We start from the raw sequence: 144,179 nt of genomic DNA on the forward strand, positions 1-144,179 counted from the left end.
CCATGTGCTGACAAAACATTGAAGTCCACATATATGCACCCAGCTGCATGTTAGTATCAAAATAGTTGCCAATTAAGTCAGTCATTCCCAGCAAGATGCAAACAGATTGGTTGAAAGCAAAGAGCATTACAGTAAAATACTCAAAGGCAAATACAGGTAGAAATGGAAGCCCTCAACACACTTTTCACTGGCCTAACACCCAAGATCTAACTCTTACCTCTAAAAACTAAAGGCAGGAAACTTAACTGGTGCAATGGGTAGTCAATAGTCCAAGATGCATGCTAATCCCTTTTATATTCTTGTTTTATCTGGGGGGTCTCAACACTTTCAATATGTAACAGAGTTTGAGAAAATCGTCCTTTATAATCAAACACAGGAAGGGAAGGTCAGTGGGAGGATATCTTGGTTATATTAAGAGATCAAGAGAGTTGATTTTTTTTTTAGTGAATGTCATCCATATTCTTCAATTGATCTTTATCTATGCCCCACACTTTGGGCCTGATTACGAGTTTGGCAGTCTCAGGACCGGATGTTGGCAGTGGAGGTCATACCCCCAACAGGCTGGCGGAGAAGACCAACAAATTATGACCATGGCGGTATTCCCAACACAATACAGCCAAAGCACTGTCGGCACCAGCACTGCGGTCTGGCTGCTACAAACAACGGTACCCACCTGCAGGCCGGAGGAGAACATGTTTCCGTTGGACAGATTACGAGATTGTACACCTCCAAGGTGTGCTCCTCCTAGCTGCCAGCATTGTCCTGGTCAGCCTGGAGGAGTAGGTGGAGAAGCAGACTCTTGGTAGGGTTCCTCCCTGTCTTCAGTTTCCTGTCAGAGCACAACTCCCTCAACTCTTGAAAAGTGAGACCCACATATGGTGAGTCCAGGGCTTGAGATGTGTTCCCCAATGAAGACATGGTGTCTAGCTAGAGTGGTGTAGGTGTCCCTAACTGCTCTAACTACTAAGCTCCCTAAGGAAGTTTGGAGCAAGGCTTATGCCAGGCCCCTAGCTTACCCAAACTTAGGAGACTAGATCCCTGATACTAAGTACAGTGTGTACCCCTATTCAGCAAGTGGTCTTTCCTGTGGAAAGTACCAAGTGATAGAGTGGTAAGGCAATTGCAAGTGCTTATCCCACTGCTGCACCACCAATGTAGGAAGCTTGCCTGGTGTGTGGTGAATACCTATGGTATTATTACCTTATACCAGGTCCAGGTATCACATATTAGTGTGGTGTAGTCAGTGTCTAGAAAGCCACGCTCTCTAGATGTAGCTGTGGATGAGTAGCCAACACATGCAAAGCTCATGCAATACCACTGTAGTCACACAGCACTTACACTCATGAAAAAAAAACACTCAGTGTTATGAAAATAAAGGCTCTTTATTATAGGAACACAACCACCAACACACTAGATAGGCAATTCTCCAATAGGAAGCCAAGTAAATAAACTATATGTACAGTAATAATCAGATATAGGCATAACAAGCAATAGAAAACAGTGAAAAGCAATAGGCAATACTGAAAGCCTGGGGAGACCAAACCATATACTAAGAAAGTGGAATACAAAGGTCAGGTCCCCACCCAAGGAAGTGGAATCAGTAGAAGGGAGCTGAAGGAACTAGGAAACCCCAAAGGTAAGTAACAGAGTGCCCCCCAACAATCAGGAGAGAAAAGGTAAGTTATTAGTTCTCCCCAAACCAACCCAAAGGACTTCAGAAAAGGATATTGTAAAACCCAGAAAAGACTGCAAGAAATCAAAGGTGGATCCTGGAAGAGAAAGGGACCAAGTCCAAGTCACATTGGAGAGTCTGGTCATGGCAGGAGCCACCACCCACCTGCCTGTGCATGTAAGAGTTGGTCAACAGTGAGGTGAAGACGGTCAGCAGTGCAGCACAGGAGCAGATGAAGAGTTCCTGGGTGATGCAGTCAACATCCCACACTGGATGAAGGGTTGCAGTCAGTCTGTGGTGTGGAAAAAACACCAATAAGCCTTAGTAAGGCAAATGTCGTGATAGGTGCTAAAGTGGAGCTGCTGTAGACCAGCAAGGCCCAAGGGGGACTCAACCCACAAGGGGAGTCTCAGATGACCCTCAGAAGTGCAGAGAGTCCACAGAAGAAGACTCAACCCCCACAGAAGACCCACAGGCAAGGAGCCCAGAAGTCGCAGAGAGGCCCACGCAGCACACCTGAAGAGAGATCCCACATCACAGGAGAAGCACGCAGAGGGCTGTGAATCGCAGGGATGAGTGCTTGGGGATGGGGCTATGTGAAGCCTTAAGATCCCTTGGAGGAGATGCCAAGAAGCCTTCGTAGCTGCAAGAGATGTGGTGCATGGGGGTACTGTCTGCGTGGGAAGGCAAGGGTCTACATTCACGAAAGTTGGACAGCTGGCAGAGAGGACCAAGGGGACCACTCCAGACCACCACCCATGATGCAGGATCCATGTAGCTCAGGATGAAAGGAGATCCACACAGCCATTCATCGTTGCAGTTGGTGCCTGCGGATGCAGGGAAGTGACTCCTTCACTCCAAGGGAGATTCCTTCTTGCTTCTAGCTTTTGCTGTAGATTGTTGGGTCCTGAAATATCCAATTTCCGGTTCCAGGGGCCAGAAGTCAAAGTAATCATTGTGGAGGATCTTACACATCGAATGTAACGGCCTACTCAAGAGGGAGACCCTAAATAGCCCTGGAGTTGGGGTTGGTCCCCTAGCCAGGTGACCACCTATCAGGAGGGGTCTCTGACGTCACCCACCTGACATGGCTACTTGGATGCTCCCAGAGGCCTCTGTCCACCATGGATTCAAGATGGCAGAATCAAGGGGCCATCTGAAGGAGCTCCGGGTCACACCCCTTGTGTAGTGATGCACAGGGGAGTGGTTACTCCCCTTTTCATTGTCCAGTTTCACGCCAGAGCACGGAACTGGTGCAGACTGGTTTATGCAAGGAGGATCTTTGACATCTTACCTTAGGGCATGAGTTATAGTTACTTGAGATAACTATAACTGGTGAATTTCTATGGTTTTGTATGTTTATATTAGGAGCCTTACTATAACATCCTTGAAATCTTTGGTTTTTTAAGTGAATGTAAATATAGGTAGTTATTGTTAGGACCTAGTTTCTGTAGAAAAAGTGTTTTTTGACTTGCTTATATCTTTGGCCCCACTTGACGAATCTTCATTAAATTTTCACTAAATTTTCCAAAAACATTTGACAATCATATCAGCTACTGTCTGGAAAGTTTCAGGATGATCCGTCAAGTGGAGGCCAAGTAAAAAGGGGGGTCATAAAAGGTGTGTTTCCAACGGTAATTCCCATAAGCATTTTGAACAGGTCTACAGTCCAAACCACTGGACGGAATTACACCAAATTTGGTAGAAAGGTAGCTCTTGGTTCAGAAATTGTCCTTTTTGATTTTTGGTGGAAATCTGTTCAGTAGTTTTTGGGAAAATAAAGAAAATCCAAATTTGGATATATGGGAACGCAAAGGCTCTGCAAACTCTCCCGATCTTGTGGTGAGATCTGATTGGTTGCCAACACTTCAACAAGGAAGTGTTCGCAGCCATGTTTGGACTCAGTTTTAGCTGAGTCCCAGGAAAAAGATGAAAAAAAGAAAAGGGGAGATGGTAGGGACACCTTGAACCCACCCGCCTCCCCAGCAAAAAATGTGTTTTTTCAAATTTTCAGTAGGAGGCACAGCAGATCCTCATAAAATTAAAAAAAAAAAGAAAAACAAGTACAGGCTCCCACTCCTGTGCTTGTTTAACTGCAGCCCCCAGGTGGGCCAGGTTCTGAGTACATTTAAATTTTGAATGTGGGGGTCTGCCTGGCTAGCCCACGGCCCGGGGACCATCACCTCCCTGGGGCAGATTGCGTGGCCCTTCTCCCCATCTACAATGGGGTTCCAGAGGCCGAGATTGGCATGGGGTGGGGGTCTGCATGCCCCCCATCAAAAAATTAAATATTTAGGTCAGGCCCCATGGAATGAGGTCCCAAGGGCCTAGATCAGCTTGAGGAGGGGAGCATGCAGAGCTGCTGCCAATTATCACTGTGCATGGCTAAAGGCCATTGGCAGCATGGGGTTGTGTTGTGCTGGGTTGGGTGGTTATAAGAGTTGGCTGCAGGCCAGTCCCTTCAGCTAACTCCTTCTGTACATGGTCGAAGGCTGTGTGCAGCATGGGGTTGGGTAGTTATAGGGATTGGCCGCAGAGTTTAGCCACAGTCCAGGCCCCATTGTGAACCACCACTGCGCACGGCCAAAAGCCATGCGCAGTGGTGGGTGGATTAATTTATAGTAATAGATTAACTTATAGTAATGAAAATTACTTTACGTTAAAAAATAACAGAGAAATTCACCAAAAAAATCAAAGGTTACGGGGACAATATAGTTAGGAAATAGATTTTTTTTTAAAACATAGACATTCACTTAAAAAAACAAAGGTTACAGGGGCATTATAGCTGAGCTGACATTTGCCAGGATAAACCATCACTAGGGCCATCATCACACACAAAATGGACTATTGCATTATGTTGTATTCTGAAATGCCAAAAGACTGAATCAATAAACCTTAACAGGCCCAAAACCCAGGTGTTTAACCTATTTGAACCCATTGGAAGATTTCCATTAGCTACTAGTCTCTGAAATATTTCAAAATTATCTGCTGATCAGTGACAGTTTGTACATGGTAGTGGTGTTTGTCTAATTTGGAGATGAGCACAGCAACAGCTGTTTATTAAGTCAATATACATTAAAAATTACTATTACCAGCCACCCAAGCCATTCTTATAACTTTGGTGGTCTGGAATAGTCTGAATTATCACATTTGTAGGAGTATGATGGTTAGTAGTTGTGCTGGAATTGTCATTGACAGCGCTGGCAGCGGCAATGGGCAGTGCAAGCTTCAGTGGTTCCTAACCAACGCCTTGGCACTTACATTTTTTACATATGAAACACTGCTGCTGATGCACATACCTGAATATAAAGTTGTAATAAACAAGTTGACTAACTAACCATTAAAAACATTTGACAAGTTGGCAAACTCTTCAACTCCCAATGTTCCTTACATTTGAATTCTTATACGGTAGAGCTCAAAAGCAGCAATCTTTACCTACACCTCAGTATGCCATTATTTAGAAATGCTTCTGATTGTCATTTAACCTCACTCAAGCTCTCACTAATTTTCCTCTCATGTGTACAGTCTAGGTACAAGTTCATATACCTAAGTATAACATTGCCTGCCTAGGTTAAGTCAACTTAGCCAAGGAACTGACAAACATGCCACTGTGTGCCAGCATCAATATCACAAGCCCATTCACAGATATCATCGTCCCAGGTGAACAGGTACAGCCAATGCTTAATTTGAGCAATGAGCTGCACGCTGTGGCCACAATCACTCATTTTTCGGGACCATGACTTATTTGTCGTTTGTGAGAATTTGACCAAGAAAAAGAGACCCCGTGGAATAAAGAAGGAAGAAGAGGATGACAGAAAAACATAAAGAAAGGGACAAACGAGGGAAAAAACTTGCAGGAGTAAAATAAAGGGGCATGGAGTGTAGGGTAGTGGCAACAAGGCATAAGGTGGAAATAAGACTAGGTGGCCTTGTTATTCGGTAATCCTAACATTCAGCAGCAGTGGTCACAGTCGGCATTAGCTCTGTTTCACAAATTAAGGCTTGGATACAGCCATCTTTTTCCAGTAATAGTCACTTAAACTAGATTCACTGCTTTTGCCCATATGCAAACAATATATGCTACATGCAGCCTCAAAAGCCCAGGTGCTGCCATTATGTGGTATGCACGTGGTGTAAACGTATATGTCCATGTACAACTATCACATGTTCAGTTACTCCCTTATGTGTCAAGTACATTTATTATATGCAAAGTCTGGAATTACCCACATGAGCAGTATGCGATTCACATCAAGTGACCAGTTTCTTATCTGTGCACTCGAAGAGGATATACAGGGTTCATAGAGAAGGTCAGGGAAAGGAGAATAGGAGTGAAGAAAAGGCTTCCTTATAGATTGCTAGGCCATGTCATATGTTAAATTATTCTCCCTCTGCACACATCTTTCAGTAGTAACTCTAAGAGAAAACCTGGACGTCTTATGGCATGAACATAAGTATACTATTATTCAGTCGACAACGTTGGTTTCTCGACTGTACACCAACAGCGAGTTAAAAACTGCTAAACCTAACGCAATTTCTGTCTTGAAAGCCGCTTTTACTTCAGGGTACCAACGAGTATCTGAAAACTTGACCTCAGTCTATGGATTTTGGGATATCAGGGTCAACTCTTGATTACAAGGCAGAGCAATGATACAGGGATGCAAATAAACTCTTCTGCTCTGTCACTGTCTGTCACTTTCAGTCTCTGTACTGGTCCTCAGATTTTTTATTTCTGTTACTGACACTTTTTCTCTTTCTTTCTGAGTCTATGTTACTGATTTTGTTCTTTTATCTTTGTTACTATCATTTCTCTATTAAGTCTTTAAGGGGCAGATTTAGGGAAAGTGGCACTGCACCCAGTGCAGCGCCACTTTCTTTGCGCCGCTTAGGGACCCCCCTACCGCCACCATGTGTGCACCGTATTTAAAATACAGCGCACCATGGTGGCGGGTAATGGGCACTAGCGTCATTCTTTTTGACGTAATTGATGTACTCTACAGGAGTAGCACCAAAAGTTTGGCGCTACTCCTGCAGAGTACATAGGGGCCCATTATAAACAATGCTATGCCCCTTTTAACGCCTGCTCTGAGCAGGCATTAAAAGTGCCAAATAAATGGCACATGGAAATCTCTCTGATTTCCTTGCGAATTTTTTTCAGCCCCCCCCAACTGGGAGCGCCCCCTTGCATACGTTATACCTAATGTATGGATGCATTGCTCCACTTTGTAAACATGGTGCAGGGAAAATGCCACTTTAGCGCCGCCTTAGTGTAAAAAAAATGACGCTCTGGTGGAGCTAGGGGCTTTTAAATCTGCCCCTAAGTACCTTCGTTAAACCATCATGGGCACATGCTCTGATCTTGCCTTGATTCTGTTCCCTTTCGTATTATAGAGACCTGGAATAATGCAGCAACAGCTCGACGTCAAGTCAATGATGGAACTGAGTAACTGAAATATTCTAGTAAAACTCTTGTGCAGGGCAACAATTCGGACTGAAATTTTTAAGTGTTCACCACATAGGAACTTACATGTTATGGGAGGCACAATTATGCATGACTTGCATATCTAAGGCAGGCAGTGGTAGTAAAGTCCTGCAGATGTCCCAAAACTCTTGTGTTGCCTTGCATGAGATCCCATTAGACTTTGGGTGTCTTGTTGCATGGAAGGGCATGTGTCCATAAACCTGTAGCCAGATGTGAACCCTACCAGTCACAACTCCAGGCCCTTACAGACACCCCCTGGGAGACCTTAGAAGACTTCTTCCATGGTTCCAGCCACATATATGCAGGAACAGCCTCATATTCCCAGGTGTGGCTTTTGCATTATAGGAGCTGCCTCATATGCAGAACTACAGCAATCTAAATACAGCTAAAATCTCAGAAGGTCCAGTATTTCACATGCTGGGTCTAGTAATATATGTCAAGGATCTGCTTCCATAAATGTCTGACACAGATTAAAAAGCCAAGTTACTGTTGTACTATGCAAGTTACATGCATTTTATGCCCATTTGGCGCAGTGGAAGAAGGAATTTATGTGGGGCGAGGGAGCTCTTACTCAGGAGAGCTTCCTGCACCAGCACAGGAGCCATAAAGAGCCAAGTAAGCCTCTTCAACATGCACAGGCCCAACACTCTCTGTCACCATAAAGGGAAGACGTGTACAACACCACCATTCTGGAGAGCCAAAGGCTCCTCTTTCTGTCTCTCGCACCACTTCAGAAAGCTCTGGAGAGGCGAGCTGCAAAGGGAGAGCTCAGTCCCTGAGGAAGTTCTTGCATTACCAGAGTCTTCTGCTGTGTCATAAATTGATGGTAGCAGAGTGAGATGGAAAAGACTCACAACGAAGTTCCTTTTCTGTACATATGCCCTTAATTATGTCAGCAGCTCACAGCAGCAGCTGGCGAGAGGTAGATAATATTCCATTTCCAGAGGATGCTCTTCCTGGTACTGTCCTCCCATTACACCTGCTTTTTTGCAGTAGAACAAGAGTTTTTGTGTTTGTCTAGCAGCAACAGTAAAATTGAGACTACTTAAAAAGTAACATGAGAGACAGCACTGCTCCATGTCAGTTTATGACTAAAGTTCATCATGTTTCGAATAGACTATTCTTACGCACTCTGTTCCCCTAAGAAAGGCACCTGTATATTTGGCATTTTTTGGACAACTGATAACAAAAATTTGATGTGTGAGACAGAGGGAAATGATTCAGACCAATGCTAGGTCAGGCCATCTTTCCTGAATTGTGGAACTAATGAGACTACTCCATGTTGAGACCACAGTTATAATCTGCTGAGGCTCCGACAAAGCTCTGAATGCGATCATGCATATCGATGAGGGAGTGGGGCACGGATGTCTTCTGGTGCTGATGAAATATTTTCATCAATAAATTGGCACTCTGTGTCAAAAGCCTACATTAGAATGTTCCCCAATCACCGATCCTAGTACTTCTCTATGAAGATAATGTGGCCATGTGTGCACACAAAGAATATCTGCCTACACATTTTAGGAGTGCTTTCAGTCATTCTACCTGGAGAACATTCTGATGATCATTGTGGATAAATGCAACATTCTGGTCCTAAAAAACTCTCAAAGTGTGAGGAAGTCTCACGAGGAAGCAATTAGAATAGGTATGTGAAATCCGTTACCTTGGGATAGATTTGTTTCTCCAAGTGTGTCTATTGGGCAAGCCAACGCCTAGAATACAGTGGTGACATCCCTAGAGGGTTTGGGCAGGTTTGATGTCAATGCGTTGGCTGATGCTCTTTCTGTTTCCAGTGTCAACTATTTAGAACGTGCCCCTTGATAAGGCTGAATGGTTGGGGTTTTGAAAAATCACAGCAGTGTCAAAACGAGAAACGAGACTTGTCAAATCCATGCTCGTACTCCTTATTTCCACTCCTATGCTGTTTGTCCATGTAGAAAAGATTGTAGGGGACTGCATACCCACTTTATTGGATTACCCCACTGACTAGCCTCCATGGGGTGATCCAAAGATAGTGTTTTAAAGACCTGTTCAATTTTCACGTGGTATTTTCCATAAACGTGTGTCATTTTCATGAACTTTTGCAGTATCACAAAACGAAATTCCACAATTTAACGTTTGCATATTTATAAGCTGTTTCTAAAACCTCACCGCTGTCACTTCTTGGAGCCAGCTAGTCTTTCACACCAGCTGTTTTCAGAAAATACAGCAATTTTTCTTTCTATATCTAATTGGAATGGGTGGGGCCCTTGTACTTTCCATTACGCTTTCACACAGTCCACTTCATTCTCAGGATCTTTGATGTTTGGGAATGCCTGCAGACCTGACACTGCAGGCTTGCCTTGAGTTCTCCAGTCTCGGACACACAGCTTCCTGAAATCACAACTATTAGAGGCCCTTGCCAGTCTGACCAGTTTTCGTTTCAGCAAAACAGGTCCGCTGATAATCCATTTACTTAGAAGCCAACAGGAACAGAACTGTATTAATTTGAGATGAAAGTTCATACCTGGTAAATGATTTAGAATAAAAGTGTATGCTGAACTAATTTTAAGATATATTGTGGAGGACCTCGGTAGGAAGGACTATCAGGCTATTTATTACCGAAGTACATTAAAACAAAAAGTCACCTTTAGGAACTAATAACCAGTTCAAAGATATAACTGATATCACCTTTAAATTGTACAGTAGGAGTTCATACACCATAGACCATCAACTGTGCAGTCAATACCACCTGTAGCAGGTCAACTGGAATTTCCACAAGGGGTGGAACATCTGTTCCTCGGTATGTATGTGCTTCAGTGCATCTGAAGCAGACATTGGTATTGAACATTTTGTTTCAATATACTCTGGTATTTGGAAAAGGGTTCATTGTGAGAAATTAAACAGGAGTAGAGGAAAAGTATCATTTCAGAACTGTAGGAGTGTACGTGAACTGCACTGAGCTGTGCTTTAGAAATATACGTACATTCTCCTATATATTAAGCGTGTAGAACAGGCAATTGTGATGCAACTCAAAAAGGTTGTTGGTCCAAGGTCAAGTGACTTAATTTGCTCTCTCATCATCCATCAATATTTAATGTTGTCCAAATGGTGATGTTGGATCACACTGGTCCCCATGTATATAGTCCTGTCTGAATACATCAGAAATCTGCCCCAGTTTGGAACAAATTTCACATTGATAGGAATCACAATGAATTCTACCAAGGCTCAGGGAAATGTATGACAGTTTTCGATTCCTTAGTTTGTTTCCTTGAGTTCAATTGTCTAATAGTTGTGCATTTAGATTGTTCACTGGGTACAACGATCAAGAAAAGTCTGACACAAATGTGCTTTGGTGCATTTACATTTTTGAGGGAACTCGGATGGAGAAACACCTTCTTAAACATCCGCATTAAATATGGTCACTTACTTCTTCAATCTCACTATTGAAAGTAGTACATTAATTTATGTTTCCAGGGTAGAGAACCTACCTGCAATACGGTTTGGACACTCACACACTAACAAATTCGTGGCACTTTCAATTCTTTTGCCAATGGGTCTTCCAAAAAATGCCCATAGACCAGATAATTAAGCTAAAACTTGTAAATGCAGAAATGTCAGCGCAGCCCATTTGCAAAATTATCTTTTTGCATTCAATCTTCGTAATTTTGCTCCCCTAAATTCAATATATCTGCGCAGAATGTTAGCGAAATGGACACTTTCCATGAAGCTAAGGCTATCGAGAGACTCCTAGTCGGATTATAGCCTGGCTGTATGGATGCAGGCAGGAACCCGTGAAGAGACGCTGCTTTCCAAGGACGTTTGCAACTGTTATATGAGATTTATAAACTATGTACGGGCTCCACTCCTAGCCCTGCCGGCCGACTGTTCTCTGGCCAGCCAGCATGAAATAAAGTTTCATGCACTAGTTTAGATAAACCATTGAATCCATCTTAATGGATGGGAATTTTGCATTTCATGTGCTGACTCCTGCATACTTCATTTGCTGTTATCTCGTTCCTCCAGGGAGGAACGTCATACCTTTCTCTCCCAACAATGTTGCCGCTTCAAGGCCAAAGCCTGTTACCCGCTGGTGAGTCCAATGCGCTCACTCGGCCGGTGCCCCACCCACTGCTCACTAAATCCCCTGGTTCCCATCGGACAGGAGATACAGAGACGAAAGCTCAGCGATTTTTTATTTATTTCATTTTAACAGCCACCGGTGCCTCTAAGGCCCCTTCAACTCCCTCTTCTGATTCGAGGTCCCTCGATGACTCCCAAAAAATGTTACAGCTTTGCATTTAGTGAAAAAGAAGGGACATTTCTCCTTGGGATAAATATCGCTTACATTCCAATGTTCCCATTCAAACGCGGGCGCACAAGCCCTCTTTCACCTCCGCGAGTCAAAAAACGTCAGGCAAACAAACGATCCCCTAATTAATTTTTCATGAAAAACAGTTCAAGTATGAATGAGTGTCTTCAATCCTGACATCCTCTTGCCCTATATTTTAGTACCTTCAAACTGCAAAAGTACGGCCTAGTGGAGCGTGAAATGTGCCATACAAGCGTTCATCTGAATTTCTAAGTTTATATGGTGCTACAGGAGGTAAGGTTACTCCAGAGAAGGGGCATTTGTTCGTTTTTAGAATCAAGCCTGCGAGTGCATGGGCTAGCACATGCCTCTCGCTTGTGAGACTCAATTGTGTACAACAAAGGGCTTGGAGCCTGCCTGTCGCATACCATTTGTCGGCTTGCGTGGCACTTTTCTTTACAGTCTTGTAATTAGTAATTACTGGCTAAGCATCATTTCTGTTCCTCACTGTGGAGCAGAGTCCAAGCACCGTTCGCTGCTCTCAATGTGACTGAGGTACTATTTTGTGTTTTTTTTTAACTTCTAGTCCCCTGCAAATATAAAGGGGGTCATTATGACCGCCAGGGTCACGGTTGCAGTTGGACAGCGGCCAAACACTGTTTCCGCCCGTCAGCCCAGCGGGGAACTCAAAATAGGGCCAGCGGAGTTCTGGCCGCCCGTGTGGCCTGATGGCGGAAAGACATTTGCGGGCGGCTTCGGCTGCCCAACACTTTCAAAATGAGGGTCAATGTTTGCCACCTGCAAAAAACGTGCCCTACAGGTCAAAGAAAATTGCAAAGTTTTATTTTCTATAGCTAACTTTCTTTTATTTTGCCATGCTGTATTTTCTCACTTTGCACTACTGTTTTCTTTTGATTTTGCTCTTAGGCGCTGTTATCAAAAGACAACGATTATTTTGTTCTAAATATTGCAAAGCGGCACTGTTTTTATGTGTAGTTTCAGAAATTATACTTTACCACATAATCATGCAGTAAACCCCAATCCGCCCCACTATAATCCACCCCCTCACGCCAATCCACCCCACCCCAATCCAATCCACTCCGATTCGCCCCAATCCAAAACAATGGTGGTCATTCTGACCCTGGCGGTCTTTGACCGCCAGGGCGGAGGACCGCGGGAGCACCGCCGACAGGCCGGCGGTGCTCCAATGGGGATTCCGACCGCGGCGGTAAAGCCGCGGTCGGACCGGCACCACTGGCGGGGTCCCGCCAGTGTACCGCGGCCCCATTGAATCCTCCGCGGCGGCGCAGCTTGCTGCACCGCCGCGGGGATTCCGACCCCCCCTACCGCCATCCAGATCCCGGCGGTCGGACCGCCGAGATCCGGATGGCGGTAGGGGGGGTCGCGGGGCCCCTGGGGGCCCCTGCAGTGCCCATGCCACTGGCATGGGCATTGCAGGGGCCCCCGTAAGAGGGCCCCTACATGTATTTCACTGTCTGCTGCGCAGACAGTGAAATACGCGACGGGTGCAACTGCACCCGTCGCACAGCTTCCACTCCGCCGGCTCGATTCCGAGCCGGCTTCATCGTGGAAGCCTCTTTCCCGCTGGGCTGGCTGGCGGTCTGAAGGCGACCGCCCGCCAGCCCAGCGGGAAAGTCAGAATTACCGCCGCGGTCTTTCGACCGCGGAACGGTAACCTGACGGCGGGACTTTGGCGGGCGGCCTCCGCCGCCCGCCAAGGTCAGAATGAGGGCCAATATGTCATACTCCAATCCAAAACAACATGCCCCACTCTAATCCAAAACAATACGCTTCATTCCCATCTACCCCAATCCAAAACAATCTGCTCCACTCCAATCACAAACAATCTGCCCCACTGCAATCTGATGCACTCCAATCCAAAACAATCTGCCCCACTCCAATCTGCCCCACTGCAATCCAAAACCATCTGCCACAAACCCATCCAAAACAATCTGCCCCACTCCAATCCGCCTCACTCCAATCTGCTGCATTCCATTCCAAAACAATCTTTCCCACTGAAATCCAGAACAATCTGCCCCACTCCAATCCAAAACTATCTGCCCCACCCAAATCCACCCCACTCCAATCTGCCCCACCCCAATTCAAAACAATCTGCCCACTCCAATCCACCCCACTCGAGTCTGCTCCACTCTAAATCCAAAACAATCTGTCCCACTCAAATCCGCCCCACTTCAATTCAAAACAATATGACCCACTCCAATCCCATCAACTTCACCCCAATCCAATCCACCCCACTTCATCCACATTCACCCCACTCCAATCCACCAACACCCATCCAATCCACGCCACATCAACCTAATCCACCTCACTCCAATCCAGTCCACCCCACTCCAATCCACCCTAATACAATCTGCCCCACTCCAATCCAAAACAATCTGGCCATTCCAATCTGGCCCACTTCAATCTAAAAAAACCTGCCCCATTCCAATCCATTTCAATCTGCCCCACTCCAATCTGCTCACATTAATCCAAAACAATCTGCCCCACTCCAATTCGTCCAACTCCAATCCACCTAACCCCAAACCAATCCATCCCACTCCACCCCAATTCACCCCACTCCAATCCAATCCACCCCAATCCAGCCAAGTCCAATCATTCTTACTCCAATCCAATACACCTCACTGCAATCTAATACAATCCACCCCACCCAATCCACTCCACTCTAATCTACCCCATTCCGGCACAATCCACCCCACTCCATATCAATCTACCTACTAGATTCCAACGCACAGCAATTCAACCCACCCCAATCGAATCCATCCCACCCCACTCCAATCCAACCCATCTTACTCCAGTCCAACCCACCCCACTCAAATCCAGTCCATCCCACCCACTCATATCAAATTCAACCTCACTCCAATCCACCCTACCCATCCAATCCACCCCACTTCAGTCTGATCCACCTACTCCAATCCAACCCACTGCAATCTAACCCACCCCACTCCCATCCAAAGCACCCTACTCCAATCCAACCCACCCTACACCAATCTAACTCACCCCTCTCCAATCCAGTCCAACCTCACCCACTCAAATCAATTCTACCCCACTCAACTCCAATCCATAACTCTCCAATCAAGCCCACCGCTACCCAATACACCTCATTCCAGTCCAACCTATCCGCACTACCCCAGTCCATCCCACTCCAATACAATTCACTTTAATCCACCCCACTCCAGTCCAATCCAGCCCACATTAATCCACCCTACTCCAGCCCAATCCACTCCACTCAAAACCACCTTAGTCTACCCAGTCAAATCAAATCAATCCACCCCATGCCAATCCAATCCAATCCACCCACCTCAGTCCAATCCACCCCACCCCACTTCAATACAATCCATCCTACTCCAATCCAATCCACTCCTACCCACTCCAGTCCAATCCACCACGATCTACCCCACCACACCCTAATTCACCCACTCCAGCCCACCCCACTCCAATCCAGTCCACCACACTCAATCCAATCCACCCCACCCCAATCCATCCAACTCAATCCAATCCACCTTATTCCAATCCACTCCAGCCCAATTCACCCCACCCCAATCTATTCCACCCCAATCCAGTCCACCCCAATCTGGTCAACCCCAATCCAGTCCATCCTACTCCAGTTCACTCCACTCCAGTCCACTCCACCCCGGTCCATCCCACTTCAATCCAGCCCATCCCACTTCAACCCACCCAGCGCCAATCTAATACACCCTACTCCAATCAACCTCTTGAAAAATGCCCTTCTCTGAAGGGTCACCCCAAACTTTTTGCCTTCCTTCTCCTCTTTTCTGACCTTATTTGCGTTGGCTTTAGGACTCTGGGCATTTTACCACTTCTAACCAGTGCATGTGCTCTCTCCCTAAAACATGGCAACATTGGCTCATACCAAATTATCATATTTAATTTATTTAATGGTCCCTAATGAAGTGCACTACATGTACCCAGGGCCTGTACATTAAATACTTCTATTGGGCCTTCAGCACTGATTGTGCCATCCACATAAATAGCCCCTTAACCATGTCTCAGGCCTACCATTGCAAGGCCCGTGTGTGCAGTTTCACTGCCACTTGAACTTGGCATTTAAAACTACTTGCCAAGCCATAAACTCCCCTCATATTGCATATAAGCCACACCTAAGGTAGGCCCTAGGTAGCCCATAGGACAGAGTGCTATGCAAGTAAAAGGCAGGACATGTACTGTTGAGTTTTACATCTCCTGGTAGTGAAAAACACCCAAAGTCATGTTTCACTATTGTGAAGCCTTCTCCTCTCATAAGCCACCATTGGAAATTCCCTTATTTACTTTTAAGTAGTAATTTCTGATCTGAAAGGAGTGACATTGCCATGTTTGGTATGGTTGGAATGGTAGTGAGAAATTCTGCTTACTGGTGAAGTTGGATTTAACATTACTGTTTTAGAACTGCTACTTTTAGAAAGTAGGCATTTCTCTGCACTTACCGCTCTCTGTATCTAATAGCATGTCTCTATGCCACATTTGCTGTGTGATGTTTGACAGCTCCACTTGTGCATTCCACCCAGACACCATAAACACAGGACACTCAGCTGTATCTGCATTCATTTGCGTACTGATGGGTCTCCCTGGCAGGGGGTGGAGGGTGGAGTGGCTCTCACTTACACTTCAAAGGCTAGAGGCCTGCCCTCACACAAAGGACTGATAACCCCCCACAAATCTCCCGGCAGACAGGACCAGGTTGAAATGGAAACTGGTGCATTTCAAAACCACTTTTTGAAGTTGTCCTCCATTTCAAAGGCACATTTGGGTATATATATTGGGTCTGTGGCCCACAAAAATCAGACACTTCTGGACCTACAACTAGACTCTGTCAGAGGGACTGCCATGCTGCCCAAAGGACTCACCTGGACTGCTTTTCTGGAAGGACTGCTCTCCTGCTTGCTGCCCTGTTGCCTGCTGGCCCTCAACTCTTCTGGAAGGACTCTGCCTTCCCCCAAAAGTACTCTCCAAGGCCTGGACTGAGCTTGCTTCCTGTTTTGAAGTCTCAGGACCATCAAAGACTTCATCTGAAGAAAAACATCCATATCGCCAGAAAAAACTGACGCTATGCTTGCAAAATTTGATGCAATGCATGCAGAATTGACGCAGCACCTGTTTTGCGACTGACAACTCGCGGCATCGCCTGCCGGATCACAGCATCTGTTGCCTCTTCATAACATGTTTTGGATGTTCCATGCATCATCCCTGGGTGTAAAAATATTCTCACATCGCAGTGAGGAACCAAGGCTGTGCCCTGAAAATCAATGCATCACCTTGCCATATGGTAAGAAACAACACATCACCTTCGCCACGCCGGAAAAATTGATGCATCAATTTACTTTCCGATGTATCTCCTCCTCTGCAGCCCTGTGCATGGTTATTTTTGATGCATCCCAGGTACTGTGTGTTTGAAGTGATACAACCACAGATTCTTAAGGATTGAGACACATCTAAACCTTTAAAAGTAATATCTTGACTTCTGCATATTGGATGTTTGTTGTTTTGGTCTTATTTGGTGTGGAGTACTTTTTGTGGTGTTTTCACTGTGTTACTAAATGAGTTATTGCACAAATACTTTCCACATTGCCTTCTAAGTTAAGCCTGCCTGCTGTGTGCCAAGCTGCCCAAAGGTAAGCACAGGATAACGTAGGTTGTGTTGTGACATCCCTTGACTAGGACTGTGATCCCTACTTGGACAGGGTGCATATCTCTCCCAACTGGAGACCTAATTTCTAACACCACCCCACTCCAATCTCATCCACCCCACCCCACTCTAGTACAGTCCATCCCACTGCAATCCAGTGTAAACAATCCACCTCACTCCAATGCAATCCACCCCACGCCAGTCCAATCCGCCCCACTCCGCTCCACCCTACTCTAATCTAATCCATCCCACCCCACCCCAATCCAATCCACCCCACCCCCCCTAGCCCTGTAACTCCAATCCAAATCACCCACCCCAATCCAATCTTATCTACCTCACTCAAATCCACCCCAATCCAATCCACCTCACCCTATTTCAATCCAACCCACTCCAATCCAATCCACCCCACACCAATCTACCCCACTCCACTCAATCCACCCCAATCTACCCTAATCCACCCCATTCTACCCTAATCCAGTCCATCCTACTACCTCAATCTACTCCAATCACCTCCACCCTATTCCACTCCACTCCACTCTACGACACTCACTGCCACTGAACTCTACTCCCCGCTACTCAACTCTACGACACTTTACTCCCCTTACTCCACTCCACAACACTCCCAAGAAATCCACTCTACAGCACTCTACTCCCCCACTTCACTTCACTCTGACACGCCACACCACTAATTTTTAGCCATGCTGAACAGCAGTCACACTGCTGTACAACAAGGTAAAACACATTGCCAAAGACAATAGCTCTTGCCTACACAAGAGCTATTGGCTTTGGCAATGCTTGTTTTCATATGAGGAGAGCATCCACGCACTGATGCCACCACCACTTGTTTTACAATGACCATACACGTTCAGTGTGTTGCAGTTCTTGGTGTGTGCTCTACATGGGTGACAGGTAAAATTCTCTTGCCTCACCTTACTCCCTTGGGGTCCATGGTCCTTAAGAATTCCCCTCCAGGCACTTTTCACAGATACACTCCCCTAGCACGCACTCGCTCTTACATGCCCCACCTCTAAACCTGTCCCTCAAGACAAAAACATCCAAAGGCAAGCAGTACAGGCAGCTGGGATAGGCTTAGAAATGAGCACTTGGAAGAACAATATCAGACTCAGAAAGTATGGTGAATATTAACAAGCGGGGCCTAGGGAAGGTGCCATTTTAGATATTATGTGCTCTACATTACTATGGACCTCATTATGAGTTTGGCGGTCCCACCACAGCACCGCCAAACCCACGGGGAGGACGCTACTGCCATGGCAGTCACATCCCCCCACCAAGCATATTACTAGGTTCCTGCAGGGCCTACCGGTGAGAACATTGCAATACACATTCCCGCTGGGTGCCTGTTGGGAACAGTGTTTAGATATTCGCCTCAGCTTCCTTAATGGTCTCCACCATGTAAGGCTGGCGGAAAGTGGGGTTGTAATCAGCCAGGCAGTGCTGTGTTCAGCACCACCATGCAAAATAAAAGGCCCACCTATCATCACCCAGTCAGGATCTATGATCCTGGTGGGGATGGCGGTCTTCAGGTGGGTCTGCCCGCCAAAGTTTTAATTTGGCAGTTGGACCGCAACAGCCATGGCTGTCCAACCACCACCACGAGTTTTGGCGGTCTCTTGACCATCCAACTCGTAATGAGGCTTTATGTTTCCACCAGGTATTTTTTATACACTGGAATTTCAAATACAGAAAATACTGGCCAGTATTTATTAAATTACCAGCATTGGCTATCAACATGTAATTACCAGTAGTACCAGTAAAATACCAGATAGATGGCAACCCTAGTCATGTTCAGCATATGAAGCATTTAAGTAAAAAAGGCACCTGGTGCGGATGAATTTATATAAGAAGTTGGAAGAGATTGTAGTATGAGATGGAGGTGAGCAGATGTGGCCTAACTGCCAACGTTTGAACGTGGGAACCAGGTGTGAATCCTGGCCACTGCTCAGTATCTTGTGATTTTGTCAAAATCACTTAGGGCCTTTAACATTTATTTCATCACACCACAACGGATATGTCGTCTGCCTTGTCCCCATAAAAAGAAAAAAATATATATGTGTAATGCAATCTGGTTCTCTTGTAAAGATGCTGTAGGTCAAGTTTGCACTGTGTAAATGCGGCAAACATAGGTAATGCACAGTCGGAGTTGTGTGCTACTTTCCTATAATTTGCATTGGACACCAACAGTTAATTTGGAGGATGACCACCCCATAGATATAAAAAGACCCTGGGCTGAGCAGTCACCCACTCAGATGATAAAGCACAAACAGCTACCTCATTCAAAAGTGTTGCTGCGCTCCTGATGTAACAAACCCAGAAATTCAGTCCCCCGGAACGATGCAAAAGGGTTAGCCTTAAACAATTCACAACAGAAGTTGATGTATTCCATATACCCACACTCAACGTTCATACCCCTTATCTAATCTTGAATACACTTTTTTATGAATCCTTATACTGGGTAAATATTACAGGGGTCCACAGCCCCTAAGACCCCATTTAAGTCAACATGTGGCCACTTTTCAAAATGTTTCCAATACAATGTGCACTCAGTAAATCCGATCAATAATGATTTACATTAATTTGCATCATGTTCTCATTGTATCCAAACATAAGTATCCAAACAAGATTCAAATTTTTAAATTCTCTTTATTATTCTTTTTTTATGATTGAAACATTTCATTAGATACATTCTTTAACCATTATAGGTCTTTTCGGCAAACGCAGTCACCACGTTTCACCTTTCGAGGCATTCGCATGGCTGTAAATAATAAGCAAACGCAACTTAAATGAAATACAAGAAATATAAAAAACAGTTAAAATCAAATCTCCTATATCTACTGTGGTATAATTTGATTTAACAAATTCTGTAATCAACAAGTACAACAGACTGACTAATATATTTAATCCAGAGGCATACATTTGACATCAGATCACAGATAACATGGTTTAAAAGCATAACAAATCACAGGGACACTTCATTTTTTGTTATAAATAATACCTATTCCACACACTTCATTATATTTCTCACTGATGGACCTGGCCCTTTTTACAAGGTCATCCCTGAACTTTTTGCCTTCTTCTTCCTATTTTTTCGGACTACTTTTGGTTGACTTTAGGACTCAGGACACGTTACTACCCAGACGTGGGTCCCGTGCTTGCTATGCCACTAGATTCAAGCTAGCCTGGCTGATGAAGGGTGATACCCTGAAACCGTTCCTAGGATGCTTGTTTCCGATCCAGGGAGAACCTGGCCTGGCAGTTCGGGCTGGACTGCTCCCATAGGGAACAGGGTCAAGACTGATTTGCATATGACTGGGTCCAAACTGGTCCAGCATGGCAAGCAAAGAAACTGATGGATTAAACCCAGATCTGTGACTGGGGATGAATGCTTGATTTGCTCTGCATTCCGTCCATCATCTGTTGTTTTTGCATTTGTTGCCCCAAGCGGGAAAGGGTATGCCCAGACGTGGTCTTGTGCTTGTTATGCCCCTAGATTCAAGCTAGCCTGGCTGATGATGGATGATACTCTGAAACCGGTCCCAGGATGCTTGTTTCTGGTCCAGGGAAGACCGGGCCTAGCAGTTTGGGCTGGACTGTTCCCTTGAGGAATAGGGTCAAGACTGATTTGCGTATGTCTGGGTCCAAACTGGAATTGCATGGCAAGCAAAAAGACTGATGGATTAAACCCAGATCTGTGACTGGGGATGAATGCTTGATTTGCTCTGCATTCCGTCCATCATCTGTTGTTTTTGCATTTGTTGCCCCAAGCGGGAAAGGGTATGCCCAGACGTGGTCTTGTGCTTGTTATGCCCCTAGATTCAAGCTAGCCTGGCTGATGATGGATGATACTCTGAAACCAGTCCCAGGATGCTTGTTTTTGGTCCAGGGAAGACCAGGCCTAGCAGCTGGGGTTGGACTGTTCCCTTGAGGAATAGGGTCAAGACTGATTTGCGTATGTCTGGGTCCAAACTGGAATTGTATGGCAAGCAAAAAGACTGATGGATCAAACCCAGATCTGTGACCGGGGTTGAATGCTTGATTTGCTCTGCATTCCATCCATCATCTGTTGTTTTTGCATTTGTCACACCAAGTGGGAAAGGGTATGCCCAGACGTGGGCCCCGTGCTTGCTATGCCACTAGATTCAAGGTAGCCTGGCTGTTGAAGGGTGATACCCTGAAACCAGTCCCAGGATGCTTGTTTCTGGTCCAGGGAGTATCTGGCCTGGCAGTTCGGGCTAGACTGTTCCCATGGGTAACAGGGTCAAGACTGATTTGCATATGGCTGGGTCCAAACTGGAATGGCATGGCAAGCAAAAAAACTGATGGATTAAACCCAGATGTGTGACGAGGTTGAATGCTTGATTTGCTCTGCATTCCATCCATCGTCTGTTGTTTTTACTTTTAGAAAGTGGGCATTTTCTTGCTTAACCATTCTGTGCCTCTGCCTGTCTGATGAATGCACACCTGGGTCAGGATGACAGTTGGGCTGTTTGTGCATTCACTCTAGACAGTCACACAAAGGGAGCTGAGGTGTGCCCTGCATACCCCTTGCAGAGCAGTCTTCCTGAGCTAGGGTGGTGAGAGGAGCTGACACTTGCACCTGAATAGGGCTGTGTCTGTCCTCAAACAAAGCAGTCTCTAACCCCTTAGAGTGTGTCCGAGGCAAGGATAGGGAAAGGCAGGGTATTGTGCACTACAAAGACTAATCTTTTAAGTTTGCCTACCTAAAAGACAGAAATGGGTATAAGTACTGGACCGCTGACACCATATAGTTAGAACGCTTCTGGACTGAAGACATTATTTCAGGAAGAAGAGCTGGATGTTGTAGGAGGGACTGCCACTCTGCCTGTTGCTTTGTTGTGCTGACCTGCTGCTTGCTGCCCCTGTTGTGGAAGTGAATGGACTATACTTAGCTTTCTATGTCCTGCTTCCAAAGGTTCTCCAAGGGTTAGGACTGAGCTTGGCACCTGTTAAGAAGTCTCAGGAACATCTGAGTTTTCATCTGCCAGCACCTGGGTTCTCTTGCTGGGAGTCCTGACTTACCACATAGTGCCAAATCCAGTTCCTGGGCCCTTGGAAGTGAGTTCTGGTGCAACCAAGCGGAAACCAAGCACATAGACTCCAGAGTGACTTTAGAACCAGCTCCGCTGTTGGAATCCATGCCACTGCCTGTACCAGAGCCATGGTCACCACTGAGTGCAGCGACCGACAACGCAGGCCTGATGCCTCCGCTGTGCCTCTGAAGTCTCACCACAACGTAAGTCCACAGTGCCATGTCACCAATGTCCATGGCACCCGTATCCGACTCCGCGCAGCACCTGTGGCCCCGTGATGTGATGATGACACAGTGAAGTTGACGCCTCACATCTTGACCAGCTGGATTAGTCAACCCCACCTTGTCGTAAGGAACAGACGCCTCGCCGCCATTGCCACATTACCTCCCCTGCAGCCATAGGGAACCAGCGCCTTACCTCCACTGCCTAGCAATAACGAATCAACACCGCACTGGCTTCAGTGACACCTCACCTCCCCGACCCCATGTAACATCTTTGCTTCCTCATCGTCTTCCAAAGTACTGTACACAAGATCTGTGCAACTCCGTGACCATCCCGCACTCCCTAGCAAGTGGTGTTAGACTGTTTGAAACAACTCCCGCAAGACATTGTGATACCCCCAGTTGGAGCTATCGTGTTTCTAAGCGCTATACTAAGATCTACTCTTTGAAAATTCATATCCTTACTTGTGTATTTTGGATTTTTGTTGTTTGAGTCTTGTTTCACTCAGATAAATATTGTCTATTTTTAAAACTTGTGTGGAGTACTTTTGTAATGTTTTTCACTGTTACTGTGTGTGTGTGGTGGGGGGGTGTACAAGTATTTTACACATTGCCTCTGTGATAAGCCTGACTGCTTGAGCCAAACTACCAAGGTGGTGAGCAGGGGTCACCTTAGCTGTGTGGCTCCCTTGCCCTGACTAGAGTGAGGGTCTCTGCTTGGACAGGGTGCAAACCACTGCCAACCAGAGACCCCATTTCTAACACTCACATACATCAATATGTTCTGTAACATTTTATTTACTTTCATTAGGTTAAAAAAACATGATTTATTCTCAACATTTATCTCGTTAAGAGGCCAAGTATTCAAATATTACACTGGTCCTGCCTTATTCATATCAGACTCTATTGGCCAGCCCAAATATATACTTCTCTTTGATGTTATCATTTCTCAGTACTTCCATTTATTCTTTAAGAGTAGCGCACTATATACTCCCTAATAATATAGGAAATATAAAATATTGTTCAGAAGAAGCCAAAAGAATTTCATACATGATTCATCAGTTTACCACTTAGATCATTTTGAACATATATTGTCTAATAATTCAAAATCGCACCCATTCTGACTGTATATTCATATATTAAACATACTTTGGAAGTGTAATACATCGTATTCTTGTTTTCCTATGCACATATATTTTACTTGCACTACTCATATCCAAACATTTACATGACTTTCTGAGATAAAACATTTTTTACACGTATGCAGTCTCAATTGACCAGAACCTGTTCATAAATGGAGCCCAATCCTTACAGTAATAAAACATGTACATTACTGGTATATTAAAGAAACTACAACTCCCACATGTGCGTGATATAAAGCAAAACCCATAATCCATTAGGATAACATTTCTCTAAGAGATAATTGTCTTAGATGGGGCACAATCTCATAACATGCCTCTGCCACTTTAGTACTTCTTCATCGGACCCAAGCGATCAGCCAAACAACACCAAATCCACATGGGGAAATGTGCCCCTGAGATGGCTGCCGACCCACATCACCCACATTCTCAAAGTACATCACTATAACACATTCCCGACTGAAACCACAAAAGGAAATGCAAGCAGGGGCTGTTCCACCATTGGGCGGAGGAGCGTCGACCCCCCGCCAGCAGCAAAAGCTGCAAACCTTTCAGAACGAAAGGATAATAAACTATGTTTATTATCCTTTTGTTCTGAAAGGGGTGGGGTTACGGGGGTAATGTGCTCTGAGTGAGAGTGCTGAGCACTCTCACTCAGAGCGCATGTGTGTTTGAACGGCCGTCTTGGGCCAGCCAAACACACATACGCAATAGTCTGTCTCCAGCCCAGCAACTGTGTTGCCGGGACTGGAAAGAGCCTGCACAGGCTCCCAGTCTGCCTGGCGAACACCCTGGTTGTGCGCTCCCAGACAATCCTGATGCAGCTTTGAGCAGCGTCAGGATTGGCGCATGGCAGGCTGGGAGCCTGTGCCTGCACCCTGCGATGGAGGAGCAGCGCGCGGCGAGTTGAGGTAAGCTTTTTATTTTTATTGTTTAAATAATTTTATTTATCCCCCATGCTCCCACCTCCCCCGTTTCCCTTTCCCCTCCCCGTCGCACCGCACATGCCCGCCCCTTTTAAGAGGTGCGAGCCGCGACTGAATGCAAGTGCAGAATGGCTGCCAGACCACATTGCCCACACTCTTTAGTACATCATCGTAATACATATGTCACTAAATCCACATGGAGAAAAGCATGTCTGAGATGGCCACCAAACCACATTATCCACACCCTCAAGCACATCACCTAACATGTAACCCACAAAATCAATATGGGGAAATGTGCATCCGAGATGGCTGCCTACCCACATTGTCTGCACCCTCAAACGTCTCTCCAACCATCACCATGCCTCAAGGTCCCAAAGGATTTTACAAACTTTTCTATCTCACAACTAAACAGCAGCTCACTATGTATATATCCATGTGTTGTCTACCTCCTCCAGGATCAGGGCATGTACACATATGCACCGTTTTCAATTAACATTTCTACCCCTCTATTAGTTAATGTGATAGCATTTTAATTAGTACATAAATAGACATGAGTGGCGGCTATCTTCTTTCATATGGGGTGATATTTATAGTCTAAAATTGTGGAACCCCGATGTTGCAAATTCAATTATGACATTCTTCACATATTGATATATAAATAAATAGCTGCAATTGATTTGGAGGTCGCATAATAGATTATTCACCTATACATACACATGATGGGTATTTTAGGCACAAGATGTGTTTCCCCACCAACAATCATACACACCTGAAGTGTAATACGAAGGGCCAAATCCAACAATAACTCAATTTCATGTTTTTTGACATGATACTTGACTAACATATTGTTGACTTCAACCCCTTTTTTTTTACATACAAACATTGTTCCTCCTACTGCGGTTCTCCAAGTCCCTGACTTTTTGATGGTGGGTCCAGGTCTCCTGGCCCCCATCAGGGGAGTTGTAGAATATATCCTCAAATGTCATTATCTTGGAATATATGGAGTTCAATTCGCTCATTATAGCAGACGAGGATGCTTCCACTGTATGTATGGAGCTTTTGATGTCCTTCAGTTCATACATAAGCACCTTCATATTGATAGCCTCCTCTCCAGGCATACCTCCATTCAGAAGGTTACCCTTTGTGCTAGACATTGCTTTGGTAAAGGTGAGTTGCTGCCATGTATTCCCTTTCAACACTGGGGGAAGTAGGGTCATCCAATGGCAGGTATCTCACGTGGCTACCGTCCCCTTAATCAGAGTATTGTCTTGTATGCAGTGCCGTTATGAGTTCACCACAAGAGGTCCTCTATTGGTGTGATATGCGAGGACCAGTCACAGCAAGAAGACCACATACAAAGCTGACAACAGAACTGGCACCCACCTGTAAAGTGGTGCTTTATGATGAGTGAGTGGGTCTGCAAATTAGTCCCAGTGAAAAATCAGGAATATAATGTGAGGGGGTGGCTTTTTGGAAGACCATCACAGCAGTATCAGCATCCCTATTGTCGATTAGCTGTGGACTTGGCACAGAGCTACATCCCCCATGGTGACAAATGTCAGGTAAATACAAGATCCTTTGTGCTCACCTTCTGTATATGTGCAAGATGAGAGCTGGTGGGGCAGCTTGCCACCTAAAACTAGAATGGCAGCACCAGCATCCCCCTCTGTACAGCTGTACATGCTCTCTTGGCCGTCAGATCCTCCGGTGGTGGAAGTATTGTGAGTGGCATGGGCGTCGCTCCCGGTGTTGGGGCAGGAGGGGGGCTGCCGGGATGTGTACTCGGTGAGTTCAGTCTGTAGTGCTTGTACAGTTGTAGTGAGCAGGAGGGGGCTGCCGGGTCATATACACTACAGAAGGCGGCTTGCCACGGTCGACTTGCGCAGCAGCATCAGCAGTTCCTTCGTCCTCTCTAAGGCTGGTGTGAAGCAAGACACAGATCAGGCCTGCAGGAGGAGGCCGCCGGGTCATGCATGCAATGGAAGGCAGCTTGATGCGGTATACCTGAGCAGCAGCTTCAGCAGCTTACGTAGTCCTCAGTGATGCCAGTTCACAACAGAGCACAGCAGCAGTGCGGGTCTTCCAGTCCAGTCGCCCTCCAGCCAAAGGGACTGCGGTACAAGCCCCAGTCAACAGGGAGTTGAAAATACCCACCTACATCACCCGGATTCAGTTCACCTTGGTCTCAAGGTTCTCCCAGCCCCTTCTGTACTGTCTGTAGCAGCCATGCCGGATAAAAGAATGAGTAGTAGGGAAGGCCCTGGCGGTGCCAATCAAAGTCACAGAGCGGCCATCTGACCCCCATAACAATTATTTAAAATAACAGACATCAGAAATGTAAAAACTTTAAAAAGAACAGAATAAAATAAAAACTGAATTATTAAAAACACTACTACAAAAAAACTAAAATAAAAATAAAACAATAATTTACATTAAAGTAAAATGTTCAATTAAATAAATTAATTGAAAGCAGTTTACAAAAATCAATAAAAAAATTAGACCTAGATGGGTAAAATTTTCTACCCCCAATCGAACATGAGTAATAATAGGGAAAGTGTTAGAATTTAGAGGGGTTAGATTTAGTTTTCCCACTTTAACAAAAGGAACAGTAGGCAAAGTGTTGGAATTTGGACGGGAGGGCTTCAGTTTACTATTCCCACTCCAATATAAACAACAGCAGTGTTGGATTTTGGATGGGTGAGAACTACTAATATCACTCCAGTGTAAGTGAGAGTCTGGAAAAAAAAAGTCTTTAGAAAGCTCAGATTTAATTGGTAAAGGGAGGGGAGGTTGGTTTTAGGGTCAGAGGTGGGTCAAGAAAAAGAGAGGAAAGGGTGAATTTAGCTTTTAGGGGTGGGTAGGTGCAAAGGGAAGTAAGGGTGATTGTAGGGTTCAGGGGTGGGTAGATCTAAAAGAAGGTGTGGATGATTTTTGATTTAAGGGTAGGTAGATGCAAAGGAAACAAAATTACATTTGGTGTAAAGGCTGAGGTAAAGGAGGTTTGATAGGGTTTAGGGATCTGTAGAGATAAAGGGAGGTAAGAGTGTTTAAAACAAACATTGGCAAATCCAACAAGATCCACCTATGCCAGATCTATTGGCTTTGTCGATGTTTATTTAGATATGGTGCACAACAGTGTAGGCTGCTGTGCAATATGGCTTAAAGTAAAGAGAAAAAAAGCGCTGTGATTCAGCCAGCGCCGACCACGTGACAGCGCTTTGTTTTCTTTCTTTACTTTGAGCCATCTTGCAGAGCAGCCTATTCTGCTGGGCAACGTCTAAATAAACATTGGCAAAGCCAATAGATCACGAATAGGCAAAACCTATTGGCTTTGACAATGCTTGTTGGTTCTATTCTTGTAGCTCATGTCTCACCACCTTCTTTCTTTCCTCATATGTTTATGCCCAGTGGCTTTTCTGTGTGTTTGAAGGTATCCTGCACTGACGAAGCTGCTGGGGTGCCTTGTATGTAATCATGAGGGAAACTTGCACTGCTATGGCTCTTATATAGTGCTTGTTCTGCATGTATGTGTGTGTTTCTGTGTATGCATGAGAAAGAGAATATGTCTGACGCTTGCATTGCTGCTGACTGTGCTATACCTGTGCTGTGCGTGAGATTGAGATACTAGGGCTATGATCCCCATATAGAATATGTTCTCAGACCTGCTAACTTAAAAAACATTTATTGTGTGAGAGGAGGGGGTAGGGTCTGGGAATCGTGGTTTCAAGCATGAATCTGGATTACCAGTTGTGTAGGGTCTATGGAGAGGGGCTGTGGCTGTCTGTCAGCACTGGTCAAGAGTCGCACCAAGCCTCCCCTCAAGCAAAAAACAAAAACACAAATTATGTGGCTGCTCCTGATGTCCTGTGCGGAGCCATCTCACATAAGCTGGAAAGTATGGGTTTGTGGCTCATTTTGCCTCCCACCATGTGATATCAGCTCTCAACCGGCTGGCCGTGTGAAGGGAGGCAAAAGAAGGTCTGTGTTCTCGCCCTGCCAAATTCCATGTGGTATCTGTTCTCTGTGTAAGTGAAGTTTGCACTTCTGATGCTCATGTTCTACTTATTGTTAGTGTTTGTCTGTCTTTGTATATGTGTGTTTGTGTGAAGCTACAGTGCTGGTGCCTGGATGGCAGCTTTTCTATTGATTTGACGTGCTGATGCCGATGTGATACCTGTTGTGCTTATCTGAGTGAATAGGGAGATGGGGGTTGTGCCATGTGTGAGCACTGCATCCTTGTCTCTTCAGTACCTGATCTCGTGTGTGTGCGTGTACGTGCGTTCACTTCTAATGACCACGTGGTACCTCGTATGTACGGGAAGCTTGCACTGCTCCGATCTCGCACTTGTTCATTATATAAAATCATTATTGCTATGCTACGTTCAGACAATGGAGGCTGCCAATCTTTTAATGGACTGTGGTAAACACCCCTTAGTGCGCAGTGATGGTTCCCCTGAGTGCAGTTAGCTCGCACCAGGCCTTTGTCCTGCAGTGTGAATGCAGAGGCAGGGCAGATAGCCGGGTTTGCTCTGTCACACACATGGGACTGAGACTGTGCTGATTAGTTTTCAGGTGGTCATAAACAACTCGTTCCCACAGCCTAGTCTGTATAGTAATGAGCAGAGGAGCCGTTCTCATCGCCACCCTAGCTAGGAATGCAGGAGGCTGCCTTTTCCATCAGTATTTTTCATTTGCACATAAAAAGGGTGCAGAAAATAAATCAGAAATCAATTAACAAATAAGCAAAGACCTTTTTCACACACCTTAAGGGAGCCAAGACCAATATCTTAGCGCTGTTCCCGCCGCGCAGCCCACCAGAAACCACATACTGCAATGTTCCCTCCAGCCAGCCCGGTGGGAACACTGTAATACACCTGGGTGGGTGGGGGAATGGGGGGACGCCACTGCCATGGAAGTGGTGTCCTCCCCGTGAGTTTGGTGGGCCTGCATTCGGACCGCCAAACTCATAATAAGGCCCTAAGGTTTTATTCTGGATTGGAGAAAAAGAAAAGTATGAGGAAATCTCCTATTTGCAGCAACATTGCTAGTATAGGAACAGGAGATTTCAGCATGGATTAGACCTTTAATATTAGAGGAAAGATGATTATTTTGGAATGATGATGTGGTAGATATTGTTTAGATAAATGTAAACAGAATTGTGGCCCGTCCACAAATTAGGCAGGTATTAGATATACTGCAGACTAGTCCCTGGCCCAATATGGCAGGTCACATATGGGAAATACTGTTTTAGAACACTGATTTCTGGGTGCCCTTTGCAAATTCCAAGCCATTTTCCAGGCAGATGTTTGCACATGGATTGGTAATTGGAATGCCATAGGCTATTACCGCAACTCATCATACCAGATGTGGTAATGCCTCCTTCTGTTGTAATCCATATTGAGAGTTCTTGGCGGAATCAGGAAATCAGGACAACTCATAATGAGGACCTTGATGATTTTTTTTTTAAATAAATGAATTTTTTTAGCCAATGCATACCATTAGCCAGCACATGATTTCAAACTAAGGACCAGGGGCCAGATGTAGCAAAAAGCGATTTTGTGAATCGGAAATTGCGAGTCGGTGCGACACGCAATTTCCGCTTCGCAAAATTGTATGCAGAATGGTGTCTCAGACACCTTCTGCGAATCTCAAGGTTTTTGAGACCCCCTTGAGATTCCCTGCACTCACAGGGATGGTGGCAGCCCAAGTAATGTACAAACCATTTTTCTGTTGACATGTGATCTTACAAGTATGCCCTGTGATTTAAACTGGCTAGGTCAAACTACAAATTGTGATTTGTTTTCAGGAAAGTGTAACTGAATATTATTCCTTCCACATTCTTTACCAGCCGATCGTTATTTTCTTTTAGATATTGCTTGTTATGTTATGCACATTGAGCTGTTATCTCTTATAATTAAACTTCACATTTGCTTTTATCACCGTTTTCACCATGAAAAAGTTCAATGAAATCTAATAGAACTTTGTAAATAACCATTGCCTTTCTCTATTCCTGGTATATATTTAATATCTATAATGTGGATACTCTGTGAAGTATTCCATTAATATACTTGTTTTTTAACCATGTTTAGGCTGCGCCTACCAAACAGCATAGCTGTCTGGTTGCAAAAGACCTATTTTTAGCTTACCAGATCTTGCAGTGGGCTTAAAGCCTGCACATTGCTTACCATTACTTGGCATTATTATCACTCTAATTTGCTTGTTTCTTATTCAATGTCTTGCCTGCTCCATCTTGTGCCTGTCCCTCCACTGGAGCATGTCATCTTTACTTGTGTCCACAGCTCACCTTTAGGGAACTACTTTTTCTTATTGCTTAAGTACCCCACAAGAGCACGTTTTACAGCTCCAGTTTCCTTTGTGTGCTTCTTTCCCCCACTTGTGCTTGTGTTGCTGTCTTTTCACGTGTGTGCTTCTCTCTGCCCACATTGCTCTCCCTCGCCCATGTGCTTTTCCCCCTGCTCTTCAATGCTTTTCCCAACCGTAATGTTTCATTAGCACCTGCCCTCCATAGTGCTTCTTCCCACTTGAGCTCTTTGTGATGCTTCCCGCACACACACCCTGTGTGTTGCTTGACCCCACCTGCATCATTTTGTATGCTCATGCATGGTGATGAACAGTCTACAAAGTTGTAAGTTACTATTAAATCATAGTTTGTGAATACCAAAAAAAGTAAACTTACAAAAAAGTGTAAGTTTCTCTTTGTGAATCAGGTCATAAATGAGGTGGCGTACATAGAGGAGAAAAATGGGCATCCATCAATTTTTGGCAGATGACTTGTAACCAGCTAATTTCCTGCCCAGGCAAAATCTCCAGACAATTATCCTTTCTAGAGTCTTACAGAAGGTGGTGCAAAAGTAGTGCTACAGCACATTTCTTGTAAATTGCTAATCTATGTAGTTTGAGGAAATCCCAGTTCAGCTCCTGAGTTCACGTGGTTGCCTCTTTGTGAGAAAAGACAGTTCCAAAAAGGTAGACCACATGTTTAATCCATCTGATGAGTAATACGGCCCTCATTACCACCAGGGCCACGGTGGTGGTCTCAGCGCCGACGGGCTGGCGGTGAAGACAGCCACATTATGAGTGTGGTGGGTTGGCCTCTGCCAAACCGCCACATCCCCGCCTGTACTGCCAGGGTGGTTGGACAGCCAGGCCGAAGATTAGCATCTCTGACGCAGCGGTCCAATGAAGACTGCTGGCGGTATCAAGAGTCGGCTTTCCACCAGGGTTTCTGTGGCGGTAACACCGTCACGAAAACCCTGGCAGAAAGGCTACCGGTAACAGGAAAGTTCTTTCCTGTCACCGGCAGACAACTGCCCCAACCCCCCACTGCAATTCCAACCCCCAGCCCTCCTCCATACCAGAACCTCCACTGATCCTACAAGAACAGCCTCCCTCCCCCCTCCTTCTAGAACAACACCTCCCTCCCCCGACCCCTTCCAGCACAGAACCCCTCTCCCCTCATACACGTACAAACACACCCACACGCACTCTGCATACACTCACACACCAACACTCACATACACGCATTCACTCACATGCATCCATACTAGCATTCACTCACATGCATTCATAAACGCATTCACTCACATGCATCCATACTCGCATTCACTCACACGCATCCATACACAAACATTCCAACACGCACTCACTTCAACAACCATACACGCATTCAAATACCCATACACACATACATTCAAACACCCATACACACACGCATACACACATGTATACACACGTACATTCACACATGCAGACAACACCCACTTACACACGCGCACACAACACCCCACCCCACACCCTCCCACCACCTCCCCTGTCGGACGATCGACTTACCTTGTCCAGCAAGGAGGTCGTCCGGCAGGGAACGGGAAGAGGTGCTTCCACTGCCAGCAGCTCCCTGCCATCAGGACACCGCCAAGCCATATTACTGGTCGTAATGCGGCTGGTGGAGTCCTTTTGGTGGGGCTAGGCCGGTGGTGGAACTGCCCCAGCGCCTCTGACCACCAGCACAACTACTGGAGGATTTCCACCCAAATTGTGGCAGAAATCCTTCAGTACTCATAATAAGGTGGTCGGAAGACCGCCAGCACTTACTGGCGGTCTTCTGGTGCCCGTGGCTTCGGCAGTCTTGCGAAAAGTCTGGCAAAGTCATAATGAGTGCCTAAGTCCTAGAAAGATTGAAAATGCTGCAAGATCCACTTAATAGGATCCATGTCATGGTCAAACTAGTCAAGAAAGGTCTCTCTGCCAAAAGAATCATTCAAGTACCAACAGAGACAAACTATTAATTCAAGATTTTCCAAAAAAGCTAAACACTCCTTCAAGCCTAAACAAATACACTCATCGTGTCAGGCCAGCACTATGAAGTTCTCATGACCATAACTACCAACATAACAAGATGCAGGGAAAAACAAACACATGCCAAATGCATGCCTCCTCCTCTATTTGTCATTGTCCATTACCTTCAGACTCATGTTCAACACAAGTAGAATCAGGGACAATAATGTCACCAATAGACAGTTGATGAAGCCCTTCATGGTCTCATGGATTAAGTGTTTCATCTTAACACTCTCACTACACCGGTCACTTTCTGTTTGAATAAGGGTCCAATAATTTGCAGTAATCACTATGATTTTGAAAGCAACATTAGTAGATCCCAAAAACCTTGCTGAGTACTACCCTACTTCAGACTTAAAGAGTTCATTCAGACCCACAGCATTCTCCACAAGTGGATGGCAACTCAACCGAGCAACCACATGGAAAGACTTAAATCAAATCAGGATTTATAGAGTGCAATTACTCCCATGTCAGGGTCTCAAGGCATGGAACACTTTTCTGCTTGGAGAAGCTTTCAGGAAACATCTTGATGTGCAAATCGGTCTGCTTTTTAGCTGAATGGAGCAGAGACCCAGCCTAAACAGGATAACTAACAGCAGCCTCAAGATATATGTGGCTCTGATTCCCTAGAAGACTGGATTGGCCTGTCCAGTTCAGACAAATATTTTGAACACCCTGGACACAGCCACAACCTTGTCACCCAAAACAATACTCTTCAATAATGACATGGAGGCACAATAGAAGAAAATAAGCATTCATCCATTAGTGCTTCTTATAATGCTTGAATCACAAATTATCTGACCTGCACGAACTTGAAGATCATTTCATTTTGAGACAATGATAACTACAATTCAATTATATTTTTACGGAAGGACATATTTCTGCTTTACACCTCTGTTTGTAGGAGAACATTAATTAGTTTGCTTGAAAAGGGAAACCTTTATAATTGATTTACAATTCCAGCATGCCCTCTAGGATTTGTATAGATCCGTTCAGTAATCCCACAGTGAATATGTGACATTTTGCAACGTGCTCTGCCTCCATTCCTCGTGCATACGTGAAATGTATTTGTATAGAGGCAAGTCAGTCTGATTCGATCGCTTTCTGCGTTTGCCTTTGAAGATGTTTTGACTTTGCGCCGAGGGTTTGCATATGGGTCTCTGGGCAATCACGAGTTAACCCGTATTTAATTGTATGTTTAATTGTGCATTTCATTCTTTGCTCTGATGCCAAAACCCATTACCATGCCCCTAAAAAGCATTACAGATTGTGAAGACTCCGAGCCATATTTATATCAATCTCATTCAAAATCATTCATACAGTCTACAACACATTAATCATTTTACGCATCAGTTAGACGTTCTGCTAATCCAGTAGGTTATATTCAAGAATACATAATTTATCAAAACGCTTGGCATATATGCAATAGCCAATATAAAAAAGAAATTCACTTTAATTTAATTTATTAATTTTAAGTAGAAAGTAGAGACATCCACTCTCAAGGGTACAGAAGTGTTCTGTACAATAAGAAAACGAAGGCCAGCATGAAGAAACAGATTTACCTTTAGGCTAAACAGAAAACTGAGCTTTACAACTGGTTGACAGCAATTCAAAACTTGGCAGTGCACTGACAAAAGTGCCTTCACTTAGGGAGGGACAGAATGCTGAACAAAGTCAAACATTCACCCCCAGTACAGAGATTTGGGCCTAAATCCATTTTTATTTTGCTACCCACGCCATTCCAGTTCGGCCCCAACCATACGCACATAGGTCTTGACCCTGCTCCCCATGGGAAGAGTCCAGCCCGAACTGCCAAGCCAGGTCCTCTCTAGACTGGAAACAAGCATCTTAGGACCAGGTTCAGCGTATCACCCTTCATCAGCCAGGCTGGCTTGACTCTAGTGGCATGGGGAGCAAGGGACCCACGTCTGGGCATACCCTTCTCAATTAGGGCGACAAATGCAAAAGGAACAAGTGATGGGCGGAATGCTGAACAATCTCAAACATTCAACCCAAGTACAGAGACCTGGGCCTAAATCCATCTCTTTTTTTCTACCCATGCCATTACAGTTTGGACCCAGCCATATACAAATCAGTCGTGACCCTACTCCCCATGGGAACAGTCCAGCCCGCACTGTCAAGCCAGGTCCTCCCTGGACTGGAAACAAGCATCCTGGGACCAGTTTCAGGGTATCACCCTTCATCAGCCAGGCTAGCTTGACTTCAGTGGCATGGGGGAGCAAGGGACCCACGTTTAGGCATACCCTTCCCATTGAGGGTGACAAATGGAAAAAGAACAAGTAACGAACGGAATGCTGAGCAATGTCAAACATTCACCCCCAGTACAGAGATCTGGGCCTAAATCCATTGTTTTTTTTTCTACCCATGCCATTCCAGTTTGAAAATGGTCCTAGGATGCTTGTTTCCGGTCCAGGGATGACCTGGCTTGGCAGTTCGGGCTGGACATCTTCATTGGCTCCTGGGACCCATAGGGTCCAATGTTAACCAATGCAGGATTGCGCCGCGGTCTTCGACCGCCTACCGCGACAGTGTAAAACGCCAGCGCAGATACCTAATATCCCCCTGTCCCACTTTACAGGTCAGGCAGCCGCCATTTCAGGGGCCCACATGGCATTATTTTGGACACATATCTAGGCCTTGCCTAAACACTCATACAGGCATATTTCGATTTGCTAATATTTTCTGAGTAAGCTGTGTTTACGTACCTCAGAGTTGGTTGACTTTCTGCTCGCTGTTCTCCTCCATAGGCACCGTCCGCTGGGGCATGTGAGGAGATGGCAGCATCCTCCGGTGTACAGACCGCTGGTGGACCTGTCGACAATGGAGGAGCGACATGTGATCATCACCTACAGGCTTGATCGTGCCACAATCCAGGAACTGTGTGCCCAGTTGGAGCCAGACCTGATTTCAGCTATCCGCCATCCCACAGGAATCCCCCCTCAAGTGCAGGTGCTGTCAGTACTCCATTTCCTAGCAAGTGGGTCTTTTCAAACAACAGTGGCCATAGCATCAGGGATGTCCCAGCCTATGTTTTCCAACGTGTTGTCCAGAGTGTTGTCTGCCCTGCTGAAACACAAATGCGGAGCTACATCGTTTTCTCTCAGGTGGAGGATTTGCCTACAGTGAAAGGTGATTTCTATGCCCTGGGACATATCCCAAACATCATAGGTGCCATTGATGGGACACATGTGGCCTTGGTACCCCCCTGCAGGAGTGAACAGGTGTACAGAAACCGGAAGAGTTACCATTCCATGAATGTGCAGATGGTGTGTTTGGCAGACCAGTACATCTCCCATGTAAATGCAAAATTCCCTGGCTCAGTGCATGACGCTTACATCCTGCGGAATAGCAGCATTCCTTATGTGATGGGGCAACTCCAGAGGCACCGGGTGTGGCTATTAGGTGAGGACATGGACCCAATACAGTGGGAATAGTTGTCTGGGTCTGTGGATGTCCCTATGAGTTAGTGTGTGACTAACAGTTGTCCCTCACCATTTGCAGGTGACTCTGGTTACCCCAACCTGTCATGGCTACTGACCCTAGTGAGGAATCCCAGGACATGGGCAGAGGAACGCTACAATGAGGCCCATGGGCAAACTAGGAGGATTATAGAGTGGGCCTTCGGCCTCCTGAAGGCCAGGTTCCGTTGCCTCTATATGACAAGTGGTTCCCTATTCTACTCACCAAAGAAATGGATGCAGAATAGCCAAGACCTGCTCCTCCCATGTTGTTAGTTGTGGGGGAGGAGGTGGGGGTCTGCCGCCAGTCCTCTGTACCGCGATGTGGTGTCTTGAGACCACAGAACGCACCTTCCCCGTAGGTCGTTCCACCTCTTCTTGATGTCATCCCTAGTTCTTGGGTGCTGTCCCACTGTGTTGACCCTGTCCACGATTCTTCGCCATAGCTCCATCTTCCTAGCTATGGAGGTGTGCTGCACTTGTGATCCGAATAGCTGTGGCTCTACCCGGATGATTTCCTCCACCATGACCCTGAGCTCCTCCTCAGAGAACCTGGGGTGTCTTTGCGGTGCCATGGGGTGGTGTGGGTGATGTGTGGATTGGGGTGTGTTGTGATGTGTGGGGTGATATTTAGAGGTGTGTTGTGTGAGGTGCGTGGATGTTATGTGAGTGATGGTGTTGAGTGCCTGTGGATGCTCGTTTGTAGATGGTGGTGTCTCTCTCCGTGCTTCTTTCTCAATTGTTGTCATAGGGGTTTGTGGGTGATGTGGGTGTGTGTTTTATATCGTATTCGATGTGTGGGAGTGGTGTGTGTATGTGTATCAGGTGTGTGTATTTCGAATTGTCCAATGTGGCTGTGTTTTGTAAATGTGTGTAAATTTTGAGCGCGGCGGTGTGTACCGCCAATGGAATACAGCGGTTGAAAGACCGCCATGTGGATTCGTGGGTCGTGATAGTGTGGGCGTATTCCTGTTGGCGTGACGGTGGAGGTTTTGTTATCACCAGTTTATCACTGACCTTTGGTGTGGCGGACTTGTGTGGGTGTCTAGATTTTGGCGAATTCCGGGCTTTGGGTCATAATGACTGTGGTGGAATTCCGCGGCGGTGGGTTGGCGGTCTTCTGCACAGTGGTAAACGGCTTTTACCGCCAATGTTGTAATGACCCCCTATGAGTCATGGAAGTGATTACTAGCACTATATTCCAAAGGAGAGTATGAACATGACACAGGCAAAACTTAAGTTTTCATAATTGTTTAGTGTTTGTTGAAATGCAAAGCTGCACAAAAAGGTACTGTAGTTGTAGTAGGCAATCAGATAATCAAGTGGTTGGGTAGTGCAGAATGGGAGGGGACCTTAGACATAAAGCGTGTGAATCCATGGTTTAGAGCAAAAGGGCTTCATAATTAATACAGAATGGAAACATATGCGGATAGGCAAGAGCACCATTATCTAAAGCAGAGATCCATGAAGGATGACGTGAGGGAAAGATATTCTATGATTTAGCTGGCCCCAGCTCCTTTGTTAGCCCATCTGTGTGCCAAATAAAAGGTTGATGGTATGCAATGAGACCATTGGGTGTGAGTGTATGATTCACTACCTCACCCCTCCACGAGATCAATTGGAAAAATACCTGAGGGAATTCCTACCCTGTTTCAGATGTTCTTTCCACCCCACCTCCATCAGATGAACTGGAGGCACAAAGCCAGCAGACCCCTCTCCTTGTAACCTGTATGTGCATGAACAATAGGAAATTGTCATGGAAGCCAGAACCCCTTAGACCAAGCGAGCCCCCACTGAGAGGGACTCATGCCCACTCTATGCAACATCATTATGGCAAAACCACATGCAAGAATTTAAAAGAGGGGGTGGTACTCTCTCAAGAGGATGGAAAGAAGTCCTTTACTAAAGACAGTACCTTTGATATAGGGAAATTAGGCCATCTTGAAAAGAAACTGAAAGGTCCTACAAATAACATAGACACTGAGCAATGGCTGTTCTTTTTGCTAGGGCATAAAGAGACCCAGAGATGAAAACACCAATCTCAGGTCTGTGGTATGAAAAGAACACAGGAAAATCTAGAGTATCAAATACAAGGGACAGAATTTGGGCTTGTTCTCCAACTGCTATTCCTCCCTCCTATCTATGACTACAAGAGAATAAGAAAGTGAGCAACGACCACAGAAAGGATGATGTGTTGGATATGTTCCCCATGCTAGCTGATGGAGCTGAGGGTGCAGCAGAAAATGCACCTCAAAATGGAGCAGTACATGCGTGACCGTGCGGAGTATAGAGTACAAAGAGGTAACGCACACATGAGCGCTGCAAGCACTGCATTGTGACTGACTAACATTAAAGCGTCTGGCTGCCGGGTGCGAGTGACAAGACAAGATGCTGATTCTGCAACTGTGGATCGTGCAGAACTCGATTGTGGTCTGTCCCCGAGGGGTATTGGGATCACCAAGATAGCAGACCTAAAGTTACCAGAGAAAGTTTCAGACCAACAGCAGATCATTAGCTAGGAGACGCTTACCCTCTCTCCAAGCTACTGATGCCCCTGGCTGGGAGTAGAATCATGGTGCATGTTCCCTGCATCCCCTTTGCTTTGATGAGTATTAAGAAACAGTTCCCTGACATTAGGGAAAACCCAACCTACTTCCAAGAAGAGTTAAAAAGTGTGTTTGAAGTATCTGTATGCAGTTAAGTGGATGTGAATCAAATGCTGAGGTTGGTGGTGCCGAGCGAGCTAAGAAATTAGATGATGAAACAATCGGCATGGCAGGGGCTCGATCACACCAATGATGAGACATTGAATGCTGCAGAGGACGCGTTGTTGATAGTGGTTGGGGATGTGTGCCCAGTGAAGTCTGATTGCACTAGGGAGGAGCCAAGATGGCGACCGGAATGGACGGCTAGGGAACGCGCTCCATCCCGGACTTGCTTCTAACATCCTGAAGGGCGCCCCCGGGGCAAACCAGCACACGGGGGTGCAGGAACGGCCTCCGGGACACCGGCGCGTCTCGCTGGGACCCAGGAACACCGCGTAAGGAGCCTCCGACCCGGAGATCGGACGCCAGCGCACGGGGCGCCGGCCATCACGGGGCCTAAAAGGACCCGACAGGTCCCGGACGCAGGCGCTCGCCCCACACGGAGGAGCCGGCGCTCCGGGACATCCCTCGCCGAAAGTACACTGCAGGGCGCGACGAGGGGAGATCGGGCGGGGCGATCCGTCCGGAACCTCGCGGACCGAATCTGGCGAGATTGCGGTGGGACACGCGACCTCAAACGTCGTGCTTGTGGGGGCGTCAGGGCACTTCTCGGCCCCTCTGCAAGCAGGAAGAAAATAGCGCCGGGGCAGGAGGGATTGCCCCGGCTGGGGTCCCTGCCCGAGTGTCAAGCGAGGACGGGCGCCCGAGGACCCTGTTCAACAGCCGATTTCGGGACAGCCCGGCTCTGCAACATAGGGCGGTAAGAGGGGGCACGGGAGGTGTGCTGTTGCCTACGCCACAGAAAGAAATAGCGTGGCCGGGCCTGCGCCCCCCCCTTCCCTTGCCCCCCTCTCTCCTCCTCCTCGTTTTTGTCCCCCTCCGGGCAGAATAAAGTGGTGAAAACTCGCAAACACTGGCACCCTCCCGGGCAGTACATATCCCCGGGAGACCATAGGGTGCAGAGGTGGATCTGACAGGAGCGGGGAACAGCACAGGCCGCCCTTGGCCACGTCGGACGGCTCGCTCCCCTCAACGCCACTGGGTGCCTTGGATCCCGCCCGCGCGGGGCCCACCTCTGAAGCCTATTGCTACTGGCGCACTGCCCCACAGGCGTCTCCACCCTTGCTGGACACCACGCGCCCACTAAGGCCGCTGTCACCACGCTACGCAGCAACAACACTGGGCAACAGCAAAACATATATTAGCTATCATCTGCGAAATAACTTCAACAACAAATAATTGGGGCTGTCAGCGTGTTTGTTTGGAGGACCCCCTGGAGTACCCCGTGGGCAGACGAGAGCAAGCCCTCTTACACAGAACTTGCGAAAACAGGGGCAGGCTCACTGAACCAGCGCGAAGAGACCAGAGGACGACCCGCTGCACAATAACCTTCAGCAAAGTTCCGCCACACCCCACTAATCCTACCTCAGACACACACAATGGCTGGCAGGCTTAAATCAGCTAAGAATCAAGACCGTGCAGTGCATGGACCAGCGCCCACTGACCAACAAACAAACCCGACCCTACAATCACTGGAGAGCACACTCATGACTCAATCTGCGCAACTAGAGAAGGTACTACAGGCGATTATGGACACTAAAACATCCTTGGAAAATAGAATAGATGCAGTATCGCAAGACCTGAACCTACTCAGGGTGGATCACGCAAATTGTCAGAAAGAGTCAAAACGGCGGAGGAGGGGTTGGCCGAACTATCTCCCACGGCTCAGGACAACCAGAAACAGATTCAACGCTTGGACGCGGAGATGAAGGAGCTATGGAGAAGGGCGGAAGAGGCTGAAAGTAGATCGCGCCGAAACAACATCCGCTTCTTGGGGTTCCCCGAAAACATGCAGCAACAAAGTATGGAAATAACTTTAGAACAATGGCTGATTAAAGAGGTGTTAAGCGGGGCCCCATCTAAGTTCTTCACAGTCGAAAGGGTACACAGAATTCCGGACAGGCCCCCACTTCCGGGCCAACCTCCCAGGCCACTGATTGCCAGATTCTTAAACTTCCGGGACCGTGATGCAATCCTACAACAGTTTTGCAACAAAGGCCCGTATAACTACGAGGAATCAACTATCAACGCCTACCCCGACTTCACTCAAGAGGTGCAAAGAAAATGTAACTCTTATGTAAAGGTCAAACAACGACTGCGCGAACTCAGCATTAAATACGCTTTACTGTTCCCAGCCAAACTGAGAGTGATATCAGAAGATCGTGTGCACATATTCACCTCTCCGGAAGACATCTGGACATGGCTACATGCTAAAGGTCTTGCACAGATGTGTGACGACGAGGGGAGGGGAGATGAGTGGTCGCTCTCGATGTCAAGGAAGAGCTCCAAGATGCGCACAAAGGTTCAACCATCTGCTCAACAAGCAGCTGAGGAAAGAGCAAAAGTTCTGAAGAAAACCCCCCTGCTGACACAAAATAACTTTGAGACGATAAGGGAGACTCCTGAGATCAGCATAGATTCGGACACAGCTAGCTCTGACTCTACCATGACGGGGGAACCGAAAGGACCGAGGATCACCCCTAGAACAGCGGATGATCTTTGACTCTGATTTACAGCACTCAATCCGCTTCAGAACTCAGAGAAAACAGGACTGGCAGACGCGGCGGATCCCGGAATGTTGCGGGACCCCGAAGCAAGAACACTCTCTAAAACAAAGAGTAGCTTTTGCACAAACCTATGGTTGTCCAGCGGGGGCCATATCATGGGGGAGGGGGCGGCCCCACTGGGGGGGGAGGGACCGAGGGGACCACACGCATCGGGGGCGCACATAAATAATTGCAGACAGAGTCTGCGGCCTGTTGCAAGCCCTATAAATGAGCCGCAACAGACCGTTACGATAATACCACCACGGATATCCAGAAGGATACAGGTTTTTTTACATATACACGTGTTAAGTAGTTATATATCAGTTGTTAGGAGAGTGGGGGATTTAATAGGGGGGGAGGGTAGAAGCATGTTAGTCAAAATGCACACCTTAGTCACATTTCGAATAAGTGAAACCACTGCGAGATGCGAATACAGTAGGCATCGCTATCAGAGGGGCAGCAAGGGGAAAGCCCACAGTCCAAGGCGGAGATATAATGACAGGCTCACCCCATAACCCCTAATGGCACCACAAACTAAACGCAACAGCAATCAATATGACATAATGACATGGAACGTGAGAGGTATGGGCACGCTGAATAAAAGATCTCGAATTTATGCATGCCTTAAGCGACTGGGAATACATATCGCTATCCTCCAAGAGACACACTTAACGGAACCGGATCTGCGGGAGATACGCGCGAAGTGGGGAGGGCAACTGGTAGGCACAACATATTCAGCATTCGCAAGGGGAGTATTGATATGGATCGCAGGTGGCGTCCCATTTCACCAAACTGCACATAAAATAGACTCAGGGGGCAGATTTGTAGTAGTGGAAGGCAAGCTAGATGGCAGACCACTATCAGTGGTTGGCACATACGCCCCGAACGGTGGCACAGTGGGATTTCTGGGCACACTCACGCCGTCATTGCTAGCAAACCCATTATCCCCCGCTATATGGGGAGGGGACTTTAATAGCATACCGGACCCCGCATTGGACAGATCTAACCCTCAAGGGGGCCCGAGCACGAAGAGGAACATTACAAGTCGATTGCAACACTGGGCAGGTGACATGAGATTATACGATATTTGGCGCATAAGACATCCCCACCAGGGGGAATATTCATTTTATTCACCCCCGCACAAAACATACACCAGAATAGATATAATATGGGGTACGCAGGAAATAGCCGACCTGATAAATGAGACAGAATATCTAGCGAAGACATTGTCAGACCACTCACCGCTGAGAGCAACATTAAACTGGGGTAGGAGTCAAAAGGGACCCGGCATTTGTAGACACATTGAGCACCACCCTACGCCAGTACTGGGACACAAATGACCTTACTGCAAATTCACGGGTGGTGGAGTGGGATGCCCATAAAGCGGTGGTTAGAGGCCAGTGTCTCTCCGTGGGTTGGGGAGTGAGGCGTACACTGAGTGTAGAAATTGCTGAATTAGAAAAGGAACTAAGAATTGCTGAAATAGCAGTTGCAAGGGGCGAAATCCCATACACAGTACTAAAAGCAGCCCGCACAAAATACAACGAAGCAGATAGTAGACTTCGATGCCATGATTACAACTACCATTAAACGTGCCTGCAATCGGAAGGAGATAGATCTGGGAAAATGCTGGCATGGCTATTACGGGAAGATAGACAACACTCTCCCATTGGTGCTATTAGGATAGATAACTGCACCACGGTCACTACACAATAAATGGAACGTTCAAAGAGTACTACGGAAAGTTATATTCCAAATGCACCTCGTGCACAGCCGCACAATTTGAGTCTTTCCTGGGAAGCTCCCTCTTACCGCAATTATCCCAAACAGACAGGGACACACTTGAAGCCCCCCTCACAACAGGGGAAATAGACTTAGCTTTGTCGCAGATGCCCAGGAATAAAGCACCGGGAATAGATGGCCTCCCAATAGAATACTACTCTACATATTCGTCCCGCCTGAAGCCCCAACTGCTGAGAGTATACGAGGAGGTGTGGGCTACTGAATTACTGCCCCCATCCCGGAGAGAGGCCATGATAGTAGTACTCCCTAAACCGGGGCGGGACCCTACAGATGTCAAATCTTACAGACCGCTCTCGCTGTTAAATTTAGATTGCAAAATACTGGGTAAGATTCTGGCAAATAGGCTCGCCCCCATCACACACACCTTAATCCATGATGACCAAAACGGCTTCATGCCGAAGCGTAACACCTTCTTAAATATCCGTAGGCTCCTGAGTGTAATGGGTGACGCCCCCTCTGATGCATATGATGAAATGGTGCTTTCACTGGATATTTGAGAAGGCGTTTGATACATTGGAATGGGACTTCCTCCTGGTCACAATGAGTTAGATGGGAATAGGCCCTAACTACATGCGCTGGGTCAGCACACTATACTCAAATCCAAGTGCCAGAGTGAAAACGGGGGGTGTGATCTCTGACAGCTTCCCAATCTCCAGGGGCACGAGGCAGGGCTGTCCCCTCTCCCCATTATTATTTGCTATAGCTATGGAGCCGTTAGCGTCTAAAGTACGTTCTATGGCAAATGATTGGGGTATACATAGAAACGGAACACACTACGCAATATCGTTATATGCCGATGATGCTTTAATATACACCCGGAAGGGCACGGAGTCATTACCTTCCATAATGTCACTCCTAGCTGAGTTTGGATCGATATCTGGCTTAACAGTAAACTGGGAAAAATCGTGTGTGTTCCCGCTGATTAGATGGCCACCAGGGAAACAGGAAGAGGCCCCGAGAGGACGCCTGAAATGGTGTTTCGAAACGTTTAAATACCTAGGGGTTCACATATATCATAAAGCAGAGGACCTCAGAGATGGCAACCTGGGGAGAGCATGGGCCTCCATAAAGGGTTCTCTACGCTTCTGGAACAAACTACCGCTCTCCCCTCCAGGCAGAGTGGCGGTGGCAAACATGCTGATACTGCCCAGGCTGCTATATTATTTCACGGCCCTGCCACTCATCCTCCCACGGAGCTTTTTCAGTAATCTAAATACAATGTTGCTACAGCTCATATGGGGAGGTGGAAGAGTGCGTGTGGCTCTAACCACACTGCAGCGACCGGTGGAGTTGGGTGGATTGGGAGCCCCCAACTTTGAACTTTATTACGCAGCAGCACAGCTACAGTGGATACAGCAATGGTTTCATAGAACAGCGACAGCCGAGTCTGTATGGCTGCAGACTCGGCTAAAAGGAACCCAGCTGCTGACATGGCTGTCCGATAAGCATCCCAAAACTGAAACCATCAACCCATTGCTAGCCGTGGCATGTGGTTGCTGGCGGAGATATGCCCAGAAGGGACATGGAGCACTCCCATACACCCCGCTAATTCCGCTGGACTGTCTCTCGGGTCGGCATAAGATTGACCCCCACTCATTGTCGCAGTGGCTAGAGGCGGGGATACAGATAGTGGGAGTCTGTTTTGAGGACGTCAAACTAATGTCGTTCGAAGCCATCCAGGCCCTCACTGCAGTGAATTCTGGTCAATTCTTAGCATATTATGCAATATGCCACGCAATTAAGAACACGTGGGGAGCAGGCGACCAAGAACCAGAGTCCTCTCCAATAATACACCATATTTTGCAAGGCGACGCACAAATCAAAGCAATATCAAGCCTATACAAGACACTCAGCAAACTCCCGGAACCCTACTTGGAGAGGGCCAGGGAGAGATGGAACACAGTCCTCCCTGTTCCGATCCCCCTAGAAGACTGGCCGAAAGCACTGTCTTACGCCCGGGGTGTATCAAGGAACCCCAGATTCCGATACAACCAGTTCAATTTTATACACCAAAACGTACCTTTCACCGGCTAGGTTAAAGCGGATGTTTCAGGGCACGGGCCCGACGTGCCCCAGATGCCTGGAACCATCGGCCCACTTCTATTACATGGTATGGGACTGTCCTCAAGTGCAAACAGAATGGGGAAAGGTGGTGAAGGTGGCATCAGAATGGACGGGGCTAGCGCTGGTAGCAGACCTCAGATCTTGTTTACTGGGAGTGAGGACTGGAGCAAAAAAACATAGACACTTATACAAGTTTGTAGACTTGGCCTACGTGATGTACAAAAGATTTATAGCAATGCACTGGAAAGCACCCAGTGCCCCTGATCAGAAGTCCTGGCACACCCTCACACTACGCTGGGCCCGCACGGAGCTTCAGGTGCTTAAAAAACAGGCACAGGATGGCCAGCCACACACAGGTTGCGACACTTGGGAAACACTAATAACCAAACTTGAGACAAAAAACGATAATAAACCTCCATGAAGGGGGCGGCAGAGCACATAAACTGAACCCACCAGAATCCCTACTAGAAAGAACAGAATAGGAGCCCATTGGGATAAGTAAATAGTTAATGGGTATAATCCCCCACACCTCTCAAATTTGCGGCTAATTAGAGTGAGGGCAATAGTGCTGGAGCGCGGTGGAGGGTAAAGAGGAAGAACTAGCTGTATCCTCCGCCTACCTACCCCGAACACATGTAAGAACGCACTCAGCCACCCATGGGAACTGACTCAATAAAAACCGGAGTACCACAATAGCCGCAAATGGGGCCTCTCTGAGCAGCAACAAAATATAGCACAATGAGCAAAGCAGTGGGAAATAATTACAGAATGCAATGATTATAACAAATGTTTCGATAGGTGTGTAATCGGGGGGGGGGGGTGTTTGGTTTGTTTCTGAGTAATTTTAATCAGATAAATATGATCCTGTAATAATATCCGACAATTGCTTGTATTGTATATCTGCTATATAAAATCAATAAAACATATATAAAAAAATATATAAAAAAAGTCTGATTGCACTAAGAATTCAACTTGTAAGCAGAGTTACACCAAAGGCACCTGCAAATGACTTAGGAAGGCTTAAATATGTGTTTGAAAGATATTCAAGTATCGTCTGTGCCATGAAGATAACCCAGGAAGCTTAAGATGGAGAATTTGTGGATGGATTGTTACCAAGTGTGAGGTCAACTGATGAAAATATGTATTTTATGGCAATCTAATAACATTTGTGAAGTTAGTAACGGTTGTGAACTATTGCATGGCTTCCCCAGAAAGAAAAAGAACAGTCAATGGTCATTTGACCCCCCCCGGGTTGTTACAGAGCCATCTGTGGATCTACCACCTGTTGCTATATCTCTAGTACTACTGTTCTAGAGAAACAATGGCAGCTTGTAGTTCTACATAGAGTAGCAAATATACTGGCAAGCTTCTTAAAAACCTGTTATTGAACAAAAGGAAAAGGAGCAAGATCAACTACAAGCAGCTGAGTTTCCATCCAATTGTAGTACCATTTTAAGTTCATACAGTAATTTGATTGAATCTTAAAGAGAGTCTGATAATGTACAAACCCTCTGCTCCCAAGACTGTGCTTGTGCTGACATGTCGAACTTGTGTTTTTCAGCAGCTCGTTTTCCTCATAGCCACTAATACTGGCAGAGACTCTGTTGTGTTACAAAGTAAATCAACATTTTTCCATCCATAAATACCCACATTTGGAATACTGCTTAAAGCTGGCAGATGATATATTATAGCACCACCTCAGCACCTGCAATTTCAGACTACATGGCTAGATTCCAAAAAGAGATATTGTGATTTTTCTTGTGAGGTAGTTGCCCTCATATACTTCTTCACTTCCGCGCTTCATTTATATGCAACATAGTGCTTTCAAGTGCAATGTGATTTGGGTCATAACAATATGTTAGGATTAGGCATAAGTAGATGCCACTGGTTTGCTTCTTGGTATCTCTAGCACTGTATTAGCCAGCGCTGATCACGACACGGATAGAAAGTGAACAGGACTTTTGGAGCCCTACCTTTTTTGCAGTTTATAAACCCTGACCTTCCTCTATGACCAGAAACACAAACAAGTGATTAATGGAATGCTTGCATTAATCTCAGCAATTGACATTTAATTAGAACCATGTTCCATTCATTTTTGCTCACTGTACCGTTGTCCAGCAGTCAGATGCAAAGCAGACTTGGGCCCTCATTACAACTCTGGCGATCAGTGATAAAGCTCCAGTAATACCGCCAACAGGCCGGCGGTAACAAAAATGGAATTATGACCACGGTGGAAATCGCTCACACAGACAGCCACTTCAACAAACCGACCGCCACGGCGGTAGCAACAAGCACCATGGCGGTAACCGCCAACAGCCAGGCGGAAGACAATGTACCGCCCACACTATTACAACTGGCCTATACGCCACCTTTTCCGGGGCAGTACCAACGACATCAAAAGCACAGAGGAAGCAGTACACAGAAGGCAAAGGATTCTCTTCTGGAGACTCAAGGCAGAACCACTACGCCATGGAGCCCGAGTCGCACATCTTCCTCATGCTTGTATACCTCTTCATGCACTACGTACAGCAACATTGGCGAAGACGAGCACGGTGAGTACTGCTGCCTAGCACACAAGGGAGGGGGGAGGAAAAAGAGAGTGACACACGCAACACACACACCCCCACCCTCAACACCATACACACAACCACATGCAGTAACATCACATATTTACCCCGTATCCCTCTGGAATAAAGCAAGGACAAAAGGAATTGATTAAAGTGAGTGTAATAAGATAAAATAGTAGAAATATTTGCTTCAAAATCAAAACAGTATATACATATATACAAATGAAGGGACACTGCCTGGTCCTCAATGTCCGTGGGCCACAGGGCCACATCACATAGGCTAAGGCCCCACTTGACTCCTGCAACAACACAGAGAGAACACTGCAGAGGCATCAGGTTGAAAATACACAGGCACCTCAGGGGGACGGGGAAGGGGGGGCACCTCAGCTGGAAGATGGTACAACGACACTGGTCCTGGAGGGGGCCACATGCCCTGTGCGATGTCCTAGGGAGTGCAAGTCCACAGTCTCTCAAGTGGGTGGTTTGCCCACTGCCTGGTCCTGGGGAGTGCAAGGCCACAGTCTCTCTAGTGGGTGGTTTGCCCACTGCCTAGACCTGGGGAGTGCAAGGCCACAGTCTCTCTAGTGGGTGGGTTTCCCACTGCCTGGCCATGGGGAGTGCAAGGCCACAGGCTCTCTAGTGGGTGGTTTGCCCACTTCCTGGTCTTGGGGAGTGCAAGGCCACAGTCTCTCTAGTCGGTGGGTTGCCCACTGCTTGGTCCTGGGGAGTGCAAGGCCACAGTCTTGCAAGCGGATGGCTTTTTCCACTGGTTCTGGAGGGGGCCTTGTGCCCTGTGTGCATCATCCTGGCAAGGAGGGGGTGAGTGAATGGCTTCTTCCACTGGTTCTGGAGGGGGCCTTGTGCCCAGTGTGCTTCATCCTGGCAAGGAAGTGGTGGGTGGATGGCTTCTTCCACTGGTTCTGGAGGGGACCTTGTGCCCAGTGTGCTTCATCCTGGCAAGGAGGGGTAAGTGGATGGCTTCTTCCAGTGGTTCTGGAGGGGGTATTGTGCTCTGTGATGCAGCACTTAGGGGGTGCAAGGTCACAGTCTCTCAACTGGGTGTCACATCTACAGGATTTGCAGGGTCCAAGCTGCACTACAGCCCATGGAGGCAGGACTCCACACTGCCCGCCAGCGGTGACGGCTGCTCAGTAGTGGCAGTAGTGGTGCTGGTGTCGGGGATGCCAGTGGTGGGGGGAGGATCCAGTCCTTCCCCTGCAGCCTCCATTGGCTGCCCACTGGGGCTGCTGCTGCTGGCAGTGGTGCTGGTGTCGGGGATGCCAATGGTGAAGGGAGGCTCCAACCCTTCAACTGCAGCCTTGGACGGCTGCCCACTGGGGCTGCTGCTGCTGGCAGCGGTGATAGTGGTGGTGCAGGCAGTGGTGGGGGGAGGCTCCAGTCCTTCCTCTGCAGCCTCGGATGGATGCCCAATGGGGCTGCTGCTGCTGGCAGTGGTGCTGGGGTCAGGGATGCCAGTGGTGGGGGGAGGCTCCAGCCCTTCCTCTGCAGCCTCGGATGGCTGCCCACTGGGGCTACTGCTGCTGGTGGTGGTGCTGGTGGCGCGGATGCCAGTGGTGAGGGGAGGCTCCAGCCCTTCCCCTGCAACCTCAGATGGCTGAACCTCCATGGTTGGTGGTGGGGGCTCAGAATCAGTCCCAGAACCAGGCCTCCTGTCCTTCCTGCCTGCAGGTGCAGGCCCCTTGCCCTTCCCCTTGGCAGCTGATGGTGCATCCTTGCCCTTCCCCTTGGCAGCTGGTGGTGCCTCCTTGCCCTTCCCCTTGGCAGCTGATGTTGCATACTTGCCATTGCCCTTGGCAGCTGGTGGTGCCTCCTTGCCTTTCCCTTTGACAGCTGGTGCAGGCACACTGTCAGTGATGATGGCTGGTTCCCTAGAGCCCCTCCTACCTGCAGTAGCTGCCGACACTACTGTGGCCGTGGACTGGGTAGCTGAGGTGCTTGGCTGGGTTCTGACCACCCTGGGCTGACGTGAAGGAGGGGGGGTAGGGAAGAGGTCAATGACGGAGAGGAAAAGCATCTTAGGGACATTGGGTTGGGAAGAGGGAGAAGGTTTGGGAGTGGAGGAAGAGGAAGTAGTTGTAGGAGGTGTCTGTATGCTGTGTTTCGGTGAAGGTGCATGGGATGGATGCTGTTGTGAGATAGATGGCTGTTGGTTGTCTGAGTGCCTGTGTTTGTGTACTTTGGGAGGAGGGGGCACAGACATATTGGCAGAGGACACAGGGGACGTGTGCATGGATGTGGGTGTGGTGACTGCCAGTGAGGGGTGTGTAGTGATAGGCGTGATGGTGAGTGGATACGCTACTGGGAGGGTGGTGGACAAGGAGGAGGAGGGGGACACAGTGGAGACAGTGGATGTTGGTATGTCTGCATCTGGATGGTGTTTGTGTGAGTGTCTGTGGGATGATGTGTGGGGCTTGTGTTTGCCTGAGCCACTCCTGTGTGTTGTCTTGGGTGCATGCTTGTCCGAATGTGTGCTTGGGATAGGTTGGGGTTGAGGGGAATGGGACAGGGTAGAGGAGGTTGGAGGGGGGAGGCTAGAGACAGGGACAATGGCTGCCATCAGGGAGGAGGCCGGAGCCTGGATTGATCTCTGTTGGGCCGCCATGCCAGAGTGAATGCCCTCCAGGAATGCATTTGTTTGTTGCAAATGGGTTGCCAGCCCCTGGATGGCATTCACTATGGTTGACTGCCCAACAGAGATGGATCGCAGGAGGTCAGTAGCCTCCTCACTCAGGGCAGCAGGGCTAACTGGGGCAGGGCCTGAGGTGCCTGGGGAGGAGGAGATGCCCACCCTCGTGGGTGAGCGGGCATGGGAAACTCGCTGAGGGGCTGCTGGGAGGGTGGTGCTGGTATGGGGGTGGCGGCTGTACCTGGAGTTGGAGTGGGCACAGAGGTGTCTGCCACCACCAGGGAGCTTCCATCAGAGGAGGTATAACTGTCCAAACTTTCCCCTCCTGTCTCCGCCGTGGTGCTCCCCTCGCTCTCCGTCCCACTGGTGCGCTCACCGTCGGTGGATTTGGCCTCCTGGGCCCTGTGGGATGCAGCTCCCTCCGCTGCCAGTGCCTCTGCTCCTCAGCCAGATGATGCTAATGCACATAAGGACAGAGTGACAAAACAAAAAGGGGGTTGAAGAGACAAAAGATACACTTGGTCAATGGCAGCAACAACACTACTGTTGCCTTACACGTACAGAACACACACACAGGGAACAGCCTACGCACTAGGCAAAGCACTACCAGTCACAATGCTAGTCACCAGCCCATGGACAGGAATACCTAATGCCAATGGCAGCCTACCTGACACCCACAGACCCCTGCCCAGTAGTGGATGCCTGCTAGCTAGGTAGGAGGTGGTGTTCATCAGCCCCTGCCCAACATGGGACCTACACTGCAATGTCCGCCCTGGCCTAGGAGCACCTACAGGCCCACATCTCTCAGCCAGAGACCACCCCACCACTCGCAAGTAGTATATTGGGAAAGTGTACTCACCCCCTTGTGGATGCTGTGATGACCTTAAGCGCCCATCTAGCTCTGGATAGGCCACCGCCGGTATGCGTACCATCAGGGGGGTCAGGGTTCGACGGGCACCCCTTCCTCATTGGGAGGCCATCCCCAGCTGGGCCTCGGCTGTCTTCCTTGCACAGCTTCTCAGGTCCTCCCACTGTTTGTGTCAGTGGGTGCTCCGCCTGCCATAGACCCCCAGGGTCCCCACGTCCATGGCGATGGCACGCCATATTCCCTTTTTCTGATGGTCGCAGACCTGCAGGGAAATGGACACAGGGAAATGTATTAGTCCGACCGTCCTGCCTGTTACACTCATGGCCCACCATGCCCTTCCCATCCCCATTAGGACAGCCATGGCCCACCATACATGCAGCACGCTGCCCAGGGCCCTCCACCAAGCCCCCCCTACATGAGGCCTTCACACACAGCACTCCATGCGACAGTGGGTGCTCCGCCTGCCGTAGACCCATAGGGTCCGCACGTCCTTGGCGATGGTACGCCATTTACCCTTTTTCTGATGGGCGCTGACCTGCAGAAAAAGAAACATAGAATCATACCGTCCGGCCTGTCACACTCACGGCCCACCATAGCCCTCACATCCCCTTATGCACAGACATTGCCCACCATACATGCAGCATGCTGCCCAGAACCTTTCCACCAATCCCCCCCCCACACGAGGCCCTCACATACAGCACTCCATGCATCCATGCCCCTTGCATCGTGCTCACAGTGTACTCACCTGTTGGTCTTGAGACCCATACAGCATTCGGTACTGGGGTAGGACCAGTGCTTTAAATGGAAAAATAGAAGTGCAGGTACTCTGTACCAGAGTACCTGCTTGTTTCTGAGAAGTGCCGGTACTCTCCAATTAAAAGTATTACGTTTTTCTTGAGAATTGCCGGTACTCTCCCTCGCAAAATACAAAAGTGCCGGTACTCAGTACCGGAGAGTACCGGCCCATTTAAAGCACTGGGTAGGACCCCATCCACCAGTCTCTCCAACTCTGCAGCGGTGAAGGCAGGGGCCCTTTTCCCAGTGACACAAGCCATGGTCAGTTCCAGACATAGGTCACAGCAGCACTTGCAGTGTAGGTCCTCTCCTGTTGAAGGTCAGCTAGCAAGTGAGTGAAGAGATAGAAAGTGGCTCGTACTGTCACCGCCAGCGTACATCACGATTGGCCACTGTAACCCATGGGCCCAATGACAACCAATGAGGAAATGACGAGTTGCACTGCGATACTCAACCGCCTCCCACAACGGCGCACAACATCAGCGGCATTACCTCATGTCCATCCACACAGGCCAGGCGGACGCCATTTCAAGGGGGGGCACGCCATGGCACCTAACTGCGTCACAGTACACATAGGCACCATTTGGGCCTAGCAAACAACGTACTGTTACAGTCACAATATGCAACGCAGCGCAGTGTTTCGAAATGTGGAATACTGACCAGCTGCTCACCATTTCCCCCCGTAGGTTACAACCACTGTGGATGAATAGGAGATAGAGACACCCCCGTGTACAGACCCCTAGTGGACTAGGCAACAATGAGGACAGGCACATTATCCTCACCTACAGACTTGACAGGGCCTCAATCACAGAGCTGTGTGCCCAATTGGAGCCTGACCTAATATCTGCTATCCGTCTCCCCACTGGGATCCCCCCTCTTGTGCAAGTCCTATCAGTGATCCATTTCTTGGCAACTGGCTCCTTCCAAGTGACAGTGGGCTTGGAAGCAGGAATGTCTCAGCCAATGTTCTCAAACGTGCTGACCAGAGGGTTGTCTGCCATGATTAAATACATGTGCAGCTACATTGCCTTCCCCAGGTGGAGGATTTGGCCACAGTGAAAGCTGACTTCTATGCAATGGGACATATCCGCCAACATTTATTGGGACTATTGAAGGTACACATATTGCATTTGTCCCCCCCCCCGGAGAAATGAACAGGTGTTCAGAAGTCGAAAGAGCTTTCGCTCGTTGAATGTGTAGATAGTGTGCCTGGCGGACCAGTACATCTCCAATGTCAATGCAAAGTATCCCAGGTCTGTGCATGATGCCTATATCCTGAGGAATATCAGCATCCCATATGTGATGGTTCAACTCCAGAGGCAGCGGGTGTGGCTAATAGGTGAGCCCTGGTTCCCACATAGTGGATGTTGGTGTATGGGTATGATGTTGGCCATAAGGGTTAGTGTGTGTCTAACAGGTATCCCTCGATATTTGCAGGTGACTCTGGTTACCCCAACCTCTCATGGCTACTAACTCCAGTGAGGAATGCCAGGACAAGGGCAGAGGAACGTTACAATGAGGCTCCTGGGCGGACAAGAAGGATTATCCAGAGGACCTTTGGCCTTTTGAAGGCCAGGTTTTGTTGCCTCCATCTAACTGGTGGATCCCTGTACTACTCACTCAAGAAGGTCTGCCAAATCATCTTGGCATGCTGTATGTTACATAACTTTGCCTTGAGACACCAGGTGCCTTTTCTGCACGAGGATGAGGCTGGAGATGTCAGTACTTCCAATGACACACAGGTAAGACACTGTAACTTCACATTCCATTGACAGTTTTGTGTTGGACATTGTACATGGCAGGCTGATTTTCCCACTTCTATGGCCACTTACTGTACCCATGGGCATCTCTATTTTCTGATAATTGTGCCCCACTATGGCTCCTGGTGTGTTGACTGCAGCCAACTACAGGTCATACTTACGTATACATCACTGCACAGTTTACTTGCAATGTTTACAGCTTGTTAAACGAATACATAGTTCAATCATTTGGCAGACTCCATACTTGTATTTTTTCCAAAGGTGTTTATTTAAGTGCTAGTAAGTGGAGGGGGTATCGCAATGGGCTGGGGTGATGATGGAGGTAAGTCCAGGGTAGAGTCTAGTCTATTGGTAGCACAGGTGCATTGTCCAGGGGGGCATAGGAAGTGGAGCAATGGCAGGTCAAGGTGGACAGGGTGACAGAGTGGGACACATGGGTGACATTCAGGAGATTCTTATTTCCTGGTGGGGTTCTTGGGAATGTTCTCTGGCTTCTGCCTGGATCGCAGGGACCGTTTGTGGGGTGGTTCTCCTTCTGCAGGGGGAGAAGTGCTGGTGGCCTGTTGTTCCTGTGGCGGGGCCTCTTGTACACTAGCGGCAGCGGAGTTGGAGGGCTGTTCATCAGTGTGGCTAGTGTCAGGGGCCTGTTGGTGTGCCACTGCCTCCCTCATGGTGTTGGCCATGCCTGCCAGCACCCCTGCAATGGTGACCAGGGTGGTGTGGCTGTCCCTCAGGTCTTCCCTGATCCCCAAGTAGTGTCCCTCCTACAGCCGCTGGGACTCCTGCAACATGGACAGTATCTGGCCCATCGTCTCCTGGGAATGGTGGAAAGCTCCCAGGATGTTGGTGAGTGCCTCCTGGAGGGTCAGTTCCCTGGGCCTGTCCTCCCCCTGTCGCACAGAAGTCCTTCCAGCTTCCCTGTTGTCTTGTGCCTCTGTCCCCTGAACCGTGTGTCCACTGACTCTGACCCCAGGTCCCTGATCGTCCTGTGTTTGTGGGGTGTCCTGGGGTCGCAGTAGTGGTGGACACACTGCTGATTGACTTGTCCTAGGTACAGAGGTATGGGCCTGCTGGGCGGGTGCTGTTTCCTGAGGGGGGAGGCTCTGTGGTGGTATGGGACTGTGCCTGGGTAACCGACTGTCCTGAGGTCCCTGATGGGCCAGGTTGTTCATCCAGATCCAGGTGATTCAGAGCTGCTGTTATCACTGTGGGCCTCTTCTGGGGGGACTGGATGATGCTGGCACCTCCTATCCAGTGATGTTGGCTGGGGGGGGGGCCTGTGAGGATGTAAATGCAGTGTTATTGTTTCTGCGTGTGACATCTTGTGCACGGGTGTGTTGCCTTGTATGGTTGTTATTGCCCTGGCAGCTTTGCCTTGTATGAGTAGTGATTTGATGGGCTAGGTGATTGTCTCTAGTGTGCATGCTTTAGTGATAGTTGTCCATGCAGGTCTGTGATGGGTGTCCATGCATTGATGTTGCATGCAGGGCTTGGTTTTGGGAAGAGTGGGTTGTGATGGTGGGGTGTGTGGGAGGTGGTGGAGTGATGGGAGTGATGGGAGTGAGGGTGAGGGTGAGGGTGGGGGTATGTGATGGCATGCAGGTTAGGGGGTGATTGTAGTATAGATTTGACTTACCAGAGTCCAGTCTTCCTGCTTCCCCTGCCAGGCCCTCAGGATGCATGATTACCAAGACTTGCTCCTCCCATGTTGTTAGTTGTGGGGGAGGATGTGGGGGTCCACCGCCAGTCCTCGGTACTGCTATCTGGTGACTTGTTACCACAGAACACACCTTCCCCCGTAGGTCGTTCCACCTCTTCCTGATGTCATCCCTTGTTCTGGGGTGAGCCATAGCTCCATCTTCCTAGCGATGGATGTCTGCTTCACCTGTGATCTGAATAGCTGTGGATCTACTCGGATGATTTCCTCCACCATGACCCGGGTGTGGCTAACAGGTGAGCCCATGGTTCCCACCCAGTATATGTTGGTGTATGGTGTAGGCCATAAGGGTTAGTGTCTGGCTAACAGGTATCCCTCAATATTTGCAGGTGACTCTGGTTACCCCAACCTCTCATGGCTACTGACCCCTGTGAGGACTCCAAGGACAAGGGCAGAGGAACGTTACAATGAGGCACATGGGCGAACAAGAATAATAATAGAGAGGACATTCGGCCTCCTGAAGGCCAGGTTTTGTTGCCTCCATCTAACAGGTGGATCCCTGTGCTACTCACCCAAGAAGGTCTGCCAGATCATCGTGGAATGCTGCATGTTGCACGACCTTGCCTTGAGACGCCAGGTGCCTTTTCTGCAGGAGGATGAGGCTGGAGATGGGCGTGTGGCAGTAGTGGATCCTGTGGACAGTGAAGATGAGGAGGCAGAGGATGAGGACAACAGAACAGCTATTTTACGGCAGTACTTCCAGTGACACACAGGTAAGACACTGTAACTTCACTTTGCATTGACAGTTTTGTATTTGACATTTGTACATGGCAAGCAGATTCTCCCAATTCTACGGCCACTTACTGTACCCTTTGGCATCTCTATTTGCAGATATTTGTGCCCCACTATCGCTCCTGGTGTATTTACTGCAGCCAACTACAGGTCATTCCTATGTATACATTACTGTACAGTTGTATTGTAGTGTTTAAACCTTGTTAAATGAATACATAGTTAAATCATTTGACATACTCCATACTTGTATTTTTTTAAAGGGTGTTTATTTAAGTGCTAATAAGTAGAGGGGTATAAGCAATGGGCAGGGGTGATGGTGGAGGAAAGTCCAGGATAGAGTCCAGTCTATTTGAATCACAGGTGCATTGTCCAAGGGGGCATAGGAAGGGGAGCAATGGCAGTTCAAGGTGGACAGGGTGACTGAGTGGGACACAAGAGTGACAATCAGGAGAGTCTTATTTCCTGGCAGGGTTTTGGCAATGTTCTCTGGCTTCTGCCTGCATTGCAGGGACGGTTTGCGGGGTGTATCTCCTTCTGCAGGGGGAGGGGTGCTGGTGGCCTGCTGTTCCTGTGGCGGGGCCTCCTGTCCACTAGCAGCAGCAGAGGGGGAGAGCTGTTCATCGGTGTGGCTAGTGTCAGCGGACCGGCGGTGTGCCACTGCCTCCCTCATGGTGTTGGCCATGTCTGCCAGCAGCCCTCCAATGGTGACCAGGGTGGTGTGGATGTCCTTCAGGTCCTCCCTGATCCCCAGGTACTGTCCCTCCTGCAGCCGCTGGGTCTCCTGCAACTTGACCAGTATCTGGCCCACTGTCTTCTGGAAATGGTGATATGCTCCCAAGATGTTGTTGAGTGCCTCCTAGAGAGTCGGTTCCCTGGGCCTATCCTCCCCATGTTACACAGCAGTCCTCCCAGCATCCCTGTTGTCCTGTGCCTCTGTCCCCTGAACCGTGTGCCCACTGCCACTGACCCCCGGTCCCTGATTGTCCTGTGTTTGTGGGGTTGCCTGGGGTCCCTGTAGGGGTGGACACACTGCTGATTGACGTGTCCTGGGAACAGAGGTATGGGCCCGCTGGGTGGGTGCTGTGATGGTGTTTTCTGAGGCGGAGGCTCTGTGGTGGTATGGGACTGTGCCTGGGTAACCGACTGTCCGGAGATCCCTGATGGGCCAGGTTGGTCATCCAGATCCAGGCGTCCAGAGCTGCTGTCATCACTGTGGGCCTCTTCTGGGGGGGGGGGACTGAATGTTGCTGGCACCTCCTCTCCGGTGACGTTGGGTAGGGGACCTGTGGGAATGTAAATGCAGTGTTATTGTTTCTGCATGTGACATCTTGTGCATGGGTGTGTTTCCCTCTATGGTTGTGATTGCCCTGTCAGCTTTGCTTTGTGCAAGTAGTGATTTTGTGGGCTAGGTGATTCTCTCTAATGTGCATGCTTTAGTGATGGGTGTCCATGCAGGGCTGTGAGTGATTTCCATGCATTGGTGTTCCATGCAGGGCTTGGTACTGGGATTGGTGGGTTGTGATGGTGGGGTGTATGTGAGGTGGTGGGGTGATGGGGGTGAGGGCAGGGGTGAGAATATGTGATGGCATGGTGGTAGGGGGGTGATAGTAGGAATGATTTGACTTACCAGAGTCCAGTCCTCCTGCTACTCCTGCCAGGCCCTCAGGATGCAGTATTGCCAAAACTTGCTCCTCCCATGTTGTTAGTTGTGGGGGAGGAGGTGGTGGTCCACTGCCAGTCCTCTGTACAGCTATCTGTGGTCTTGCAAACACGGAACGCACCTTCCCCCGTAAATCGTTCCACCTCTTCCTGATGTCATCCCTTGTTCTTGGGTGCTGTCCCACAGCATTGACCCTGTCCACGATTCTCCGCCAAAGCTCCAACTTCCTACAAATGGATGTCCGCTGCACCTGTGATCCTAATAGCTGTGGCTCTACCCAGATGATTTCCTCCATCATGACCCTTTCCTCCCCCTCTGAGAACCTGGGGTGTCTTTGTGGTGCCATGGGTGTAGTGTGAGTGGTGTGTGTAAGGTGATGTGTTGGGGTGTGTGCTGTAAGGTGCGTGGATGGTGTATGAGTGATAGTGTTCTGTGGCTCTGGTTCTGTGGGTGCTCTTGGTGTCTCTCACTCTCTGTTGTCAATTTTTTAAGTCGTAAAGGATTGTTGATAATATGTGTGTGTGTGTGGGTGTGGTGTGTGTATGTGTGGCAGGTGTATGTAGTTTGAATTGTCCAATGTAGTGGTGTTTTGTTTGAGTGTGTGTATTTTGAGCGCGGCGGTAGGTAGCGCCAATGGTTTACTGCCATTGAATGTCCGCCGCAGTGATTCGTGGGTCATAATGCTGTGGGCGTAACGGTGTCGGTTTTGCTACTGCCAGTTTATCACTAACCTTTGGGCTGGGGGACTTGTGTGTGTGGCTGTATAGTGACGGATTGGTATGTGTGTGTCATAATATGGGTAGCGGTAAACTGCGGCGGCGTTATGATGGCAGCAGTCAGCATGGCTGTAAATGGGACTTACCGCCAATGTCATAATGAGGTCCTTGGTCTTTCTCCAACAGGAAAAGACTAGGTCAAACTGCTGAATCAGGTCCTGAGTACACATAAACTCTATCGACTCCAGACCAGCTTCAGCCTTGTTGAGCCTTCACAATAACATGTAGTTTGAGACTTATGGCACCAGGAGCACAGGACCCAAATCTGGACAAACCCATCACACTTAAGACGTCTCACATAAAAGAACAAAAATATGATGGGTCAAATAATTCATTTAACCTCAGCCACTGAAAATTATTCAGGAAATATTCCAGTCCATCATTGCTTGCCCACTATGCCACTCTGAGCAGAGCCCAGTCATATAAAATCTGGCTTGCTCCCACTCAAATAGGAACATAACAACCCTAACTGCCAGGCCTCATTCCCTCTAGATGGGCTGAGAAGCAACCCCTAACAGGCTTTGGCTTTACTGAGCCCTCTCAGAGAAGCTCGGTTTAAGGTGTATTGCACATTAAGCAGTGGATTCACATCTAGGCATATCTATCTCATATAAAATTTCTCAATTAGTAAAGCAAAAAAGTGATTGGTAGCATGCTTGAATTAGTCCCAGCCACTGGTAATTATTCAGGCCGCATTCTAGTCCATTGTTGTTTTGCCCTTTATGCTCCTCTATAGAGAGATCAAACATATGCAAATCTAACTTGATCCTGCTTCAATATTACCAGTCCAACTCGAAATGCCAAGCTTGGCCCCCGAGCTCCCAGCATCAAATAGAAGACTACTGAGTGCTAAGAGTACAAATAGTTGTCAGTCATCTGATGCTTTTTATGATCAAAAGAAGGATGAGATCACTGTAGTTATACCTACCATTTCAGTGAATTGATGTCTGGTGTGTAATTGTTCTCTCCTAGTCTTGCTTATTACAGTCTTGTTCTCCATCATATGATGTGTCTCATGGGTTTGTGGCACTATCCTCTATTGCTTCTTCCTGTATTGTGTAGAAAGGATTGTAGTGGGCTGCATGGAGGGTAGTTTGACTTAGACAACTTTCCACTTAACAACAATGCAATTTTCTTGACTTGCTCAATGCCAGCATCACCATTGGCAATACATTTGGTGACAGCTGTGACAGTGGCCGTCTGTTGCCTACTGTTGATCTTGGATGTGGCCATCATGGTGAAAGCTCACTGACTCATAAAAACTACAATTATGTTGCTCAAAGAAACGTTTATAGATCAATTGTGCCAACTCACACGGTGCTGCCGTGTGGCACACTATTTTATCCCTCATCACACATCCATACTGTGAAAAGCCAGTTGTTCCCATGGCGCAAAATGGATAAGACTATGGGCCAGATGTACCAAACATTTTGCATTTGCAAACTGTTGAGAATTACAAGATTCCACCATTTAAGAATGCAAAACAGCCTTTCAGGATGTATGAAAGGCATTACAGTCCAATTTTAGGGAATCGCAATTTTTAGTGATTGCTAAAATTGCAACTCCGAATACTAGTAATAACCAATAGCCACTAGATTAACCTAGGCTTCCTGAGTGGCATGCTACCCGCCATAAAGAGCTTCACACTCTTATCAGGGGAAGTGAGGGTGATATAGTTGCAATTACAATACGGTAATTAAAGTATAGGTTTTAACAGTAGGGAGGTACAAACCTGAGAATGAAGGCCTAAGACATTTTTTACATAGTATACCTTAGTACTTTATGTATCATGCATGTTCATCTCTGAGAGGGAATCATGGTGCTGTAAATGATTCCAGCGGCAGTTGGCAACAGAATCTACAAAGTTGGCTGGGGCTCACTAGCAACAACGACAGGTCTTGATGTCCTTGAAGAAATGCAGTGCTTCTCCATTAAACCATTAAATGGCCCTCGTCGGTTTGTGTGTTCTGAAGCTGTCAGGCCTGAGCTGCTCCCAGGCGCCCTTCACATCTACAGGATAAACTGAAAATATTTTAATTCTCCTCTTGCACCTCTTGTAATAATAGGGCAATAAATTACAAATGTGTCTGAAAGACAGAGGAGGCCCTCCAACTAGCCAAAAGAAGCATGACACATTACGCATTGAAATTTAGCTAAACTCTTTAACTTATAGTTTCATGAATCTGTGCATCTGCGGAGAGATTTTAACCATAACTGACACTAGGATTCCTATTAGTCGTCAACGATGTGTACCATCCCTTCTACCATATACATACCTACGTATGTGTTACTCCAATGCTCATCACACAACACGGTCATATCTACCCTCAGTATTACACAATGCTATCATGTTTGGCTTCATTTTTGTTATTTAAATGGAACGATGATACAGTAAAATTTATATGTTTTCTGGACTGGAAAATTTTCCGGAAAATTCTACACAACATAAGTACGTTATCTGTCACCTTTTTGAAGATTTGCTAATAGGCTGTTTAATAAGTCGAACGTGTTTTTCTTTGATAATCTACACAGAGGAAAATATTGGTTGGAAAATAAAACAATTTACTAAAATATTAACACTTTAGTTCTGAGGGCCTTACTCGATTGGCGCAAAAAACGCAGGAGCGTAACACAGGCCTCCTGATTTCCTGATGTGGATGGGTGTGGGGCAACATTCAACATTCAGCTGGGTCCCAGTGAATAAGAGGCCCCTCTTCACTTTCTGGAGGGAGGTTCCATGGTTTTGTGTTACGCCACTTAAAATACTCTATTGCCTTGTATTTTGGTATGACTTTGCTGCCCTGTTGTGGTAGAAAACCGCCCATGGTTGGTAACCACAGAAGGTGAAACGCCGCAATTACAGGGAGCCGTTGAGTGGTTCTACTAGGATGAAAGGCATTAGTGCAAAAGAGTGCAGTGGGAAGACTGAACTAAAAAACAAAGAGGAATGTCACGTCTGCGGAGCAGAGTAAAACCTGGCTTTGTGTATGCAAAAATGTACCCAACATGTGGTCACCAACTGCCACCATGTCGAAGGCTCCTCTTGTAATGTCTGTCTGTGATTAACATAGGAGGTCCTTGCTCCGCCGTTACATGTCATTATAATCCCTTCCTGTGCATAAGTGTATAATGTCTTCACTGTTCTTCTAACATAGTTTTAAGGGTAGGGCCCAACTGAATTTAATGGTTTGCTTCGTTATCTGTCAACATAGACTAGAAAGCCAAACAGCTGTGCGCGTTCTCACAGTGTGCCAAATGCCAAGTCAATATTCTTTCCAACAACATGCCAGCAATCTTGGTCTATACCCAAGAAGGGCTTAAAGTGCATTCCACATGATCCCGGTCTTCCAAGAGATGCCATCCTCAAAGAGGACATCATTGTTCTCCCATGCACACAGCTCTGCTATTGGGTTCTAGCCAGAGACAGATGTCTTGAAATCAATTAACTCCCTGTCCAGTCCTGTGAGCACAAACTCACGTCAAACAACTGTTTTAGTTCTTTACAAAGACATTACAGACAGTCAACAGCGGAAATAGGTACAATTTAGAAAAATAATCTCTGCAGCCTCCCATGTGGTCTGGGTTCCTGCTTACATCTGCGCTGAGAAATTGTATGTATGTATGGATGTATTTATGTACGTGATATTTCTATAGCACAACCTAACAAGAGGCAGCAGAACACTGTACATGGTCAAAGACAAGCATTTATTTAATTAATAATGGGAGAGGACGCTGGGTGGTGGATGGGTAATGCATTGTGATGTAGTTTTTTTAATTGAACAAAAGATGAGTCTGCAACTCTTTCCTCATTTGGAGCAGCAGTTCTGACAGATATAGGGATTTTGTTCTAGATCCTGGGTGCATAGATAGAAAAGGCATGCTGTCTTGTCATGTCATTTTACAGTTCTTTGTCTGCATCATGCTGTCCATGCTGTGAGTCTGCCAAGAACCACCAAAGATGAGTGTTTTTGAAGATTAACTGAACTTGTTTGAAAATAAGTAAAAGTGCTGGTCTTGATGGGCTTGAAGATGGTCTTGAAGATTGTGATTGGCGGCAAGAAAAACTAATGGAGTTCAATCAGGCTTGGGTTACATTATCTTATTTTTTCAGGCCCTGGATGTGACGTGAAGAGGCATATAGGATGCTCTTAAAGAATGCTGTATGGGGTCTGTGAGGTCATAGAGTAGTCATTACCACAATCTTGATTCCAAACCATAAGGGTTTGAACAGCAGTTCTGAATTTGCTTTCTGGAAGAAACAGTTTGATTTTCTTTTGTAGAGACAGCTCGTGAAAGACTGCATTTGTTTTTGGAAGTGTGTTCCTTGAGGGTGAGGTTGGTGCCCAGGTTGATGAAAGAGTTATGTCTTGGTTGGATTGAGCTTCAGGTAGTCACTGAAGATCCAGGTTTGGTTGATATGCAAGCAGTCTTTGAGATGTGGGATGTTTGAAGCTGATGCCTTGAGACTCTCGAGAAGAGTTGTGTATCATCAGCATATTGGTATATCTTGATGTTTTTCTCTTTGAGTAGAGCACTAAACAGCTCCATGTAAAGGTTAACAGGATGCAATATGGAACCTGGGGAACTCCACAGGTTATAGTGTTCTTTTGTGACCTGAAGGTGCCAATGTGAATAAACTGGTGTTGTTTCGAAAGGTAGAAGGAGAACCAGAGACGGACATTACCAATGAATCCCATTTAATTCTCCAGGGTATGTATGAGGGTGGGATGGCCACAGTGTTGAAGGCAGCTGAGAAATAAAGCAATATCAGGAGAAAGGAGTCTAAAGTTCATACATCCTGAAGCTCACATCAACTGGCCCTATTTGACCTAGAAATTGCACCATAAATATTTATTTGCTGCTAGCATTTGACTATTCCTTTACTTCCAACACATTGAGTGTAATTGAAAAGAGATGGGTGCTACAGTGCTGTCTCTCATCACTCTGCCTGCCTCTGCAAATCCCTAAGGGAACTGGTGGAGAGGATGTTTCTGCAGCTGCTGCCCTCTTTACTTTTGCTGTCCCTTTCCCAAGTCAATGGAGTCCTAATGGAACCCCAACCCCACGCAGTGGTTCTTTCACACGCTCATAAATATGCGTACATTTTGCAACATGCATAGAAAGAGAAATATTCCTCTTTGGATTATTTTTGTGCAGGAAGGTGTCCCTTCTCTCACAAAAATGATCCTGTCTGTAATTCAAGCACCCTTGCAGTATGGTGCAAGGGTGCCTGCATTGCCACTAGGCAGCTACAGGAGTACCAGTGCAGGGAGGGAGTTGAAGAGTGCTGTATCTTAGTAGATATGGCACTTCTCAGCTCTTTTCTGTTAATGCATCACAGAGCAGAAACTTTGCTTGCAGCCTTGCATTACGTAAACCTTTGGTAACTGTTCCCCTGGAATTTTAGTAATAATGTATCTGTGAATGGGGAGGCATGGTCGTTTCCCACACTGCCCCAATCCGGTCCCTGTGCAAGCTTATCCATTCCAAACCAGTTCACTAATGGTTCAATGGCTAATGTGGATAATAATGGGGACAAAGCAGCACTGTTGCATAACCCATTCTATGACAAATAAAAGCGACTGGGCCCCGTTAACTTGCAGTCGCATGCATGGGTTTATAAAAAAGGAGTTTGATATAGACTAAGAAACAGCACATTGGACAGCAAATAGGATTAACACAACAACAAGTTCCAGAATGCAATATGTTTTCAAAATGAAGTTACCAGGTGTTTCCACCTCACCAAGAAAAAAAAGTGATAGATGGAATGGCTGACTTTATCTCAAACAGTGGTAATTACTCTGGGCCTCATTCTAGACTTGGATCTTACAGCTCAGTACACCTAGGACTAAAGATACACCTCTTTGATGAAGCCCAGCAAACCCAGAACCAATCTAAACTTTCTTTCTTTCCCACTCAAATGGGATGTGGCCCAGCTGTTTGGGCTGGCCTGCTCCTATTGTAGAAGAAACAAACGGATTAAAAAAATGCAGCCTGCTGTCTGTAGTGGCACTGTCAGTAAATAAAAAGATGGACTAGAATGCAGCCTGGCAGGGATGCCAGTGAGATTAAATTAAGCATTCCACCCATCAATTTTTGTATTTTTTCAGAGATAACCCGTAAGTATGACAAATAGCCCAAGACATGGGTCCCATGCGCGCTGTGGGTTAGGGCTGAAGTTGCAACTTATTTCTGAAACCCAAAGGGGCCATAATGTGTCTGAAAGGTTGTATTCTCTTTTATAGGGGAGGTAGGCTTTTGGATTACATAGCTCCCATTGAGGTAAGAGCGAAGGCTACATTGAAGAATGGTATTTAGAGGCACGAAGATTATGGTTTGGAATGTGGCTTGAAGTAATGGCCAGTGCTGAGATTAATTCAAGCGTTCCATGCTTCACATTTTTCTTTTTCTCTGTGAGACACCACAGGTGTGCAGGGCCGAGGCACGAGTTCTGTAGGGGGATCAAGCTGTACCTCGCAATGAGGCCCAACTTGATACTTGCAAGTTGGGCCTCTTCTGCACCTCGTTGATGAGGCCCAACTTGACCAAAACTGGTCTGAGGTTGCTTGTGTTCTCATTGAAAGGGGACGCAGTCTGACAGTTCAAGCTGGATTGTTACTGTTGGATACGATTTGCAAATGATTTGTCCCTATCTGTGACCAAAACATTATGGACTAGAATGTTGCTTACCCAGGACCCACACAAAGGGCCAACTGACAAAGTCATTTATAAGTATGTGAAGTACCACTCTTGTAGTACTACGTAATGTACTGCTAAATGTCTTTCTGAAATGGTCCCAAGCCATCTGAAATGGCATTAAATTGGAATATCAAGGTAATATTTATATAGAATTAGTACAAATACAAAGATATGTGCCTTGTTTTTGCATATACTTAAAGGGAGCTGGACTTTTCAGTGATGATTCACAAAAGGATTTAAAAGTATGTGAAGTAGTACTCCTGCAGTACTGCTTCACATACTTGTAATACTTTAGTAATCAGCCGCATGTTTTGGAATAAAACTTCTGTTAATATTTAGTGTTTCTGAATAGTTATAAATAGTATATGGTAGGAGGCACTGCATTCTTAAAGCATATAGTTAGGCACCTCACAGAATCATCAGATGGGTGAATTGGAACCTCACCATTAGTACTGGTTTCAAATCATCTTTGCTGCCTACAATGTAATTCACCAATGTTAGAGGAATAAATTCTGTCCTAACTCTTGCCTCCTAACTCAGTCAGTGCTTGGATTAATTACCAATGACAGTGATTCATTCAAGTATTCTACCCATAACATTTTGGTTTTTGTCAGTGATTCACCTTCAGCACCAGCAGTATGTCCAGGTGTAAGCCCTCTGCTCACTGTGCCATAGGACTCAAGCTGCACTTCATTGATGAGGCTACACAAGAACAAAAGTGGTTAAGGGATGATTGTGCTCTGTTGTTCATCTTGTCATTCAGAGGGAGCATGGCTTAGCAGCGTGTGCTAGAATTTTCCTATAAGAGAAGGAGCACATTCATTTGCATAGGGTTGCCATTGTCTATAATGGCAAAGAGAGCAAGTACAGATTAAACTGGAATGTAGTTTGGAGCAAAACAAGTGGCTGAAACTAATTCAAACTTAGAGGGGACTTCTCTCAGCGGGAGTACATCCTACTTTCAAAACAGAACACATGTGTATCCGTACTCCTTGTTTTTCTTCTAGACCTCTTGTCATAAAAACTGGGATCCCTCAAGGCTCTATCATCTCACCCATGCTTTTCAACATAAAGTAATTTCTGGCAATGATCATTGAAATTCAGTTCACCTTTTATGACTACACAGAAGCCACACAAGTATTTGTTAAACTGAAAAGTCCCAATACATTGGAAACTCAAAGAATCTTCAGCTGCCTCTGAGCCATTGATCAGTGGATGACATGGAGCCATCTCAAATTGAAGTCCTAAACTGAAATGCTCACAAGAGGTGATTGTGAAAATTATAACCCACTCTCCAACTAGCCTAATGGTCTGGGACCACCTCCTGAAGTATTCAAGGAAGTAAGAAACCTCAGAATAACCATGGACTCTAACCTATCACCAAATGTCCAAGTAGGTAAGTTACCAAGATCGAGCTTCATTACCACGAAACCTCTGTGACACATGTTCCCCCACCTAGGATTTCCACAGAAGGTCCAAGCTACTATCTCTCTTGTACTGTCTAAACTTGATTATGCCAATGGCCTCTACCATGGATCACCTATATCAACTAAGAAAAGACTACCACTAATTTAAAACTCTGCTGCTAGACTACTCCTACAAATACACCCGCAAGCCCACTTCTTCCCTGCCTTAAAGGCCCTACATTTGTTACCGGTACCAGAGGATCCACTTTCAAGATGCTTTGTATCACCCACAAAGCAATACATGGGACAAGACCACTTCTCCTCAGGAAGAAAGTCACAAACAAAGCAATACATGGGACAAGACCACTTCTCAGGAAGGAAGTCACAAACTACGTACAACAAAGAAACCTTTGCTCCAGATTGGCACCCCTGCCTTAAAATCCCAGCATGCAAGAAAAAAACTTGGGTGGAACATCTTTCTCTGTTATAGCACGCAAACTATGGAATTCATTACCCCCAGACATAGGATCCACAGATTAGTATCTTTTCTTCAGGAGATTACACAAGAGCAGGGTCTTCCCTACATGACCACCATATTTAAAGTACTACTGTACAGCAATAGTATGCACAAGACACCAGTGGTGCATATACACATGTTTGTAAACCTATATTTAACCTATACATATATGTATATATATATATATATATATCCAGAGATGAATTACCAACACAAGGCCTGGAATAATGAAAATGCTTAAAGAATTCAATGTGAGTTGCTGGCTTCGCTGTTTTTCCATTTACATAACCTGTTGGGAGTGCGCTTTCACAGAGGACAACTTTGTTTTGCAATAAATTACCAGTCTGTCCAGTCGGTAAAGCAGCACCACTGCACATAGGAGCAGATCTGCGTGACTAAAATGGATTGTCACATTTCAAGCAGGAGGTTGGGACATTTACAGCAAATCTGGCAATTTTACTTTGAATTTGCCTACTTAGGTCATGTGCTTTGTTTTTATTATTCCGTCTGGCTCCAGCAACCCAATTGGGGTAATATGATCTAATGTGCAGGACTACCGTAACCAGTGTGAACTTTGTAACTCACTTCAGAGTCCCACTGGGGCAAGGCTGGTATTTAAACAGATTAATCAGGTGCCTGCAATTAAACCAGCTGAAGAGCCATGCACTTGGTCCTTAAACAAGGGAAGAGGTGTCTGCAACACCTCCAGCAATGGCTGCACCTACAGGGGTGAAATACTTTTTATTTCTCTGCTGATGAAGGGATTAACCCAGAAACACGTGTCCAGAAATGAATTAACAACACAAGGCCTGGAATAATGAAAATGCTTAAAGAATTCACTGTGAGTTGCTGGCTTCTCTATTTTCCCGACTACATAACCTGTTGGGAGTGCGCTTTCACAGAGGACAACCTTGTTTTGCAATATATATATTTAATCATTATATATGCGTTTGTACATATATATGTATTCAGATATGTCCATTTCTTTGTGTAAATGCATATATAATGATTAAAAATATATATAGTACCTTACATTTATGCTTAACAATTGTACAAATGTATATTTTAATTATGGTTAAAATATGTATACTCATATTTATGCTTAAAATGTAGATAGGTCATTACATAAATTGTATATAAGTATATAACTACGTGCTTATGGGTGTCTATTTATTATAATCACTTATATCACAACATATAAACATGATCATAAATACATAAATCAAAAATAATTAAATAATAAATAATAGAACACTAATTAACTAATGAAAAAACAAACAAATACATTTTTTTTTTATAACTCTATTTTATTGCGTTTATAATAAAACAACTTACAGACAAAGACAGAAACAAGCTGTGCAATTCAATGTGAGATACCACAATGTCCATTGTTCTCCAGAGTGGAGGATGATGACACATACAGACAGAAACATGGAACACATCCAATCAGATCAACAGTAGCTAACAATAGCTACCCCCACCTCCCCTTCCCAAGGTGCTCACATGCAACCAAGTCATTCATATACCATGTTTATCAACGTTACCATATTACCACCATTGGTTGTCACCTGTGTGTATAGCCCAGCATTCCACAGTCAACAATCCTCATCAGTGCTTCAATCAGAGCTGGACTCTTGAACCCTTGTGAAGCGTTCTAATAATGTACTCCAAGCCGTTACGTCAGTCAGAGCCCCTTCCTCCCTACATGTCAGTTTCATGTTTTGCTCTTCGGCAACACCCCATTCCAAAACATCTAGAAAAGATGTCCAGCTAGAAAAGGATGGGCTTTGTGTACTCATCCAGCCTATAGCCACTTTGCACTTAGCCAGCACCAGCGCAAGCTGTGAAAATCTGTATGGGATGGCCTACCCCGTGGTCTCTGTAATATACCCAGGAGGCAAGTCAATGGCGACGCTTGGAGCCCCAGACCGGTGACCTCATCTATTTTCCGAACCACCACCCACCAAAATTGCTGCACCTCCTGCAGGACCAGGCTAAGTGGAGAAAGTAGCACCTGCCTCCCTACATCGAGGACACCTAGCCTCCCTTGTCGGGTCCATCTTGTTGAGTCTAGCAGGCATAATATATACTCGATGAACAAAATTAAAGTGCAACAACTTAAATCTGTGGTTACAAGACACCAGAGTAAGTGCCATATTCCAGTCCCCATCTTCTAGCGGGTCTTTCAGTTCTCGATCCCAAGCCCTACGCGCTGCACACACCACTCCTACACGATCCCCACGCAGCACGCTATAAAACAGGGTAACCAAATGGGAATCCCCTCCCCAATTTATTAACCCGTTCAACACCCTTGATGCTGAGGGTGGGCCACCAGGAATACAGACCAGACCTCTCGAGCCACACTCTCGATCTTGGCATACTGCAAGAACTGTTCAGTGTTCAATCCAATTGTATCTTGCACCTCCAGAAAGGAGATAAACTCCCCATTAGGGTATAAGTCACTCGCCATCCAGCATCCAACCATTCTCCAAGCTTCCATTGATATTAAAGTATCCATGTTCCGAAAAGGGGCTAGACTCCAAATCTTTAGTTCCTTATCAAAGGTGGCACATCAAAGTATTTACTTAACCACCTGCTCCCAAACCCCTGATTTAGTCTTAACCAAATAAGGGACAGAAGTCTCCGACCGACCGCCCGTCATTAATGCATGCACCAATGCCTCACCTCACAACATGCCTGCGAATAGTCACTTCTCCCAATTGGCCGTCTGCGTCATCCACTTAGCATCATGTTGTAAATGAGCTTGCATCATAATAGAGTCTAATATTAGGGAGTGCCAAGCCACCATCTTCCATGTCCCTTTATAACGTGGACAACGCCACCCTGCTACGGCGGCCAGCCCAAACTAAGGAGATCAATAAGCTGTCTAGGCGATTGAAAAGCCGAGCTGCCAACGGAAACAAAGAATTCTGGACAAGATAAAGGCACCGCTGCAAGAACACCATATTGACCACAGCCGCCCTCCCCATCACGGATAGAGGCAGCTTATTCCAGAACGAGACAGAGCACTCCAGGCCCTTCACCATTCGTTCCACATTATGCGTCACATGTGCCGTATGTGTGACCCATATGCCCAAATATCAAAAACTTTTGAGTTCCCACCTGAGCCCCACGCCCGGCAAGTCTTCTGCCAGGGCATCATATAATGATCCTAGAGGAAACAGGAGCGATTTTGTACTATTCACCCATAGACCAGATACAGCCCCAAATTCTTCTAACAACTGAAACAACAAGGGGACCGAAACGCGTGGTTCTCAAAGGTATATCAATGCATCGTCAGCATATAGGGAGACAATATGAGTAACCTGTCCCACCTGCACACCCCAGGGCTCTAATTCCTCATGCAGCCAGACCGCCAGCAGCTCCACTGCTATAGAAAAGAGGAGTGGTGACAGTGGGCATCCCGGTCTGGTCCCCCTACCATTCGTCCAGGAGTCCGACAGCTCTCCGCTCACCCGAACACACGCAGTGGGAGCAGTATACAACAAACGAACCCAAGCACAAAAATGAGGGCCAAATCCCATTCCCTGCAGGACTGTCAGTAGGTAGTCCCACTCCATAGTATAAAAAGCCTTCTCTAGATGCAGCGATACCAAAACCAATTTGTCTACCACCCCGAAGTTTCATGTGGAGAGGAGATTCAACCTCCCACTTGAGGAGCCATGCCAGCAATTTACCAGATTTGTCCCCCTCCCTATGTAGTCACTGTCTATACGATCTAAGGGAGACCTTATCCAGCGTGTCCCAGCAGCTACCGACCTTCTTAAACAGCTGAAGCTGATCTTGCTCAGCCTCTTGAGTTATCAGTGTCTGGTGTTGTAATACCTCCAGTGCACTCTCCCAATCTGTAAGTTCCTGTTCCATTTGTTTGTGCACCCCACATGAAGTGCTGATACACACTCCCCTTAACACTGCCTTCATGGATTCCCATTCTGTGCCCCTTGAGTTAGTCGTACCCCAATTCAAATCCAAATAGTCCTTAATGGCCACCGCCATTTTATCATGACAGCCAGCATCCATCAAAAACTACGCAGACATATGCCAACTGTGGGACACTTTAGCATTGGATCCCCACAACACATGCATCAGCACTGGTGCATGATCAGACAAAAACCTCCCCAAATGCTTGACATCCATTACTTGTGAACAAGAGGAAATGGTCCAACCGACTATATGTATTGTGCGTCTTAGAATGACAGGTGTATTCCCTAGTCTCCAGATGTAGTTCTCTCCCTCCATCCCAGAGCCCTAGATTATGCATAGCCTTTGTGAGGGATCTCATCGTCAATGGTTTGGTGCCCAATTTAGACAGAGAACGACCCATCTCGCCATCCAATACACAGTTGTAGTCTCCAGCCCATATTAGAGGGGAGACTATCCCCTCCCGTCAGCATTTCAGGCATATTGTCAAAAAAGGAGTGATCGTCTATGTTAGGTGCATATATGTTCAGAATGGTAAGGGGCAGTCCATCTAAAGTGCCCTGTAATTGTATGTATCTCCCTTCCACATCTGCTTCACTATGGCTATGTGCAAACGGGACCCTGGGCGCAATCCATATCAATACTCCCCTTGCAGAGGAGGACAGGGATGAGGAGAATACCTGACCCCGCCACTTTTTTGCCAACTTATGTGATTTATCCTCTGTCATATGTGTTTCCTGAAGACACGCTATATGAACCTTATGTCGCCTTAGGAAGGAGTGCACTCTATAATGTGTAGTATAACTCTTCAACCCCCTAACATTCCATGTCAGTATAATAATCTGTCAACCCATGTTAAGAATACATATCCATCCCTCCCTCTAGGGCCCCTACTCCAACCCCACACCCAAAAGGAGAAGGCTCGACAAATCCCAACCGCCCATCCCACTTTCAAGAATGCACTGCTGATATAAACATCAAACCTCTGCGACCTAGCACAAACTGTAAACCCCCAAAATCCTATACCCACCTCGGATGAACAGTTGAACATAGGTATCTAAACATACTGTAGATCTATATATATATGTATGCTGCCAGGACAACAGCCCACACCCCAACGCCTCAAAAACCTACTACAACAGCAGAAGTGAACACCCCCGGTCCCAACGACAGTATACACAGTGCCTACCACCCCAACCAATCCTAGTCTAGGTTAAGCATTTTCCCCCATACATAAAATACAAATACATATGCAGCCCCTTTAAACCAACATCTGTAATATTTCCATTGCTCCCAAACATGCGAGGCGTGTTCCAAAGGCCGAACACAAGACCCCCGGCGGGACCGCAAGAGCAGAATCCACCAAAGGCCAACATATTCAAGAATCAACAGAAAGCATCTCAGCTTCCCCATCTGATGATTCAGCAACTTCAATGGCCTGCTCAGGATCCACCACTGCCATAGTACCATACTGTTGGACTTCAATTCTGCTGACAGAGGTAGCACAACGCTGCCCAGGGACCCGTGACGGGCCATCCTCACGCCTCCTCCAGTCCATACCATTCACTCCAGAAGTAAGAGCCGAGCCAGCTCCATACGGCCCAGAAGGACCCAGGCCAAACTTATCCCACATCCCCAGCCACCTCCAGACTGCCTCTGGATGATCGAAGAACTGCAACTTGCCTCAGGAAATCAACTTCAGCCGTGCCGGATACAACAACATGTAACTGATGTTCATGGCACAAAACTTGGCCTTCACCTCCAAAAAAACCTTTCGGAGAAGTGGACCTTATTCATATAGTCAGGATAAATGGATATTTTACCATTTTCAAAGACAGCCCAGTCGGTCTCATGGGCGGTCCGCAGGATACAGTCCCTATCTTTATAGTTCAGGAGGCATGCTATGATGGCCCTCGGAGGTGCCCCGGGCCGAGGAGGAGATACCAAAGCCCTGTGAACATGTTCCTCCACAAACACCCTGGACAACCCCACCGGCTGTAATACATCTCTGATCCATTGCTCAACAAAAGTTTCCACCATGGAGCCTTCCACGCGCTCTGGGAATCCAAGGAAGCGCATGTTGTTCTGCTGGGACCTGCCCTCTGAATCCATAGCCTTGCCACCAATGTCCCGACAGTAGAAGTGACCTGAGCGATCTGTTTGACCAAGGTGCCAACTTCAGTCTGCAAGTCCACAATAGACCCCTCCACAACCTTGACCTTATCAGATACCTTGCGGAGATCAGCTCGAAGAAGGTTCACCTCCACAGCCATCGTTTCTATTTTCCCCTCCAGGGCCACTCTAGTGCCATGAATAGCGGCTGACAGTTCAACACTCAAGGGCTCCTCAGCAGTGGTCAGCACCCCCAGTGCCTTTCCAGACCCCCCCAATTGAGTCTGTCTCTGTGGGAGCGACATGGGTATGTATATTGCTCCATTGTGTTCCCCTGCGATGGCATAGTTTGTCGATGCCATCCCATCTCACCTCCACTGAGAGATAATAGAATGTGTCACCACCAGGACAGTGCAGATCAGCTATCCAACCCAAATATCCACAATAGGGGCCTCTGAATGCCCACGCAGCCTCGCCTTCCACTCCGACCCTGCGTAGGTCAGATGTGCGCACTATGCACAGGGTCGCAAGTTTCAGTCCTCCACACCTCTGCACACACTCCAAAAGTGCAAAAAACACCTCACTGATGCAGCATTGCCACCTTTCAAGTGCCAGAACAGAGACCCTTGTCATCTCCCCCAAGAGAGCTCTGCAGAGCGGTGCACCACCCTAGGCCATTCCTCAGGAATGCAAACTGGGCCATGTATTGCCTCCACTCCTGTCCCTGCGTCTCACTGTCGCCATGCAGATCCGATCCTCTGCACATGGGGTAATATATCTGAGCCTTATGTGTTGTATGGTAATCGAAAGAGGGGGCCAATGTGCCCACCCGCCTCCATCTCTGCAAAATGACAGAGACCAAGCGCCCGCCCCAGCTCCAGTCGCCCGCCTCGCTCACCTCACCTTAGGGGGAGGAATGGCCCCAAAGACTCTCCCCTGAGAACCCCAGCTGCCCACCCCGGGGACCGGCCAGCAGCCGCCTCCACCAAGGAAAGCCATATCAGGCCCACCGCACCACTGCGGGCCGTGCTCATCCGGCAGAGGTCCGACTCTGCTCTACAGCCGAGCGGGGGGCTTCAATGGAGCCAAAAGTGGTCAGTAGCATGCTACCGTCATCTGGGCACTGCTACTCTTATTTTGGGGGGGTGCACGACTGTCCGGCACTCCAGGATCCCTTAAGGACGATACAGGGACGGCGGAGTGCACTAGAGATGCGTCCCGCAGGCCATCTTAGTTGGCCACTCCCCCCAAAATACATTATATATATATATATATATATATATATATATATATATATATATATATATATATATACTGGAAGATGCAGGATCACAAGAAAACAACAGCCAGCCAGGGCAAAAATCTGGATCCCAAAGGATACAATGAGCCACAAGAAAATGTAATATCCAAGAAAGAAGTGACTCAAACAGATGATCTCACTAAAGAACAAAAATATATTTCTACTACAACGTTTCAGCTTCTGCCTTCCTCAGGTAGTACAAGATTGTTTGCTCAGTGGCTGCACAGCTGACACTGGTGGATTTTCAAAAAGCATCATGAGTGAAGATTCCAATTGGAATGTGGAATCAATGCAGTCCTGAGAACTCTTCAGATATGCAGAAATCAAGTGGTATTGTCAGTGATGTTCAGTCCATCTGGATGCAGTGATTTTAAACGGTACATCCAGAAATTTTCTCGGATGTCCAGTAGTTCTTCCTTTAAAACATGTTCCACAGGGAAAATCTTCAAATCTGATAGTAAATGGTCCACAAGGTTAAAATGGTTGGCTACAGGCTGGTCAAGTTTCTTGTTAATTATTGCCGATTTGTGGTTCCTGAATCGTGTACGGAGGTCATTCACAGTTTGACCTACATATTGTTTTTTACAGCTTTGACGTTGGCACTGAATCACATAAATAATGCAGAAGGTAAGGTAAGGTGGAGGAAAGACAAGCCCTCTACCACCTTCAACAGAGAACAGATGTCATTATAAAACCAGCAGACAAAGGTGGTGCAGTGGTTGCCATGAAAGTATGTGATTATATTGAGGAGGGAATGAGACAACTGATGGATACCAACACTTACAAACCTTTAGAAACTGATCCCACAGAAGACTTGAACAAAGAAATCAAGAACATGGTTGCAAAGTACAGGAGCTTAAACCTTATTGATGATACAGCAGATATTCTTGTCCACCCCAAACCACGACCTGGAAGATTTTATATGCTTCCCAAAATTCACAAAATGAACAATCCTGGCCGCCCCATCATCTCTGGCAATGATACGGCCACTGAGAGACTATCTTTATTTGTTGACCTGCACCTCCAGCCCATTGTCCAACAACTTCCATCATTTGTTAAGGACACCAGTCACTTTCTTCAGATTATTGAAAAATTAAACCAAACCTATACATTTGATGATGACACTCTTCTGGCTACATTTGATGTTACATCATTATACACCAATATACCACATGATGATGGGCTTATGGCATTAACTGAAGCTCTTAATAAAAGAACTGTGAAAAAACCATCAACAAATGTGCTTACCAACTTTGCAAGAGTTATCCTTAAATCCAACAATTTTACCTTCAATGGTAAACACTATTTGCAGATACAAGGGACATCTATGGGCACTCGGATGGCTCCTTCCTATGCAAATATCTTCATGGGAAAACTGGAGGACTATATACTTGCGAGTTCTAACATCAAACCACTGGTATGGCTACGATACATTGATGACATATTTATAATATGGAATGCAGGAAGCAGAACACTTGAGCAATTTACAGCTTTTATCAACAGTATCCATCCTACCATCAAATTCACTGGCAGCAATACTACACAGAAGGGTCATCTCCCTTTTCTGGATGTGTTACTCACCATTCATGAACAAAAAATTATAACTGATCTGTACCACAAGCCTACAGATGCTCATTTGTATCTAAACTGGACTTCATGTCACCCACGCCACACTAAACTCAGCATCATCTACAGCCAAGCACTCAGAATAAGACGCATCTGCAGCAATGAAGACACTTGTAAAGGCCATTTACAGGAGCTTGTTAGAATATTTAAAAAGCGAGGCTATCCTCTGAATATCATTCTGCAACAAATTGACAAGTCTTTGCAGTTACCCAGGGAAGCACTTATTTGGAATAACAACAGAAGAAACAAAAGTGACAGAATCCCTTTTGTGGTTGACTATCATCCATCAGCTCCAAACTACAGAAATATAATACAAACAACTTTTCCCTTACTATCTACTTGTGAAAAATTGCAAAATCTTTTTCCAAAACCGCCAGTCATTACTTACCGCAGAGCTCCCAATTTACGATCACTTATTGTGAGAGCTGAACTTAAGCAAGCTGTAACAAATGCAGCAGTTCATTGCTGTGATTTCAAAAGGTGCATCAAATGTGAATACCTTTTACAAACATCATCAGTAACTAGCTCTGTTACAAAAAGGACCTATGGAATAAGACAGCATCTTACATGTCGCTCTACATGCATTATTTATGTGATTCAGTGCCAACGTCAAAGCTGTAAAAAACAATATGTAGGACAAACTGTGAATGACCTCCGTACACGATTCAGGAACCACAAATCGGCAATAATTAACAAGAAACTTGACCAGCCTGTAGCCAACCATTTTAACCTTGTGGACCATTTACTATCAGATTTGAAGATTTTCCCTGTGGAACATGTTTTAAAGGAAGAACTACTGGATATCCGAGAAAATTTCTGGATGTACCGTTTAAAATCACTGCATCCAGATGGACTGAACATCACTGACAATACCACTTGATTTCTGCATATCTGAAGAGTTCTCCGGACTGCATTGATTCCACATTCCAATTGGAATCTTCACTCATGATGCTTTTTGAAAATCCAGCAGTGTCAGCTGTGCAGCCACTGAGAAAACCATCTTGTACTACCCGAGGAAGGCGGAAGCTGAAACGTTGTAGTAGAAATATATTTTTGTTCTTTAGTGAGATCATCTGTTTGAGTCACTTCTTTCTTGGATATATATATATATATATATATAAACAAATATATAGATATATATAATATACATATATTTATACCTACTAGAAGAATGAATGATGCTTATGGGTCTATTCTCATGGGTTTATTTTCCGATAATACCAGTATCTGATCCAATGTGTAAATGTGGTTATAGCAATTATATCTATAAGAGCTTAGTTATTGAAATATTGGGGACACATATAAAATAAAATGATAAAACATAAAAGAAAAAAAAATACAATATAAAAAACTAATTTACAACGTCAAGTCCTTAGTTTGTAAGTATTTATTCATGCATGTACATATAGGACTTTATCTAGTGCAACTTTATATCCCCTGCTTATGTTCCGTATGTGTATCATGTTAAATTCTCTATGTATTGATACCTCTTATGTGTGGTTATGTAACTACTTATGGATATTTTCCTCCCACTGCAGAGAAAGAAAAAAATAACCTAATCTCCCCTCATCAAACCACAATTCTATGTCTCATCCTGTTTCTCTTCCAAAACACCCCGTACCTCCTCTCTTTGACTCATCCCAAACTTCTTTTACTCCTATATACTCCCAAACAACCCTTTTCAAACCCTTCCCTCCTTTATCCATCATTTATTTTAATCATCCATCTAACAGGCTCACATGTCTACCACTCCCAATAACAATTTATATTTCCCTCTACTAATCCACCTCTGGTTTCCAGAGTAGCGTGCTACTCACTGTAAAGCACTTCAGCGCCTCATCAGGAGCAGTAAGTGTAGGCATGGACAAAGCTCATGGATTTGCACTCCGCCCAATTCCTCGGAATTGATTTAAAACTCAGTAGAATTCCGTGGAGGCAGAGTTCCATGACCCGTGGATTGGCACCCGGTCCTGAATGTGCCCGATCTCAGAAGGGTTAAGCAGGGTAGGGCCTGGTTAGCCAGACCTAACCCTGCCTAGTACTTCCAAGATCAGGCACATTCAGAAGAGGGCTGTAGGAAGTGAAAGCTGCCCTTTCAGGCCTCTTCTGCACCTGCCTCCCCCATTTGCATTGCACACGGGGCAGGCAGGTGCACAAGAGGCCTGGGCATGCTGGTGCACAAGAGGGCTGAAACAGCAGCTTTTGCTGCCTATGGCCCAGGCCTGAATTCAAGCCAGGGCAGTTTCAGGCCTCGTGCACCAGTGTGCACAACGAAAAAATTAAAACGAGGACTCACCTGGATCCTCATTGCCAGCGGCCATGTGCTCTGCCTCCCTCTGCCTCTTGCTCCTGGGCCCGGGGTGGGCTGTTGGAGGAGGGAGGCCTGGTTGATCCTTCTGCTGCCACCAGCTCCATCACGACAAGATGGCGCAGTGCAGCCCAGCTACGGGCCACACATCACAAATGCAGACAGTCTGTGCTTGCGCTGTGTGGCCCATAACTGGGCTGCAGTGTGCGTGAGGTGAGCTCCGCTCCGCTGGAGGGACTAGCGCAGTTTTTGGGTGAACTCCGCAATCCAAGAGGAGCACGGAGTGCCAAAAACTCAGTTAGCTAAGCCAGTGGAGCAGAGCTCGCCACCCACCCCTAAGTAAGTGCTGTATAAATATAATTACAATTACAATTAAAACTATCACTTTTTTCTTTTATCACTTTTTTCAGGGTTTGTCTTGACAGGGAAGTTGTCGCCAGAGCATCACTAAAGATGGGCTTTGCCCATATGTCGTGTCCCAGTAGTACATGTAAATGTTTTGATAGGGCAGAAGTTATCTGCTTCCACAAAAAAAGTGCTTGCCCACCACACAGCTGTGATCATTTTATTTATTTATCCAGCTGTCTAAGCTTGAGCTTTCAGGAGCACACACATGACACTGGAATGCTATTAAAGTGACTTATTAAACTAGATAATTACAGCAACACAGATGGGAGGAAGACAGTCATTAACCTATATGAATTTTTAGATCTGGCTTAATAGTGCAACTGCCATCTGACACTTTAACCTAAACCAATATTTTTCTGCAGTTCTTTGCATCAACGCAAATACACATCTGCACCAATGCTACTTGCTTGTAATGCTTCAATTTTACTATACAGTGAAGAGCTGCTCCTCCATAATAGTGTTGCCCACCCACTCAGAGTCAAGCAGTGAAAAATAAAATAATAATAAAACAATTTTATTATAATTTTATTTATCACTTTCTCTCTGACAACCATGAAATCTTGGATGGGTCCAGCCATGGCAAGGAGGAGGAGTGGCGAGCACTGTAAAGTGCACATATTGGTTTGGCCGTCCATTTTAGGATTGCCAAACTGGCATGTGCACTTATTTTCTCCCACCCAGTTGTGTTGCACAGCTGGGTGGAGAAATAGCACAGGCTCCCTGTGCCTGCCAAGTGTCAAACCAGCCCGCTCACGCCAATCCTGGTGCTGCTCTCATGCTTTGTCTAGCATGAGAGCAGCATCTGGATTGGTAGACTGTGCTTTTGTGCCCCAGTGACTGCCGAGAGGAGAGGAGCACTGAGGTGGCCAGCAGCAGAACCAGGAGCGGCAGGTACGTTTTTTTCTTTTTTATTATTCCCCTAACACCCCCTCCTCCGCCCCACTACTTTAGATTGGCAGCAGTGGCCACTGCATGCAATATTCCTTTAATGCCTGTCCTATTGACATTGCCAATGCTTGTTCTCTATGTTACAGGAGACATGATGCTCCAGTCCTAGACTGTGCTTTAAAAAAACAATGTAATTCGGTAGTTTAGAACAGTTTTATCATTTATGAAATATATTGCATTGTTAGCGACATGGAGTAGTTTTGCAAGGTTATTTCTAGGTCAAGTGAAACTACAGGATTCCTCGTGTTAGCACTACATCTACTGGTAGCGAGATCTGCCAGGCCAAGCAGTAGTTTCCTAAGCAGAGTTAACTTGATGGTAATATAATTACAGCGTATCCAGTGATTGATTACAGTGGTGGAGAGCTTTCTCTGGAAGTGGCGAATTGAATTACATTTGGAGGGCAACAGCATTGTAGAATACATTCAGGTAATTGCCCCCCATCTGGCTGTCAATTTTCCAAATGTCCACCGATTTACGACATTCAGACCTTCAGCGAAAAGGAAGAAATGTTTCCCTTGTTAGGACTAAAACATAAATCTTAAGGAGAGCAGGGTCCGCAGTGAGTGCTGTAAACCACACATTTTAAAGAACTAGCATCTTGCAGGTTTCTGTTAACAACTCCATCGTGTTGTGAACCAAATGTAACATGCAGCAGGTAGTTAATGAGATGATTACTAATTATCGATCTGGTGCTTAGAGGTCACTTTACAAAATGTCAGAAATCTAGGGCATGATGTACAAAAAAGTGTTTTTCGACTGCAGAGCGAGTGATTCTCAAACTTGAAGGCTTTGCGAACACAAAACGCAGTCTCAATTTATCAACGGTACTTTGAGAGTTGCAAATGCCTTTGCCCCTTGCAACATACATTTTGAGACTCATAACGAATTGTCATAAAAGGGTAAGTTAAATTAGAATCCCCCCCCCCGCCTTTGAAGCTGTTCACATTTGAATGTATCAGTTCAGTATCACAATTGCAGTTGCAGAATCATCCATTTCCAAAGCAGAAGCTATCCAAGAGTGACAGCTTCCACTCTGTTTATTGGTTCAAACAGGCGTTCTACATTCTCGTTTGACAGAGCAGTATAAATAGTAGACGTAGTCTGTTCAGCTTGAGCATCTAATATCTGTCACATGATTGTAATTGTTGTGACTAAAGCACTGAATGTACATTTGTATTTTCTGATCTCTGTAATATTATGAAATTCTACAGTTCTATCAAATGAGATCACAGAACACCTGTTTTCACCAATAACCACACTAATCTGTGCAATATGATATCTTCTGTGTCGTCTACAGCAAAGACTATATTTATAGTTACTACTCAGTGTGCTACCGACAAACTTAATACATAAAACAAATACAACGTAAAAAATTAATGAGAAACCAATTGTGCAAAATGGTTAGACCCCGGACAGAGAAAAGAAATGCACTCAATACAAACCTGGCACAAATAGTACTTCACAGCGATCACAAAGAGAAAAGCCAATCGTTTGCACTTCTAAGTCAAATCGCTTATTTATTGATTACGGATGTGAATGGGTGAATGGATGAATAGTAGAACGATTCAATGGTAGAATACATGGATATCATACTGAGTGCATGAATGAATGGATAGATCAATGAGACTGACTGAGAATCTGGATGAAAGAGTGTGTGCGTGGATAGATTAGTGGATGATAGAAGAGTGAGTGCATGCATACATGGATGGGCGATGGATGAGTGAGGCAAAGTAGTGTGTGGGGGCAAAAGAAGTGTCATGGCAATGGATGGTGGTGAGACTAGAGCATTTATACGGGCAATATGGGAAAAAGGCATATGCTTGGGTAGAGGGAGTAATGGGTGAGTGATTGAGAGCACAGAGGGATCAATGAAGGACCGCATGGAGGGACTGATGGGGGAAGAGATGAGTGCTTAGGCAAACAGCTTCAGGAATGGATTAATATGGATGAACGAATGCACGAATAAGATCATTGGTTGATGAATGGGCAAGAGCATGATGAATGAAGGGATAGGCTAATGAGAGTAGATAAATATAGATATATGAAAGGCTCTTTTTAGGAATGTTCGCACAGCGGTGGGGCGCGGTTTGCCATTAACAGAGTAAAAGGCTAGGGCTGTGACTCTACTTGTAGTATATTGCACCAACCTCATCCTCACAGCTAAACTGGCATGGCAATGCTTGTACGCAGATGCCAAGAAAATCCCACAAAATGCAACTGTTGTGCCGTAAATACATACAGCATTTAAAACAATGTGCATCATTACCTAAATCTAGGTAAAGCGGTGCTCTGCTCCAGGGTAGGTCAGAAGAGCCCATCTAATAGTTTCCCTAATTGTACGCTCTTCCTAAGAAATGGTGACCAATCATATGAATGTGAAAGGGACGTTACACACCCCTGACTAAATATTGTACCCAATATCCTGTCTACTTTCATGGTAGAAGTCCCAGATGCCACATTTTCGAAAACAATGCATATTCTGATTAAAGGAAATATTTTATACTTTATTATAGAATGAGCTAAAAGGTTCTGTAATTGCAGCCTTTTGTTGGTTTCTCTTTTATGTGGAGTTATAACAAGTTTAATAATATTTACCAGCAGAACTTAAAGTGAAGCGATTCTGCGCTAGGTATAAAGACTTGGATTAAAATCAGGTGGTCCAGTGTTTGAGTCCTGCTAACAAATGTTAATTAAAGTCGGTGGACTAAGACCTGATGATGACAATACCCATAATTGCCTGAATGAAACGTTTAGGGTAGGCCTTGCTGCTGCCCTTCGCGAATATACATACATCAGGCAGGCTGGCAAGAAGGAACATGTTGCCAATCAAGAACATGTCCTGAAAAGCTGGCATGAGAGAAGTGCTGTACCAACCACTTGTGGTACTGTGGTCCTAAGCATAGACAATAAATATTGACTCCAGCATAGCAATCTTAGCCTACATACTAAGGCAATATGAATTATTTCATGGCAATGGCCCTTTACTTGTGGGGTAACATGGGCTCTAGCATGATGGTGGGGGTTCACATATGAGGCAATACACATTCTCATGACATTGGCTACAGGCCTACACTTTACGGTTTCTGGTTTGTCACTGATCTGCATACATACACAATGTGGACCTCCGATGATGGCAATGTTTTCTTTTCATACTGCCCTGCTCTGGACGCTGGCATTATGTCAATGAGCACCACTAATGATAGGTAACCTGTATCAGTTCTGAGAAGCAAATGTGGTATGACAGCGGCTCATTGACTGAGTTGGATGCCAGCATCCGCCTTGAGTGTCACCAGGCCTCTTGACTAACCAAAATCACACTCCGAAGGTGGCATTTTGAGCAGCATCGGTGTGACGCTGCTATAGCTAGCATCAAGTAATAATGGCTATTATCTGACACACAAATAGTAATGGGCATTACAGTATATACTGGCACATAATTGGAAAACAATGGTATTCTTCTTGGCACAGGTTTCCTTATGAGGATTTATCAATGAGACTCACTTTACATGAGTGGAACTCAATCTTCAGTGGCACGGAGGTTTGTCAGGTCAGTATCCAATTTTTTGTCTCTAACACCCAATTTATTAGAGTCATATACCTGATTTTCTACTTTGGAGAAATATAACTCTCAGTTACCCTCGCGTGCCATTGGGTATTTCGTTTCAGCACTACCTGAGTATCATATGGCTTTTTTGTCTGATTTTATGATTGATAGTGTGACAACTTGAAAACTTTTGGAGACAGTTCTTCTAAAATTTCTAAAATACTCTTTGTGGGAGCCGGTGGAAAGCCCATACCAAACCACTTGAGAAGGAGTAGCACAGTCGCAGAGGTGGCATGAAGAATTTTGCTGGGGCAGCTTTTGATTCCGAGTTCGCCTTTTGCAAAAGCACAGTTAGAGAAAAGCAAGAAAAAACAGGAATTTCCATCCTTTTATCACACAGAAGAAATCATATTTCTCACCAGAGATGTTTAGAAAGACCACGTGGCAAAATGATAACAAACGTGTAAAAATATGTAACATCTGCACAGCGCATTCCACCTATGGGGTAGTCCTTTGCCTCTTCAATTGAGTATTCTGCCAATATCTAACCCTAAATATTCTGCTTTTATCTATCTGTCACTTATTTTATCAAATTTAGTGAGATGAAATGCTTAAAATATAAATGTATGAATTACAAGTTACAACCGGATCTCTTCAGTTGGCGACTAACCCACCGAGAGACCAGATTTCCTCAGGAGGGCGCAATTTAATTATGCACAGTATCTCCGGGAACCCCCTCTTGTCCTTGCGTGGCAGAGCCCTCGACTTCACATTCCTCCTGCTGGTCTCCGGTAAACATCTCATATCACTGATGTTAATCTCTTGGTCGGCGTCCTCGCCAAATGTTACTCAGGTTGATTTAACGTCACGCGCCTTCTCTCCAGCGCGCCATCTCCTCGTTTATTTACCTTTTTGAGCACATTCTTCCTTCCGCAGGTACTTAAGCAGGCTTTTGTGTGCCCTTCGTTCCCCTTGAGTTACTTTTGATAAGACTCCTTTAAAAAGTACTTGGAAAGAGGCCTCTGCCCTTTTCACCATCTCTCACCTCTCAAGGACGTAGCTTTCAATGGTGCAGCAGGTTCAGTGACACCGTGACCCAACATCCTGAGGGGTTACTTTGATTCTGATTCTGTTGTACTTTAGAATGCAACCAACGCTCAGAGCCCATTCACCTTTCTTGTATGATAGTCCTCCAGTAGTGATCTCCTTATGTTAAAGTACAGGGAAATGTTCCCTAAACATTCCAATATGGAAATCTCCTCCCCAACAGCGGAGTCTCACCATGGTAAAGCGTAGGGAAAAATAAAAATGATTAATAAGCTCGGAAAAATGTGTTGAAATATGTTTATGTTAAATATTAATGTAAATTGATTTTATAAATACATTTTAAACGTAGAACCAAATAAAAATTGCTACAGCACTATTAATTTAACTTTAATATATTAAATTAAAAAGATTTTTGTCATGTATAAATTGAAAAGTAAGATCTCATCGAAAGTAATAAAAATATTTTTAGTGAGCATTAACAATTATTAAACATGATGTACAGAATTTAAAAAGTAATATAATTCAATGTATTTCTTACATTAATTTTTAAATTAAAATGGGTTATTACAATAGTTTATATTTAAAAATAAATATGTACTATTTTTATATTTTTTAACATTAAATTATAAATATTTATAATATTAACTATTTGAAATAATTAAATTTTGCTGAACATTACTTCCTGTGAGTGTTTATTTTAGGTGCCTACCTCTGTTGATTTCTATGGGACAGTGTTGCAGTATCAGTGTTTGGCCATGTGTGGTGCTGGGTTTACTTCAGCTCTGAACTGGAGTAATTTACTAACATTTTGGGTCCCTGTATTGGCTGTAGTAACCTTAGAAGGGCCCTTTGTTTACAGCAATGGCCATCACTTTGTGGGTGGGAACACGTCCCTTCCTAAACCCCTCACTTACAATTCCTTAACCCTCCTTACTCCTGCCTAAACACCTCCCCTTTATTAGTAAGTATTCCACATTTTCCAGCCAATCCCACGTACTTCCAGCATTTAATACTAGAACAGATATTTACATGTGCAGAAACTCAGCAGTCCGGGGACAGATTTCTGCACGGAAAAAGGTCATACAGGCCTGAAACGCCACATGTAGATTTGTGAATAGTATTTTTAAAATGTTTATGTGCTATAGTTGTACTACTAAATGTACTACAAATTGCAGTTTGTGAATAGACCCTATAGTTCTCCTGATTGTCTCAATAAAACATCTGGTTAGGCTGCACGTAACTAGGGTGGACCGAATATTTCTCTGTTTCCGTCCCCCAGATAATGGGCACTTAACTCAAATCTTGCAAACCCACAGGCAAGCAAAGCTGACTTTAATTTTCCCCATACTTACAAGTCCCGCTCTTGTCCCTCACCAGCTTCTTGATTAGACACTTTAATGCATTCTAAACTGTACTCTATATTAAAACAATAAAAAAATAAAAAAAGCTTGCATCAGGGTGACTTAATCAAGACCATCCCTTCAGATCTCTGTTTTCCTTTTCCAACAACAGCCTCTACCCAACTAATTAAATAACCCTAATTAGCTCACTGACCCAGTACCAGAATGTCTTGAGCTTACAAGGTATTTCTGGAAGCTAGATCATGCTTCCACGTTACGGGCTCTCTGCCCCCCGTGGTATACTCCATATGTTACATGCTGGGGTCTGAGTGACCTTCCACCTCCAAACCCACTGCAAGACTAGGAGTTCTTGTGACATGGGCACCTGGCGCTGTATAAAGTATAGGTGCACTGCCCTGATTTGCATCAAGACTCACCTCTAACAGGGTACGCTGGGGCAGGCCAAGTAAAAATGCCCCATTACAAAGAACGCGCTGCCCGCAGGGCAGTTCGAGCCCGTACCTTCATTTGGGGCAGGGCAGTACAGTAGTGAAAGGCAGACTGGCTTTTTAAAATTGCTGGTCTGCTTTTCATTAAGCTTTTCACAAAGATGACAAACCTGGCCTCATATTTGAAGGAGGGAGGGATCCTCCTGCAAGCAGGTACAGTGACTGATGGCATGTGCATGCACGGGGGTTCCTCGGGTGTCCCTAGGACCCCTATGTCCTCTTCAAAAAGTACACTCCTGACGGCACACTTAAATTGTGCCAACTCTGTATAGTGCACGGTTTGTGCGCCTCCAAATGATTTCTTTGCACTTCATCTCTATAAAGGCAAAGGATTCCCTAATTTGCATGGGGCTATGCTCCAATGCACACAAGGGAACACACCTTAGAGACCGTGCCAACGATACATATGCACCAGCACACTCTGTGTTACTATAGGGCCCGAACAGGGCACTGTAGCCCCTTTTGTAATACCAAATTGCCCTGAGGTGCAGAAAGCAGGTACACATGCCCACTACTCCACCTGGACACTTCTCCCAATAAGGCTCCTAATAGTTAAACCATGACTAAAATACCTAGCTGATCTGTTCCTCTTGGATAGACTCCTTCTTTGTAATAATGGGGCATATTGACTTGGGCCTGCCTCAGTGTTCCCTGTTAAAGGTGAGTCTTGAAGCAAACCAGGTCAGTGCACCTGTACCTTATACATCCCAGGAGCCCATGACCAAGACTCCTTGGTGGCTTAACAATGTCCTAATAGGTTGCTTACCTATCTATTCTGGTTAAACTCCAGTTATTACTCCTGATGGATATCAAGAGTGTTTTCTTTTTCTGTGTATGTTGCAGCCTATCCAAAATAGGGCAAGGACCTGTTCAATCAATCAATCAGGAATTTGTAAAGGGCACTACTCACTCGTGAGGGTCTCAAGGCGCTGAGGTGGGGGGGAAAGGGGAGAGTGGGAGGTGCTGCTACTGCTCGAACAGCCAGGTCTTGAGAAGTGTCCTGAAGGTAAGGAGGTCTTTGGTCTGACGTAGGTGGGTGGGAAGAGTGTGCCACATCTTGGCGGCGAGGTGCAAAAATGTTCTGCCGCCGGTTGTAGTTCTACGGACGCATGGGACGGTTGCGAGGGCGAGGTCGGCAGAGCGGAGATGCCGGGTCGGGGTGTAGAAGGAGAGCCGTCTGTTGAGGTATTCTGGATGTCCAGGATGAGGCGTGCAGAGGCATTCTGGATGCATTGCAGCCTCTTCTGGAGTTTGCCCATGGTTCCTGAATAGAGGGCAATGCCGTAGTCCAGTGTGCCGTCAAAGTTCATACACTGCAATCAGCATATCCCATAGAGGTGAATCCATGAAAGACAGCCTTTCAACAATGCACTCTGAAGGGCGCCCAGGAATCCGATGTAAATGGGATAGCATTACAACCTCACCAGGGGGATGAAGGTCCTTATAAATAATGCTACCAGACAACTCATAAAAGCACATTAAGGCCGCACATGGGGAGTGGAAAGCACTATTTATCATAACAATGCAGACATTAGTTTAGGCAAGTAATAGGGCTGTATGAATGGAGATAAACTACTTTATTTGTGGGGGAACAAGAGAAGGACTTATGAATAAAGAATTAGTTGTAGTCGTTTACATAAATACGGTTGTCTGTTATATATTAGCTATTTTACTTGAAAGGCAATTTTCATCACCTTTATTGATGTAGAGCCCGAGTCCATAACAGTATTTGATTTAGGCCGAGAGATCTGGCAGGTTGTAATTTAATCAAACTTTTACTGATTTGCACAATTCATCTCTAGTTTCTAGTTCCAAGTGATCTCAAATTAAACGGAGCGCAAGCTGTACTGTCAGATAAACATTTCAAAGACACAAAAGTGTGTCTAAATCTAGTAAAAGCAGTGAAGTTGTCACACGAGCATTACAAAACAACATATGTTAGCTAAGTATAAAGTATCCATCAATTAAATATATGGGGCCAGCATGAAGCCAGAAGCTCCCATGGAAAGGTTTTAATACCGGCCCTATACTGCACCAAGCGACTGTGTACAATAAAATGTGATCAAGTGATTCATTTTACAGCACACATTTCCCAACATACTGAATAAAAACTGTCAGGGTTTACATCTGTGAATTACTGCTAAGCTTTAGGGCCTAGAATAACTCACAGAAGAGTTTTTTCTTGGTAAACTATTCAAAAGAGATTAAGAAGGCGCTGCCTGGTCCTGCCTGATGTCCTTGCCTGTGCCTGGTCCTCCGACAAGGCTCTGCCCTTTTGGACCTTACTTAACACTAGACTGAGGCCCTCAAGCCTCATTTCCTCCATCTGATTGAGGCATCCACGGGTCTCTCAATTGCTTCTTACCTTCTGCCTATTTAATTATTTTGTTTTTGTTCCTTTTGCATTTTTCAGCTTTTGCCTCTTTTGCTCCTTTTGCATTTTTCACCTTTTACTTATTTTCTCTAGTTTTGCCCCAGTTTCTCATTCTTTCCACTCCCTTTTTTGCTGTCTACTTCTGCACGCTTTCCACTCTGTCTTCTTTCTGTGTCTTCCAGTGACATTTTGCCCCACTTCCATTTTCTTGCTTTTGCCTTATTTTTCCCACTTTTCACTCCTCATCTACTATTCACTCTGTTCCTTGTTGCCTTCTCTTTTCTTCTTTTTGCCTCAATTCGTGCCCCTTTTGCCATCTTTTGCAACTCTTTTGCTTCCTTCTGCTGTTTTTGTGCCTTCTTAGCACTGCGCTCTCTAACTGCTCCTGCATTTCCCGCTGCTTGTGCCTGCTCCACACAGCAGCAGCCACCACCACCCCGGATCTCCTCCCAGCTCTCGGACTTTCTTATTGGCGAGCTGCAAGGTGGACCAACTATTTTTCAGGGTACTGCCTGATCGGCATTCCTATGTCCGATCCTCCAACTAGGCCCGGCACTTCCAGATCCCGCTCCACACCGCTGCACTGAACTGAGACCCCTAGCCTCCCTCCCTCCACTTGATTCAGGCATCGCTGCCTCTCTCATTTGCTTATCACCTTTTGTCTCTTTTGCTTTTGCTTCTTTTGGATTTTTCATCCTTTTTCTTCTTTTGCTCTTTTGCATTTTTTTCCAATTTTTGACCTGTTGCCTCATTTTTCCACATTTTCTCACTCTTCTGCCTCCTACATCCCACTTTCTATTATGCTCACTCTCTCTCTCTCTTTGTCTCTCATTTGCACGTTATCCCACTTCAGTTGTCTTGCTTTTGCCTCACTTTTCCTTCTTTTCACTTCTCATCCACTCCTTATTCTGACCTTCGTTGTCTTTTCATTTGCTCTTTTTGCCTTTTTTTCTGCCCTCTTTTTGCCTCTATTTCCTTCTTTTGCATCCCTTTTGCCTCCTTAAGTTGCCTTTCCCACATGTTTTGTGCCATACTCCCACTCGTTGCTCCCACATTTCCCACCACTCGTTCCTGTTATACCCACCACCCCTCCCCCACCATCCCCAGATCTCCTCCCCTCTCCTGAACCTTCTTAATGGTGGCTGCAGCGCAGACGCATAGCTGATGTGCTGCTGGCCTACCAAAGGTACACCAAATACAAGCCCATCTGCACCCAGCTGTACCCTACTCGCACCCACCACCAGGACACATGGTCCACAGGTCTCCAACCATAGTCTGAGACGCTACTCAGCCAATACCCTTCTCTCCATGAACACCAGACATCCTTACCTGCGCTGCACTTTGGCCCACACTTGCATTGAGGTTGCATTCTCCTGCACCACTAGCTGCTTCTCCTGTGTTGCTCCTAGCCAACTCCTGTGCCCACTCCTCCTGCTTACCCAACACACACTGCCAAAGTTCACAAGTTATCACCATGCACAACGCACACCACACCCTGACCTGCCTTCTGCTCAACCCCTGCTCGCTCGTCAAATGTGTAATTGATGTCTGAGATCTCCTACACAACCTCTTCATGGTTCTAATCTTCCTCACTAAGACCTGACCTAACATTCGCCCTGGACATTGCAATGGCGACCCCAAGGATTCAGCATTGCAAGACAGGAAAGAACCAGAAAACTCAAAAGGGGAGCTAGCCATCCTCTTCAATGAAAATATCAGCTTCTTAACATACCCAGCTAATTAACAGTGAACACCATGAGCACATGGTTTTCAAGCACGGCATCTCAAGTAACACCACCCTGGTGGGCCTCTATTCTACCAGCCTGCAGGACCCAGATCCACCCTTGCGGACCTCATTGCCCCTCTTGCGCTTGCCTCCAACTCCGTCATCCTCCTTGGCAACCTCAACTTTCAACTAGAGGACCAGAGAGACTCCAACACCACCAACCTCCTCCAAGAACTCAGCATAATGGGAATGAGCCACCAAGTGAAGGACCAGACCCACGCTGCCATATGCCTCGTCAACCCTGCCTTCACCAACTTCACCAGCATCCTTAGGGGACAATCCCACCCCTCTCACCTTGACTGACCACTCCCTTGTCCAAATCAGCCAACACTTGCCCAACCAACACAGAACTGTACTCACCAAAACCTCCCTGTGCAACTAGAACAAGATTCCAGCCCAAATCTGAAACACAGAGCTCCAAATTCAGTGAGTACCTTGCTCTATCATGAAATTCCACACTTGGGTTACCGCCTGTGCAGACACCCTTGCTTGCTCAAAACCATCTCTACATCTCAGACAAAGCCACAGGAAGACTGGCACACGAAAGACTGACAACTTTCCATGCGCCATTGCAAACAGCTGTAACTCTAATGATGACTCACCCATAGAGGAACTCAGCACCCAGGTCTCCCACTTCAGCAACAAAATCAAAACCATCCACAACAACTTTGCACCCCAGGTGGAACCCTCCACCCTCACCATCCTACCATCCATTGAGAAGAACACTCTGAAAACAGTCCTGACTTGCTGCCCATCATTACCCCTTTGGAAACCACCACCATCATGTGTTCCATCTACACTAGAGCCCCTCAGATCCTTGCTCCCACTTCTTCTGCACCAAAGAACTCAACCTTATCTGCACAGCAGTCACTCCATTGTTCAACCACTCAAGTAAAACTGCCATCTTCCCAGATGCCTGGAAACATGCCATCATCTTACCACCTCTGAAAAAATCTTCAGCAGACCTAAAGACACTGATGAACTACAGACCATTCTCCCTCCTCCCTTACATGGCCAAAGTTTTGGAAAAATTCAAGAACAAGTGACAGGCTATCTACCTCGATGCCAACCACCACCTGTGGCCCTCCCATTCTTGATTCTGACTTAACCACAGCACCAATACTGCACTAATTGCCGCTACCAATGACAGCTGTCTAATATTGGACAAGGGGGACACAATGACACTCAGCATAATCGACCTCTTGGCTGCCTTCAACACTATCTCCCACCCCATTCTCATCTAATGCCCCCACAAGATTGGACTAGCACTCTGAATCAGTTCCCTCCACCCAAACAGTCAACCATGTCCTGTACTCTTTCACTGCTTCTGACGTGATTTGCTGCTTCACTCAAGAGTCCTTGCTCAGCACTGCACTCTTTAATACCTACATGGCCCCAATCACCAACATCATCTGAGCCCATGGATTCAGCATCATCTCTTAGTTTAACAACACTCAACTCATCCTCTGCTTCTCCAATAACACCTTAAACAGCCAGATGAAGTTCATCAACTGCATGTCTAAAGTTGCAAACTGGAAGACAAACTGTTTCATGATCAACTCTGACAAGACAGAGATGATATTCTTTGTAAAGACACCTCTCTCTGGTACTCGGTCTAGTGGACCTCAGAGCTAGGACCAGCACCCAGCCTGTCAAACTCAGCCAGGAACCTGGGTTTCATGATCAACAATCATTTCTCAATGTCCAACAGGCCAACTCGGTCGCCTCCTCCTGCTTCTACACCATCAAGCTCCTCAAGAATGTTTTCAGAGTGTTCCTGCTAAACACCCAAATATCCGTCAAGCCCTGATCATCAGCAGATTGGACTACGGAAATGTCCTTTACTTTGCCACCATCTCGCAAATCACCAAAAGACTCAGGTTATACAGAATGCACCAACCAGACTCACTCTCAAACTCCCACTCCACACTCACATATCCAAACACCTCAAAGATCTCCAGTGGCTCCCTATTCTAGGGTTCGGCAGAATTTTAAATTCCACCAGTAGAATTGGAGTGATTTAGTCATTTCGCATTACCCATGTAAAACGGAATTACTAATTAATGCTGCTGTTCCAATGGTGGAATTAAATTAGCAATGTCCTCAAGGCAGGTTTACACTTTTTTCCCCTTCAAGGTTCTCAGGTTAGGTCATGTCAGCTGCTTTCCCCTCCCAGTCACTACATTGGTTCCTCCCAGTGATTTCGGGCTAAGCTGCTCAATTTCCTTATAGAAGCTAGAGTGCCCGTCCTTTCGGAGTAGAGACCGCAGAGCAGGGGGGAGTGCAATCGCTAACACGCTAAAAAAGTTTCCCAGCTGAAAGAGGACTCCTTGTCCAGTAGGCTGAGGGAGCATGTGGAGAACCAGCGCAGCAAAGGGAACAATAGACCCTTGCCCGGGAACAAAGACCCTGCCAGCCAGATGCCTCCTGGTGCAGTAAGTCAAGAACCAGGCAATGAGCTCTTCAAGCACGGCCAGTTCAGAGAGGTGGTGGCCAAGCAGTCAGAGGACATCAACAGCCTGGGGCAAACTGATGAGTCTGTCTTTTGGTTTTCCCACCATGTGCTCTCACAGAACTACAGTAGTATGCAGAACTAGCCCTCCTTGTCATGAAATGACAGGGCAAATTCCTTCTCCGTGACTATCGAGAATGAGGTGTACAATATGAATGAAAAGAAGATTTTAAAAATGTCAATATATATTTTTTAGGGAACAAAGCACAACATGCCTGGGTTAACTCAATAAATGTAATGCAATAAATATGTTTAAGTAGTATATTCAATGTGAGGTTGCTTGTGCTCAGGATGATATTATTGAGACAAAACTAATTTTGCAAACAGGGTTCTTGGCAGGCAATCAGATAATTTGTCACTCTCCCTACTGGAAGAAAGTGCTAGATATTTCAAGGGTTGGCAGATTTAGGACCTGAGCTCTTTCAAATAACCCAGGACTGGTGAGCAGCTTTTTTAGAGGGCCGGTGGTTGATTTGGTGTGCAGCCGTGGCAGAGACAACTCTGAGTACAATATGCTCCAGTCCAGGCTCTGGAGTGTGCTTTTTAAAGAGCTATACAGTATGGATGGTGTTGTCACAGCACTGAGGTGTAAAGTGCACCACAATCTGGCACTCCAATATGAGAGCATCACCATTCAGTGTACTGCATATGTTAGGAAGTATTTTATGATCAATGAGGTATGCTTCCTGCCACTGTCAGGTGGGGTATAAAAATGTCTGCCCAACAGAATTACACAGAACTATAATGTGATCTTACAGAATTCTGTGGAATGAAACACCCATGATTCCGCCCACCCCTATTCTGTACACAAACAGGTCCTCTTCAGGCACCTACAAAGCACTGCACAAGCAAGGTCCTACATACCTGAGCAGCCACCTCAGCTTCCACACACTGACAATGCACATCCACTTGGCCAACCTACTGCTCACCCAAGTCCCCTGCATCAAAAGAGCCAGAGGCCAAGGCTTTTTCTACCTGGCTTCTAATGCCTAGAATGATCACCCCTTACACATAAGAGCTACCAGCTCCATCTTTGAATTTCAACAGAAACTGAATACCTGGCTGTTCCAATAGACCCCAGTCAGGGCTGCCCTACTGTACTTAAGCACCAGTATTCCATCCCGGGTGATATGCGCACCACATAAATCATCATAACATAACATAATGTTACATAAGGTAAAATACCATAGCATAACATAACATAACATACCATAATATAAAATAACTTAGTGTAAGGTAGCATTACATAACATAACACAAAATAACTACATAAGATATATCATCTATGCAGTTTTAGTGAGGAAACTAACTTGATGTTGGATTAACAATCTAGATTCAGACAGGTAAAATCAGTCACCCTTCTCATGTCTCCGATTCAGCGTCTATCTAACCACCTTACCAGACCACATATCATCAAAGAGCCTTACCTGTTACAACTATGCAGATGATACACCAATCACTCTGAGAATGGATGGCCCAGAAGACCTCTTTAAGTCAAGGCTTGGCAATTGCCTTCACGCCGTAGGTGATGACTAACTACATAAAGCACAAAACCACAAAGACAGAGGTAGTGAGTTGTGGACTGTAGCACAAACACCAGTCTACAGACATATGACCCAAGAAACTTGATGCCCCACCATTCATGTCAAAGAAGTGAGAAACCATGGACTCAGAGCTGTCCTTGATACCACAGACTAGCGAGGTCACAAGGAGCACATTCAACACAATGAAAAAGCAGCAACGTATCCTACCATACCTTGGATACAAACAAAAACTGCAACCTTTCCTCAATATAGCGATCTTCAAACTATCCCAGTTGTTTACAGCTTGGTACCTGGTGCATCATAGTTCACAAAATACAACAAACCTAGAAGACTAAAACACAACAGCAAAACTCCTTCTCCTTTACTCAAGATATCATAGCGCCATTCTTGGAAAACCTTCACTGGCCACATAATCATATAGCTAGACATTCAGGCCCTCATTTGGACCTCAGTCTTTTTCCAAGACCGCTGAGGTACCGCCGGGCTGAAGACCGCCAGTGCAGGCGATCTTCCGCCCAGCGTATTATGACTGTTGGCAGCCCTCTGCCCTTTTTCTGATGGAAAGCCACCAGCAGCCATACTGGTGGTCGGCGGAGAAGTGGAGGCTGCTCCACCTCCACCGCCACGTCATCAGAACACCGCCCACCGAATCACAACCCAGGATTCGGTGTGGCGGTGTTCTGGTGACGGGGAGCTGGCGGCGGAGCAGCCCTCATGGATCCCGTTCCCTCACGGAGGATCACCGGACAAGGTAAGGTGATCGTCCGTTAGGGGAGAGGGTTGGGGGGGTGTTGTGTGTTGTGTACGTGCATGGGGGTGTGCGTGTGAGTATTTAGAGGGGGTGTGTAAGTGTGTGTATGCTTGTGGGGGGGTGTTGTGTGTATGGGAAATGTGTGCGTATATGTCTGTGTGCATGTGTGGGTGTATGTCTGCGTGTATGTCTGCGTGTATGTGTAGTAGTTGTGTGAGCGTGCCTGTAGGGGGGGTGGCAATGCTTTTAGGGGAGGAGGGTGGGGAGGGGGGTCCTGCCACCTTTGGGGTGGTAGGGGGGGGTCGTGTGTTTGGGTGGAGGACTCTGGGGAGGGGGAGGAGGGAGGGCGAGACCCCTATCAATGCCAGGGAACGAATTCGGTAACCCCACGGTAACACCACAAAATCCATGGCGGTATGCGGGGTCGTGATACCGTCGGCGGTCTAGTGACGACCGCCGGACTGGAGACCGAAGTCTCCAGCACAGCGGTCGTTACCACCCTGGCGGTCGGAGTGTAGAAGTGGCGGTTTGGCATGGCGGTAACCGTCATGCTTGTAATTTTTTTTTTTTTTCGCCGGCCTATTTGCGGTATCACCGCCACTTCTATACCAACTGCCAGGGTGGAAATGAGGGCCTCAATGTTCAAAGCACTCTAAATTGTCCACAAAGTCTTTCAAGGACCACTACATCTACAAATTAAAAAAATTAAGCAATGCAAACAAAATAGGACATTTCACTTTAGGCTTACATCACTGATGGTTGGTCATACCAGTTTACAATAAGAAATCCTTTCTCAGTGCAAGCTCCAAAGATCCTGATGCATTGCCCATTAAGAGTCAAAGCAGTCGGGAGGATTTCAAAATTCAGAATAAAAGTGAAAATATGGTTATTCCAAGATAATTACAACAACCACTGACCCTAGTTTTAAAATTAGAGGAGTTTTACTGCAGGGGTCACAAATCCTTTATTATTGGGTAAGATTTTGAACGTTCTTGATGTGCCTCAATAAGTGGGAGAAACCCCTTTCCCACTAAAGCATAGGAATCGTGGAAGAATTAGAGGTCAAATCGAGTAATGTGTATTCTTAATCTTCCTCTGTGTGGAGATTAATAGCTTAAAATATTATTTGTGATATGCTGCTTCATTTAAGTAAGACAAGGTTGCTGGCTCTAGTGTTGAACCAGGTCACATGAAAGAACCAACAGCCAACACGTGTTTCGCCCCTTCCCAGAGCACAGTCCTGGGGCCTTCTCAAGGCTGCATATGGATCAATCTTATCACTAATGTGTTGCGCTTTCTCTATGGTTGATGTCTATATGTAGCCTGTGACTTACTCAAAACAGTCTCAGTAAATTGTAATTTCAATGCGGTGCTGGTTGGCAAATTGTCTACAAAACTCATAATGACCTTGAAATGCGAAATGGAGTTTAGTAAATATGCCCCTCCAGTCAACACTGGAACTCTCTGCCACTCTGAACATGATTACCCGTAAACTGTCTAATAACTTTGAATTCTAACCATAGACCCCAACCACTGTCATCATTGTTTCACAGATACAGTAATCTATGTCTATCCTGCCTTCTACCTCTAACCACAAAATGGAGGTCAGCTAACATGGTCTTTACAATAGTCCTCTCAGTATCAATTTGACATAACTCATGTCAACAAACCATATCACATACCAAATTAGTACCTGATCTCTCATCGTAAACAGGACAGGCATAAAACGTATGAAAAGGCTGATGGAAACTTGGTGGCAACTGATTGGCACAGATACAGTGCTAAATGGAGAGTCCTGGAGAGTCCTGCCACAAATTACTGGTCATTAGAGGGCTCTTGCATAATCCACTCTGCAGGTCTCAAATAGTATCGTAGTCGGAGCATTGATAGCCTAAAATGACAAAAAGAAATACAATAATATACTCTATCTTGGCAAACCTCTTAAACGAATGTCTCATAATGGCAAGCATTAAAAGGAGAACTGTAAGTCTATCCGAACAGATCTATGATTGTCCATCACGTTTATTGAGACCTGTTATCTCTTGCAGATCCATGAGATCACAGAATGGACAACTTCCTGTACAGGCAGTATATGAAATCATATAGAGAACATAAAAGAACATTAAAAATAAACTACCAACATAATAGAGGAGCCTGCAGGTCTGTGCAGATCTGCCAGCATAACACACATTTTAGCATGCTCATCAATCTCTCATATGTCCTCAAATATCACATCACTAACCAGTGTACTCATCAATCTCTCATATGCCCTCTTATATATCATAACACTTACCGCTGTGTTCCATAACACGATAACTGCACTTCTGTTGTCATTGTGAACTACATGAAAAAAACTTAACATATAAGCTCAAAGCAAAGACAACACTCTTCCAACCACAGACTTGCATGGTGGACTAGCAGTTCAGTACTCCATATTAGGGCAATAAGAGATATACAAATACTATAATACAATAAAGTACAATGTATTTGTTTAAAAGAGGACATCTCCCAGGACAGCTTTCTGCATGAAAAATGACATAAGAGCGAAGCCCTTAAAACAGCCACCAACTTCTCACCCAAGTTGAGGTTATCTATAACAAGTATTAGAGTAGAAGTTCTTCTTGGCTGGCATTTTATTACTTTGAGATTCATACGCAAATATTACTTTTGGATGTTCATCAAATTTAGAGCTAATAAGCTGTTAAATAAAACCAACACATCTGTCATAACTAATGTGGGACACCATATGTTTTTGAGTAAATGTGTTAAGCACATTTGTGTTTATTTGAACAAATTCAATTCAATTAATTAAGAGTGTACACATTTCGATTGCAAGGTGATTTCATGTTTGTACTAAAGCCACAGCATTGAAAAGGCAGCTTCTAAGTGTGAAACATAAATTGCCTGCCTTAATGTGTTAAAATGTGTTAAAGTCTAATATTGTTGGAACACTTATCATGGCATGGTGGAAGTTTGACTTTGTCTTTAGGGTAAAAAATGACAAGGTTTGCATTACTAAAGGAGCCAAGAAGTAGACAGATTAAAATATATGTGTATTTAAAGGAGCCGCGAAGTGGACAGATTAAAATATATGTGTATAAGAGTGCTTGTGAGTACACTACTCCCACTTTTTAACATACTCTGTGATTACACCATAAACGTCCAGTTTATTAAAAGCACCACACCCAACCATTTTGGAATTCCATTATCCATTGTCTACCATTTACATACAAACACAGTTGATAGTAAGACCACAACCTCCGGGATACGTAGCTCTGCCTACTAAATCAACTACAACAGGAAGGGAACCACACAGTACAAGCACATTCCAGCAAAGGACTACTGTTTGGCCCTTCCTCTGCATGTTGGAATCACCTAGGCATTTAGGTTACACTCATGGAATTGCTGCATTTGCCTATCACTGATTACCAACTTTCTGAAAACCAAGCACTCCAGGGGAGAAATGAAGTACCTGTGGTTCTTTTAACCTTTTATTGCTGTTATCTCAAGTGCCCAGGCGATGCCACCTGTTAAGGCTACAAAAGGACAATACACCGATCTCCCCCAAGGAACTGGGCACACCTACTTTGACTTTGGTCTGAAAGTATTTGTCGAAGTGGTTTCATTAATTCTGGCCTTCTTTTGGGGGACAGCTGGAAGGTGGCAGATATCTTGTGTGTTATGGGAGTGGGCATCTGGCATATGCTTATCTGGGTTTGGTTTTCTGGTGGAGAGGTGTAGTTCTGATTTTGTGGGGTTCCCTGAGACTCACTTCCAGTGCTAGCTTTTCAGATCTAAGGCCCTCTCCTCACAACTTAACCTGCAACAGCTGCTAGCTACAACAGACACACCTAAGCGCCTTGTCCTACAACTTGAATCCCCTCTTTTTAATCACAAGGCTGAGTTTTTACATTCTTATTTCTCCAGTGATTCACAGATCAAGAAACATGCCACTTAAGGTAAGCCCAGATGACGAGGAGACACCCAGGAACTAAATGAGTGTGACTGTATCCAAAAGAGAACACTGGGCTTCACCGTTCTCGTTAAACAGAGTGGTGTGTGTGTGATTGCAAAGTGTGTGGGTGTATGCGTGTGCGTGCAAGCACAAGTGTAAGAACTATTTTGAGCATGAGTGATATATAGCTACAAGAAGATGGTATCCTAGGTATATTTCTGCACATCCTGAGAAGGCCCACAGAAACGTCAGCACTTTCTAAAAGGAAATTTGGAAAGCCACTAAACAAAACTGTCATTTGCTTATCACTTTAGGTATTCGTGAACTTTGGCAAGACTTCTATGGCAGCTCGTGTCAATAATAATCTGTACACAATTGTATACTTGCCGTCTAGAAACTATAATTAATTCTGGGACAACGTTGCACCTCATCAGTACAAGTTAACACATGAATAGTTTCTCAGGTCACCAGTTAACTCTTGAAAACCGGTTGTCTAGAAACAATTTTTATTTTGTGAAAACTGCAAATTATGCAGCAGGTGGTGGAATACGTGGCAAATGCTTCAGAACCATAGTTATGCGGAAATTAAAGAAGCCACAAAATCACACAATTCCACTGATTTAGCACCACTGGAATTAAGCAGCAGTGAAAGACAAAACTGTGCAGCAGTGATGCCTTAAATATGTAACAAGAAAAGACAAATTATGGAGCTTGGTGCAGTAAATTGTTTGGTAGTATTGCCACATTATTTTGTCATTTTTACATGTTAACACTGGCAAAGGTTTTGCCTCATTAGTTTGTATTTATCAGCTAAATACAGTATCCAGCAACTGAGAGGTGACCAGTTAACCTTCGCGAGGGCCTACAGCTGCGAGGCAACAAATGAGGCAACTATAAGTAACTGTTGCTCGATTTGAGCTTGAAACAACTTTTTTCTGTTAAAAGCTGCAAATTATACAGCAGATGATTAATTAAATAACTATGCAGAGAACGCAAGAATCGAATAATTCCGGTGACTCTGGTTACTGTACAACACTTTGAATGAAGATGGTACAAAACAATAGGAAAGACCACGCCATTCCCCAGGCTCCTATTTAATTCATTTTCTCCTGTTCCTTCTTCTGCATCTCTTCTGGTCCCTGTCTGTTTCATTTTTTACATTTCCTCTGGTCCCTGTTTTTTATATCACCCAAAACCTCTCAGGAATCTGGAACGTCCCTATGATAACATAAATCACTATTCACGCTATTCAGCAGACTGATTTGTGAAACAAAAAACAAGCAAAAATAAATATATATATATATATATATATATATAAATGAATGTACAGGAAAGAATTTCACAGTCAATCAGATGCATTTATAGACAGACCATAGATGTATTTTCCTTTCACTGGTAAACACCATGGGATGTTCAGTAACACATTAGTATAACTCACAAAAGCCCCCCCTCCCCCCCCCCCGCTCTTGCAGGTAATAAATGTGATGCTTATTCGTGATAATTCAACCAGACAAATCCCTTGCAACAAGTAAAGCCAGACACATTTTTTTTTTTGCCTGTGAAAATCACACATTTTCTTTTATGCAATATTCATAAGCGTTTGCAAGAGGTGCCAGTTTAGGGCGGTGCAGCCGCACCTGGCGTTGACCTCTGAGTGTGTGTGTGTGTGGGGGGGGGAAGGGGGACGGGGTGCAATAAAAATGTTAAGATACCTCTGGTAATTAATATTAATGTTCCTGCAGGCGAGGATCGCAGTTTTGCTTAGCGGCAGGTTTGACTCATCATAAAGTAGCATAGATAGTTAATTTGCCTGACCCTGTTAGCAAGATTTCATTGGTGTCAAACGTTGCGCATTTTTGTTGATTTGCGCATCTGAAGCTAATTTCATAGCAAATGTCTCACTGGACACATTATGACTTGCTGGAATCTGGCACGACTTTTGAAAATGAGGTATGGACTCACATTCAGTTTTCACGCATGATACAAGCAAGTAAATGTTCCAAAAATGCACATAATTTTGCATAATTTTCATGAAATTTCACAAAAAATCACTCATTTGCTCGCCCCTAGTAACACAGTCTGATTCCTGAAAAAGCTGGAACATAAAAAACAGTGCTTACACACATGCCATGTTGTACATTGATATTTCACGAAAAAGGTGGCACTACTTGGTAATGGGAATTTATACACAAGGAGGACCAGTGGCAGACTTAAAATTCTTATAGGGCTCTTTAGAACTGTTCCTTTTCTTCTCGATTCGAGAAACACCATTTTCAGCTTTACTGGGTGGTTAGTTGTCCCTTTTATCACACCACCTATCTGAGATCCTTGTGGAAAGGGCGGCCATCTCTCACACAACAGAGGCAAGGAGCGAGGTTAGAACTTCTCCCTTCTGAACGTAGGAGAAGATCGGCTGAGGTAGTGGATGTAAGAAAGTTTAGGAGGAAGTGGTATCACACTAAAGAAAGCACAGACTGTAAGAACTCGGAGAAGAGGGTGGGGTGTGGATGTGAAAAGGTCTGTTAGGGACACAGAACTAAAAATTGTGTTTTTAAAACAGAACATAAATAGGAAGGAGGTGGAATCCCACATCCGTTCTTTTCCGTCCCGCCACTCTAGGGGCCTAATTACAAGTATAGATGGTATTCCTTGCACCTTGTAAATAAATAGCATCTATTATAAATTTCTGGGGAATAACATGCAGATGCTGGTGTGTAACGAACCAAAATCCGCTTGATACGGTAATTACCGTATGGTTTCCCTCTGATACATTTCTGCAGGTTTGACCTGCGGAAATGTAAAGAAGTTTGAGGTATTTAATAACACTCATGTCATGATTCCAACCCGTGCGTAAACAGGGGTTTATGCACGGGCCGTAATATGGCGAATAACTCATAATCAGGCTCTATGTGGGGAAAAACCAAACTAAACAACAGAGATGCATTGAAAGAAAGCTGATTTATTCCGGCAAATACATTTATTTTTTTGCAGAAGCTGCCAATTGCCTGCAAGACTGAATCAACCTACTCACAGAGTCGTAGCTTCAATTGTTCCAGCAGGTGCAGTGTGACCTGGGCCCAGAGGCCTGAGGTTCCCACTGAACCCCGATAATTGCTGTAACTTATAATTTAAACAGAACCCACAGGGCCTATTTCCTGCCTTATACCAGGACCTATGACACCTGCCTACCGTACTACCAACTTGTGTGCCTTTGTTAGACCCTCCCTTTCCTTGAACCCTGCCCTGCTTTCACAACGTCCTGTAATCACCTTTCATGAATCCCTTTCTGCTTGCATTTTGGCCTGTCTTCCGTGCAACCTCCTTTGCCTTATCCCTCCCCTGCTGTTTCTACTTCCGGTGAACCCAGCTACCTACATTTTTCCTTATATTTCCTGAATCCTACTGTGCCTACACCCAGCTTTCACCCTACCCTGCCTACATCCTATGCATGCTTGTATGCACTTTATCCTGACAGCACTCTTCCATAACTCGCCCGCACCCACAGAATCTGATGCTTCAGTGGTCTAATGTATAAAGTGCAGGAATATGTGTTTAATCCCATGGTCACAGGTTTGAGCCCTGAATGGACCACTTACCCTTTCTTTCTCCTGAGGTACTCATAATAAGTACTATCGAGTTGGGTAAAAATAAATATGATATGCAGCTCCAAGTACCACTGGGGTGAATCTGTGCTTCACAAATACACCTTATAGTATATTTATGGCAGAACACTGTGGTGATCTGGACTAAGTACAGGGCATGCTGAGTGTACCTTTATTTTGCCCTGCTCTGTGTAAATTGGGGCCTAGAATACTGTGATGCATGTAGGGTGTCATATGGTGCAAAGAGCGGTATTCTCAGGACAACTAGGTCCTTGTTACAAGTCTGGCAGAGGTAGTATACGACCACTCCACCACACTGAGTTTCCTGTTGTCTATGAGCCTGGAATTATTGAGTCTACTAACTCCTAAACTAACAGTTCTGGTCCAAAAGGCACTTGGCCCTAATCACCAGCTGAGCTTTAGGGCGTGCAGGCTGCATCCACACTCACTTGCATACAGCAGCATATAGGAGCACAACACCTCCTCCCCAACTGCAGCAAAATCCACTCCGTCCTCCAGTCACATACTGCCCTTGCATCGCCGCAGAAAGGAAGGGCCATCCACACGTTTACCAACTCAGGTGATAAAGGTCTGTTATTTCCCATAGAAGAGTGAGAAACATGGGGCATTGGACCCAGTATTCCTGTGTCTGGGTGCTAGTTCCCAATACCTGGAAAATAGCTTGTAATCTTGGTGTGCAAGTCTGGGGATACTGGGCCTTCAGCATCCACACACAAACATCTGGCAACCTGGGGCTTTAGAAGGAGAGTGAGGGGGAGGAAGGATGTATTTCTCGTCGTGAGGTTATGTACTGCCTTACCTATGACTGTGACCAAATCAGTAAAGAAGATAAGATGCAGCTAGCAATATCAAGTAACTTCATGTGTGTCACTGCGGTGGTTACTTCGTTTTTTTGATAAAGATATAAAAATATGTAACAGATCGGAACTAATTCTGCACTTCAAGAGTGCCTAGAAGACTAGGCAGCCTGAAGAAGAGCCTTCTTGTACACAAAACTGCTGACACAGAGGCTCCTCAACCTTGCACTCACATCCCCCAACCTGTGTCAAAAAAAAAAAAGATCAATAAAAGGGTCCGGATCATGATGAATGGTTTCCAGTGGAGGAGAAAATTGTAATTGTAATTGCATTTATATAGCACTTACTACCCCTGACGAGGCGTCAAAGTGCTTTTTGATAAGTAGCACGCTACTCTGGAACCCAAGAAGGATTAGTGGTGAATTAGAATAGGGAAATATGAGATTAATTTGAGCAGTGGACATGTGAGTCTGTTAAATGACTTGAAAAAAGGATAGTGGACGGATAGAAAAGGGAAGGGTTTGCATTTATATACCACTTACTACTCTTGATGAGGCATCAATGTGTTTTTTGGCGAGTAGCACGTTACTCCTGTACTCAAAAACTCAAAAGCGATTAGAGGTGAATTAGTATACGGAAATATGAAATTAATTTGAGCAGGGGACATGTGAGTCTGTTAGTTGGACTGAAAAGGATAGTGGAGGGATAGAAGAGGGAAGGGTTTTGAAAGATTTTATTTGGAGGTCATAGCAGTAGGAGGAAGTTGGGATGATTAAAGGAGAGGCAAAGGGGGAAGAGTCAGAGGGAAGAGTTTAGAAAGTTTTTTGGGGGGATCTGAATAATAAAAAGAGGTTTGAGATGATTCAATGAGGGGTAGAGGAGGGAATAGTCTACAAAGAGTTATTTTGGGGATCATAGTAGCAGAAAGGGATGAGTCAGAGAATGGAGATAGAGGATATACTCAAAGAGGTATAGGGTAAAAAGTATTGTAGGACATTGGAGAGAGTGGTAGAATGGGGTTTGGGATGAATCAGAGAGTGGAGGTAGAGGATATATTGACAGAGGTATAGGGTGAGATATAGGGTATTGCATTGGAGATGCTGAATTAGAAGTAAAGACATAAATATAGTGATATATATGCACATGGAAGGTATATATGTAGAAGGAAGGTAATATATCTAGATTTAAGTTGTATTTAATAAACTCAGACTTTCATGTATTCCTGTACTTTACACCAATTTATATATTTTTAGTTCAATAGTGAAGTATTTGTATATTGTTATATTAAAGATTTACTTATTTATGCAGTCACCTATATACATGTGAAATATAGAATAATATAAGCATAAGCATAAGTAATATGTACATTTGTTGAGAAGAACTAACACATATCTATATATTTATAAACATAATTATTAAACACATTTATACAAAGGAATACACATTTCTATATACACATATATAATCCAAATAAATGCTTATACACACAGGGATATCTTGTACATTTATGTTTGAGTCTGGTGGGTTTGTGGGGAAGAGCCAACTCTTGAGTAGTCTTCTGAAGATAAGATAGTTATCCGTGGATCTTATTTTGAGGAGTAAAGAATTCCATACTTTGGCCAGTTGAATAGAGAAAGATGTGCCACCTATGTTTTTTTTTCCTGTGTGGTGGTAATTTGAGAGGAGGTGCCAATCTAGAGCGGAGTTTCCTTTGTTGAATGCATTTGGTGATTTCATTACTGATGAAGAGCGGCCCTGTTCCATGTATCGCTTTGTGGGTCATACAAAGCGGAAAATGGGTTGCACACATTTTTACCTCAGTTTGCTCACGTGCATCGATATTCTATGACTTACACATCTTACTATCACTTTATGCAATACCTGTTGTGATTAGCACATATTACATTTGTCATCGGTTAAGACACATTTTATGAAGTTGTACTTGAGTATACTGCAAATAGAAACATGTATCAGTTACATTTAAATCAGTGTTGCTTGTTCATAATGAGCATGTATATGTTTCAGTGCTCTGAATCATTTTACAGTGCTGTACTATCTCAGATATATAAGACATCAAGAAATTATTCTGAATGGAAACATGCACACTTTTACCTGATTACAAAGCTCTGCTTTACATCAGAGCAAATATATTTATTTACAACATTCTCGGTTAGGAACAACTGTATAAAATGGGTTGTACTTTATGTAATATGTGCACTGGGGCAAATCACAGCATAGGGTATACCTGCAAACTGTTGTTAAGCATGTAAATCACATGAAGGCACTTTCATGTGTGAAAACCATTTTCCCCACTGGTGCACAATATTGATGTTACGGCCCCAAATAGGCAGGAATTAAGGGCCTGATTTAGAATTGCTGGACAGGTTACTCTGTTTCAAACCTGATGGATATCCTGTCTGCCTTATTACAAATGCATTAGATGGCAATGCTACATAGGAATTAACAGAACACTGCCTGGCTGCACTCTCCAAATGAATGACTGTTGTTCTTGGCACAAACGTTAAGCTTTGAGAGTGAATGAAGCTACCCAAGACCATTTTTATTTTGCAATCCATGACTCCAATGTTCACATAAAGGGAAAAACAAAAGAAAGGCATGTGTCTCCTTGTTTATTTTGGGTGAAGGACCGCATACCTCTCTTCATGGTTTTTGTTAAAATGGCTATTGAAATGTGATTTGCCCAGTCAACACCAGAGAAAAGGGAGTTGCTGTGATGAAAAGGATGCATCAACATTAGACCCGGTCACTGTGACAAACTCAAGGATATTGATATTGTGTGAAGAGTGTGGTGTGCTGTACAGGAAAGCTCAATGGTGTTGTGTTGTGTCAGAAGCAAGTTGTCTTCATTGTCCATTAGTATCTTCATGGGGTCATGAGCAAAAATTCCTTTTGATTCTCAGATATGAATATGTATGAATCCCCCCTCCGTCCTGTAATAGTTCCTTCCTGTGTTTGTTTCCAGCAGTGTGGTACCTTTTGTCTGCTGCCAGCTTATGCATTTGATACATCATAGCTCAAGTTCACTTGAGGCATTAAAGGCAAGAAGGTTTACCAGGGTAGAAGATGCATTTCCATCATGCATCATCTTCAAGTTTATCCTTAGGAGGACCACAGACATAGTGCTGGAGGAATTTGCCCAAGTGACAGGCACAAACGTCTAGCTCTGGGAATAGCTGTCAGGTCTGTTATATCAGGGGGCTAATGCATCTACTCTAGGGATCTGTTGTTGACATTATGGGAGTAGGTGTGAATCCCAGCAGGTTCACTTAGTCTTTCGAGCTTTATTGATTAAGAAAATCAGTCTTATTGTTATTTAGTGAGAAGGTGCCCCAATGGATGAATGTGCTCTTTTAAAATACATAAGTTATGTGGAGGAGAGTGGTGAACAAGTAGCATCCTTGGACTGGAAAATTAATTTGTTTGAAGAGACACATTTAAGGTCTGTTTCACATACCAGAGCCACCAGGTACCAGATACGTATCATACAATGGTTCCACTAAGAGCGGGGTTCCCCATTTCGAGTTGTGTCTGATGTCGGGTTGTCAGGGATGCTGTGAGAAAGGTTGGCACTTTGAGATTGATACCAAAGTGAATCAGAAACTTCAGGGATTTCTATCTCAGGTGATGTGGTCTATGTCGAAGTTGTGCAGTTCCGGTGGCACAACCTGGCCAAAGGACACTGAACAGTTCCAGGGGTACCCACGTGGTAGCAGGGGGCCCTTGATTAGATTAGGCTGGGGCAAGTGTTGACTCAGTGATAACTTGTGAACCATACATCAGAGAAAAGTGATTCTAATGGTTCCAAGCTCACCTCGACTTGGACTACAAACTAAAAGGCACACCAGATCTCATGGATACAAAGAGGAAACCTGAGTGCTCCTCAAGCTGTCTAGAGAACACATATATATTGTCTCCCATCTCTTAAGCCCCCACTCTTGAACATGCTATGGGAATAGGTTCCCTGTCACAGAAGCCTTCATCCTCTTGCAGGGCACAGATGCTTCAGCATCTCATGTTCTTATGGTTTCGTCTGCTCTCAGCTCCCGCTCTAGACCATCTCTTTAAAGTCGAAATGTGTTACCAGTGCTGCCTTTAGAAGGCTAGTACTTGCCTGACATTGAGTGCACGAGCAGGAAGACAGTGTCCATTTGGAAGATAAGCCACCACCAAATTTGAACTTCCACCCAGAACAGGCAAGCTCTTTAACAGGCATCTGAGTGGGTTTTGTTCACAGAAGAAGAGAACACAATTAGTAGAATAACAAATATCTTATGAGACGTGGCTTGAGCAACCCAATCCACAAATATCCATAAGATGTGTGATCTTGACAGGTAGCACAGGAACTGGCTCTCATTAAGGAGCGGTGAAAAATTGCCTGATCAGGTGCCTTTGTTCGGTAATAGAGGCCCAGCTATTTGGGGGTTCCACTTCCAGCCAGACAGCCACAGAAATTCAAAGACAAAGACCCCAGTAGGTTTCTACAAGAATGACCAAAGTCAGACAGGCTCTAAAGCTTTTGTAGGAACCATCTGTTAAGTGGTGCAACCACTGCCTTTGAGAGGACATTATTCATGCAGCACAAGGGCTCCCACATACACAGTATGCACCGCAAGAGGCATGCACACACAAGACCCAGTGAGGCACACGAAAGATCACATTTGCAGCAGGTGGAACTGCTTTCCTTGAGAGGACCAGCAGGCACATCTCAGAACACTACATATAAAAAAAGCCGTACCCTTTCTTCAGTAAATGACTGCCCTGACCGTCAGCTTTTTAATAGCCTGGTAATGGTTTGGAGCCGTGGGTAGAAACTTCCGTAAAGTGTGAAGGTAGACATTGGGTTTATCCCAATCCAGCATTCCTCGGGGGAGTAACAGCATCCTCCAGTGGTGTCGAGGATGTTGACTCACTGAGGAAAAAAAGAGGATCGCGCAAAATTTAAAAGGGGGCAGCAAGACATTGCTGTCCCCATTGTGCAGGACTGTTTGTTCTCGTAACTATTTACTGGCATAGAAACAGACATTAATCAGCCTGACACCGTGCCTGATTCACTAAGGTAAACTTACACTTTTGTGTATGTTTAGGTTTGTTTTGCAATTTGCATTTTAATAGTAATCGCATTCGGGGTGGAGAACTCCGCACATAAAAAGATAGGCATGTGTTATGTTTTTATGTGCATAGTGCTCAGCCCGACTGCGTAGTCTCAACACTCGTAAACTTACTATTAAAATACCTTTTTGTGAATTCCAAAACAAATGTAAACTTACACAAAAGTGTAACTTTACCTTTGTGAATCAAGGCCAGAGTCTTCAAAACTGGTAATATGTCTTTTGATATTTTATTTTTAGTTCAGATTCATCCCGTGGGGCACACTGTGTTAGCTACTAAGGGGCATATTTACAAGCCCTTTGCACCTCCTTGCGCCACACTAGCGCCATTTTTTTTTACGCTAATGTGGCAATAAGAAGGCCATTTCCCTATGCCATATTTAGCGCAGTGAAATTTATAAGCTTTCACTGCACCATTTTTAGTATACTTTTTACTGCCCGCCTGAGGCAGGCGTTAAAGTGACACTGCCATTGTTTCAATGGGCCTCCCATGACTTTGCAGGATGAGCGCCGTTAATTTTTGGTGCTAATCCTGCAAAGCACCACAATAGCGTCAACGTTTTTGACGCCATTGTCCTAACATGTGCCATGGTGTGGCGTATTGTAAATACAGCACACACATAGGTGGTCATTTCGACCCTGGCGGTCTGGGACCGCCAGGGCTAATAGGATGGAAGCACCGCCAACAGGCTGGCGGTGCTTCCAGCCCTATTACGACGCGGCGGAAGCGCTGCGGTCGCACCGCCAGGGCCGGCGGTTTCCCGCCGTTTTAGCCCCGGCGGTGATTGGATTATGACACCCCTACCGCCAGCCTGTTTCTGGCGGTTTGCACTGCCAGGAAGAGGCTGGCGGTAAGGGGTGTCCTGGAGCCCCTAGGGGCCCCTGCAGTGCCCATGCCACTGGCATGGGCAGTGCAGGGGCCCTCTAACAGGGCCCCGGCCAGCTTTTCACTGCCTGCATAGCAGACAGTGAAAAGCGCGACGGGTGCAACTGCACCCGTCGCACGGCCGCAACACCGCCGGCTCCATTAGGAGCCGGCTCCTATGTTGCGGCCTCATCCCCGCTGGGCCGGCTGGCGCAAACTTGGTTTGCGCCCGCCGGCCCAGCGGGAATGTCATAATGGGGGCCGCGCGAGTGCATATGACCCCCATAGTGTTGTTGGGGGACGCAGGGTGACGTAATAAAAGTGGTGCAGGACTGATGCGCCACTTTCTTGTAAATATGCACCTAACTACCTCTCCCTTAGACAAATATTTGTCTGCAACGCCGTGTATCAGATTTTCCTTTAATACACAGATTATTTGCTTGTATGAAAAAATAAAGCTGATGTCTCCTTGGCAAGCTCAAATTTACAGGAATGTTTCATTAGCTCTTCAGAACTACCAGTATTTTTAAGGCTTTCCAACTAAATGTGTGTAGGCACATGTGCTGTCAAAAGTATGGTTCTCAATGTTTTTGTGCAGACCGTTCTCCTGGGGAAGGAGCAGTGTGGGGCTGACATGAAAACACTTTTGAAGGAATGTCTTTGGGTTTCGGTAAAGTCCTGGTGAGTGAATTGTGGAAGCAGTTATGGTAGACAGAGGTAAGAAAATGTAAGGGAGGCCAACAAGCTAGAGTCGGATAGTACACATTGGGAAATCTCAGGCAGAACCACTACTTGGTCCCCAGGCATGTGGTACAAAAAAAGACGAGATAAAAGAAAAGCCACGGCTCATGGCAAAGAAAGACAAATGGTGAATTGGGAAACTTTTGTTTCAGAGAAAATTCTGAGATATTCAAAAACTGCTGTATGTTTCTTCCGGCCATCGAAATTTCTATCACAGAGCCACCACCTGAAAATGGAAGAGAAGACCATGGGCTAGTTCATAAAATATTATTCTCTGGTGCTATTTCATGTCCATACTGGTACCTTTTACCGCTGTATTATGGAAACAGGAATCTTGAGGTGGAAATGTTTCAAAACAGAACATTTGTGTATATTTGTTGTATGGTATTTTCTTGTGGTGGTCATGTGCTCTTTGGTTTCTATGGTGCTGTGTTTTTGTGTTGCATTTTTGCAATCTGATTTTGTTGTGTTGTACTGGAGTAGTTATGTTGCGTTCTGTTTTGACTGTTGTGATGTGCCCCGGTATGTTTTGAAAGTGTTGTTATGTTGCTTTTTGTATGTTATTGTCCTATGCTCTGTTGCGTAGATAAGCCAACAAATAATTCTACATTTTCATCCAAAGGCAGCACATTGCTTTAAAGTCCTCTTAGCAATCAACCATTACTAGTTGGTGAGAAAGAGCGAGCTTAGCCTTTTGTCACATGAGCAACAGCATCGAGGCTCTGCTCCTGCTTCTTTACTCATGAAACACACACATATTTGTAGGACAGCTCGGTGTGTTATTATGTTCACTACTGAGATCAGCATGTGATATACCAATCAGAGAGTAGGTGTCCTATTCACAAATGTAAATTACCTTTGAGAACATCCACATATGTAAATTTACTCTTACACTTTGTAGTATGTTTACCACTTTTCGCTATACACCATTTGTGTGTGTAAATTCACCACGTTTCCAACCCCCGAAAGGAAGGAGGAGCTGAATTTCCAATCTTACTTCAGCCAAAAAGGACACAAAACAGTAGTATATGTACCCCTGCTCAGACATGGAATAAGTTCTGCACCACGTATGGTAAACCACTCATATTACAACCCCCTCTCATGAAAAATAATGGTGATGGGTATTTAAAATGGCACCCCATAGGAAACTATGCTAAAATAAATTAATTTATTTTGACTTAAAAATATATATCTGTGTGTGTGTGTGTGTGTGTGTGTGTGCGCGCGCGCGTGTATTTTTATTTATTTAATTTAATGTTAAAAATATATTGTAAATAAAATAAATGTTATTTTATACTATATTTAATACCATTTTCTACTGTAAAAAATGTTACTTTTTTAAACGATTAAATGAGTATATTAATTAAAATTAATTCTATTCATCTTGTATATTTTATTAAATATGTAAAGACAAACATTTCATTTTGGGTGGGAATGTTTGAATGACTATTTACAAAATAATCTTAAAATATTTTAATATATTTAAATTATTTAAACATTATGGGGTCATATGTTCAAAGGTTTAGCGATTTAGTAACCAGTCGCAAAGTGGTTACCAAGTGATAAAACTGGATTTTGTTATGCATGAAAGTAAGCAAAGTTTTGTGTACATCCCAAAGGTCAGATGTACGAAGTGTTTTGTGTTTGCAAATAGCTTGATTCGCAGAATCGGGCCATTTGCGAACACAAAAATGCTTTTTAGTGTGTACCAAGCCAAAAATGTGACTCAGTAACCTGTTACCGAAATGCAATTTGGGGTTGTGAATCGATATTTGGACGGGGCATGTTTAGGGCATCCCTTCCAAATACTGCTTCACACTGGTATATGATTTTTTGCAACTCGAAGTTGGTGGTAAGCCATTCATAAAAGGGAAAGTGTCCGAGGGACCCCTTCCCACTTGAGAATGAAAAAAGATATAATTTTTTAAGAGCAGGCAGTGACTCCATGATATCTTTTCATTGTTTTTTTTTTTAAACACATCCCATTTTCCTTTGAGTGTAAGAGGCTGTGTTTAAAAAAAAACATTGCATCTAAAAAGATTGCTTTATTTAAAGCAATCTCAGACATGGTGGTCTGCAGACCCTAGAAGACCATCATTTGTGTGATTCTGGCGATTTCCAAAGGGTCTTAAACAGAGATGTCCCTTATTATTTGTCATGAGGTAGGACTGTTTACAACCTACTAGGAGTCTCAAAAAGTGTAAAACACACTTTAGTACATTACTGTTTGCCATTACCGTATAGAGAATCACTAAAACTCTATAATTGGTAACTGCAAACACTAATATTAGTACATCTAGCCCTAAACACCAAATTGCTATTTTAGCGACTTCTAATAGCAAATCGTTATTAGGGATTTTGTAATAGGGATTTGTTATTTGTATGTATGAGGGAGTCGCAATTGCGACTTGCATGTGCAGTTTAGCACCAAATAGAATTATGTGTTAATCAGGTGTGATATAACTAAACAGCCCCAGGATACACAAAGCTGCAGCAGCTGAGAGACATTACCATGCAAAGCAAGAAAATACCTGGTATCTGGTCTATTCTGCATTACACTCACTGCATTACACTCACTGCTTGTGCATGTGTCTGTTCGTTGTGCAGAATGCCAGCTCAGCTGCCATGGAGAGTGGCACCATGGCACCATTTCACATACTTAGAAGTGGGCAGCCACTGGGGAGGAGGGGAACTCTCATGAGGGTAAAGCAAAGTGGGCTGCCATCGAGTGATAGTGATGAGTCAGGGGCGGATCCTTCCCTAATAGTTTACTATTGTTTTATCTTTCTGCTTCTGGCACAGCCAGCAGCGCAGGGAGGGGCAGGGCGGGCCACAGGAGGTTCATGGGGGGAGGAGGGGAGAGTGCACCTAAGTGCTCATGTGTGTTGGCCAGCTGTCTGAGGCCGGCCAAACACAAATTCACACTCAGGTTTCTCCAGCCCGGCTCTGTTTAACAGCTGGGCTGAAGAAACTGCACAGACCCCAGGGCTGTGTCTGAGTGGCAGTCACTGCCGCTCAGACCAATCCTGGCACTGCTTTCATGCAAGGTTTTGCATGAAAGCAGCACCAGGATTGCTGGGGGGCAACCTGTGCTGGTGTCCCAGTGAATGCTGGGACACCAGAAGAGGAGCGAGGCGGCAGGAGGCGGCAGGGATGGAGGTAAGGTAAGTGCTTTTTTATTTTTACCTTGTCTCCATCCCAACATCCCCCTCACCCCCACCTAGCCCGTCCCCTTGAGTTATACAGCGGCCGCCACTGATAAGAGTAGAACTGTGAAAGGAGGTATTTACTAATAGTGCAGGAGGATCGAAGGCAGTGCTGTCCAAGAGTATCAGGAGTCCTCGGCATCTCGAACAATTACTGTTTTTTAACTACCAAATCATTGTGGGGGAGGAAGGGAATTTTCTTGCTTGAGTTGCTACCCATGGTACTCATGCTATGCTACCAGAAATGGGGATTGAGTAAGCCAGGCTGCACATAGATATTAGGGGTGGAGTGGAAAGGAGAGAAGAGAAGAAAGTGGGAGTTGGGGACTGAGGAACGCAAGATGCATGGGGATATTGAGGGAGAGATTAGACAAGAGAGAGTGAGCTGGACTCTGGTTTGGGGAAGGGCAGCTGGACAGAGATCACAAGGTGAGAGTAAGGAATGGAGAAGAACCAGTGAGCTGAACTTGGAACTGGGAAAGGCAGGCTGTACACGGATGACAAGAGTAGGGAGTGGAAAAATGAGAAGTGAGCTGAATTGGGGACTGCAAAAGGTAGGCTACACAAGGATGAAGGAGGGAGTCAATGCATAATGCAGGCCTTTGGATCCCGAAGCCTGCATAGCCTAATTATATCTGCAATGTAGAAAAGTTCCAGGGCCCTCTATCACCACCTTCGGCAGGGTGGCAGTATTTTGCATAATACCACTGCAGTTTTTCCACCGTTGCCCAAATACGTCTTGCGGAGGATAAGGCCCCATACCATTTAGCGAGGATAAAGCTTGCCTGGCAAACCACAAACTTTTCATTAGAGTATCCTCAAAACCTTTGAGTTTTTAGTCTATTTAGGTGAACATTGTGATGTTAGACTCAACATTTGGATTCTTTTTTTCCAAAATATAACTAAGAAATGAACAAACCCTTACTACCCACAATCACCATTTTGTTTTTACAAGTTTAGCACTGGTTGATTGTGACGTTCAAAGAAGCCTCTGTGGTATAGATCACCAGTCACACCTACCCAAGGAGTAAATCTCTTATCCAAGGTTGTGAACGATAGAGTTCTCTTCCTTGAAGATTCCTTGGCAAAAAGGACCCCATGTCCGGAGGTTCACATGTCTTTCTGAGCTTTGTGATAGAAATACATTCCCAAAACGACTAGCTTTGCATATCATAGTGTGCAATCTACCAAGAAAAAGAGTTGAAGACGCACCTTTTTAAAGAACATTACAAAACAATGCATTAAATGTTCACAAACCAGCTACCTCATCTACTTTATGCTTGTCATTGACTGTGTATAGCAATCCACTACCTTTTTTCTAGGTTTGCGCTAGCTTCACGCTGGAATAATGTTCTTGCCAACAGCCTAATTCCTCTAGGGTAGATGCATTTATTTTATGTAGACCTTCGCTCCAACTTTCAGTAACAAAGTTGGGAAATAGCAACCCTGGTTTTCAGCAATGCCTTTCTTGATAAGGAAGATTATACACCTTTGTTTCCATAGTTTAGGCAAATACATCAGCACACACATTGCTTTCTAGCCCAGCTAAGCTTCTCAGGTTCATGCGTGATGTGCTCCGCCAGTCCAGGTTTTTTTCTTTGAATTCTGGGACTAGTATTCTTGTATTTGTCATTATAAACAAGCATTTGCAAAGCATTAGGTCTTGCATTTGTGAAGGTTAGAGGTATTGGTGTTGAAAACTGCATTTTTTGTTTCCTTTTTTTTTAGTATGCATTGGAATGGTGATATTTGCATAGCGCTATTGCTATTTGTATGAGGGAGGGGAGACAAGAGTAATATGCTGGCTTTAAAAAACAAATAAGTAACAACATCCTGGAAAAAGCAGGCACTGATAGAGAATGCAAGATTAAGTAAAGCATGTGAAATGTGAGCAAGATCAACATGGTTGAATTAAGGTTTTTATGCTTATAATATGCTGCCTGCAAAAAGAATGCAACATTTACTGTTGTATTGTGCACGAAGCAGGAAAAAGGTGCAGTACCGTAGGCTGTCCCTAGGTGTCCCTTGGGACTTCTTTTGGATGCATAAGGTCCTGCAACCTACAATGTTCAATTCAACACATCCCCAATCGAGTTTTGGGCACTGTGCTGAAAAAATGAAGCGTGATGCCAAAGGTTTAATGCTGTGCATTAAGTTTATGAGGGAGGGGAGACAAGAGTAATATGTTGTTTGAAAATAAAAATAAATATGGAGGTTGAGCTATAGGTAACTTCACATAGTGATGTAAAGCAATCTTCTGATCAAGTTTGCGCTATATGCGTAGTTATGTAAAGCACTCTTCTAATCAAGTTGGCGCTAAATGAAACTTCATGTCCTCATGTAAAGCGCTCAGACACCACAAAGAAACCGCAGCATTCCCAAAACAAGGAAGAGGAACAAACATCATACGGCTGTGCAGAGTGAGGCAGTGAGGCAAAAGAAAAAAATAGTATGCCACACTAAGCTATATGGCTGATCGTGCAATCATCCATGTCAAAGGGTCAGTCTGCAAGAAGGTAACAAAGCAGCCTCAAGGCAGGACAAATGTGAGGCCTTTCCCTACGGAATAAAGGGAATTTTGAAAGGCAGGGCAGGGAATTAATGAAAGTGATGGGAGTGAGATGGGCGTGATTAAAGCCCACAGATGTAGATTACAACATGTCAAGAGACATTGCTTGCACGCTGCCTAGGCTCGACCTAAAAAGAACTACAAGTCCCAGAAATAAAGGGGAAAAAACTGGACTGGAGCATCATAGTGTATGGATACGGTTAACTTGGCAGCTACGGCCTTTAGTGCACCTCATGTAGGTATACTTAAAAGAAAGTATGATTAGGAGGAATTTTTGGGACTTTATGTATTTCCTTTATATAATAATTATTCATGCATTGTACTAATGTCAGATGAATGAGTAGTTATAAAATAACAATTTAAGTAGCACTTACTATTTTTTTTAATGTAATTCTTTTATAGCGCTACTAACCCCAATATAGGATGTATTTTACATCTCACACACATTGTACAGTTATTCTAAATCATTTATGTGTAGATCAATGTACCCGGTATGTTACATAAGACAAAGAGGTTTACAAATTAAAGGAGTCACATACCATCCATACTGGAAAGCATTTTCTGTTAAGAGTGCATGGTCAGATGAAACACAAAGTCAGGATTTAGAATGTAACACAGATGTTGGGGTTGTCTGCATTGATAAGAATTAGTTATTACCCAAAGGAACCTTTCTTAGCAACCATAGAATAACAACAGACTGAGAAAAAGCAATAAGGCTCTAACTTGCCTTGGAGTTTTAATACTAGCTCATTGGTGCCAGTTCATAGCTCACTATGCTATAATAAAAGGATTACAATTCATGAGCTGCAAGTAACAAAAGGATCTTTGTGACAAACACAGTAATCCACTTACCTTTCTATATACAATACCATTCCCTGATCCAGATGTTATACAATGTCATTTGCAGCAGAAATAGAAACCCTTTATAATACTTTCCTATACAGGGGACTGGGACTATACAAAACATAGGTCTCTGTAGCAAGTGCAGTAATCACCAGAGTTAAAGTCCCATTAATAATATACCCTACATTTGCTGGGCACACAACTATCTCTGCAGCAGATGGCTTAACCCCATGAAATATTTTAAAATGCAGCCTCTTTGTGATCAATTATGTAAGCCGGGACAGATTTACTATCACATTTATCTTTGTTGCCAGTTTCTTTGTGGGAAAGTTTCTAAAAAATAAGGGCCATTTTTATAACCCGGTTTGCGTCGCTTTTGCAACACAACACGCAATGTGGTGCAAGAGCGATGCAAATCTTAAGTCATGTTTTTGAAGTGATGTGAAGCCACTTTGCGTAGCTTTGAGTGGCTCCAGAAATATGGAGTAAAACAGCGCAGTGCAAATCTCTGTGTTGCATTACTCTCCCCTGTGTAGGCATTCCAAGGGTGTTTCAATTTACAAGACCTTGTAAACCACGGAATGCCCCGAAAAGATACACCTCCCCAGGGGAGGAGTAACAAGGAGAAATATGTTTATTTTTCCTGAGGTGTGCCTTCCAGCACAAAAACAATCCTGCCTGCAATACAGGAACACTTGCACCATGGTGAAAGGGTGCCTGCTTTTGCACTAGGCTGCCAAAATGACAACAGAGCAGGGAGAAAGGACAGGAATGTCCATTATTGGATTAATACAGCGCATTCCTACCCTTCCACTGTGGTGCAGAGCAGCGCAGTGCAGCAAGGTGACTTGCTGTGCTGCTCTGCACCACTAAACTCTTGAATGTGCCCCCATCTATATAAGTTGGCTGTTAGACTCTTCTTTGCGTGACTCTACCCATCATTACTCCACCTCTTTTCTGCTGCCACACCTTGAATCCCAATTATGGGTTCCAGGAGTATCTTTTATCCATTGCCACAATTTTTATGTCATTTGATATTTTGACCACCATATTCTGGTCCCATACCATATGATACATGGCCCATCATATGTGTGTAGCCTTTTTGGACCTTATAAAGTGTTAGATATGGTTACTATAACCAACATTTAGGAAAAAAAGATCTTCTTGGGTTCTCTGATGGCCTCCTCAGGCTGGTACAGGCCAGGTCATGGATACATACAAATGGGGTAGTAAATTGGTAACAGGTAGTAGTTTCTGGTACATTTAATGTCACAAGAGGCCAATCCCTCATAGCCTGTGCTTTTTGTTGCTTTCAGATTTGAATGCTATTAAGAAGGAACATACTATAATTTATCCACCAAAACTGTACTGTAAGAAGTATGTGTCACTCGATTGTGACAGACACTTCTGGCCTACTTCATTGCAGAGAAGGGCCCAAGAGCCTATTGGTCTAACCTCCCCTGTGTGTTTCCTCGCCAATTTAGCCCTGGCTTGGTATCAACCTAGATCATGTAGGCCTTGAATGGTTACCCTTCTTAGGTCACATTACTAGCATCATGTAGAACCACAGTGCTGAGGCCAGCACTCCTTAGGCACCAGTTTATCTTCACAATCATTCTGGGGAATACAATAATCCCATGCTAGTGTGATTCCCTTAGTCCTGGGGATCTATCCTCAATTTGTTCCCAAAGAAAGCATGCTGTGATGGGAGAAACAAGCTCTTCCTGTCCTGCTGTGAGCTCCTTGCCTCTGCACAGCATAAAAGGTGAAAATTGCTAGTCTCTGTCCACAGCTGTGACGCCATTTCATGTTGGCCGACATTGATTAGAGAGACAATACTGTAATGACGGGCCTCTGCTGGCCATCAACGCAACCTGATACCCCCGGATACAACCTGCTTTACCCCGCACACACCCATCCCTATTTCTAAAATTTGGGAACGGGGTTGCAAGTGGGCATGGGATTGTTCAAAGTTGTTTTTTAAAGCTTGGTTCCCTCGATGTGTATTCTCCTGATTTGTCATATTCATTGTGGAGACAGAGTCAAGTTTTGCCACAAAGCTAGTAGTCACCTTGGCATCTGGGATATAACGACTAAATTCTGTATACATTTGGCTCTAAAACCTAATCAGGTCATGGCAGAAGTATGATTGTCTGTAAGGCAGGGTTGTGCACAACAGTGATTGTCCTTGGCTCTCTAAGTACTCTATAACATTGCCCTGGGGATTGTTGGCAGTTTGAGCTCACTATTATGTAGGACAAGGACTATCTTTTGGATCTGTATTGGTATTTATATGTAGGACAAGGACAGTGCATTATACTGCAATTTGTTTTCCCCGAAACAAAAGGATGTGAAGAAGGACTCACATATAAGAAGAAGATTTATATATAAGAAATTCGGATTGAAGAAACAATATCATACAGATTAAGGGCTTCCTTATAATGTAATAGCCTGTGGACCAGGAAACGTATTTGTCACAACTTTGTGGAGCACAATCGGCGAGACAGATGGTCTGTCTGGGGCAGTATATATGACTTCTGTATCACGATCTATGTTGTTTTCCTTGTCTACGTTTGATCCTTGCTACATCTTTTATTTTGGTATGAGTGAATTAGTATGATTGTGTTTACCGTTTTTAGGCTCTATAGATATTTTTTCCAGGACTTAGAACATTATTCTTTAGCATGATATTGTGTTTTCAGGTTACAACTGGATGCATGAATATGTACATTACTAAATAAATGTATCATTGATTATCCACATTAGATGTATTTACTGTTTTCGGAACTTTTGTTGGTTTGAGACACTTTTTTCTCAGACACTTGGGTTTCCATCTGTAGGAACCTATTGTGTTCTAGGGACAGTTTTGACCTTCAGTTTTAGCTCATGCCTGGTGACCAAGTCCCAGGCTCATTTCCTGAAGTTAACCAAGGGAAATCCCTCTGTGGGTGACACTGGCATGGACGCTTAAGAGGCTCAGCTGACTTATTGGCCATTTTCGGTTCCTCTCCTTGTGATGGTATAGTGGAGTTCACCTTGCAGATATTATATTTTGGGGGACAGGTGGCTAACACTCGGGTTCTCAAGTCAATACGGCATCCAAACATGACTTCAACAATGTGGTTAGGTGATCTCAATGTATAGATGTTGTCTTACTTCGTTCATATTAAATATAAAGGTATTTTCATTGTTTAATGGTAATCAAATGTTTCAATGCTACCCTGTTTTGTAATAACTACGGCTTGAGAACTGTTTCCTCAAAAGCAAAATCGGATTCATCCAGGCCCATTCTTTGCATTTCTCTGTAGAAGGTGACCCATTCAGCAGGCCTTGGGATCATTGGGTTTCTCACAACTACAACAGGTATCGGGGTGGTCCCCTACCTGCAGTAACCTCATCAACCTCATAAAAAATGCTGTTACCCAACTCATGAAGAACTTCCAACCAGAGATGCTAGAGACTTTGCAGAACTTTGGTAATGTATTCTTCAAACAGATATTATACCATTGCTGTTTTCCTCACTTTTGGCATGACTCCCAGCCATCATTATGTGGCTAGCTGGCAATTCCTCAGCAGAGACACCCCATGAATACTGCCAAGGAATGTCTAAAAGCCTATCCTTGTACCACAACAACCTGCCACCAACCTGATGGGAGCTTTTCTCAGGCTTTTTCATAATTCAATGGTAATCACAGTGCAGCTCTACTATCCTCCTGGTTTTATTATCCTTAAATGCTGGAGCCCTACAGCCCATACTAAACCATCACAAGTCACAGGAGTCTTCATATCATCTGTTTTGCTGTATTTCTCCGCATTGAAATGTTACTGGTTACAGAAAACAATTTCCAAAGTGATAGTGAGAAGAATATGTGTCTTTGTTATTTACTATACTGTAGATGTCATTCCCTGGTTCAGCCACAACTGCTTGACTAATTCAGTATCTCTGAAGCACCCATGTGGAGCATGTTCACATGCAGTCATACGGACATGTGGCAGGGTAATCCTATGAAAACGCATGTAGATGAACAATTTGCTGAAACCAAGCCATCCATTCCTCACTCAAATAGTAATCCTTAGATAGCGACAGTCTTGTTTACAGCTCAGTTCCCTCAGACAGTTCTAGCCAGCAGCCACACCTTTCTAAATGAGGGCTGATCACATCCTACCTTCACAAAAAGTTGCCTAAAATCCGCCCTGCCCGCTCCCTTACCTGTCTTTATTTCGCCAGAACCCAGATGATTTGCTGCCCTCACTACACCTTATGGCTCTCCTTCCTTGCCTGCACAATGTTATCTGGCCCAGACTTTCACCTTACACTTACACTACCATGCAGAACCTGCTTCCCTACATAGACACTACTACAGCATCCATTTTAGGACATCCTCATTCCTCACTCCTCATCCCTACTTCCCATCCCTGCTTCTCATCCATCATCCCTACTTCTCATCCATCATCCAACATCCCTACTTCTCATCCATCATCCCTACTTCTCTTCCATCATCCTTACTTCTCATCCCTGCTTCTCATCCATCATCCCTACTTCTCATCCATCATACATCATCCCTACTTCTCATCCATCATCCCTACTTCTCATCCCTGCTTCCATCATCTCTACTTCTCATCCCTGCATCTCATCCATCATCCCTACTTCTCATCCATCATACATCATCCATACTTCTCATCCATCATCCCTACTTCTTATCCATCATCCCTGCTTCTCTTCCACCATCCCGGCTTCTCATCCATCATCTCTACTTCTCATCCCTGCATCTCATCCATCATCCCTACTTCTCATCCATCATACATCATCTCTACTTCTCATACATCATCCCTGCTTCTCTTCCATCGTCCCTACTTCTCATCCATCATACATCATCCCTACTTCTCTTCCATCATCCCTGCTTCTCTTCCATCATCCCTACTTCTCATCCATCATCCCTGCTTCTCATCCATCATACATCATCCATGTTTCTCTTCCATCATCCCTGCTTCTCTTCCATCATCCCTGCTTCTCATCCATCATCCATCATCCCTACTCCTCATCCATTATCCCTATTGCTCATCCATCATCCCTGCTTCTCTTCCATCATCCCTGCTTCTCATCCCTACTTTTCATCCACCATTCCTACTTCTCATGCCTCAGCCATCATCCCTACTCCTCATCCATCATCCCTACTCCTCATTCCTCATCCGTCAGTTATATCAACACATTTTCAGTTTTGTGAAACACACCTTCACACTGATTGGTTGGCAACAGCCAATCAGAGTTATGAGAGAGAGCTGCATTCTATTTCACTGAAAAACAGCCTTCTCATTGCATGTGCTGGGTGAAGACTGAGGATAGGAAATGCAACTCTGTGTTTGTTTCCAGTGAATTCAAGGCTGTACAACATTTCATTTGATTTAAGTAAGTGTTTTTCGGTTTACACAGGACTCTGCAGAAAGCTCTGCTGGTTTGGGAAATACAAGGAGCCCCAGCTTGGGCCATAAATCAGCTCTTGGAGAAAGGGTTATAGAGGTCATCTACAGTTCAACCAAAAACCTCTCTGGTTTCAGTTTCATATCTATTAGTGTGGCTGTGTTTCATAAAACTGAAAATATGCTGGTATGACTGAGGAATGAGGAGTAGGGATGATGGATGAGGAGTAGGGATGATGGCTGAGGCATGAGAAGTAGGAATGATGGAAGATGGATGAGAAGTAGGGATGAGAAGCAGAGATGATGGAAGAAAAGCAGGGATGATGGATGAGAAGAAGGGATGATGTATGATGGATGAGAAGCAGGGATGAGGGATGACAAGTAGGGATGAGGGATGAGAAGTAGGGAGGATGGAAGAGAAGCAGGGATGATTATGATGTGAATTGGGGATGATGAATGAGAAGCAGGGTTGATGGAAGAGAATTAGGGATGACGGATGAGAAGTAGGGAGGTTGTATAAAGGATGAGAAGTAAGGATGATGGATGAGAAGCGGGGATGATGGAGGAGAAGCAGGGATGAGACGCAGGGATGAGAAGTAGGGATGATGGAAGAGAAGTAGGGATGATGGAAGAGAAGTAGGGATGATGGATGAGAAGTAGGGATGATAGATGAGAATCAGGGATGATGGATGAGAAGCAGGGATGAAGAATGAGAAGTAGGGATGATGGATGAGAAGTAGGGATGATGGATGAGAAGTAGGGATGATGTATGATGGATGAGAAGTAGGGATGATGGATGAGAAGTAGGGATGATGGATGAGAAGCAGGGATGATGAATGAGAAGTAGGGATGATGTATGATGGATGAGAAGTAGGGATGATGTATGATGGATTAGAAGTAGGGATGATGTATGATGGATTAGAAGTAGGGATGATGTATGATGGATTAGAAGTAGGGATGATGGATGAGAAGTAGGGATGATGGATGAGAAGCAGGGATGAGATGCAGGGATGAGAAGTAGGGGTGATGGATGAGAAGCAGGGATGAGAAGTAGGGATGATGGAAGAGGATTAGGAATGATGGATGAGAAGCAGGGATGAGACGCAGGGATGACAAGTAAGGATAATGGAAGAGAAGTAGGGATGATGGATGAGAAGTAGGGATGATGATGAGAAGTAGCGATGATGTGTGATGGATGAGAAGTAGGGATGATGGATGAGAAGCAGGGATGATGAATGAGAAGTAGGGATGATGTATGATGGATGAGAAGTAGGGATGATGTATGATGGATTAGAAGTAGGGATGATGTATGATGGATTAGAAGTAGGGATGATGTATGATGGATGAGAAGTAGGGATGATGGATGAGAAGTAGGGATGATGGATGAGAAGCAGGGATGAGATGCAGGGATGAGAAGTAGGGGTGATGGATGAGAAGCAGGGATGAGAAGTAGGGATGATGGGAGAGGATTAGGAATGATGGATGAGAAGCAGGGATGAGACGCAGGGATGACAAGTAAGGATAATGGAAGAGAAGTAGGGATGATGGATGAGAAGTAGGGATGATGATGAGAAGTAGGGATGATGTGTGATGGATGAGAAGTAGGGATGATGGATGAGAAGCAGGGATGAGAAGCAGGAATGAGAAGTAGGGATGAGGAGTGAGGAATGAGGATGTCCTAAAATGGATGGCGTACACTACAGAATACTCGCAATACAGGTCTGCTACTGTGCCACCTCACATATGTGCTTTCATGCCTGACCCCTGACGGACATGCACGCTTCTGTACTTTTCAACATCTACTTTCAGAGAAAGCACTTTACATCATAGCTCAGTGTTCCTCCACCAGTGCTTTCGTTATGGGATTCCATTGCTCCCTGTCTCATTAATCTGCACTAGTTATGTCCTTGTGATCCTTATACAACAGTGTCCTCAGGGTGAACATGCTGCAGCAGTGCCCTTAGCACATAGCTCCTCCTGTAGTGACCTTCGTTTATCTTGCTCCAGCCATATTGTCAATATAATCTTTCCCAGTAGTGTCTTGAATGTGACATCCATTAGGTCTACCTTTGAAAGCGTTTTCCAGCTCTGTCCTCTATATCAGCTTCCCCAGCAATTTCCTCAGAGTGAACTTCCTCCCCTAGTACCCTCCGTGTAAATATAATCCAGAAATTTCCACAGTGTAAGCTTTCGCCTGCAGTACACTGAGGAGGTCATTCTGACTTCAGCGGTCTGAAGCCGTTGAAGGCAAAAGACCGCCCGTACTGGAGGTCTTTTGCCCACCATATTAGGAGTGTTCTGCTGGGCCAGCGGGTGAAAACAGCATTTCCGCCCATTGGCCCAGCAGAATACTCACCATAACATTGAGACCGGCTCACAAGTGAGCCGGCGGCAATGTTGTAGTCCGTCGGGTGGGACAACACCCGTCGTGCATTTCACTGCCCGTAATTCAGGCAGTGATATGCGCGATGGGGCTGTGCATGGGGGGCCCAGAACTGCCCATGCCAAGTGCATGGGCAGTGCAGGAGGCCCCAGGAGCCCCCGATGCCCCGATTCTGCCAACCTTTCCATGGCGGTGTTCACTGCCATGGAAAGCCTGGCATATGGGGACTCGTAATCCAGAGGGACCACCAGAATGCAGGCTGGCTGCAGCCTTGCGGTGTCGGCGGTTGGACCGTGCCAGCTCCGCCAAGATTCCCAAATTAACAGGTCTATGTTAATGGTGGTAGCGAAGGATCCTTCTAAGGCAATGGTCTGCATATTTGTGCACAGTGGAAGCAGCTTACTCTGTTTCCCATTTTCTAGGGTATGGTAGAGCTGACAGTGAGAAGCTGTGCCAGGGGTACAAGAGATGTACAGCATTTCAGCCCCATATGTCCCAACAACTGTAGTGACAACCTTTTTAGGTTAATTTGAATGGCCATCATAGCTGGTTCTGGCCCCAATAGCAGCACAGATTTTTAAAAACCTTTATATATGGTTTCACCCCAAGCTATCACTCAGTCAAGAGACCACTCCTCTGATGAAGATTATTAAACTCCATCTAACAGAGAAGAGACTCCCGCTACACTAATTGAACTATAAACTTGAACTGACTGACTTGTGTCCTCTTGGTAGTAAGGCTAGATTACTGTAATGGTGCCTACATCAGCTCTCCAAAGAAAGAAATGGAGAAGCTCCAGATGATCCAGGATGAAGCAGTAACTTTATCACCCAAGCCATGAAGAAATTGCATGTGTTCCTTCTCAAGCAAAGAATTAGATTCAAAGTGCTGTTGGCCATGCTGAAGTCCTTCTAAAGAGCTAGGCCATTCACCCCAACACATGATTCCTCGTTACACACTAGTAGGGAACTTCAGGTTTCACAACACTGGTTTGATTGATACTTCCAAAGAGTGAAGGATAAAACACAAGGGAAATCACTTAGATTTCAGGGTGCTACTCTATAAACACTTTCACTTTGTCCCAAATCCGAGCCCCATTTAACAACCTTTATAAAATCATTGAAAGTGAATTTTTCCAAAGAAAACTATGAAGTACCCCTCGCACTTTCAGTAGTCCTGAGCACTTTTTTTAAAGACAACAAGCGGTTTCCATTTGTTTTTTTCATATCAACCTTTGTTCTATGCCCTTTATATATCTTGTTGTTCTAGCCTTTCTTACTTGTGCCGAGAAGCAGTTTTGGTGATTAATTAAATAAAAGTTAAGTTATTAATTAAATAAAAATTACAGGTAAAAATCTATAATGGAATGGCAATTGTGATTTACATACTGGAGGGCAATATGGAACACCCACATGGCTATGAGCATTTGAGTGCTGTCGGTGCAAATATGATTATTTGGCATGGCGAGATTTAAAGCGATAAGGTAAGAATAATGACATAAGGTAAGAAGAGTAGTATATGGTCCATGTTTATGAAAAGGTGGTGGGAAAGGGAAAAAATGCCCATTATTTAAAGCAATACAGTGGATTCCTGTCCATTCCCCTGTGCTGGTGCACAATGGGCTGCCTATCGCCAACACAGGCAACCTTGCACCATGCTGCGTGGTGCAAGAGCGATGCAAAGGGGCTCATAAATATGCCCCTGGTTGTACAGTTTGTAAATCTATGACTACACCCCTGCGTACACATCAAAGTGTACACCTTGATCACTTTGGTATAGAGCAGAAATTCTTATAAAAAGTAAGTGCTGTAACCGATCACATTCTCTTGCTGCAGGTGGCTGTTTATGTCACTGGGGCGTCGTTCTGTTGGGTAGTTGCAATTTTAAGAACATATGGGCCAATTTACAAAGCCATTAATGCACGCATGCAGTAGTACTCCTGTAGTAGTAAATAATGTACTCTTGAATGCCTTTTTGATTTGCCCACTGAACACCTAAAATAGGAATTAAGTGGGAGCATTTGGTGAATATTCATGGACAGATGAAAAGCAGCATGCATCTTTCCTCTTTTACTTCAGCGTGTTGGACATTTCATGGCTAATTCACAAAGGCATGTATAAGTACGTGAGGTACTAGTGTTCATAGCCTTCATGTTTAAGAGCTCAAAGCAAGAAATCGTGGACCCATCAACTCCCTGTCACTAAAGGTTAAAATCAACCAGCCTCACTCTGATATAGAAGTTTCCAAATGTAATAGGTGATGTGATAAACCATTTACAAATTTTCTGTAGACATTTCATTTAAACTGCTGAGTACAGTTCATGTGCAAAAGTCGCAAAGGAGATTGAGAAAACAGGGAACCGAACTGGGAACCATGAAGATCAGAAAGTAGAAACAACAAAGAATAGTACAAAGCATCAAAGTCACAAAAGATCTGTTTAGATCTATGCAAGTAAATCACTGTGAAACAGGCACAGAATGATAACACGTGAATTTAAATACAGACCGTCTAGAGACAGTAGCACAGAGATAGGGAATAGAGAATGCCAATTAATATAAATTAAGGCAAGGCCATTAGACTTATAAGCTACAACGTTTTGAGTGTAATTATTGATTTACCGCAATTGTTACATTATCCCAGCTGCTGCATATTTTGGGAGAATTTACAAAAAATTATTCTATCACAAATGATAAAAATTTACAAAATAGGCCAAAAGGGGGTTCAGTGCTATGGCAGATCATTTGCAAAAGTTAACTGATGACCTTTCAATTGCTGACTGTGGTCTGTGCTTGTTGAATTGGAACTAGTGGGCTTCAACTTTGTCCACACAGTATTTAAAATCTGTGGAAATGTCAAAACAACTAAAATAACTGTCACCGATTGTGCCACATTATGTCGCTTGATTTGTTTTCCAATGTCTCCTAATGTTGTCAACTCTGCCACATAATTTCATCCCATTTTATGGTATATTTCCAATGGCCCTTATGTAAGGGAATGAAATGTGTAATTGTATAAAAATGCTATGTTGCATTACAAGCCACAGGTAGGCTGAAAATTATTGGCTTGGGATCTTGAAGGGTATTTGTTCCTAGGGGTGAGCCACGAAGCTTTGTCTTGTTTGTGACAGGCAATAATAAAATATCTTTTTTTTTGTTTCTGCGGGAATCTCAAATGCAAATTATATTCAATCAGAATTCTTAGACCTGGAAAAAGACCGTACTCTCTATTCGAGAGAGACTAACCAGTACATTATTTCAGGAGTAACTGCTACTGATGGTTCAGGATGAGTACCCATAAGGCAAATTCCGCTCTCTTCTTCTGCCTGCAGTTGCACAGGTTTCAGAGAGTAGTGTAATAAAGCATATGGGACTCAGAAGATGTGAGCTAGGAATCCCTTTATTCTTTCTTTTCCGAAATCCAAGTTACCGTCAATAAAATCCCAACCTCCTCCTAGGACCAACCGTCTCTCTCCCTCAACTACGCGCCCCGCATTCTCGAATCTCTAGAGGTTCTCATTCTCCCTCCAATACAACACACCTCCCTCCTATGTAACACAACTAAAATATGGAACAAACATTAAAATTAAAAGATATACATCAATTCATCACAAAATTCTTGAGATGGTAAGGAGTTCTGATACTTCTTTTTGGCCTTTCATCCGCCGCATTAGAAATATAGTCTCTCCGTCCACTTAAGATGTAGTCTTTTAGATGTGAAGGAGTCTTTATGTTCCTTTCGGACTTCCTCGTTTCCATATCGTCAGCAGGACAGGTGTTCTTCTCATGTTGACACCTTAAAGTATCCACACCCGTAGCATCAGCATTAAATTTACTTATTCTATTTAAGTTCCAAATTCGGCCATCACTTAGTTTAACAGCATTAGTGAAAAGTTTTACAACCTTTAAAGGAAAACCAAATCTCTTACTACTAGTCTTCCCTACAGGATTCTTGACCATAACCCAATCACCAACACCTACACAAGTCTTCTTCACCGCATTCCTTTTATCAAAATAACTTTTACTCTTAAAAGATTTCTCTTGTTCCCTGAATTTCCAATCCTCATTCACACTCTTTCTTCCTTTCGCCCTCAAAAATTCATTGACCCAATGTGGCTCAAGTATGGTATTCCCTCGTCTTCCTCGAAACAAAGCAAAAGGAGTCTGTCCTGTTGTAGAATGTGGAGTATGTCTATATACTGCAACTTTATTAATTATCTCTTGTTTCCAGTTAAGGTGATTATCTTTAGCCAAGGATATAGTTTCTTTTAAAACTCGGTTGAATCTCTCAACCAATCCATTACACTCAGGATGATATAATGCACATAACTTATGCTTAATTCCACATTTCTTAAGAAAATCTTCCATCTCTCTCGAAGTCAATTGTACCCCATTATCAGTAAGTAAGGTGGAAGGAATGCCTTCCCTTGTAAAGAGAATTTTAAGATTCTCTATTACTATCCGCGTATCAATCCCTCTGGTGAAAAATAGCTCAGGCCATCTAGAATACATATCCATGACCACAATAACATAATCAACAGCACTATCACCATATATAGGACCCAAAATGTCTAGTGAAATATCCTCCCAAGGTCCCTTCGATTTGTCTCTAACTATCATCGGTTGAATCCTAACTTTCATCGTCTTCTCATTAAGAGCACACTGTATACAGTCACGAACAACTCTCTCTACATGAGTATCCATCCCAGGCCACCAATAAGATGATCTCAACCTCTCCTTCGTTTTAGATATTCCCAAGTGACTGTCATGTGCTTGACCAATCAGTAAACTTCTTACACTAGATGGTGGAATCAACCTCAACCCTCTAAGTAATAAATCCCGATCAACACTTAACTGATCTCTCACATTCCAAAACTCTCTGCACTCTACACTGCCTTGATTTTTATTTTTCCAACCAGAACAAATTAACTTGAGTACTTCTTGTAAAACTTTGTCAGACTTAGTATCCTCACGCCACTTATCTTCAGGAATCATTTCAAGATCCAGCACACAAACACTATCAAATTGCTCAAAATCATCAACATCTTCAACATCTGACGTTTTAGGAGATACCAATCTTGATAACACATCCGCAGAGTAATTATCAGTCCCAGGAACATACTCAACTTGAAACTCATACTCTTGCAACGCTATGATCCATTTGGTAATTCTGCTAGAGATAGCATCCACACCTTTGGACTTAAAAATTTCAACCAATGGTTTGTGATCAGTTTTTACAACAAAAGATCTTCCCCACAAAAACGTTTTTAATTTCTTTACTGCCCAATAAACCGCAAGAGCCTCTCTCTCAATAACAGAGTAATTTGTCTCAGTATCTTTCAGACTCCTGGAGATGAATGCTATGGTATTCTCTGCACTGCGACATCCTTGTTGCAGAACCGCACCCAACCCTTTACCACTGGCATCAGTTGTCAGTATGGATTGCAGTTTAGGATTAAAATTCTTCAGTTTTGGAGCGTTACACAGACAATTTTTTAACACAATGAATTCTTTCTCACACTCCTCATCCCACAGAAATTCTTTACCTTTCCTTAATAGCTGTCTCATGTTGAAGCATGAACTTGCAAAATTCTGAATAAACTTATTATAATATTCAGCCATCCCCAAAAATCTCATCAATTCTTCCTTAGAGTTAGGAGAAGCCAAACTCTTAATCGTGTCAACAAGATCTTTCTTGGGAAATAAACCACCACCAGTTATAGTATGTCCAAGGTAGTCAATGTTCCCCACTGCAAATTTGCATTTTTCCACCTTAATGGTTAAACCATATTCAGAAATTTTCATTAACACCCTCCTGAGGATTTCATCATGGGCACTACTGTTCTCCCCATAAATCAGAATGTCATCCTGATATACACACACACCATCGATTCCTTTTAAAATGCGTTCCATTGCCCTTTGAAAAACAGACGCAGCCGAGATTAAACCGAAAGGCAATCGAATAAATCTGAACGTACCAAAAGGTGTGACAAAAGCCGTTAAGTCTCTTGAAGATTCATCTAAGACTATCTGGTGATAAGCCGAAGTTAAATCTATTGTAGAGAAAACCTTAGCACCAGAAACCATAGTTAATAACTCAGAAATGTTGGGAAGAGGATATCTGTCCACCATTATACATCTATTAAGTTTGCGAAGATCCACACAAAGCCTAATTTTACCATTAGGTTTTTTAGCCACCACTATGGAGGACAACCAGTTAGTTCCCTCCACCTCTTCAATTATCCCTTGATCTTCTAATTTTTTGAGCTCTGATTGTAACTCATCCTTAACCGCAAAAGGAACATTCCGCACTTTACTACAACACGGTATAGCATCAGGAAGCAACTTAATTCTATGAGAATATCCCTTCATGCAACCTATTCTGTCACTGAAAACATTCGGAAATTCTTTACACAAGTTCTCAGTGAGATCAGTCGTAGAAATTGCATCCACATCACCCATTTCCCTCATACGTTTCACTTTAATAGGAGGCGAACTGTTGGGATCAAGCATCACACCAAGATCTTTCTGATGCCACCAACTTATGATGCTATCCCCTTTTTTTGAAACATAGACTTTTCCAGAGGTGAAACGTTGATCATACTCTATCAACCCAACAAAATAACCATGTAAATCAATGGGCTCACCACCATAACCACAAGGTTTGATATCAGGTTTCAAAAGATTAACCTTACCCTTCAACTCATTTTGATAAAACTTATTAGACACAATAGAAATTTTCGCCCCTGAGTCAAAAAGTACTTTAGTTCTTTTACCCTCTACAGTAATATAATCAAGAGGACCAGACAACTTGTTCCCAACTTGAAGTATGATTTGACCACAGGCAAGATCAGATTCAGCGTTACCGACATCAGAATCATTATCAACCACTCTCACGTGTTGTTTTGTTCTTTTCAGATTACACACCACCGAAAAGTGACCCTTCTTTTTGCAAAACAAACAGAAATTATTAAGAGCTGGACAAAGTTTACTATTAGCAAGATGTCCCACTCTTCCACACCTAAAACATTTCTTGCTAGCACTACTGGAGAATAATTCTTTATCAAAAGGTTTGATTATTTTGGGTTTAGTATCACTAACAACATGAACCTCTTTGGTATCACAGTGTTTCACAGCATCAACACACTTAAGAGAATGTTCAATTCTTTTAGTGTAATAAAGCATATGGGACTCAGAAGATGTGAGGTAGGAATCCCTTTATTCTTTCTTTTCCGAAATCCAAGTTACCGTCAATAAAATCCCAACCTCCTCCTAGGACCAACCGTCTCTCTCCCTCAACTACGCGCCCCGCATTCTCGAATCTCTAGAGGTTCTTATTCTCCCTCCAATACAACACACCTCTCTCCTATGTAACACAACTAAAATATGGACCAAACATTAAAATTAAAAGATATACATCAATTCATCACAAAATTCTTGAGATGGTAAGGAGTTCTCATACTTCTTTTTGGCCTTTCATCCGCCGCATTAGAAATATAGTCTCTCCGTCCACTTAAGATGTAGTCTTTTAGATGTGAAGGAGTCTTTATGTTCCTTTCGGACTTCCTCGTTTCCATATCGTCAACAGGACAGGTGTTCTTCTCATGTTGTCACCTTAAAGTATCCACACCCGTAGCATCAGCATTAAATTTACTTATTCTATTTAAGTTCCAAATTCGGCCATCACTTAGTTTAACAGCATTAGTGAAAAGTTTTACAACCTTTAAAGGAAAACCAAATCTCTTACTACTAGTCTTCCCTACAGGATTCTTGACCATAACCCAATCACCAACACCTACACAAGTCTTCTTCACCGCATTCCTTTTATCAAAATAACTTTTACTCTTAAAAGATTTCTCTTGTTCCCTGAATTTCCAATCCTCATTAACACTCTTTCTTCCTTTCGCCCTCAAAAATTCATTGACCCAATGTGGCTCAAGTATGGTATTCCCTCGTCTTCCTCGAAACAAAGCAAAAGGAGTCTGTCCTGTTGTAGAATGTGGAGTATGTCTATATACCGCAACTTTATTAATTATCTCTTGTTTCCAGTTAAGGTGATTATCTTTAGCCAAGGATATAGTTTCTTTTAAAACTCGGTTGAATCTCTCAACCAATCCATTACACTCAGGATGATATAATGCACATAACTTATGCTTAATTCCACATTTCTTAAGAAAATCTTCCATCTCTCTCGAAGTCAATTGTACCCCATTATCAGTAAGTAAGGTGGAAGGAATGCCTTCCCTTGTAAAGAGAATTTTAAGATTCTCTATTACTATCCGCGTATCAATCCCTCTGGTGAAAAATAGCTTAGGCCATCTAGAATACATATCCATGACCACAATAACATAATCAACAGCACCATCACCATATATAGGACCCAAAATGTCTAGTGAAATATCCTCCCAAGGTCCCTTCGATTTGTCTCTAACTATCATCGGTTGAATCCTAACTTTCATCGTCTTCTCATTAAGAGCACACTGTATACAGTCACGAACAACTCTCTCTACATGAGTATCCATCCCAGGCCACCAATAAGATGATCTCAACCTCTCCTTCGTTTTAGATATTCCCAAGTGACTGTCATGTGCTTGACCAATCAGTAAACTTCTTACACTAGATGGTGGAATCAACCTCAACCCTCTAAGTAATAAATCCCGATCAACACTTAACTGATCTCTCACATTCCAAAACTCTCTGCACTCTACACTGCCTTGATTTTTATTTTTCCAACCAGAACAAATTAACTTGAGTACTTCTTGTAAAACTTTGTCAGACTTAGTATCCTCACGCCACTTATCTTCAGGAATCATTTCAAGATCCAGCACACAAACACTATCAAATTGCTCAAAATCTTCAACATCTGACGTTTTAGGAGATACCAATCTTGATAACACATCCGCAGAGTAATTATCAGTCCCAGGAACATACTCAACTTGAAACTCATACTCTTGCAACGCTATAATCCATTTGGTAATTCTGCTAGAGATAGCATCCACACCTTTGGACTTAAAAATTTCAACCAATGGTTTGTGATCAGTTTTTACAACAAAAGATCTTCCCCACAAAAACGTTTTTAATTTCTTTACTGCCCAATAAACCGCAAGAGCCTCTCTCTCAATAACAGAGTAATTTGTCTCAGTATCTTTCAGACTCCTGGAGATGAATGCTATGGTATTCTCTGCACTGCGACATCCTTGTTGCAGAACCGCACCCAACCCTTTACCACTGGCATCAGTTGTCAGTATGGATTGCAGTTAGGATTAAAATTCTTCAGTTTGGGAGCGTTACACAGACAATTTTTTAACACAATGAATTCTTTCTCACACTCCTCATCCCACAGAAATTCTTTACCTTTCCTTAATAGCTGTCTCATGTTGAAGCATGAACTTGCAAAATTCTGAATAAACTTATTATAATATTCAGCCATTCCCAAAAATCTCATCAATTCTTCCTTAGAGTTAGGAGAAGCCAAACTCTTAATCGTGTCAACAAGATCTTTCTTGGGAAATAAACCACCACCAGTTATAGTATGTCCAAGGTAGTCAATGTTCCCCACTGCAAATTTGCATTTTTCCACCTTAATGGTTAAACCATATTCAGAAATTTTCATTAACACCCTCCTGAGGATTTCATCATGGGCACTACTGTTCTCCCCATAAATCAGAATGTCATCCTGATATACACACACACCATCGATTCCTTTTAAAATGCGTTCCATTGCCCTTTGAAAAACAGACACAGCCGAGATTAAACCGAAAGGCAATCGAATAAATCTGAACGTACCAAAAGGTGTGACAAAAGCCGTTAAATCTCTTGAAGATTCATCTAAGACTATCTGGTGATAAGCCGAAGTTAAATCTATTGTAGAGAAAACCTTAGCACCAGAAACCATAGTTAATAACTCAGAAATGTTGGGAAGAGGATATCTGTCCACCATTATACATCTATTAAGTTTGCGAAGATCCACACAAAGCCTAATTTTACCATTAGGTTTTTTAGCCACCACTATGGAGGACAACCAGTTATTTCCCTCCACCTCTTCAATTATACCTTGATCTTCTAATTTTTTGAGCTCTGATTGTAACTCATCCCTAACCGCAAAAGGAACATTCCGCACTTTACTACAACACGGTATAGCATCAGGAAGCAACTTAATTCTATGAGAATATCCCTTCATGCAACCTATTCTGTCACTGAAAACATTCGGAAATTCTTTACACAAGTTCTCAGTGAGATCAGTCGTAGAAATTGCATCCACATCACCCATTTCCCTCATACGTTTCACTTTAATAGGAGGCGAACTGTTGGGATCAAGCATCACACCAAGATCTTTCTGATGCCACCAACTTCTGATGCTATCCCCTTTTTTTGAAACATAGACTTTTCCAGAGGTGAAACGTTGATCATACTCTATCAACCCAACAAAATAACCATGTAAATCAATGGGCTCACCACCATAACCACAAGGTTTGATATCAGGTTTCAAAAGATTAACCTTACCCTTCAACTCATTTTGATAAAACTTATTAGACACAATAGAAATTTTCGCCCCTGAGTCAAAAAGTACTTTAGTTCTTTTACCCTCTACAGTAATATAATCAAGAGGACCAGACAACTTGTTCCCAACTTGAAATATGATTTGACCACAGGCAAGATCAGATTCAGCGTTACCGACATCAGAATCATTATCAACCACTCTCACATGTTGTTTTGTTCTTTTCAGATTACACACCACCGAAAAGTGACCCTTCTTTTTGCAAAACAAACAGAAATTATTAAGAGCTGGACAAAGTTTACTATTAGCAAGATGTCCCACTCTTCCACACCTAAAACATTTCTTGCTAGCGCTACTGGAGAATAATTCTTTATCAAAAGGTTTGATTATTTTGGGTTTAGTATCACTAACAACATGAACCTCTTTGGTATCACAGTGTTTCACAGCATCAACACACTTAAGAGAATGTTCAATTCTTTTAGTGTAATAAAGCATATGGGACTCAGAAGATGTGAGGTAGGAATCCCTTTATTCTTTCTTTTCCGAAATCCAAGTTACCGTCAATAAAATCCCAACCTCCTCCTAGGACCAACCGTCTCTCTCCCTCAACTACGCGCCCCGCATTCTCGAATCTCTAGAGGTTCTTATTCTCCCTCCAATACAACACACCTCTCTCCTATGTAACACAACTAAAATATGGACCAAACATTAAAATTAAAAGATATACATCAATTCATCACAAAATTCTTGAGATGGTAAGGAGTTCTCATACTTCTTTTTGGCCTTTCATCCGCCGCATTAGAAATATAGTCTCTCCGTCCACTTAAGATGTAGTCTTTTAGATGTGAAGGAGTCTTTATGTTCCTTTCGGACTTCCTCGTTTCCATATCGTCAACAGGACAGGTGTTCTTCTCATGTTGACACCTTAAAGTATCCACACCCGTAGCATCAGCATTAAATTTACTTATTCTATTTAAGTTCCAAATTCGGCCATCACTTAGTTTAACAGCATTAGTGAAAAGTTTTACAACCTTTAAAGGAAAACCAAATCTCTTACTACTAGTCTTCCCTACAGGATTCTTGACCATAACCCAATCACCAACACCTACACAAGTCTTCTTCACCGCATTCCTTTTATCAAAATAACTTTTACTCTTAAAAGATTTCTCTTGTTCCCTGAATTTCCAATCCTCATTAACACTCTTTCTTCCTTTCGCCCTCAAAAATTCATTGACCCAATGTGGCTCAAGTATGGTATTCCTTCGTCTTCCTCGAAACAAAGCAAAAGGAGTCTGTCCTGTTGTAGAATGTGGAGTATGTCTATATACCGCAACTTTATTAATTATCTCTTGTTTCCAGTTAAGGTGATTATCTTTAGCCAAGGATATAGTTTCTTTTAAAACTCGGTTGAATCTCTCAACCAATCCATTACACTCAGGATGATATAATGCACATAACTTATGCTTAATTCCACATTTCTTAAGAAAATCTTCCATCTCTCTCGAAGTCAATTGTACCCCATTATCAGTAAGTAAGGTGGAAGGAATGCCTTCCCTTGTAAAGAGAATTTTAAGATTCTCTATTACTATCCGCGTATCAATCCCTCTGGTGAAAAATAGCTTAGGCCATCTAGAATACATATCCATGACCACAATAACATAATCAACAGCACCATCACCATATATAGGACCCAAAATGTCTAGTGAAATATCCTCCCAAGGTCCCTTCGATTTGTCTCTAACTATCATCGGTTGAATCCTAACTTTCATCGTCTTCTCATTAAGAGCACACTGTATACAGTCACGAACAACTCTCTCTACATGAGTATCCATCCCAGGCCACCAATAAGATGATCTCAACCTCTCCTTCGTTTTAGATATTCCCAAGTGACTGTCATGTGCTTGACCAATCAGTAAACTTCTTACACTAGATGGTGGAATCAACCTCAACCCTCTAAGTAATAAATCCCGATCAACACTTAACTGATCTCTCACATTCCAAAACTCTCTGCACTCTACACTGCCTTGATTTTTATTTTTCCAACCAGAACAAATTAACTTGAGTACTTCTTGTAAAACTTTGTCAGACTTAGTATCCTCACGCCACTTATCTTCAGGAATCATTTCAAGATCCAGCACACAAACACTATCAAATTGCTCAAAATCTTCAACATCTGACGTTTTAGGAGATACCAATCTTGATAACACATCCGCAGAGTAATTATCAGTCCCAGGAACATACTCAACTTGAAACTCATACTCTTGCAACGCTATGATCCATTTGGTAATTCTGCTAGAGATAGCATCCACACCTTTGGACTTAAAAATTTCAACCAATGGTTTGTGATCAGTTTTTACAACAAAAGATCTTCCCCACAAAAACGTTTTTAATTTCTTTACTGCCCAATAAACCGCAAGAGCCTCTCTCTCAATAACAGAGTAATTTGTCTCAGTATCTTTCAGACTCCTGGAGATGAATGCTATGGTATTCTCTGCACTGCGACATCCTTGTTGCAGAACCGCACCCAACCCTTTACCACTGGCATCAGTTGTCAGTATGGATTGCAGTTTAGGATTAAAATTCTTCAGTTTGGGAGCGTTACACAGACAATTTTTTAACACAATGAATTCTTTCTCACACTCCTCATCCCACAGAAATTCTTTACCTTTCCTTAATAGCTGTCTCATGTTGAAGCATGAACTTGCAAAATTCTGAATAAACTTATTATAATATTCAGCCATTCCCAAAAATCTCATCAATTCTTCCTTAGAGTTAGGAGAAGCCAAACTCTTAATCGTGTCAACAAGATCTTTCTTGGGAAATAAACCACCACCAGTTATAGTATGTCCAAGGTAGTCAATGTTCCCCACTGCAAATTTGCATTTTTCCACCTTAATGGTTAAACCATATTCAGAAATTTTCATTAACACCCTCCTGAGGATTTCATCATGGGCACTACTGTTCTCCCCATAAATCAGAATGTCATCCTGATATACACACACACCATCGATTCCTTTTAAAATGCGTTCCATTGCCCTTTGAAAAACAGACGCAGCCGAGATTAAACCGAAAGGCAATCGAATAAATCTGAACGTACCAAAAGGTGTGACAAAAGCCGTTAAATCTCTTGAAGATTCATCTAAGACTATCTGGTGATAAGCCGAAGTTAAATCTATTGTAGAGAAAACCTTAGCACCAGAAACCATAGTTAATAACTCAGAAATGTTGGGAAGAGGATATCTGTCCACCATTATACATCTATTAAGTTTGCGAAGATCCACACAAAGCCTAATTTTACCATTAGGTTTTTTAGCCACCACTATGGAGGACAACCAGTTATTTCCCTCCACCTCTTCAATTATCCCTTGATCTTCTAATTTTTTGAGCTCTGATTGTAACTCATCCCTAACCGCAAAAGGAACATTCCGCACTTTACTACAACACGGTATAGCATCAGGAAGCAACTTAATTCTATGAGAATATCCCTTCATGCAACCTATTCTGTCACTGAAAACATTCGGAAATTCTTTACACAAGTTCTCAGTGAGATCAGTCGTAGAAATTGCATCCACATCACCCATTTCCCTCATACGTTTCACTTTAATAGGAGGCGAACTGTTGGGATCAAGCATCACACCAAGATCTTTCTGATGCCACCAACTTCTGATGCTATCCCCTTTTTTTGAAACATAGACTTTTCCAGAGGTGAAACGTTGATCATACTCTATCAACCCAACAAAATAACCATGTAAATCAATGGGCTCACCACCATAACCACAAGGTTTGATATCAGGTTTCAAAAGATTAACCTTACCCTTCAACTCATTTTGATAAAACTTATTAGACACAATAGAAATTTTCGCCCCTGAGTCAAAAAGTACTTTAGTTCTTTTACCCTCTACAGTAATATAATCAAGAGGACCAGACAACTTGTTCCCAACTTGAAGTATGATTTGACCACAGGCAAGATCAGATTCAGCGTTACCGACATCAGAATCATTATCAACCACTCTCACATGTTGTTTTGTTCTTTTCAGATTACACACCACCGAAAAGTGACCCTTCTTTTTGCAAAACAAACAGAAATTATTAAGAGCTGGACAAAGTTTACTATTAGCAAGATGTCCCACTCTTCCACACCTAAAACATTTCTTGCTAGCACTACTGGAGAATAATTATTTATCAAAAGGTTTGATTATTTTGGGTTTAGTATCACTAACAACATGAACCTCTTTGGTATCACAGTGTTTCACAGCATCAACACACTTAAGAGAATGTTCAATTCTTTTAGCTAAAGAAATAACTTGATCAATCTGAGGATCATCTAAAAGCCATAGTTCACTCCGTACTTTTTCAACATTACATCCCAACATGAATTGGTCACGAATTCTCTCATCTATTGCGGACCCAAATTTACATGATGAAGCTAAGCGTCTCAAATCAGTGATATAATTCTCAATAGATTCACCCTCCAATTGAAAACGCTTCCCAAAGTAATACCTCTCAAGAATTGTGCTAACCTTAGGAATATAATGAACATCTAGCTTTCTAATACATATTTCATACTCATTCAAATTGATCGCTTCACTGTCAGGAAGATCAGGAAGATGGTCAAAAACCTCCTGACCCTCTGTTCCTAAACAATGAAGAAGTAAAGCAGTCCTTCTCTCATTACTCAACGAAGTACCACATACTCTGGAGTACCTATTGTACCCCATTATCAGTAAGTAAGGTGGAAGGAACTTTCTTTCTTTCCACTCCTGGTGAACCCCCAATTAAGTGGGCTAAATGGAAGAAATTCTTCGAGAGGTACTCCAGAGTGTGTGGTACTTCGTTGAGTAATGAGAGAAGGACTGCTTTACTTCTTCATTGTTTAGGAACAGAGGGTCAGGAGGTTTTTGACCATCTTCCTGATCTTCCTGACAGTGAAGCGATCAATTTGAATGAGTATGAAATATGTATTAGAAAGCTAGATGTTCATTATCTTCCTAAGGTTAGCACAATTCTTGAGAGGTATTACTTTGGGAAGCGTTTTCAATTGGAGGGTGAATCTATTGAGAATTATATCACTGATTTGAGACGCTTAGCTTCATCATGTAAATTTGGGTCCGCAATAGATGAGAGAATTCGTGACCAATTCATGTTGGGATGTAATGTTGAAAAAGTACGGAGTGAACTATGGCTTTTAGATGATCCTCAGATTGATCAAGTTATTTCTTTAGTTAAAAGAATTGAACATTCTCTTAAGTGTGTTGATGCTGTGAAACACTGTGATACCAAAGAGGTTCATGTTGTTAGTGATACTAAACCCAAAATAATCAAACCTTTTGATAAATAATTATTCTCCAGTAGTGCTAGCAAGAAATGTTTTAGGTGTGGAAGAGTGGGACATCTTGCTAATAGTAAACTTTGTCCAGCTCTTAATAATTTCTGTTTGTTTTGCAAAAAGAAGGGTCACTTTTCGGTGGTGTGTAATCTGAAAAGAACAAAACAACATGTGAGAGTGGTTGATAATGATTCTGATGTCGGTAACGCTGAATCTGATCTTGCCTGTGGTCAAATCATACTTCAAGTTGGGAACAAGTTGTCTGGTCCTCTTGATTATATTACTGTAGAGGGTAAAAGAACTAAAGTACTTTTTGACTCAGGGGCGAACATTTCTATTGTGTCTAATAAGTTTTATCAAAATGAGTTGAAGGGTAAGGTTAATCTTTTGAAACCTGATATCAAACCTTGTGGTTATGGTGGTGAGCCCATTGATTTACATGGTTATTTTGTTGGGTTGATAGAGTATGATCAACGTTTCACCTCTGGAAAAGTCTATGTTTCAAAAAAAGGGGATAGCATCATAAGTTGGTGGCATCAGAAAGATCTTGGTGTGATGCTTGATCCCAACAGTTCGCCTCCTATTAAAGTGAAACGTATGAGGGAAATGGGTGATGTGGATGCAATTTCTACGACTGATCTCACTGAGAACTTGTGTAAAGAATTTCCAAATGTTTTCAGTGACAGAATAGGTTGCATGAAGGGATATTCTCATAGAATTAAGTTGCTTCCTGATGCTATACTGTGTTGTAGTAAAGTGCGGAATGTTCCTTTTGCGGTTAGGGATGAGTTACAATCAGAGCTCAAAAAATTAGAAGATCAAGGGATAATTGAAGAGGTGGAGGGAACTAACTGGTTGTCCTCCATAGTGGTGGCTAAAAAACCTAATGGTAAAATTAGGCTTTGTGTGGATCTTCGCAAACTTAATAGATGTATAATGGTGGACAGATATCCTCTTCCCAACATTTCTGAGTTATTAACTATGGTTTCTGGTGCTAAGGTTTTCTCTACAATAGATTTAACTTCGGCTTATCACCAGATAGTCTTAGATGAATCTTCAAGAGATTTAACGGCTTTTGTCACACCTTTTGGTACGTTCAGATTTATTCGATTGCCTTTCGGTTTAATCTCGGCTGCGTCTGTTTTTCAAAGGGCAATGGTACGCATTTTAAAAGGAATCGATGGTGTGTGTGTATATCAGGATGACATTCTGATTTATGGGGAGAACAGTAGTGCCCATGATGAAATCCTCAGGAGGGTGTTAATGAAAATTTCTGAATATGGTTTAACCATTAAGGTGGAAAAATGCAAATTTGCAGTGGGGAACATTGACTACCTTGGACATACTATAACTGGTGGTGGTTTATTTCCCAAGAAAGATCTTGTTGACACGATTAAGAGTTTGGCTTCTCCTAACTCTAAGGAAGAATTGATGAGATTTTTGGGGATGGCTGAATATTATAATAAGTTTATTCAGAATTTTGCAAGTTCATGCTTCAACATGAGACAGCTATTAAGGAAAGGTAAAGAATTTCTGTGGGATGAGGAGTGTGAGAAAGAATTCATTGTGTTAAAAAATTGTCTGTGTAACGCTCCCAAACTGAAGAATTTTAATCCTAAACTGCAATCCATACTGACAACTGATGCCAGTGGTAAAGGGTTGGGTGCGGTTCTGCAACAAGGATGTCGCAGTGCAGAGAATACCATAGCATTCATCTCCAGGAGTCTGAAAGATACTGAGACAAATTACTCTGTTATTGAGAGAGAGGCTCTTGCGGTTTATTGGGCAGTAAAGAAATTAAAAAAGTTTTTGTGGGGAAGATCTTTTGTTGTAAAAACTGATCACAAACCATTGGTTGAAATTTTTAAGTCCAAAGGTGTGGATGCTATCTCTAGCAGAATTACCAAATGGATCATAGCGTTGCAAGAGTATGAGTTTCAAGTTGAGTATGTTCCTGGGACTGATAATTACTCTGCGGATGTGTTATCAAGATTGGTATCTCCTAAAACGTCAGATGTTGAAGATGTTGAAGATTTTGAGCAATTTGATAGTGTTTGTGTGCTGGATCTTGAAATGATTCCTGAAGATAAGTGGCGTGAGGATACTAAGTCTGACAAAGTTTTACAAGAAGTACTCAAGTTAATTTGTTCTGGTTGGAAAAATAAAAATCAAGGCAGTGTAGAGTGCAGAGAGTTTTGGAATGTGAGAGATCAGTTAAGTGTTGATCGGGATTTATTACTTAGAGGGTTGAGGTTGATTCCACCATCTAGTGTAAGAAGTTTACTGATTGGTCAAGCACATGACAGTCACTTGGGAATATCTAAAACGAAGGAGAGGTTGAGATCATCTTATTGGTGGCCTGGGATGGATACTCATGTAGAGAGAGTTGTTCGTGACTGTATACAGTGTGCTCTTAATGAGAAGACGATGAAAGTTAGGATTCAACCGATGATAGTTAGAGACAAATCGAAGGGACCTTCGGAGGATATTTCACTAGACATTTTGGGTCCTATATATGGTGATGGTGCTGTTGATTATGTTATTGTGGTCATGGATATGTATTCTAGATGGCCTGAGCTATTTTTCACCAGAGGGATTGATACGCGGATAGTAATAGAGAATCTTAAAATTCTCTTTACAAGGGAAGGCATTCCTTCCACCTTACTTACTGATAATGGGGTACAATTGACTTCGAGAGAGATGGAAGATTTTCTTAAGAAATGTGGAATTAAGCATAAGTTATGTGCATTATATCATCCTGAGTGTAATGGATTGGTTGAGAGATTCAACCGAGTTTTAAAAGAAACTATATCCTTGGCTAAAGATAATCACCTTAACTGGAAACAAGAGATAATTAATAAAGTTGCGGTATATAGACATACTCCACATTCTACAACAGGACAGACTCCTTTTGCTTTGTTTCGAGGAAGACGAGGGAATACCATACTTGAGCCACATTGGGTTAATGAATTTTTGAGGGCGAAAGGAAGAAAGAGTGTTAATGAGGATTGGAAATTCAGGGAACAAGAGAAATCTTTTAAGAGTAAAAGTTATTTTGATAAAAGGAATGCGGTGAAGAAGACTTGTGTAGGTGTTGGTGATTGGGTTATGGTCAAGAATCCTGTAGGGAAGACTAGTAGTAA

The sequence above is a fragment of the Pleurodeles waltl genome, chromosome 9, assembly GCF_031143425.1.
Source record: "Pleurodeles waltl isolate 20211129_DDA chromosome 9, aPleWal1.hap1.20221129, whole genome shotgun sequence".
In the NCBI taxonomy this organism is placed as follows: Eukaryota; Metazoa; Chordata; class Amphibia; order Caudata; family Salamandridae; genus Pleurodeles; species Pleurodeles waltl.